The sequence below is a fragment of the Leptodactylus fuscus genome, chromosome 11, assembly GCF_031893055.1.
Source record: "Leptodactylus fuscus isolate aLepFus1 chromosome 11, aLepFus1.hap2, whole genome shotgun sequence".
NCBI lineage: Eukaryota > Metazoa > Chordata > Amphibia > Anura > Leptodactylidae > Leptodactylus > Leptodactylus fuscus.
Genome location: NC_134275.1, coordinates 9,681,188 through 9,813,285, shown reverse-complemented (window position 1 = coordinate 9,813,285; position 132,098 = coordinate 9,681,188). Strand labels below are relative to the sequence as shown.

Below are 132,098 nucleotides of genomic sequence, written 5' to 3'. Positions count from 1 at the left end.
AGTCACAGCAGTGCCCCCACTATCCCCCCAGTCCTCTCCCCTTCTCATATTCTCTCAGTAGTCACAGCAGTGCCCCCACTATCCCCCCAGTCCTCTCCCCTTCCCATATTCTCTCAGTAGTCACAGCAGTGCCCCCACTATCCCCCCAGTCCTCTCCCCTTCCCATATTATCCCAGTAGTCACAGCAGTGCCCCCCACTATCCCCCCAGTCCTCTCCCCTTCCCATATTATCCCAGTAGTCACAGCAGTGCCCCCAGTATCCCCCCCAATCCTCTCCCCTTCCCATATTCTCCCAGTAGTCACAGCAGTGCCCCCAGTATCCCCCCAGTCCTCTCTCCTTCCCATATTCTCCCAGTAATCACAGCACTGCCCCCAGTATCCCCCAGTCCTCTCCCCTTCCCATATTCTCTCAGTAGTCACAGCAGTGCCCCCAGTATCCCCCCAGTCCTCTCCCCTTCCCATATTATCCCAGTAGTCACAGCAGTGCCCCCAGTATCCCCCCAGTCCTCTCCCCTTCCCATATTATCTCAGTAGTCACAGCAGTGCCCCCCACTATCCCCCCAGTCCTCTCCCCTTCCCATATTATCCCAGTAGTCACAGCAGTGCCCCCACTATCCCCCCAGTCCTCTCCCCTTCCCATATTCTCTCAGTAGTCACAGCAGTGCCCCCACTATCCCCCCAGTCCTCTCCCCTTCTCATATTCTCTCAGTAGTCACAGCAGTGCCCCCACTATCCCCCCAGTCCTCTCCCCTTCCCATATTCTCTCAGTAGTCACAGCAGTGCCCCCACTATCCCCCCAGTCCTCTCCCCTTCCCATATTCTCCCAGTAGTCACAGCAGTGCCCCCAGTATCCCCCCAGTCCTCTCCCCTTCCCATATTCTCTCAGTAGTCACAGCAGTGCCCCCACTATCCCCCCAGTACTCTCCCCTTCCCATATTCTCCCAGTAGTCACAGCAGTGCCCCCAGTATCCCCCCAGTCCTCTCTCCTTCCCATATTATCTCAGTAGTCACAGCAGTGCCCCCACTATCCCCCCAGTCCTCTCCCCTTCTCATATTCTCTCAGTAGTCACAGCAGTGCCCCCACTATCCCCCCAGTCCTCTCCCCTTCCCATATTCTCTCAGTAGTCACAGCAGTGCCCCCACTATCCCCCCAGTCCTCTCCCCTTCCCATATTCTCCCAGTAGTCACAGCAGTGCCCCCACTATCCCCCCAGTCCTCTCCCCTTCCCATATTCTCTCAGTAGTCACAGCAGTGCCCCCACTATCCCCCCCAGTCCTCTCCCCTTCCCATATTATCCAAGTAGTCACAGCCATCACCAGTTGCACAATTCCTGGACATGCTGAGAGTTGTAGTCCCCTATGATGATGATGACTTCTACATGACATGTATGTGCTCCCCGTGTGCCCTATATGTGACAGTAATGACAATATCTCTGTAACGTGCAGCGGTATATGCTGGTGATATAAGTCAGAGATAGAAGTATAAGATCACTGATGTGAGGGACATATAACACCGCAGACATGGGGACAAACCCAATTATATACCTGCCACTGAGCGTTATATAGCATTGGGTGCAGTATATGTAGGCTGACTGGGTTGCACTGCCACCATCTGGCCACTGGGGGTACAGCAGCCATTTCACAGCGCAGGGGCAGCTCCACTATCCTGGGGTCATGACCAAGCGAAATATACACAACTTATAAGATATAGCATCATATTATGATCTTCTGAAATCCTCTGTGCTGCTCGGGACCTTGCTCTTTCCACTATGTAACTTTCAGTCTGTGACCCCCTCTATAAGATCAGCAGACATATTGAAAGGATTGGGATCACCAACAGCACAGAGTATTTCAGGAGAGGAGTGTGCTGATCTTATAGGTGAGGTCACAGGGTGAGAGTTACATAGTGGAGGAGCAGGGTCCCCAGCAGCACAGAGTATTTCAGGAGAGGTGTAACTCTCAGTCTGTAACCTCCCCTATAAGATGTAAGATTATTATCACACTCCTCTCCTTAAATATTCTGTGCTGCTTTGTCAATCCAGTGATCTGATTTGCCACATTGTACTATAAATTGTACATACCAACACAACTTGTCATTTTATTCTCTGTTTACGCTGAGATTAGGAGTCCAGTGGGCGGTCCTAATCAGTGATTGAGAGCTACCTGTGTATGCTCATACAGGGAACGCTGTCAATGACTAGTAGGACCGGCCATTGGACTCCTAATCCCAGAATGAGCAGGGTGAAAAGGCTACAACCTGGAGGGGGTATTATACTGCGGGGGCAGCCTAGAGGGGGGCATTATACTGCGGGGGGCAACCTGGAGGGGGGCATTATACTGCGGGGGCAACCTGGAGTGGGGCATTATACTATGGGAGTAACCTGGAGGGGGACATTATACTGCGGGGGCAACCTGGAGGGGGGCATTATACTGTGGGAGTAACCTAGAGGGGGGCATTATACTGCGGGGGCAACCTGGAGGGGGGCATTATACTGTGGGGGCAGGCTGGAGGGGGGCATTATACTGTGGGAGTAACCTGGAGGGAGACATTAAACTGCAGGGGCAACCTGGAGGGGGGCATTATACTGCGGGGGCAACCTGGAGGGGGGCATTATACTGTGGGGGCAACCTGGAGGGAGGCATTATACTATGGGGGCATTATACTGCAGGCGCAACCTGGAGGGGGGCATTATACTGCAGGGGCAACCTGGAGGGGGGCATTATACTGCGGGGGCAAGCTGGAGGGGGGCATTATACTGCGGGGGCAAGCTGGAGGGGGGCATTATACTGCGGGGGCAACCTGGAGGGGGCATTATACTATGGGAATAACCTGGAGGGGGCATTATACTTTGGGGGCAACCTGGATGGGGACATTAAACTGCAGGGGCAACCTGGAAGGGGGCATTATACTGTGGGGGCAACCTGGAGGGAGGTATTATACTATGGGGGCATTATACTGCAGGTGCAACCTGGAGGGGGGCATTATACTGCAGGCGCAACCTGGAGGGGGGCATTATACTGCAGGGGCAACCTGGAGGGGGGCATTATACTGCGGGGGCAAGCTGGAGGGGGGCATTATACTGCGGGGGCAACCTGGAGGGGGCATTATACTATGGGAATAACCTGGAGGGGGCATTATACTTTGGGGGCAACCTGGATGGGGACATTAAACTGCAGGGGCAACCTGGAAGGGGGCATTATACTGCGGGGGCAACCTGGAATGGGGAATTATACCGTGGGGGCAACCTGGAATGGGGAATTATACTGTGGGGGCAACCTGGAGGGGGGCATTATACTGTGGGGGCAAGCTGGAGGGGGGCATTATACTGCGGGGGCAACCTGGAGGGGGGCATTATACTGTGGGGGCAAGCTGGAGGGGGGCATTATACTGCGGGGGCAACCTGGAGGGGGCATTATACTATGGGAGTAACTTGGAGGGGGCATTATACTTTGGGGGCAACCTGGAGGGGGGCATTATACTGTGGGGGCAAGCTGGAGGGGGGCCACTATGGGGGATAATACTGTGTGCAGGGGCCACTATGGGGGATAATACTGTGTGCAGGGGCCACTATGGGACATAATACTGTGTGCAGGGGACACTATGGGGCATAATACTGTGTGTGCAGGGGACACTATGGGGGATAATACTGTGTGCAGGGACCACTATGGGACATAATAGAGTGCGGAGGAGGGGGCCGATGGTCGAGGTCGAGGTCTTCGATGTCGGTGTTGGTTGGGGGGGCCATGTCACAAGTTCGCCACGAGGCCCCGCCATTCCTAGTTACGCCACTGAGTGAACCAGTAATGTTATGTAGTTCTATGGTCCCCCTGGCCCTGCTACTTGTTGGGTATGAAGGTCCCTCTGCCTGGATTATAGGTGGGGGCGCCCTTATTGGATGATTGTGAAGGGGGAGGGGGGCCTTTGCACTGGGCCCCCCAGTTTGTTAGGGTGGTCCTGCAGGGTGGGCGGCTCTTGTTTCTGTTTTGCAGCCTCCTCTGTCTGAGTCTTTCTATAGTTTCTGGAGAACCCTTTTAAGAAAACCCCAATGTAATATCTATAAGGGCGCCCCCACACCTATAATCCAGGCAGAGCGCCCCTCATACCCCACAAGTAGCAGGACAGGGGAGCCATAGAACTACATAACCTTGCTGGTTCAGGAGTCTGGGAAAGCTGGGTGACAGCTCCATTTATGACAGGACAGTTGATTATGAGATGGCTGTTGGTGGGACTATATATATATTTGCCCTCCCCGGGCGGCTGTGGTTATGGGTCTGGACAGGAGCTGACCAGTCCGGGATGGGGGGGGGGTGTTTATTGATCGGGGTGTTTTCCCATTTTTCCAGATGAACAATCCCACAGAAGGAAACCCTAAACTGGGGGCGGCTCCGCCATTGTGAAACTTGAGACAATGTTTTCAGCCGTCTTAAAGGTGTTAAGTCTTGTCCCATTGAAGTGACAGCTTGCAACCGCTCTGCAGTTCTCAGGGGGAGGTTGGGGGGTCTGGCACAGGCTGCTGACCGCTTACAATCTGCTGGGGGGGGGGGGTTACACAAATCTGAAAGGTTTACCCATTCCCAGCCACTATGATGCAAGCTGGATCTGTGAACATTTGGAGGAGGGGTCCTGAAGATCGCCCCAACTGTGAGACCTCTGAGCCCAGTACACCATTGCACCTGAATCACTGTCATAGTTGCCCCGGGCACCAGTTTCTTGCACCTACTACCCCCTCCCCCCCCCCCCCCCCCCCCCCCGAGATGTAACTTGAAGCTCCTGGACCCCAATACAAAATCTGTACCGGACCCCCAGCTATAGTGTATTATCTATAGTACTGCTCGCCTGTTATTTGGGGCCCCTCGGCCTGGGTGCAGCTGTCCCCTCTGCAAACCACTCTGCCTGGGCAAGGGTATCCAGATACAGGACCAGGACAGCGAACAATCCCTACAATTACACAGACCCTCTAGCCCCTCATTAGATACAATGGCATGTGCGGGTCAGGTAAGGCCAGCACCTCAGCCCCATGGGGTACAGGCTGACACCCCTTCCTCATTAGCCGCACACACAGCCTCTGTGTCCCCCTCTGATCATACAGACAGGATTACAAGGCTCTCGCTGCTATAAGTGACAGGTGGGAGCTACAAAAGGAAGAAGAATTTGACTTTTTGGTGTAAATCTAAGAAAATCAAAGTGTTAAAAATGACATAATAAGAAGTTTGGATGAGGAGGTGACGGGCACAGCCAGGCGGGCTCATTACTGGGGAGGGGGGAGACACTTTCTGATCATCACAATCCTCTCTTTAAGGGATTACACAGAACTGGTGTCAGACAAAGCTCCCAGTATTGTGCCCTCTGGTTCCCAGTCATTGTGAAGACGGGGATCAAAGAGGCCAATAATGACACCCAGAAAAGGGTGATGTGCCAGTCTAGGGCCCCGCCATGGTGGTACAGAGGGCAAAGGATGTGGGATTAGGTATCGGATAGATTAGAGACATAGATAGATAGATAGATAGATAGATAGATAGATAGATAGATGATAAATAGATAAGAGATAGATAGATAGATAGATAGATAGATAGATAGATAGATAGATAGGAGATAGATAGATAGATAGATAGATAGATAGATAGGAGATAGATAGATAGATAGATAGATAAGAGATAGATACAAGATAGATAGATAGATAGATAGATAGATAGATAGATAGATAGATAGATAGATAGGAGATAGATAGATAGAAGAGATAGATAGATGATAAATAGATAAGAGATAGATAGATAGATAGATAGATAGATAGGAGATAGATACAAGATAGATAGATAGATAGATAGATAGATAGATAGATAGATAGATAGATAGGAGATAGATAGATAGAAGAGATAGATAGATGATAAATAGATAAGAGATAGATAGATAGATAGATAGATAGATAGATAGGAGATAGATACAAGATAGATAGATAGATAGATAGATAGATAGATAGATAGATAGATAAGAGATAGCTAGATAGATAGATGATAGATAGATAGATAAGATAGATAGATAGATAAGATAGATAGATGATAGATAGGAGATAGATAGATAGATAGATAGATAGATAGATAGAAGAGATAGATAGATGATAAATAGATAAGAGATAGATAGATAGATAGATAGATAGGAGATAGATACAAGATAGATAGATAGATAGATAGATAGATAGATAGATAGATAAGAGATAGCTAGATAGATAGATGATAGATAGATAGATAAGATAGATAGATAGATAAGATAGATAGATGATAGATAGATAGGAGATAGATAGATAGATAGATAGATAGATAGATAGATAGAAGAGATAGATAGATGATAAATAGATAAGAGATAGATAGATAGATAGATAGATAGATAGATAGATAGATAGATAGGAGATAGATACAAGATAGATAGATAGATAGATAGATAAGAGATAGCTAGATAGATAGATGATAGATAGATAGATAGATAGATAGATAGATAGATAGATAGATGATAGATAGATAGGAGATAGATAGATAGAAGAGATAGATAGATGATAAATAGATAAGAGATAGATAGATAGATAGATAGATAGATAGATAGGAGATAGATACAAGATAGATAGATAGATAGATAGATAGATAAGAGATAGCTAGATAGATAGATGATAGATAGATAGATAGATGATAAACAGATAGATAGATGATAGATAGATAGATAGATAGATAGATGATAAACAGATAGATAGATAGATAGATGATAGATAGATAGATAGATAGATGATAGATAGATAGATAGATAGATAGGAGATAGATAGATAGATAGATAGATAGATAGAAGATAGATAGATAGATAGATAGATAGATACAAGATAGATAGATAGATAGATAAGAGATAGATAGATAGATAGATAGATAGATAGATAGATAGATAGATAAGAGATAGAGAGATAAGAGATAGATAGATAGATAGATAGATAGATGATAGATAGATACAAGATAGATAGATAATAGATAGATAGATAGATAGATAGATAGATAGATAGATGATAGAGAGAGAGAGAGAGATAAGAGATAGATAGATGATAGATAGATAGATAGATAGATAGATAGATAGATAAATAAATAAGAGATAGATAGATAGATAGATAGATAGATATATAGATAGATAGGAGATAGATACAAGATAGATAGATAGATAGATAGATAGATAGATAGATAGATAGATAGATAGATAGGAGATAGATAGATAGATAGATAGATAGATAAGAGATAGATAGATAGATAGATAGATAGATAAGAGATAGACAGATAGATAGATAGATAGATAGATAGATAGATAGATACAAGATAGATAGATAATAGATAGATACATAGATAGATAGATAGATAGATAGATAGATAGATAGATAGATAAGAGATAGCTAGATAGATAGATAGATGATAGATAGATAAGATAGATAGATAGATAGATGATAGATAGATAGGAGATAGATAGATAGATAGATAGAAGATAGATACATAGATAGATAGATAGATAGATACATAGATATATAGATAGAAGAGAGAGAGAGATAAGAGATAGATAGATAGATAGATAGATAGATAGATAGATAGATAGATAGATAGATAGATAGATAGATAGATAAGAGATAGCTAGATAGATAGATGATAGATAGATAGATAGATAGATAGATAGATAGATGATAGATAGATAGATAGATAGATAGATGATAAACAGATAGATAGATAGATAGATGATAGATAGATAGATAGATAGATAGATAGATAGATAGATAGATGATAGATAGATAGATAGATAGATAGATAGATAGATAGGAGATAGATAGATAGATAGATACATACATAGATAGATAGATAATAGATAGATAGATAGATAGATAGATAGATAGATAAGATAGATAGATAGATGATAGATAGATAGGAGATAGATAGATAGAAGAGATAGATAGATGATAAATAGATAAGAGATAGATAGATAGATAGATAGATAGGAGATAGATACAAGATAGATAGATAGATAGATAGATAGATAGATAGATAGATAGATAGATAAGAGATAGCTAGATAGATAGATAGATGATAGATAGATAAGATAGATAGATAGATGATAGATAGATAGGAGATAGATAGATAGATAGATAGATAGAAGAGATAGATAGATGATAAATAGATAAGAGATAGATAGATAGATAGATAGATAGATAGGAGATAGATACAAGATAGATAGATAGATAGATAGATAGATAGAAGATAGATACATAGATAGATAGATAGATAGATAGATAGATAGATAGATAGATAGATACATAGATATATAGATAGAAGAGAGAGAGAGATAAGAGATAGATAGATAGATAGATAGATAAGAGATAGCTAGATAGATAGATGATAGATAGATAGATAGATGATAGATAGATAGATAGATAGATAGATAGATAGATAGATAGATGATAAACAGATAGATAGATAGATGATAGATAGATAGATAGATGATAGATAGATAGATAGATAGATAGATAGATAGATAGATAGATAGATAGGAGATAGATAGATAGATAGATAGATAGATACATAGATAGATAGATAATAGATAGATAGATAGATAGATAGATAGATAGAAGATAGATAGATAGATAGATAGATACAAGATAGATAGATAGATAAGAGATAGATAGATAGATAGATAGATAGATAGATAGATAGATAGATAGATAAGAGATAGAGAGATAAGAGATAGATAGAGATGATAGATAGATAGATACAAGATAGATAGATAATAGATAGATAGATAGATAGATAGATAGATAGATGATAGAGAGAGAGAGAGATAAGAGATAGATAGATGATAGATAGATAGATAGATAAGAGATAGATAGATAGATAGATAGATAGATAGATAGATAGATAGATAGATAGATAGATAGGAGATAGATACAAGATAGATAGATAGATAGGAGATAGATAGATAGATAGATAGATAGATAGATAGATAGATAGATAGGAGATAGATAGATAGATAGATAGTAGATAGATAGATAGATACAATATAGATAGATAAATACATAGATAGATAGATAGATAGATAGATAGATAGATACAAGATAGATAGATAGATAGATAGGAAATAGATAGATAGATAGATAGATAGATAGATAGATAGATACAATATAGATAGATAAATAGATAGATAGATAGATAGATAGATAGATAGATAGATACAAGATAGATAGATAGATAGATAGATAGGAGATAGATAGATAGATAGATAGATAGATAGATAGATACAAGATAGATAAATAGATAGATAGATAGATAGATAGGAGATAGATAGATAGATAGATAGATAGATAGATAGGAGATAGATAGATAGATAGATAGATAGATAGATAGATAGATAGGAGATAGATAGATAGATAGATAGATAGATAGGAGATAGATAGATAATAGATAGATAGATAGATAGATAGATAGATAGATAGATAGATAGATAGGAGATAGATAGATAGATAGATAGATAGATAGATAGATAGATAGGAGATAGATAGATAGATAATAGATAGATGATAGATAGATAGATAGATAGATAGAAGATAGATAGAGAGATAAGAGATAGATAGATAGATAGATAGATAGGAGATAGATAGATAGATAGATAGATAGATAGATAGATAGATAGATAGATAGATAGATAGGAGATAGATAGATAGATAATAGATAGATGATAGATAGATAGATAGATAGAAGATAGATAGAGAGATAAGAGATAGATAGATAGATAGATAGATAGATAGATAGATAGATAGATAGATAGATAGATAGATATTAGATGTGTATGAGGCCTGTGCCCATACATGACGCATACAGATGACTGGCACTGGTTCACACTTGGCAGATTTCGCCAGCTCTGATTATCTCCGGAGTTCACAGAAGGATTTGGGAGTAATTACTGTGTCTCCATTTGCAGATTATGCCAAACAAGCAGCGGATATTCATCACCCCTACACATCATTATTAAGCCATAGGGGGCACATGAGGGTCCCTGGAAGGATTGGGGAGGGGGGGGGGAGATCTCTCATTTATTACTTCTTCTCTTACACTTTATCTTAGGAGAATGTTCTCAGAAAACTTCTCTCTGACTGACAGATTCTTCCTACATGTCCCATTATTCCCAGGATCAGTCGCTGACGTCACGTCATTATGTGTGTCCCCTGTTACGTCATTGCCATACAATAATCAGACGCTTTTGTTGTGACGTTCATGTAGAGGCAGTCCCATGTAAATCGCATGTATGTGTCACATAATGACGTCATCATCCACCTCTGATCAGATCGGTCAGTGCAGGAGTGTTGTGGATGTCTCTGCGACTTTCACATGACCTTCAGGATTTACTGTCACTTCTTTGTCCAGCCCGAAACTCCATCAGGATGGGATATTATATAGTGATCAATATAGTAGTAATAAGAATAATTGTAATAATAATAATAATAATAATAATAATAATAATAATAAGAATTAATAATAATAATAGTAATAATAATTAATAGTAATCATCTGACACAATAATTGCAAATAATACAATAAATAAATAAAACTTCATAGGAATAAAATACTATTAGACTAACAGATCTGGTGAAATGTCATAAGATTATATTCTCCATCCTATTACATATTATCTGTATATATTATTATAGCATTATACTATACATGATATCATATTATATATTGATAGCCTATATATTATATATATTATGTAGCCCAATTCTTCCATCGAACAATCTCACCTGGAGAGGACACAGATATAGATATACGTACATACATACAGATATATAGATATACATACACGGATATACATATATACAGATACACAGATATATAGATGTACATATATACATATATACAGATATACATAGGTATACAGATATACATATATACAGATATACATATACACAGGTATACAGAAATACAGATATACATACACGGTTATACATATATACAGATACACAGATATATAGATATACAGATATACATATACACAGGTATACAGAAATACAGATATACATACACGGTTATACATATATACAGATACACAGATATATAGATATACAGATATACATATACACATATACACAGGTATACAGATATACATATACACAGGTATACAGATATACAGATATACATATACACAGGTATACAGATATACAGATATACATATATACATATACACAGGTATACAGATATACAGATATACATATACACATATACACAGATATACAGATACACAGATATACAGATAGACATACATATATACATATATACAGATACACAGATATATAGATATACAGATATACATATACACATATACACAGGTATACAGATATACATATACACAGGTATACAGATATACAGATATACATATACACAGGTATACAGATATACAGATATACATATACACAGGTATACAGATATACAGATATACATATACACAGGTATACAGATATACAGATATACATATACACATATACACAGATATACAGATACACAGATATACAGATAGACATACATATATACATATATACAGATATATAGATATACAGATATACAGATATACATATACAACAGACATCTCTGTCCATCACCTCTTGGTTTTTGCTTTCTCCATGTCAGGACTTGTCAGATTCTATAATAGAACAAAGCAATGAGCAGATATTAATGTTCAGTCCTTATAATATATCAATGACCCCCCCCCCCCCTCCATATAATATCAGGATAACCTGCCCCCTCCTCCTGTACAATCACATCGCAGGTATTTCCTTCTGCTCCTATTGTACAGACTTGCAGAGTCGGATGTAGTCGGGCAGGTGTATGAGAGTCTCAGGACTTACCGACATCCTGAGCTTGTTTCGGCCATTGGGAATAATATTGTTATTATATATGAGATAGATTGTATGTCAGAAAATCCTGCTATCGCCTCTCACAAGACACCGTGCGGTGTGAATACTGCTCAAATAAGGAAGGCGAACATTTCCAAAAAGATTCCCAGAATTCCATTATTAGTTGTATCATTAGATGTATTATTAGATTATTACATGTATTATTATTATTATTATTATTATTATTATTATTATTATTATTATTATTATTAATTTTTATTATTGTTTTATTAGTTGCATTTTTATATTATTAGATATATTATATTATACTTTTTATTGTTGTTTTATTAGTTATATTATTAGTTGTATTTTTATATTAGTTTATTATTATATTAGTTTATTTTTATATTATTAGTCGTATTATTATATTAGTAGTAGTTTATTATTATTATTATTAGTAGTAGTAGTAGTAGTAGTTTATTATTATATTATTATTATATTATTAGTTTATTATTATATTAGTTTATTTTTATATTATTAGTCGTATTATTATTATATTAGTAGTAGTTTATTATTATTATTAGTAGTAGTAGTAGTAGTAGTAGTAGTAGTAGTAGTAGTAGTTTATTATTATATTATATTATTATTATATTATTAGTTTATTATTATATGATTTATTTTTATTATTATATTAATATTAATAACTAATAAAACAAGAGCCGACAGACTACAAAGCCATTTGCCATAGAGCAGTAGTGGTGAGGTTGGTTCCAGTGTCCCCCTGTCTGTCTGTCTGTCTGTGTCCCCCTTGGAGGCTCCTGATGATGGGATGTGATTGCACAAGGTAGAGGCTCCTGATGATGGGATGTGATTGCACAAGGTGGAGGCTCCTGATGATGGGATGTGAGGGCACAAGGTAGAGGCTCCTGATGATGGGATGTGATTGCACAAGGTGGAGGCTCCTGATGATGGGATGTGAATGCACAAGGTAGAGGCTCCTGATGATGGGATGTGATTGCACAAGGTGGAGGCTCCTGATGATGGGATGTGATTGCACAAGGTGGAGGCTCCTGATGATGGGATGTGAATGCACAAGGTGGAGGCTCCTGATGATGGGATGTGAATGCACAAGGTGGAGGCTCCTGTAATTAATTCACTGTCTCTTTTAATCAAACTGAAAGAGGCTTCAGGTTCCTTCTACCTGACAGCAGCCAATGGCAGAGCAGCTCCCGGGTCACGTGGTGTGCAGAGCCTGACACATTATCAGCCCTGCCAAAGTCACACAAGTTGTGGAGAGAAAAAGGCTTGAAGTGACAGAGAGAGGAGATCTGAGCCTGAGAGGACCCCTCCCCACCCCCAGCCCACTGCAGGACACAGCAAGCAACACAGCAGTTCAAAAGGAGAAGATCTGAGGCTGCAGGACCCCCTGAGTGACTGAGGAGGACTACAAGGCTCAGCACACCAGACACTGATAGTACAAGGAGGCTACAAGGTGCTAGAGCTGCAGAGAAGACCCTGGATAGGCACAAGACCCCGACCCTGGACTTGTCATAGGCACAAGACCCCGACCCTGGACTTGTCATAGGCACAAGACCCTTGTTCTGTGGAGAGGAGACCCTGGATCTGGTCAGTGGCTGAAAACCCTAAGCCTGGGCTGGTCATAAGTACAGTGGAAGACCCCTGTCCTGTCCACAGGAGACCCTGGACCTGTCACAGGCAGGAGACCCTGGACCTGTCATAGGCAGAAGACCCCTGTCCTGTCCACAGGAGACCCTGGACCTGGTCATTAGCAGAAGATCCTGATCTTGGACTGGTCACAGGAAGAAGCCCCCTGTCCTGTAGAGAGGAAACCCTGGACCTCATCTCTGGCAGAAACCCCCTGACCCCGGGCTGGTCTCAGCCTCAAGCCCCTTGTACTGAGCAGGTTTCCTGAGCGCTCTCCAAGGTGCTGAAGTCTTGGTCCTTGGAGAATCCTGGGATGACCCCTACCACAGGATGACCCCCCCGCCTGGGCTGTTGGCTGTGATCAGAGCCCCCTCTCCCTCTTCTTCTTCTTCTTCCTCAGCTTTTCCTTCTTCAGATCGATTTTGCCATCATTGCTCCGGTTACTCAGCAGATCCCCTCCATTGATTTTCGGCAGGGGTCTTCTCCTGGGGTCGCGACCACTCAGCTGCAGGACAGGAGTTATAACCTCTGGGTACCCGGACACTCTCTGGATGGCACCAGGTCTGGACCTTCATTTTGGGAATTAAGTGGAGAATATTTTTGGGTGGATTTTTTTGGGTTTTTTGCTGCTTCCAGACTGAATGTTAATGTGACAAGTCCGAGGAGTCTGAATGGAAGGAGCGAACGGATTTGGGATTGACACCATCCTGTCCCATAGAGCCAGTAGCCCTGGGCTAGCTCAGGGGGACACACTGATGGGGGACAGCAGGTCACCCCTGGAGCTCAGCCCCAGGTCAGAGGTCAGCAGTGTCTGTTCTCCTCCCCCCTCCCCAGCTAGAGAGTGTTTGGAGGGGGTCAACACCAGGCAAGGGGTGGCCATGGCCATTGAGTCCCATCTCCAGCCCGGGCTCTCTGCCCCTTCCCAATCCAGGACTGTCACCTCGTCCTTCCTCATCAGAGACATCTTAGCAGACTGTAAGCCCCTGGCTACCTGCGCCCCTTACTCCAGCCAACCCGCCCAAGACCTGAGCCATTGCCTGGCAGGGAAAACCGCAGAAGACTTCAGGGAAAAACTGGAGAAAAGCAGCAGCTCCTGCTCGTCCGAGTCTGAATATAAAGGTAAAGGTGAGTGTAACCCCTTCCTCCCCACCCTGCTACACAGTGCACCCTAAAAAGTGATTCTAGTAACCCCTTCCCCCAATAACTTGCCTCCATCATGACAATATCGATCCATTGATCTGACAGATTCTCAGTTTACTTCTCTCTGAGTTTTGTGCTCAGAAAAGAAACAAAAATCTCAGAATTTATTTCTAATTTTTTATTTCCATTTTTAATTTCTATTTTTATTATTTTTTATTTCTATTTTTATTATTAATTTTTATTTCTATTTTTATTATTAATTTTTTTTTAATAAGCGCAGAATAAAAGTTCCAGAAATCCATAAGAAATTCTGATGTGAAACTAATGAGTGGGATTCCCGGGGTCGCAGAATCCCCTCCGAGGCCTCATTATGGGATAGAAATATTAGGAATTAACATAAAAGCGGAAATCCGAATTATTACTACAAGTCTCAGCAGGCAATGAGATGAAAGAACATGCGGCATGTCCGGGTCTAGGGCTTCGTTCACACACAGGGCACTTATTTGCGGAAAACATTTTTTTTTCCGTTTTTGTTCTACCTTTTTAATTTATTGTGTTAAAAACCAAAGTAAAGGCCGAAACTATTCTGAGATTTCTCCTTCAGTCATTAAATAGCAAATACTTCACATTTATAAAACGAAATATTTGTATAAACCCCGAAATGTAATGTAGAATGTGAGGCAGAGAGTCAGAGGAATGTTTATTAGATAAGTTTACTTATAAAGGACATTTGGGGATTTTTAGATTTTATGACTTTATCATTTACTGATTTGGAATTTTTGGAGACAAATTATCTATTTTTTTTTTTCTGATGATTTTTTTTTAATGTGATATGAAATTTTCCTGCTGATATTCTGCAGCTCTTGTAATAAGCAGATATTGGGGGTATTTCGTGATGCGGTTTATTAGGTGATGCGGTTCTGGATGCGGCTTCTGCTCCCCTGTGACTCAATTAAGCGGATTATTTGTCTCCTACAGAAGGAATCAGGAAATGTCACATCATAAAATACTCAGAAAGCCCCGAACAAGGGAAACCAGAATAGATCAGGCCAGACTAGATGCGGTACCGCACTACATAGAACAGGAGAAAAACTGCACATAATATACCGCACCAGGTCAGAGAGAGAGATGGATGTAGGAAAGATAGATAGATAGATAGATAGATAGATAGATAGATAGATAGATAGATAAAATAGATAGATAGATAGATATGAGATCTATCTATCTATCCATCATATCTATCATATCTATTCATCTATCTCCTATCTATCTATCTATCTATCTATCTATCTATCTATCTATCTATCTATCTATCTATCTATCTATCATATCCATTCATCTATCTCCTATCTATCTATCTAATCTATCTATCTATCCATCCATCATATCTATCCATTCATCCATCATATCTATCTATCTATCTATCTATCTATCTCCTATCTATCTATCTATCTCCTATCTATCTATCTATCTATCTCAGATCTGTCACATTTATCAGTTTGAAAGACGGATCACATATATAAATATATATTAGACTTAAGATAGATAGATAGATAGATAGATAGATAGATAGATAGATAGATAGATATGGAATAGATAGATAGATATGATTGTAGATAATATTACTAATTTCTTACTTTTTATTATAGATGAATATTGGGATTTATTTCAGGAAAGGGATAATATAAATAATTATAGACAATAAATCCATTAGATCCGGATATACATGTAATATAGAGTCAGATGACGTCACCTCATACTGTATATTAATAGCTCATTATATATTATATATATTATACAGAGTTTCTGATTATCTGTGAATATTGTGGATTTTTCACTGATGCTCTTGGGCTCTGTACACACATCTGGGACTCCTGGTATCATCACTAAACATGTTCTGTGTGGCAGAGTTTGTCCCCTAGTACTAAGTATGACATGTCTGTCATGGATCTATAGTGTATATATATATCTGTATCTGACATGAGATTAGACTTTGTGTTGGATTCCACAGAATAATCTACAACTTTCCTATCTCATTATATAATGGCTGAGAAACCAGATCAGCTCTGCTACATGTGTACCGCACACAGTATACACTACTGGATATATATATAATCATGTCTAATGTGGTCTCTGGTAATATATTACATGAATAACTCAGATTATAAGAGCCGAGCAATATAGGTGACGTATATAGGACAGATTACACCAAAAACTAATATACTGTGTGCCATAAGTGTCATATATAATATACAACTAATATACTCTATGCTATACATGTCATATATAACAGGACTAATATACTCTATATCATACATGTCATATATAATATACAACTAATATACTCTGCTATAAGTGTCATATATAATATACTCTGTGCTATACATGTCATATATAACATACTAAAAATGAATATTATATTCTATAACTGCAGACTATTATAATCTGTAGTTTATATATATATATAATGTATAATACAGGACTATAATAATCTGTGCTATAGGTGTAATATATAACATGACTATTATAATCTGTAGTTTATATACAATGTATAATACAGGACTATAATAATCTATAACTCATTATATAGATATAACTATTATACTCTGTGCTGTACATGTCATATATAACACACAACTATTAGAACCCGTACTATAGGTGTAATGTATAAGAGGACTATTATAATCTATAGCTCAGGAGGATTATTATAATATGTGCTATAGGTGTAATATATACCAGGACTATTATAATGTCTTCTATATATGTCAAATATAACAGGATTATTATACTCTGTGCTGTAGGTGTAATATATAACATGCTAAAACGAATATTACAATGTATCACTCCAGACTATTATAATCTGTAGTTTATATATCATGTATAATACCGTATACAATATAATCTGTACAATAGATATAATCCTCCTGTATTAGGTCTGTATATAATGTATAGCACATGGATATAATCATCTACCACATTATACTATTATACTCGTTTCTATGTAAAGTATAACATGAGATTATTATAATCCGCACATGTATTACACGGGATTATAATCTATGTGATGTATGATTTGATCATGTCCAGTATGGATGGAATATATAACATGTATTATCTATGACAGGATTATTCTAATCTGACTTGTCCTTGTTCTGCTGATTGATGGTTACAGTAAAGGAGGAGGGGGAGAGAGAGATCTCCAGCTCCAGGGAGAGCCCCCCGGTCCGGCTGAAGAAGCCCCGCAAGGCCCGCACCGCCTTCACCGACCACCAGTTGGCGCAGCTGGAGCGGAGCTTCGAGAGGCAAAAGTACCTGAGTGTGCAGGACAGGATGGAGCTGGCGGCCTCCCTGAACCTCACCGACACCCAGGTCAAGACCTGGTACCAGAACCGCAGGTCAGTGCAGCGTCTGTATACAGTCCTGGGACACAATAACGCAGGTCAGTGCTAAGCCCGGCCACAGCAGAGTCTGTACAGTCCTGTGACAAAATAACGCAGGTCAGTGCTAACAGGGAGAGAAACGCAAAGCAAGTCTGCAGGCTAAAAACCAAAACCCAATCTCAGTATTCACCCGACTACAAATCCAGAGCAAAAGCAGATGTCGGCTCAAGGATAGCGCCAAATCCTGAACTGAGCGCAAACCCCACACCTATACCCGCTCAGTAACCTAGAGAATGAAAGCAGATACCCAAATATCGGTAATACATCGCGATATACCGCAGCAAAGAGCCGACTACAAATAGCGCCAAGTGCACAAGACGCGGTAACTGGCAGACAGGCTGGAAATGAGGCGTCTTCTACACATGGACATTATATATGTATTCTCTGTATACTGTGTGTTATATGTATTCTCTGTATACTGAGTACTCTCTATATTCTATGTACTCTCTTTATACTATGTCTTATATGTATTCTCTATATTCTGTGTACTCCCTGTATACTGTGTGTTCTGTGTATACTGTGTATTCCCTGTATACTGTGTATTCCCTGTATACCGGGGCCCTGGGCTCAGCCCATTCCTTACAATAATTAGGGCTGAGGTGACAGATTGTGGGATCATTTATGGCTCAGGTTATTGCTTCCTGATTTATCACATTTCTTCACATTCCCACTGACAAATAGAAAATAAATCAAGTGGATGAATTGTGGATAAGAGGGAAAGAAAACAACAACAAAAAATCACAGAAAAAAAACCCAGAAGATAAAAATTAAACTTTAATAATGACATTTATTATTCAGGAACTTCAGGGCGTCTCTTACTATGTGATATTATCTGTCTATAGGGCTGGATGGATTATTACAGGATTAATAGAGGAATTTATTACACTGCTAATTGGACTAAAAATACATTAAAAAAAAAACAGATGATGAAATAATAATAATACTAATAATAATAAATAATAATAATAATAATAATTCTGCAGTGATCTGAGCGCTCAGAGAAGATGGAAATATACAAATTATTCTCAGAATGTAATAAGAATATCCACATTATTCTATATTATTACATTGTATTGGATCTAATGATTAACCCTTTATTATATTTCCCATCACATTGTCTAGAATGATCACTGTGATATTTTCTTTCTAGAATTATTATATTTTGCTTCCTTATTTTCAGTCTAATTGATTCTATAATTATTCATTAGATCTGTTACTTCTCTTCATTATCACTTCTATAATTATTACTATTATATTTTCCTTTTATTATATACAGTTATATTTTCTGTTATGATGTTTATGATATAATTATTACTGTGATATATTTGTATCAATTATGTAATAATTATATTGTATTTATATTTCGTATCATTTGTATCTAATTCTTATTTTTATCTCAGTCTATTCAGTATCACATATTATTATATTATTATTATTATATTATTATATTCCATGGCGTTCTATTCCACATCTGCGTTTCTATAATCCGCGCGTCTTTTGCGTGTGTGACCAGCGCCAGTAAATCCGCCGTCGCGCCCCCTCACTTTTCCGTCTTTTGCCCCCTTACATCCTTCCTGTTCCAAATGTAATTTTCACTTTCAAAAAACCCAAAAAGTTTTACAAATTCCGAAGATAAAAAAAATTAAACTTAGACTCCGGTTTGGGTTTTTCTCTCTATTTCCCTCTTTTTAATGGCGCCCATAAAACGCCGGCGCTGCCCGCCACATAAACAACGATATATAACACATTGACACATTAATAATACAGTAACAATTTCTACTTTGGGCATCAATAATTAAGCGGCTGTTTCAGTAATTACACAATTATTATAATTATGATTGATGAATAATTCAGGGCGATATTTTTGGGATGTGAAGGGCTGAGATGACGTGAGATCGGCGCCGCAGCCCAAGGAATTGAATTATTATAGAATCTGTACAATAGATTGTGACATTCCTCGCGAGGTGTCCTAAGGGGATCACGACGTCTTACAGACAGGGATATTTATACGCGTCCTCCCCTCTTTACATTTTTGTGAGAGAGAATTTTTTACGTTTGTTTGATTTACAGTTAAACTTTTTTTTTTTTTTTTTTTTTTAAATACAAATTCTGCCATGTACACATCTATAGGATCATCCTGCCATGTGTACATGTATGGGATCATCCTGCCGTCTATACATTTATAGGGTCAGTCTGCCGTGTATACATCTATAGGATCAGTCTGCCGTGTATACGTCTATAGGGTCATCCTGCTGTGTATACGTCTATAGGGTCATCCTGCGGTCTATACATGTATGGGGTCATCCTACAAGCCAAAAACACTCATTCATTCATTCATTTCCACCAAGTGAATAAAAAAAGTAAAGTTCTAGAAATTTTGGTGAATTTAGTTTTTTTTTGATCATTTCTAGATTTAAAAAATTAAAAACAATCCAATGTACAAAAAAAACCAAAAACCAAATGTAAAATAGAATTTAAAATCGAAAGGGTTTTTTTTAAACCAAAAACTTTCGATCATTTGGATGTCACTTTTTTTTTTTTTTTAAGATATTTGTTGTTACATTTAAATATAATAATACAATAAAAAATATGTAAAACAATATAAACCCCCCCTCCTTATCTGTTTAGTCTTGATGTCAAGTAATAATACTCAGTAATTGTGAAAACTAAAATCTGTAAGTTCTGGTCAATTTTTTCTCCACATTTTTGTGCCATTTTTGCGGCGTGCAGGTGTTTGCGTTGGACATTCATTAGGACGTATTCACATGTAGCCGTTTAGCTGCAGAACACCAAAGTTCTGTTCATGCGGATGGGGCTGCTTCAGCAGTTTCTGTACACGTAAATAGAACAGTCACAGAAACTTCTGCAGTAAATCCGTCCTGTGTGAATTTGCCCTTTGACAGTTTTTGGCGGTTTTAGAATTAAGGGTCACATAAAGCATAAAAAACATAAATAAACCAATAAATAGGTATTTTCCTTGTGGGCTGTAAAGTGGCACAATCCCTGCAGATTGTGGTGCGGAGAAGGGCCACATTCTAATCTTTGCAGAGCATTGGTCTGGGCATCTTCGCATTTAGCAGATTTTTAATGTTTTTTTTGCCGTCCCCCCCTCCAGTTACATTGTACCGAACTACGTTGCACTGTTTTTCAACCCAACAAGTTGTAAATCAGCCAATAACAGCCTTTATATTAAATATACATTACAATAAAAAGATCCTTAAAGGGCAACTCCATCCAAGATATAAGACCCCCCCATACACATTGCTACCCTCTCTCTGGTTCGTCCGCTCAGCCATTTTAAGTTCCGTCCTATAACCTTGTGAGATTCACACCTTAAAGACAGAGAAATCTTTCACTTTTTGAATACATAAGAGGTAGTCACGGCTCCGCCCATGTCACAAAGTAACAATATAATCTTATTATAGGTTCTGACTCATAAATGTAACAAAGTAACAGAATCTTTCTAAATAGCAGACTCCTTAAGCTCTTGTATTTCTATATTCCAGGACAAAGTGGAAGAGACAGACGGCGGTCGGACTGGAGTTACTGGCAGAAGCGGGAAATTACTCCGCTCTACAAAGGATGTTCCCTTCTCCGTACTTCTACCCACAGAGCCTTGTGTCTAACCTGGACCCGGGTGCTGCACTTTATCTCTACAGAGGCCCCACTGCACCTCCCCCGGCTTTACAAAGACCTTTGGTCCCCAGGATCCTTATTCATGGACTTCAAGGTGGCGCCGAGCCCCCACCTGCCCTGCCCCCCCTCACAGGAGTCCTACCAAGGGCGGCACAGCCACGGTGAAGAGGTCTCAAGAAACTCAACCAGGTGCCAAAGTCATAGACTTCACCGACGCACCAGAGAGCAGGTGACCTCATCAGCGATGGGACTAAACACCGACTGTCTTTGGGACAGACTTACAAAAACTTTACTAAGACGTAAAAGTGACCTTCTGAGACTAAAAGGAGACTTCAAAAACTACGAGAAGACAAAAAAATATTGTAATATGATTGAACTTGATCCCTCATTTCTCAGAAACTGGAAATTTTCCAGGAGTAATTTATATCTCGTCATTGGTGTTCTTAGCTTGATGGAAGAAACGGTAACAAAAAAAAAAAATTACAAAAAATTGCCACAAAAATTCAAAAAATTTCAACAGCAAATTAAACCCTTGAATCACCAATTTTGCTTAGAGCTGGGTGACAACCAACATGGCTGCCTGGGCAAAAAGGTTTCCAAAAATTTGTTAGAATTGGTCCAGGACATTCTTTAGTTTTTCTGAGTTATATGCTCTTTAATTTTGATAAAAAAAATTGTGGGGGGAGGAGTTAAAAGTTCTAACACCATTTTTGCAATGTGGCAAAGAACCTTTGTGCCCTCTCAGGCTCCGAGGGGTGGTCGGCCAACTATAAAAAAAAAAAAAAAAAAAAAAAATTTTTAAATTATCCATTTATTCCTGAGGCCAAAAATTCACTGTGATCTAAGAAAAACTCATTGACATATAAAAAGTGGTAAAAGATAAGGCTCAGCCACAAAACCGGCCATCGCTTGTGTTAATGGTGATAAAGCGAAGGTGTACAATAAGCCAATGATAAATCTCAGCCTGTAAGCCCCGCCCCTGAGGATCCTGATAGCCGTATAATTACATAGATTTACTGTTGATTACGTTGCTGCTATCCCTGTACATACAGACATGTTCATGGTTTGTCACTAGGCCTCGGCACGATGTGGAGCTACAAGATCCAGCCGAAGGGACCACAGGTCTGAATATAATTTGGAAGTTTCTCATTCTGGATAAATGGAGGGTCATTCTGAGAAATAAGGCCTTGTGTACATAGTCCTTTGTATATTGAGCGCCGCCTTCTACCTATTTATAAACTTCACAGATGATATTATTCAATATGATTTTCCCAGCAAAAAATAAAAAACACTCCAAAACTGCGGAGAAATTTCTTGTGTTAACCTCTTACGTGCCATAACAAAGTTCAGGCGTGACAAGAAAAAAAAAAAAAAAAAATCTATCTGGGGAAAATGGCTTCCTGCTCAGACAGGCCGAGATTTGAAGGGGATAAAAAATTTTTACGTGCCCTGAGAAATTGGCTACAGGGTTGGACTAGCATTACGCCATCGTCCATCAGCAGAACTTCCCTGCTTGTGCGTATTTATGTGAGCGTGGCATGATGATGGCGGCCATTTTGTGGCCTCATACAATTCTCTCAGTGAGGTGGCCCCTATGAGTCCCTTTGATTCAATAAGGTAACCCGTCTCACATCGTTTGGTGTAATGTACGTTACTGAATCCTTGACTAGGATTTTAGGAAGGTTACCACCCACAAAATGGCGGCCTGCATTTATTTTAAGATTTTTAGAAATTTCACCATTTTACCGCCATACGATGTTATCGCCACCCCTCCAATGCCGCGGGTGAGCCAGTTCACAATGAGAGGTGGCTACGGAGAAATCGACTCCCGTTCACGTGTAGCCATTGTTCCACTTGCAGACTGGGATGTGAATTGGCGCATTTTGGTATTGGGGGAGGGGTTTAATGCATTTAAAGGGATTGTCCATGAGAAAGAATCCATAGTGATCCCTACAGAGCAGATTTTTCGGTAGCCTGGCACGGCAGAGGTTAACGTCTCCTCCGCAGTCTGACGTGTACGTGTATTTTTTAAGCGCCCGTGGACCTGGATGTCACCATCACTTATTTATTCTCTGTTCAATGACTTTATGGGTAATAAAATGCCAGAAAAATCATTAAAAATGAATCAGAAATATTACAGCACCGTGTCATGTGATCAATGGCAAACAACAGTGGGCGCCATCTTGTCTCTGGTATCAAAAATTCATCATTAGCATCACCAGAGTAAAGATCCCATTAGATACGAATAAGGAGAGGGGTAGGGGGGAGGTTTAGATGATGCTTCCCTTTAAGTACCTCACAATATGGCTGCCACCATCTTATATTGCATTTTATATGGCGGTCCATGGTAGCTGCAGCGTCCTGGGCGCCATTATACAGATATATCTCACCTATCGCACCCCATGAAACAATGGGAAATAAGATAAAGGAGTCACTAATTTATGATAAAATGGCGCAACATGTTGCTAAGTACTGTCAGCGTCCAATAACTGAGAAGGCGACGTAATGACTACAACTCCCAACACACTGACCGACATACCGACATACCGTGTCACTGACGGCGCCAGCTGTGCCGGTACTACAACCATCCCCTCCATAGAAACCAGCGCAGGCCTGAAGCAGTTGCCCATAGCAACCATTCAGCTCACAGCTTTCATTTTCTGACCTGGAATGGATTCTGATTGGATGCTGGGGGCAGGTGCATCCCCATTGCAGTGATCTGATTGGTTGCCACTGACACCTGCCAGTAATGGGGCCGACTGTAGGACAGGGGAATACAATCTATTACTATCTGTTATCAGCCATGTCAGGAGAGGAGAGGCCGACTGTAGGACAGGGGAATACAATCTATTACTATCTGTTATCAGCCATGTCAGGAGAGGAGAGGCCGACTGTACGACAGGGGAATACAATCTATTACTATCTGTTATCAGCCATGTCAGGAGAGGCCGACTGTAGGACAGGGGAATACAATCTATTACTATCTGTTATCAGCCATGTCAGGAGAGGAGAGGCCGACTGTAGGACAGGAGAATACAATCTATTACTATCTGTTATCAGCCATGTCAGGAGAGGAGAGGCCGACTGTACGACAGGGGAATACAATCTATTACTATCTGTTATCAGCCATGTCAGGAGAGGCCGACTGTAGGACAGGGGAATACAATCTATTACTATCTGTTATCAGCCATGTCAGGAGAGGCCGACTGTAGGACAGGGGAATACAATCTATTACTATCTGTTATCAGCCATGTCAGGAGAGGCCGACTGTAGGACCGCAGAATACAATCTATTACTATCTGTTATCAGCCATGTCAGGAGAGGAGAGGCCGACTGTAGGACAGGGGAATACAATCTATTACTATCTGTTATCAGCCATGTCAGGAGAGGAGAGGCCGACTGTAGGACAGGGGAATACAATCTATTACTATCTGTTATCAGCCATGTCAGGAGAGGCGAGGCCGACTGTAGGACAGGGGAATACAATCTATTACTATCTGTTATCAGCCATGTCAGGAGAGGAGGGGCCGACTGTAGGACAGGGGAATACAATCTATTACCAGCCATGTCAGGAGAGGAGAGGCCGACTGTAGGACAGGGGAATACAATCTATTACCATCTGTTATCAGCCATGTCAGGAGAGGCCGACTGTAGGACAGGAGAATACAATCTATTACTATCTGTTATCAGCCATGTCAGGAGAGGAGAGGCCGACTGTAGGACAGGGGAATACAATCTATTACTATCTGTTATCAGCCATGTCAGGAGAGGCGGACTGTAGGACAGGGGAATACAATCTATTACTATCTGTTATCAGCCATGTCAGGAGAGGAGGGGCCGACTGTAGGACAGGGGAATACAATCTATTACCAGCCATGTCAGGAGAGGAGAGGCCGACTGTAGGACAGGGGAATACAATCTATTACTATCTGTTATCAGCCATGTCAGGAGAGGAGGGGCCGACTGTAGGACAGGGGAATACAATCTATTACCAGCCATGTCAGGAGAGGAGAGGCCGACTGTAGGACAGGGGAATACAATCTATTACTATCTGTTATCAGCCATGTCAGGAGAGGAGGGGCCGACTGTAGGACAGGGGAATACAATCTATTACCAGCCATGTCAGGAGAGGAGAGGCCGACTGTAGGACAGGGGAATACAATCTATTACCATCTGTTATCAGCCATGTCAGGAGAGGCCGACTGTAGGACAGGAGAATACAATCTATTACTATCTGTTATCAGCCATGTCAGGAGAGGAGAGGCCGACTGTAGGACAGGGGAATACAATCTATTACTATCTGTTATCAGCCATGTCAGGAGAGGCGAGGCCGACTGTAGGACAGGGGAATACAATCTATTACTATCTGTTATCAGCCATGTCAGGAGAGGCGGACTGTAGGACAGGGGAATACAATCTATTACTATCTGTTATCAGCCATGTCAGGAGAGGAGGGGCCGACTGTAGGACAGGGGAATACAATCTATTACCAGCCATGTCAGGAGAGGAGAGGCCGACTGTAGGACAGGGGAATACAATCTATTACTATCTGTTATCAGCCATGTCAGGAGAGGAGGGGCCGACTGTAGGACAGGGGAATACAATCTATTACCAGCCATGTCAGGAGAGGAGAGGCCGACTGTAGGACAGGGGAATACAATCTATTACCATCTGTTATCAGTCATGTCAGGAGAGGAGAGGCCGACTGTAGGACAGGGGAATACAATCTATTACTATCTGTTATCAGCCATGTCAGGAGAGGAGAGGCCGACTGTAGGACAGGAGAATACAATCTATTACTATCTGTTATCAGCCATGTCAGGAGAGGAGAGGCCGACTGTAGGACAGGGGAATACAATCTATTACTATCTGTTATCAGCCATGTCAGGAGGGGAGAGGCTGACTGTAGGATAGGAGAATACAATCTATTACTATCTGTTATCAGCCATGTCAGGAGAGGCCGACTATAGGACAGGGGAATACAATCTATTACTATCTGTTATCAGCCATGTCAGGAGAGGAGAGGCCGACTGTAGGACAGGAGAATACAATCTATTACTATCTGTTATCAGCCATGTCAGGAGAGGCCGACTGTAGGACAGGAGAATACAATCTATTACTATCTGTTATCAGCCATGTCAGGAGAGGCCGACTGTAGGACAGGAGAATACAATCTATTACTATCTGTTATCAGCCATGTCAGGAGAGGCCGACTGTAGGACAGGGGAATACAATCTATTACTATCGGTTATCAGCCATGTCAGGAGAGGAGAGGCCGACTGTAGGACAGGGGAATACAATCTATTACTATCTGTTATCAGCCATGTCAGGAGAGGCCGACTGTAGGACAGGAGAATACAATCTATTACTATCTGTTATCAGCCATGTCAGGAGAGGAGAGGCCGACTGTAGGACAGGGGAATACAATCTATTACTATCTGTTATCAGCCATGTCAGGAGAGGCGAGGCCGACTGTAGGACAGGGGAATACAATCTATTACTATCTGTTATCAGCCATGTCAGGAGAGGCCGACTGTAGGACAGGAGAATACAATCTATTACTATCTGTTATCAGCCATGTCAGGAGAGGAGAGGCCGACTGTAGGACAGGGGAATACAATCTATTACTATCTGTTATCAGCCATGTCAGGAGAGGCGAGGCCGACTGTAGGACAGGGGAATACAATCTATTACTATCTGTTATCAGCCATGTCAGGAGAGGCGGACTGTAGGACAGGGGAATACAATCTATTACTATCTGTTATCAGCCATGTCAGGAGAGGAGGGGCCGACTGTAGGACAGGGGAATACAATCTATTACCAGCCATGTCAGGAGAGGAGAGGCCGACTGTAGGACAGGGGAATACAATCTATTACTATCTGTTATCAGCCATGTCAGGAGAGGAGGGGCCGACTGTAGGACAGGGGAATACAATCTATTACCAGCCATGTCAGGAGAGGAGAGGCCGACTGTAGGACAGGGGAATACAATCTATTACTATCTGTTATCAGCCATGTCAGGAGAGGAGAGGCCGACTGTAGGACAGGGGAATACAATCTATTACCATCTGTTATCAGTCATGTCAGGAGAGGAGAGGCCGACTGTAGGACAGGGGAATACAATCTATTACTATCTGTTATCAGCCATGTCAGGAGAGGAGGGGCCGACTGTAGGACAGGGGAATACAATCTATTACCAGCCATGTCAGGAGAGGAGAGGCCGACTGTAGGACAGGGGAATACAATCTATTACTATCTGTTATCAGCCATGTCAGGAGAGGAGAGGCCGACTGTAGGACAGGGGAATACAATCTATTACCATCTGTTATCAGTCATGTCAGGAGAGGAGAGGCCGACTGTAGGACAGGGGAATACAATCTATTACTATCTGTTATCAGCCATGTCAGGAGAGGAGAGGCCGCCTGTAGGACAGGGGAATACAATCTATTACTATCTGTTATCAGCCATGTCAGGAGAGGAGAGGCCGACTGTAGGACAGGGGAATACAATCTATTACTATCTGTTATCAGCCATGTCAGGAGGGGAGAGGCTGACTGTAGGATAGGAGAATACAATCTATTACTATCTGTTATCAGCCATGTCAGGAGAGGCCGACTATAGGACAGGGGAATACAATCTATTACTATCTGTTATCAGTCATGTCAGGAGAGGAGAGGCCGACTGTAGGACAGGGGAATACAATCTATTACTATCTGTTATCAGCCATGTCAGGAGAGGAGAGGCCGACTGTAGGACAGGGGAATACAATCTATTACTATCTGTTATCAGCCATGTCAGGAGGGGAGAGGCTGACTGTAGGATAGGAGAATACAATCTATTACTATCTGTTATCAGCCATGTCAGGAGAGGCCGACTATAGGACAGGGGAATACAATCTATTACTATCTGTTATCAGCCATGTCAGGGGAGGAGAGGCCGACTGTAGGACAGGGGAATACAATCTATTACTATCTGTTATCAGCCATGTCAGGAGAGGAGAGGCCGACTGTAGGACAGGAGAATACAATCTATTACTATCTGTTATCAGCCATGTCAGGGGAGGAGAGGCCGACTGTAGGACAGGGGAATACAATCTATTACTATCTGTTATCAGCCATGTCAGGAGAGGCCGACTGTAGGACAGGAGAATACAATCTATTACTATCTGTTATCAGCCATGTCAGGAGGGGAGAGGCCGACTGTAGGACAGGGGAATACAATCTATTACTATCTGTTATCAGCCATGTCAGGAGAGGAGAGGCCGACTGTAGGACAGGGGAATACAATCTATTACTATCTGTTATCAGCCATGTCTGGAGGGGAGAGGCCGACTGTAGGACAGGTGACTACAAACTACTACTCTGTATTCAGTTGGGTGTTGGGTTCAGCGACTGTGACAACTCCAGCAGTGTTCGATCTTTTCACAACTAGAAGTTGCAGTCGCTGTACCTTCAGGGTCATTAGTGATGAAGGCACAGGGCGACATGGCGACCTTTGGTCATGTGACAGGAGTCGTGGCCAAAGTCACAGCATAGTCCCAGCCTAACTCCTGGTATTTAAAGCCAATTGGCGTCCCTGACCCCTGCCTGTCCAGGGCCTATTGTAAGAAGACAGGGGCCCCTCACACCTCTGTATTGTTAGCAGGACCTGGGATGAATTATTAATACTAATCACCCTGACATAATTGCTTAAGTGATTTAAATGGTCACTTTGCAGGATGGGTGGTTTCCGTCCCTTTAAAGTGTGGCTGGCTCGGTGACAGCCAGTGTGCCAGCAGCTGGGGACTGGGACAGACTGGAAGCGGCGACCAGTGCAGGCAGCCAACAGATGGACAGCGAAGCCTATTAACACATGCAGGGCGACCCCTCCCCCCTGTCACTGGCACATAAAGGGCAGAGAGGATCAGCATTGTCTATGAGCCCCGCAGGTCTAAGTGACCTCTCACATGTGCGGGACATTCTCAGACCGGGGAGGAACAAAAGTCTGTGTGAGCAATGGAGAAGCCCCACTGAAGATCTGCTCTCCGCACACGGTCCTGCCATGGACCCCGACGTCATGCACAAATGCAACCACAACTTTTTGGCTTAATTTTTGGCAACTCTCAGTAGTTTGTCGGTGGAACATTGAAGGGAATAACCTATTTATTAAAAGGTCATTAGTTCTCATCAATTTGACCGTTTTTGGGAAAAGTTGGGTGACAACCAATATGGCTGCCATGACTGTTCTTGCAGCAGTGACAAATCTGAATGGTGGCGAGGACACAGGGGGTAAAATGAGGGGAATTGCTTAAGTAGTGACCACCTAATATATTGGGATCACCGAACAGGGAGCAGCAATAACCAAACCTCTGTGGTAGGGTCACGAGATTTGCAAATTTTTGGTTAACGATACGCTATCACCCACTTTAGTGTTTACGGCTGACATGTTATAGGGGACGGGCAATGACACAGTGGGGCAGATTTACCAATAGTGTAACAGCAAAAACAGCCGCGGGGCCTTGGAAGGTTCCCCAAAATCTGGCATGTCTTAGTCGCCTCCATTGTAATAATTTGGATCAATATTTTGCAATTTACAAGTGGACCCAGTTGCGGCCCCTTGACTACTACATAGTAGCGCACAAACCATACAAATGACCCGAATTGAGTCATTCGTAAATTAGTAAATTTATCCCAATGTTCACTTTTGCAGAATTTCCTGTATACTTATGTATAAGTGGCGTCAAAAAGAAATTTTTGTAAATATTTCTCCAAGTTTTTTTTTCTAGTAATATATAAATAAAAAATATTTGTAGGTTCTCACTATGAAAATTAATCTCAAACACTAATTATATACAATATAGAGCCAATAACCTGCACTGAATAAAATCTAAATAAAAATCTTTAAAGGGATTCTACCATTAAAACCTTTTTTTTTTTGTGGGTAAAATGTCGGAATAGTCTTTAGAAAGTCTATTCGTCTCTTACCTTTAGACGTGGTCTCCGCCGCGCCGTTCCTTAGAAATACCGTTTTTTACCGGTATGCAAATGAGTTCTCTCGCAGCGATGGGGGCTCCAAGAAAAGCGTCTCCAGCACCGCCTCCTTCTTCGTCCACAGCGTCATCTTCAATGTCTTCTTCCGGTGCAGGCTCGTAACTTCTAGGCCTTGGGCTTTGAGAAGAGCAGACTGCGCAGGTGCACAGGCCATGGGAAAATGGCCGCTATCAATACTGTGCAAGCGGCCATCGCAGTCTGCTCTGCCCAAGGCCCTTGGCCTAGAAGTTACGAGCCTGCACCGGAAGAAGACATTGAAGATGGCGCTGCGGACGAAGAAGGAGGCGGCGCTGGAGACACTTCTCTGGCAGCAGTGGGGACGTCCCCATTGCCGTTTGAGCGCTGGGGCCCGCCCCCATCGCTGCAAGAGAACTCATTTGCATACCAGTAAAACCGGTATTTCTAAGGAACGGCACAGCGGAGACCATGTCTAAAGGTAAGAGACGAATAACCTTTCTAAAGACTATTCCGACGTCTTATCCACAAAAAAAGAGGTTTTAATGGTAGAATCCCTTTAAAAACAATTGTTACAAATGTTCTTTAAAATTAATCAAAAATGTTTTTTTAAAAATTCCATTTATTCAAAAATTGACCAAAACCACGAAAAAAAAACAAAACAAGATGCAAAAATTCTACAAAAAGATTTGATGTAAAAATGAGAAAAAGGTAAAACTGATTAGAAAAGTTTCCGTTTTGTAGATTTTTTTTATTACAGTTTCTTAGAGATTCTGGATTTTGTCTCCCACAACTTTCTTGGCCACTTTTTGTCTCCCCCGATCCCCGGTCTTGTTTGCCAATTCTATTAACCTTTAGATTTGGTCTTTTTTTCCCCCCCTCGGCCTCTTTCATATTAATGGGCATTAATACAATTTTTTTTGGAGAAAAGCGCAGCAAGTAATTAAGTGGATCAGGCGGATTCCTTTGTGATCGGTGACGGTTTTGCATGTGAAAGGGTCCGGGCTAAATCCTTTGCCATGGATATGGTAGACAGAGAGGATTGTCCCCCGGATCGGGGGGTTAATGAACTGACAGACAAGTTTATATACAGCAGCCGGCGTACAACATATGCAGCCGCACACAAAAACCGCAGCTTCATGAAAAAAAATCCAACATGGATGGACTTAGACCCGAGGGATAAGTGGTTTAGATTAATCTCATTGAATAAGAAAGACGCCAGACAAAACTCCTTAAAATCATATTAAAAATCTATCAAAGACAACTTGTGGGGGGTGGGGGTGGGGAGGGGGCGCGGGTCTGAGGCGCCCGCAGCTTCGTGCTCAATGACAGAGACAAAATGGAAATCACTAAAAACAGATTCTACAAGATTGAATTTCCTCGTACCTTGGAGATGGGATGAAGGAGGCGCAGCACATCGTGGTAAAATGGCCATGAGGGGGCAGCAGTGTCACAGACTCCAGTTATTAATATCGCCATCTTCAGTATTAGGTAGAATTTTCTTTTAAAGGGGAACTCTAGAAACATTGTCTTGCTGATATGTGGATGGTTGTCTAGTAACAGGCGGTGCTGGCGCTGGGTGACTACCTGCTGCTCCTGCAATATACATGAAAACATGGCCGCCATAAACACAACCCAAAGGACAAGACGCCAAATTTACCAATCTTGGACAGTTTAAGCCAGGTTTGAGACAAGCATAAGACCATGATGGCCGCCAGGACCTTGACCCTTCCTCTAGGTCATAGGGAGAACTAAATCTGGGTCACTGGAACCCCAAGGGGTCTAATGCATACAAAATATATGGCTAGAGACCCGGCGCAGGGTGCCTCATGTTCACCATGCACTTGGCAGCAGTGAAGTATCTCAGCTCCTGTTGGATACGTCTTCTGATCCAAGTCACTTTCCCCATTCAGGACTTGGACGTTTCAATCCTGAGGCCGCGGCTCAGTGACAATGGCGAGTAATGTGAGACACAGGAACCCCGCGGCCCGACGACATCTTTATGAGTTCTGCTCCTTTATTCTCCTGGTAAGAGGAGACAATGATGAGAGTCCCGGCCACCGCCGCTGCCACCGCCGCACAAAGGCCTCCAGCAGAGAGGGGGCTGCAGGCAGGGCCAGGATTACACAGGCGGGAGCCCCCCCGGCCATAAATACCACCCAACTGATGACATGTGCAAGACACAGGACCTGATGACATCACACACTAGAAGATCCTTCATAGAATGACATCATAACACACAGGAGCAGCAGGATTAGCAAACATCATGTGAGATGACATCACAAAGTACAAGACCTGTGTAGTCACAGATGATGACATCACACAGCACAGGATAAGTATACATCACAATGATGACATCACACAGCACAGGATCAGTATACATCACAATGATGTCATCACACAGCACAGGATAAGTATACATCACAATGATGACATCACACAGCACAGGATCAGTACACATCACAATGATGACATCACACAGCACAGGATAAGTATGCATCACAATGATGTCATCACACAGCACAGGATAAGTATGCATCACAATGATGTCATCACACAGCACAGGATAAGTATACATCACAATGATGACATCACAGGATCAGTCTACATCACAATGACGACATCACACTGCACAGGATCAGTATACATCACAATGATGACATCACACTGCACAGGATCAGTATACATCACAATGATGACATCACAGGATCAGTCTACATCACAATGATGACATCACACAGTACAGGATCAGTATACATCACAATGATGACATCACACTGCACAGGATCAGTATACATCACAATGATGACATCACAGGATCAGTCTACATCACAATGATGACATCACACAGCACAGGATCAGTCTACATCACAATGATGACATCACACAGCACAGGATCAGTATACATCACAATGATGACATCACACAGCACAGGATCAGTATACATCACAATGATGACATCACACAGCACAGGATAAGTATGCATCACAATGATGACATCACACTGCACAGGATCAGTATGCATCACAATGATGACATCACAGGATCAGTCTACATCACAATGATGACATCACACAGCACAGGATCAGTCTACATCACAATGATGACATCACACAGCACAGGATCAGTCTACATCACAATGATGACATCACACAGCACAGGATCAGTCTACATCACAATGATGACATCACACAGCACAGGATCAGTATACATCACAATGATGACATCACACAGCACAGGATAAGTATACATCACAATGATGACATCACAGGATCAGTCTACATCACAATAATGACATCACACAGTACAGGATCAGTATACATGACAATGATGACATCACACTGCACAGGATCAGTATACATCACAATGATGACATCACACAGCACAGGATCAGTCTACATCACAATGATGACATCACACAGCACAGGATCAGTCTACATCACAATGATGACATCACAGGATCAGTATACATCACAATGATGACATCACACAGCACAGGATCAGTCTACATCACAATGATGACATCACACAGCACAGGATCAGTATACATCACAATGATGACATCACAGGATCAGTATACATCACAATGATGACATCACACAGCACAGGATAAGTATACATCACAATGATGACATCACACTGCACAGGATCAGTATACATCACAATGATGACATCACAGGATCAGTCTACATCACAATAATGACATCACACAGTACAGGATCAGTATACATGACAATGATGACATCACACTGCACAGGATCAGTATACATCACAATGATGACATCACACAGCACAGGATCAGTATACATCACAATGATAACATCATACAGCACAGGATCAGTCTACATCACAATGATGACATCACACAGCACAGGATCAGTATACATCACAATGATGACATCACACAGCACAGGATAAGTATACATCACAATGATGACATCACACAGCACAGGATCAGTATACATCACAATGATGACATCACAGGATCAGTCTACATCACAATAATGACATCACACTGCACAGGATCAGTATACATCACAATGATGACATCACACAGCACAGGATCAGTATACATCACAATGATGACATCATACAGCACAGGATCAGTCTACATCACAATGATGACATCACACTGCACAGGATCAGTATACATCACAATGATGACATCACAGGATCAGTATACATCACAATAATGACATCACACTGCACAGGATCAGTCTACATCACAATGATGACATCACACAGCACAGGATCAGTATACATCACAATGATGACATCACACAGCACAGGATAAGTATACATCACAATGATGACATCACACTGCACAGGATCAGTATACATCACAATGATGACATCACACTGCACAGGATCAGTATACATCACAATGATGACATCACAGGATCAGTCTACATCACAATAATGACATCACACTGCACAGGATCAGTATACATCACAATGATGACATCACACAGCACAGGATCAGTATACATCACAATAATGACATCACACTGCACAGGATCAGTCTACATCACAATGATGACATCACACAGCACAGGATCAGTATACATCACAATGATGACATCACACAGCACAGGATAAGTATACATCACAATGATGACATCACACTGCACAGGATCAGTATACATCACAATGATGACATCACACTGCACAGGATCAGTATACATCACAATGATGACATCACAGGATCAGTCTACATCACAATAATGACATCACACTGCACAGGATCAGTATACATCACAATGATGACATCATACAGCACAGGATCAGTCTACATCCCAGATCATGTCATCACATGGTGCAGAAACACAGTAGACATTATAGATGATGACATCACTTGGCACAGGATCAGTATGATCAGTGATGACATCACACACCACAGGGTTACCATACATGGTAATGACGACATCACACAGTACAGGACCCACACTCGATTCCACCTGTAGAATAGACATGGGGTGAGGCGGCCGTAGTAATGTGACCATCACCATGTGCCCCCTCCCCACCCCCATGGGGTCCACACTCGATTCCACCTCTAATTTGTCTCCATTTCTCAGCAGATTTTCCAATCACATAAAAAAATAATGAAACTTTACAAAATTATCTTTTTTTAATAATAAAACTTTGTCCGTTACAGATAAATTTTCCCTGAAAAAAAGTCCCATGATTGATCCAACTTCTCTCCGACCCTGAGCGGCACAGCTTTGGCTTCAGTCACACCCCAGATCTGGTCCCGTATTGTGTACTGAAGCTCCCTGTCCTGATGAATCAGTAAGATAAACCAGTCTGGGGGGGAGGGGGGTGTTTGAGATAAGAACGGTAAAAAATATGTCTGTGTTAATTACTCAGAGAGGTGTCAGTCTTCACTGCAGTGCTGGCATTCTCTTCATGAACCAGGAGGCTCAGGATGGACAGAGCAGAGAGTTAGTGCATGAAACAGAACAAGGACAATTAAGAACAACACAAAGGATAAGATGAAGATGTTTTTGCTCTCCATCAGCCGCTCACAACTCAAGGCTCCTTATGGTTACTCTGAGGCGTCTTCATTTTTTTGGGTCTGGCAGGAAATCCGCTGGAATACTCCGAGGTTAGGAGATCTGAAAATCGCTGCTTCCTCGTGACCGTCTTGTGTCTGTCCGTCCTGTGTGACAAATAAATATACGTGTATGAGTAAAGAGTGTCAGTCTACACTGCAGCTCTGTCATTCTACCCGTGACCCAGAAATTGCTAAATACACAATATAATAGCATCCAGTCTGTGCATAGCAAGTGATGAGACTCCGAGCATGCTGAGTGTTGTAGTGCACAGCAGATGAGGGCTGCAGAGGACTACTAGTCCCTCCTGACACAGGTAGCCCATCCCTTCTTAATCCCCCTGTAATTATCAGCTCAGGACCCCCGACCGGAGGTGGCGGCCATGCTGGGAGGGGAGCACGGCTGTTTGGTACTCAGATGTCAGGTCAAGACAAAGGTCAACCCGTCTAATCACCTTGTTAGTAGTGAAGAACCTTACAAGTGTGAACAAGGAACGAGCAGGTCACAGAGAGATGACGATTGTCCTGAGGGTGGTCGCTGACCCGGTACGAGGGTCTAACCTAAAACCTTGAGCCAGACTCTACCCAGACAAATTTTAACACATTCTATTCCCATTTTCGGTTATATCAGTTTCTGGGAAAGCTGGGTGCCAATCACTACCCACTGAAGCTTCCACAAGGTTGTCACACAGCTTTCCCAGAACCCCGGTGGGTAGAGTTGCCACATTATACAGCATTATTCTCCCTAGTTCCATGCTGCTGTATTTTCCCTTTAGGAGACTTTGGAAAGCTGGGTGACAACCCCTACTGGAAGGTGTCATGGCAGCGGTGACCACCCAGCTTTCCCAGAAATACATGGCCGGAGAGGCTTATAGTTACTGAGATGTTGGAGGGCTTATGCCCATCTACTAAGCGCTATATTCCGTCCTGTGGTTCCTTAGTAATGTCTGTTTCTGGGAAAGCTGGATGAACTCCATAAGGTCACTACACTTCCCTAGACATGGTCACCCAGCTTTCCCACATCCCTGAATGGCGACACTGCCTATCTATGTGATTATACACAGAGCTGGACAGACCTTACTATGGAGCGTCATAACTGCTGGGAGTTGTAGTTCCAGGTGATACATATACACATACAGAGCTGGACAGACCTTACTATGGAGCGTCCCTCGTACCTGCTGGGAGTTGTAGTCCTACAGGACATGTATACAACGCTGACCTCAGACCTTGTAGCTGCGTGCCTCTCCTAATAGGGTTAAGTGTGGATGATTGACATGGGAGGCGCCGGCGGCGTTTGCGGCACGCTGGTAACATGTTAACGTGCTCGGACACGGCGTCTGGGAAGAACTCTGAGACCTCCACCACATTAGGGGTAGAGGGTCCCACTGGACGGTCATTAATAGGACACTGTCGGATCACCCGGCCCCCCTCCCCGCCATGACACCCAAGTCTCTTTTTAATTGGGGTATTAAACTGCTTCCTTTTCAGCCCTGACAGGGTATGAAATGGGCTTATTGCGGGGGTCTCACCGCGCCCGCCTGATCCTATTGTCGTCCGGCCTTCACGGTCAACCTGCTTTTAGGAGAGCGAGACAATGACGCAGACCGTCTCCAAGATACTCTGGTTTTGCCAAAAAAATGGAAAAAAGAGGGGACACCATCTGTTTAATAACTAGATATGTGCAAAACCAAGATGGCGCCATCCAGAGAACATCCAATGGCCGGAGAAGATCATCAGAGAGTCCAAGAGATTGTCACCCAGCTTTACCAAGAGCCAGAACAGCAAAGGAGGGGAACCAGGACTGAAGTAAGAAAGATTGGCAAGGGGGGCTAGCTGGCAACCCGGCCCTTTTAGTGATCACCCAGCTTTCCCAGAGTCGAAGTGAAGGTAATTGCTATTTTATAGACTGCCTGATGGGATATCGGCTTTCCTGGGGCGGCAGGGGGGCTTACAACTACTGAAATCCCCTTAAATGATCTCTTAATGATCCTTTAGGGTCTGTAAATGGTCTTTTGTGCTCCGGAGCGCGACACGTTTCGGCACACCGGGAGCCGCTCTTGTTCTCAGCAGCCGGGACGTCTCCTGGGCTAAAGAGTAAAATAGAGGTGTGCAGACCCCGACTCCTTGTCAGCATAATCGCGTGACACGCCTGTGGCCGTCAGTCAGGACAGCGGCTGGCGAGGCTCCGGCCGCCCCATGCCAGGGAACCCGCGACTTAGCCGCTAATCACACTATTCTTCCCATCATAAAAGCCCCGGACAAATCCTTCTAGTCATGGGGCAGAAGAAGCCGGAGGAGGGGGGAGGGGGCTCAGGGGGTCCCAACCAATTCTCCATCTGCCTCCAGAGCCACAGGAATGAGACAATGGATCACCCCTGTCTGTGGAGTGGGGGGCGCCTGGCACCATATTGCTGGATGAGCCACTAGTAGTTCCCATATGGCAGGGTATATGGGGGTCTAGGGACAAAAGGGGCGTACAGTGAGCAATGGGGGGGTCCAATTGTATCAGAATAAACAGAGATTTCCATTTTTAAGGAACATTCCTTCCCCGCCTAAATCTAGACTGGTACAATCCCAATAATAAGGGGCAGAAGCCCCTGACCGATTCTCACTCCACCGAGGACCTCTGCTGGGGACCGCAGGTAATGCACCGGGCAGTGATGACCTCTGACTAGAATGTGGTTATATGGACTTATACAAGGGGGGACCCTCTGAAGTGTAAGGATCACAGGGGTCTGCAATAGTGGCCACATGTCCGGGCACAGAGAGCGGACCAGAAATGTTCACATCAAAAAATCTCTAAGGCAAATGGACACAGAAAGCCATCATGGCACAAGATAAAGGGTCATGTACCTAAATCTATTGATTCATGTGACAGGAAGGTGGAGAAGTGAAGCCGGACAACCTCAAGGAAAGGCCTGAAGTTGTCATAAAGAATTACTAGAAAACAGACTGTCACATAAAATTCAGCAGCAAAGAAAGAAGCATTCAAAGATACATCCTGTATTATACTCCAGAGCTGCGCTCACTATTCTGCTGATGCAGTCACTGTGTACATACATTACATTACTTATCCTGTATTATACTCCAGAGCTGCACTCACTATTCTGCTGGTGAAGTCACTGTGTACATACATTACATTACTTATCCTGTATTATACTCCAGAGCTGCACTCACTATTCTGCTGGTACAGTCACTGTGTACATACATTACATTACTTATCCTGTATTATACTCCAGAGCTGCACTCACTATTCTGCTGGTGAAGTCACTGTGTACATACATTACATTACTTATCCTGTATTATACTCCAGAGCTGCACTCACTATTCTGCTGGTACAGTCACTGTGTACATACATTACATTACTTATCCTGTATTATACTCCAGAGCTGCACTCACTATTCTGCTGGTACAGTCACTGTGTACATACATTACATTACTTATCCTGTATTATACTCCAGAGCTGCACTCACTATTCTGCTGGTACAGTCACTGTGTACATACATTACATTACTTATCCTGTATTATACTCCAGAGCTGCGCTCCCTATTCTGCTGGTGCAGTCACTGTGTACATACATTACATTACTTATCCTGTATTATACTCCAGAGCTGCGCTCACTATTCTGCTGGTGAAGTCACTGTGTACATACATTACTTATCCTGTATTATACTCCAGAGCTGTGCTCACTATTCTGCTGGTACAGTCACTGTGTACATACATTACATTACTTATCCTGTATTATACTCCAGAGCTGCACTCACTATTCTGCTGGTACAGTCACTGTGTACATACATTACATTACTTATCCTGTATTATACTCCAGAGCTGCACTCACTATTCTGCTGGTGAAGTCACTGTGTACATACATTACATTACTTATCCTGTATTATACTCCAGAGCTGTGCTCACTATTCTGCTGGTGCAGTCACTGTGTACATACATTACATTACTTATCCTGTATTATACTCCAGAGCTGTGCTCACTATTCTGCTGGTGCAGTCACTGTGTACATACATTACATTACTTATCCTGTATTATAATCCAGAGCTGTGCTCACTATTCTGCTGGTACAGTCACTGTGTACATACATTACATTACTTATCCTGTATTATACTCCAGAGCTGCGCTCACTATTCTGCTGGTACAGTCACTGTGTACATACATTACATTACTTATCCTGTATTATACTCCAGAGCAGCGTTAACTACTCTGCTGCTACAGTCACTGTGTACATACATTACATTACTTATCCTGTATTATACTCTGACTGCACCAGCAGAATAGTGAGCACAGCTCTGGAGTATAATACAGGATAAGTAATGTAATGTATGTACACAGTGACTGTACCAGCAGAATAGTGAGTGCAGCTCTGGAGTATAATACAGGATAAGTAATGTAATGTATGTACACAGTGACTGTACCAGCAGAATAGTGAGTGCAGCTCTGGAGTATAATACAGGGTAAGTAATGTAATGTATGTACACAGTGACTGTACCAGCAGAATAGTGACCGCAGCTCTGGAGTATAATACAGGATAAGTAATGTAATGTATGTACACAGTGACTGTACCAGCAGAATAGTGACCACAGCTCTGGAGTATAATACAGGATAAGTAATGTAATGTATGTACACAGTGACTGTACCAGCAGAATAGTGAGCACCGCTCTGGAGTATAATACAGGATAAGTAATGTAATGTATGTACACAGTGACTGTACCAGCAGAATAGTGACCGCAGCTCTGGAGTATAATACAGGATAAGTAATGTAATGTATGTACGCAGTGACTGTACCAGCAGAATAGTGAGCACAGCTCTGGAGTATAATACAGGATAAGTAATGTAATGTATGTACACAGTGACTGTACCAGCAGAATAGTGAGCGCAGCTCTGGAGTATAATATACACTGTAATAGTCATCATGCCCTTGGGGTCTCACCGCTTGGACTTCATTGCCTTCTGCTTCTTAGAGTTTCCTGCCAGCTGTTGGCTGAGGTTATGTGGGGCATCTCTAAGGCCAAAACTTTTGGATACATGACCCAGGTGTAGGGAGCGGACATGGAAAATGTGCTTCAGATCCTTGGGGTAAGTGGCATAAGAGCGAATGTAGGATTGCAGGGCTAAAAAAAAAAAGAAGGAAAGACGGATAAATCACCCACAATTTATACAATAGGTCCCTTTATTTTTTCCCATCATGCCTCAGGATGGAGGTTTCATGTTTTCTGTTGTGCCCACTGTCGCCCCCTGTTGATTTCTGAGGGTTCTCCACTGCACTTACATGTCAGTCTAATGTCTATGCCCGTTGTATAATCTGGTCCTGGGCTGGATCTATTGATGGAACATTAAAGGCGGTTCATGGTTATTCACCCCAGAAATGTCTACAGACCAGCAGGGGGCGCAGTGGCTGGCATCGGCTATCCTGTGGCATAGGGGTACTCCGCTGAGTCTCACTTAGGCAATGGAGTCTGTCCCGCTCATGTTCTCATAGATGTCTCCAGCTCAGAAAAGTCTTATAATGAAATTGTTTTCTAATAATTTAGTTAAAGCTCCTTCACACATATAGAGCGGAGTCTGCGCCCACCGAGAGAGCGCACACATCTCTGCTCCTCCAGCACACGTCCCTCTGCCGCACCTTTCTCCCCCTTCTATGCTCAGATAGAGAGAGCTTAGCGGCGGCTCAGGAGTAATCTCCCCCCGTCACTGCTGGATATTGGCGTTTATGAACAGTAATGAAAGTAAAAAGTGTCATTTTGGAGAGTGACGGCTGCGAGATCCAGGAGAATTACTGAGGAGGTTATCAAGAGAGGTGAACGAACCCGAGACATCGAGAGACAGCCGGACATGAGAGACACGACTATAGTACAAGGACACCATTATTATCTGTATACTGAGATATACTGCCATAAGTACAACTATATACCAAACTACTATAATACTACTCCTATGTACAAGACTAAGACTACTATAATACTGCTCCTATGTACAAGAATATAACTACTATAATACTACCTCCTATGTACAAGAATATAACTACTATAATACTACCTCCTATGTACAAGAATATAACTACTATAATACTGCACCTATGTACAAGAATATAACTACTATAATACTACCTCCTATGTACAAGAATATAACTACTATAATACTACTCCTATGTACAAGAATATAACTACTATAATACTACCTCCTATGTACAAGAATATAACTACTATAATACTACCTCCTATGTACAAGAATATAACTACTATAATACTACTCCTATGTACAAGAATATAACTACTATAATACTACCTCCTATGTACAAGAATATAACTACTATAATACTACCTCCTATGTACAAGAATATAACTACTATAATACTACTCCTATGTACAAGAATATAACTACTATAATACTACCTCCTATGTACAAGAATATAACTACTATAATACTACTCCTATGTACAAGAATATAACTACTATAATACTACTCCTATGTACAAGAATATAACTACTATAATACTGCTCCTATGTACAAGACTATAACTACTATAATACTACTCCTATGTACAAGAATATAACTACTATAATACTGCTCCTATGTACAAGAATATAACTACTATAATACTACCTCCTATGTACAAGAATATAACTACTATAATACTGCTCCTATGTACAAGAATATAACTACTATAATACTACTCCTATGTACAAGAATATAACTACTATAATACTACTCCTATGTACAAGACTATAACTACTATAATACTACTCCTATGTACAAGAATATAACTACTATAATACTACTCCTATGTACAAGAATATAACTACTATAATACTACCTCCTATGTACAAGAATATAACTACTATAATACTGCTCCTATGTACAAGAATATAACTACTATAATACTGCTCCTATGTACAACAATATAACTAATATAATACTACTCCTGTGTACAAGAATATAACTACTATAATACTGCCCACTATGTACAAGAAAATAACTACTATAATACTACTCCTATGTACAAGAATATAACTACTATAATACTGCCCTATGTACAAGAATATAACTACTATAATACTACCCCTATGTACAAGAATATAACTACTATAATACTACTCCTATGTACAAGAATATAACTACTATAATACTGCTCCTATGTACAAGAATATAACTACTATAATACTACTCCTATGTACAAGACTATAACTACTATAATACTGCCTACTATGTACAAGAATATAACTACTATAATACTACTCCTATGTACAAGAATATAACTACTATAATACTACTCCTATGTACAAGAATATAACTACTATAATACTACTCCTATGTACAAGAATATAACTACTATAATACTACTCCTATGTACAAGAATATAACTACTATAATACTACTCCTATGTACAAGAATATAACTACTATAATACTACCTCCTATGTACAAGAATACAACTACTATAATACTACTCCTATGTACAAGAATATAACTACTATAATACTGCTCCTATGTAAAAGAATATCCTATTAATATTATAAATGTGAAAGTTTGTGGGTTTGTGAGTTTGGATGTTTGTTCCTCAATCACGGAAAAACCGCTCCACCAATTTGGCTGAAATTTTCCACAATCATAGTTAATACATCCGATTGCGCAATAGCCTACTTTTTGTCACAATAGCACACATACGTTTGGGCCAGGACCCCCACAAACCCCAAACTCACACCACCAGCTCTGCAATCTCACACACTTTGGACCATAGCAAGCCACAAAATTCATATTGCCCTCTGCAGCCTCGCCCCTAACCCCACACAATCACATTCACATATACTTTACCACTTTGCCCCTCACCTTAACGATACTCCAGGAGGCTCTCTTTAACGCTCCGGAGCAGCCATGTTTGCCGACCCCCACCACTCTGACAATCTGCGACACCGCCCACCCATGTCAATACCCCTAGGCGTCTAATAAATGCAAAAAAATTTTTTTTTTTAAAAAAAGTAAAAAAAATATAAAAAAATAAATAAAAAGGATTAAAAATTCAAATCACCCCCCTTTCCCTAGAACACATATAAAAGTATCCCCACATCCGAAATCGCCCGCTCTACAAAGCTATAAAAATATTTTTCCTGTTCGGTAAACGCCGTATAGGGAAAAATGGTCAAAAGTGCCAAACCGCCATTTTTTCCCTGTTTTGATTCTGATAAAAATTTGAATAAAAAGTGATCAAAGCAATAACATTTCCCGAAAATGTTAGAACTACAAAGTACACCCGGTCCTGCAAAAAAAAAAAACGCCCTATACATCCCCGTACACGCACGTATAAAAAAGTTACGGCTGTCGGAATATGGCGACTTTTCAAAAAATAATTTTTTTCAACAGTTTTGCATTTTTTAAAGGAGTCAAAATGTAAATAAAACCATATAAATTTGGTATCCCCGGAATCGTAACGAAACACAGAATACAGGGGACAGGTCATTTTGGTTGCACAGTGAACGCCGTAAAACCAAAGCCCGTAAGAAAGTCGCAGAAATTCATTTTTTCTTCAAATCCACCCCATTCTGAATTTTTTCCCTGCTTCCCAGTACATTATATAGAATAAATAATGGTGGCATCATGAAGAAAAATTTGTCCCAGGAAAAATTAAGACCTCATATGACTCTGGGAGCGGAGAAATAAAAAAGTTATGGGGTTTAGAAGGAGGGGAGTCAAAAACGAAAATCAAAAAATGCCATCGGCGGGAAAGGGTTAACTTCAAATACTTCTGTCCCAAAGTCACTATATAAAGTTTCTCACAACACCGTATATATAGCAGCTCTAATACAAAGTAACTTCAACACAAAAGTCTCACGGATTCTCTGAATTACAGCAAAAACAAGATACAAAGTTACATTTCATATCCCATACCTTATACACAGTACGAAAACCTTACCCACGCCTGTATATACCCACTGCTACAATCACCGCAGACGAAGTCGCGGGTATCAGCTAGTAACTGCTATAATACTGCTCCTATGTACAAGAATATAACTACTATAATACTACCTCCTATGTACAAGAATATAACTACTATAATACTACTCCTATGTACAAGAATATAACTACTATAATACTACCTCCTATGTACAAGAATATAACTACTATAATACTACCTCCTATGTACAAGAATATAACTACTATAATACTACCTCCTATGTACAAGAATATAACTACTATAATACTACCTCCTATGTACAAGAATATAACTACTATAATACTACTCCTATGTACAAGAATATAACTACTATAATACTGCTCATATGTACATGAATATAACTACTATAATACTGCTCCTATGTACAAGAATATAACTACTATAATACTACCTCCTATGTACAAGAATATAACTACTAAAATACTACTCCTATGTACAAGAATATAACTACTATAATACTATTCCTATGTACAAGAATATAACTACTATAATACTATTCCTATGTACAAGAATATAACTACTATAATACTGCTCCTATGTACAAGAATATAACTACTATAATACTACCTCCTATGTACAAGAATATAACTACTATAATACTACCTCCTATGTACTAGAATATAACTACTATAATACTACCTCCTATATACAAGAATATCACTACTATAATACTGCTCCTATGTACAAGAATATAACTACTATAATACTACCTCCTATGTACAAGAATATCACTACTATAATACTGCTCCTATGTACAAGAATATAACTACTATAATACTACCTCCTATGTACAAGAATATAACTACTATAATACTACCTCCTATGTACAAGAATATAACTTCTATAATACTACCTCCTATGTACAAGAATATAACTACTATAATACTGCTCCTATGTACAAGAATATAACTACTATAATACTACTCCTATGTACAAGAATATAACTACTATAATACTACTCCTATGTACAAGAATATAACTACTATAATACTACCTCCTATGTACAAGAATATAACTACTATAATACTACTCCTATGTACAAGAATATAACTACTATAATACTACCTCCTATGTACAAGAATATAACTACTAGAATACTGCTCCTATGTACAAGAATATAACTACTATAATACTACTATGTACAAGAATATAACTACTATAATACTACTCCTATGTACAAGAATATAACTACTATAATACTACCTCCTATGTACAAGAATATAACTACTATAATACTGCTCCTATGTACAAGACTATAACTACTATAATACTACTCCTATGTACAAGAATATAACTACTATAATACTGCTCCTATGTACAAGAATATAACTACTATAATACTGCTCCTATGTACAAGAATATAACTACCGTATTTTACGGACTATAAGGCGCACTGGACTATAAGCCGCATTGCCCATGAGCGCCTTATAGTCCGTCTTGGTTCATATATAAGGCGCACCGGACTATAAGCCGCAGTCCGGTGCGCATTATATCTTATTGAAAGCGGCGGCAGGCAGACTTTGCCAGCGGCCGCTTAACCCCCCGCGTGCCAGCCGCCTCTATTGGAAGCGCTCGGCAGGCGAGGAGGGGCTCTATCAGCAAAATCATGCTGATAGAGCCCAACCGTAAACGTTAGATTAAACTACCCCCCCCCACCCCCCCCCGTTTTAAAATAAAAGCCTGAAACAGAATGTGAAACTTACCGAGCGGTGTAGGGTGGGCGGGCATTCAGGCCTCCTCTTCCTCCGATGTTCCGTCCTCCTCCGGCGCTCGCAAGCTGATAATGGCCAGGGCACATGCGCAGTAGAAGCATTATGATATTGCGCATGCGCCCAGGCCACTATCAGCGAGCGCCGGAGGAGAAGGACGGAACATCGGAGGCAGAGGAGGCCTGAATGCCCGCCCGCCCTGCACCGCTGGGTAAGTTTCACGTTCTGTTTCAGCGTGACAGCAGGGCTGCCGGACACTTCCTATTCATTTCTATGGGAGCAGGCATGCGAGCGCTCCCCATAGAAATGAATGGACTGCTTTTTTCCATTCATTTCTATAGGGAGCGCTCGCATGCCGGCTCCCATAGAAATGAATGGGAAGTGTCTGTCCATTCATTTCTATGGGGAGCGCTCGCATGCCTGCTCCCATAGAAATGAATAGGAAGTGTCCGGCAGCCCTGCTGTAACGCCGGCGTGTACGGCTGTGATACACGCCGGCGTTCGGTAGTGTGAATGCACCCTTACGGTGCCTTTTATGTATGTATGGAAGCGGCACGCAGTCTTTGCCGCCGCTTCCATCCATATATAAGCCGCACCGGACTATAAGCCGCACTTACGATTTCTGAGGAAATCGTAGGTTTTTATGTGCGGCTTATAGTCCGGAAAATACGGTACTACAATACTGCTCCTATGTACAAGAATATAACAACTATAATACTGCTCCTATGTACAAGAATATAACTACTATAATACTGCTCCTATGTACAAGAATATAACTACTATAATACTACCTCCTATGTACAAGAATATAACTACTATAATACTACCTCCTATGTATAAGAATATAACTACTATAATACTACCTCCTATGTACAAGAATATAACTACTATAATACTACTCCTATGTACAAGAATATAACTACTATAATACTACTCCTATGTACAAGAATATAACTACTATAATACTACCTCCTATGTACAAGAATATAACTACTATAATACTACCTCCTATGTACAAGAATATAACTACTATAATACTACTCCTATGTACAAGAATATAACTACTATAATACTACTCCTATGTACAAGAATATAACTACTATAATACTACCTCCTATGTACAAGAATATAACTACTAGAATACTACTCCTATGTACAAGAATATAACTACTATAATACTACCTCCTATGTACAAGAATATAACTACTATAATACTACCTCCTATGTACAAGAATATAACTACTATAATACTGCTCCTATGTACAAGAATATAACAACTATAATACTGCTCCTATGTACAAGAATATAACTACTATAATACTACCTCCTATGTACAAGAATATAACTACTATAATACTACCTCCTATGTACAAGAATATAACTACTATAATACTACCTCCTATGTACAAGAATATAACTACTATAATACTGCTTCCTATGTACAAGAATATAACTACTATAATACTGCTCCTATGTACAAGAATATAACTACTATAATACTGCTCCTATGTACAAGAATATAACTACTATAATACTACCTCTTATGTACAAGAATATAACTACTATAATACTACCTCCTATGTACAAGAATATAACTACTATAATACTACCTCCTATGTACAAGAATATAACTACTATAATACTACCTCCTATGTACAAGAATATCACTACTATAATACTGCTCCTATGTACAAGAATATAACTACTATAATACTGCTCCTATGTACAAGAATATAACTACTATAATACTACTCCTATGTACAAGAATATAACTACTATAATACTGCTCCTATGTACAAGAATATAACTACTATAATACTGCTCCTATGTACAAGAATATAACTACTATAATACTGCTCCTATGTACAAGAATATAACTACTATAATACTGCTACTATGTACAAGAATATAACTACTATAATACTACTCCTATGTACAAGAATATAACTACTATAATACTGCTCCTATGTACAAGAATATAACTACTATAATACTACTCCTATGTACAAGAATATAACTACTATAATACTATTCCTATGTACAAGAATATAACTACTATAATACTGCCCCCTATGTTCCAGAATACGGTATATCTAATATAACATAGCAGGACATTTCTTACCCTTCTTTGCAGATAATGCCGCCTCATTGCTGCCATGTACGTAATCTTCAAACTTTGTCTGTAAGACGGTGGCCCTTTCTCGTACAGCCTGGGGGTCTGCTGAGTTGGCTTTCTGTGGTGGGGGGGTAAATTAAAAGCTGGTGAGTGCGGTGGGTGAATAATAAAGGCGTTTAGAATAGATTTAATAACAGTATAATGACACAGCGATCGTCTCCGGGGCCGGGGGGGGGAGGGGTAATCCTTCCAATATTAATGGTAAAAGAAGAGAAATTACACTGTAATAAAATGTGGGCAGGAGGCGGGGGGCGCTCATGAGACAGCACTGTGCATTAACCCTTTCTTCAAAGTTGTTAAAAACTCAGCTCAGGCAATTCAATATTAATTCTGAAGTTATCCAGTTTTCTCAACACAAGTAAATGAGACAAAGCACACTACAACACGAGCAGACAAAACTGGAATTCTGCACTTAGGGAAAGCTGGGTGGTGACTAATATCGCCATTATGACAAGTCTCACTGGTGTTGCCACTCATCTTTTCTGAAGTACCTGAATGGAGTATTTTTCATACTGATATGTAGCCTGACTAAACTGTTGAGCATATTCGTAGACATTCAAGTACTGCTTCTAGAATGAAATGGCTGATAACATATAGTAATAGTAATAGATTGTATTCCCCTGTCCTACAGTCGGCCTCTCCTCTCCTGACATGGCTGATAACAGATAGTAATAGATTGTATTCCCCTGTCCTACAGTCGGCCTCTCCTCTCCTGACATGGCTGATAACAGATAGTAATAGATTGTATTCCCCTGTCCAGTGGCGTAACTAGGAATGGCGGGGCCCCGTGGCGAACTTTTGACATGGGGCCCCCCCTCCCCAAACCGATGCCGAAGACCTCGACTGACCCCCTCCTCCGCACTCTATTATGTCCCTTAGTAAGCCCTGCACACAGTATTATCCCCAATAGTGTCCCCTGCACACACAGTATTAACCCCTATAGTGTCCAATGCACACACAGTATTAACCCCTATAGTGTCCCCTGCACACACAGTATTAACCCCTATAGTGTCCCCTGCACACACAGTATTAACCCCTATAGTGTCCCCTGCACACACAGTATTAACCCCTATAGTGTCCCCTGCACACACAGTATTAACCCCTATAGTGTCCAATGCACACACAGTATTAACCCCTATAGTGTCCAATGCACACACAGTATTAACCCCTATAGTGTCCAATGCACACACAGTATTAACCCCTATAGTGTCCAATGCACACACAGTATTAACCCCTATAGTGTCCAATGCACACAGTATTATCCCCCATAGTGCCCCCTGCACACACAGTATTTACCCCTATAGTGTCCCCTGCACACAGTATTATTAACCCCTATAGTTTCCAATGCACACACAGTATTATCCCCCATAGTGTCCCCTGCACACACAGTATTTACCCCTATAGTGTCCCCTGCACACACAGTATTATTAACCCCTATAGTTTCCAATGCACACACAGTATTAACCCCTATAGTGTCCAATGCACACACAGTATTAACCCCTATAGTGTCCAATGCACACACAGTATTATTAACCCCTATAGTGCCCCTGCACACACAGTATTATCCCCCATAGTGTCCCCATATGTCCCACTGTGGACACCTATAAACATTTATTATACTCTGGGGTCTGAAAAGACCCCAGAGTATAATAATCGGAGACCCGGGGGATTAAAACCATTAAAAGAACAGAGATAGTTGCTTACCTGTTCCTGTCGGCTGTCCTGTCCGCTCTTGTCCAGCTTTAATGACGTCAGACGTCACATGACCCGGGATGCTGGCCTGGGTCATGTGACGTCAGAGACGTCAGACACAAATGACGGAGGCCTGGCAGGATCGCGGAGAGGTAAGTAACACTGTTTTTTATGTTACCTTACCCCTCCCGGTGCGCCGATCATTATACTCGGGGGTCTGCAAAGACCCCCGAGTATAATGATAGCCTCTGTGGGCCCCGCGGTGTCACTTGCCGATCCCGGCCCAGCCAGGATCGGCAAGTGAATGGGGCCCGTAACGGACTTTTTTTAAAAAAAAAAAAAAAAAACGCAGCGGTAGCGGCTGTCACCGGGCCCCCTAATGGCCCGGGCCCTGTGGCAGCTGCTACTGCTGCTACCACGGTAGTTACGCCCCTGCCCCTGTCCTACAGTCGGCCTCTCCTGACATGGCTGATAACAGATAGTAATAGACTGTATTCTCCTGTCCTACAGTCGGCCTCTCCTCTCCTGACATGGCTGATAACAGATAGTAATAGATTGTATTCCCCTGTCCTACAGTCGGCCTCTCCTCTCCTGACATGGCTGATAACAGATAGTAATAGATTGTATTCCCCTGTCCTACAGTCGGCCTCTCCCCTCCTGACATGGCTGATAACAGAGAGTAATAGATTGTATTCCCCTGTCCTACAGTCGGTCTCTCCTCTCCTGACGTGGCTGATAACAGATAGTAATAGATTGTATTCCCCTGTCCTACAGTCGGTCTCTCCTCTCCTGACATGGCTGATAACAGAGAGTAATAGATTGTATTCCCCTGTCCTACAGTCGGCCTCTCCTGACATGGCTGATAACAGAGAGTAATAGATTGTATTCCCTGTCCTACAGTCGGCCTCTCCTCTCCTGACATGGCTGATAACAGATAGTAATAGATTGTATTCTCCTGTTCTACAGTCGGCCTCTCCCCTTCTGACATGGCTGATAACAGATAGTAATAGATTGTATTCCCCTGTCCTACAGTCGGCCTCTCCTCTCCTGACATGACTGATAACAGATAGTAATAGATTGTATTCCCCTGTCCTACAGTCGGCCTCTCCTGACATGGCTGATAACAGATAGTAATAGATTGTATTCCCCTGTCCTACAGTCGGCCTCTCCTCTCCTGACATGGCTGATAACAGATAGTAATAGATTGTATTCTCCTGTTCTACAGTCGGCCTCTCCCCTCCTGACATGGCTGATAACAGATAGTAATAGATTGTATTCCCCTGTCCTACAGTCGGCCATATGTGAATATGAAGGAGATACGAGTCTCAGGCTGCCCCTCAGGATATCTAAAGGAGTTTTGTCTCATATAACCAGATCCTAACAGATGTCACAGCTGGGGGTTTGTTACAGTGTAGACAATGCTCCGCGAGCTGTGACGCCTCTCCTCCCAGTCTTGAAACTTTGTTCCATTGTATCGGTGCAGTAAAGGTCTTGGCCGGACACCTCTGTAACAGACCCTCAGCTGTAAGCAGTAATACACCGGGGCAGTATTCACTGACAGCAAGCAGATCTATAGGAAACGGCAAGGAACTATAAGACGCCATCGATCGGAGTGAAGCGCGAATCCCTCCCCCCATCCCCCTCCTCACGCAAACACAAATATCATATAATAAAATAACATCATAAACCTGAATTTTAGGCTACAAATGATCCCGCCACAAATCCGCGGCGAGGTGAGCGCCTATCCCTTTAAGTCCCGCTGTCAATGGAACTTTTTCAGATTTTTATTATTATTTTTTTAATATTAATGCAAAATTGCGCAAGTTAGGCGTCTGCCCAGGTGGACACAATCCGGCGATATTAAAACTAAAGCACTTTAATAACGCAGGAAATACAAAAATATAATCCCGCGTCGCCGCCATCTCCCCCCTCCCCCTCCTCGCACGCCCCTCCATCCTGTTAACATCTCCAGATTAATGAGAAGAAGAAAGGGGAGCGGCAGCGAGGGGGGGGGGGGGTGAGAGGTAACGGGGGTCTGTGTGAACACAACACTACTTAAAGTAATATTGGAAAGCCGGCTGGCCGGGGGGGAGGGGGGGGAGCGAGCAGGGAAAAAATCCCGCTAAAGCGTTAAATAAACAGAGCCCAAGCCCCGGCTCAATCCCTCTGTTGGTTACTGTAGACTTTCTGTAACAGGGCTCAGAATAGATCTCAGATCGGCAGGAGAAGGCGAGAGAGTCTTCAAGAATTCCAATAAAGACCTCAAATTGAAGCCTGCCCTGCTGAGAGAGCGGCAGAAAATTAAAGAGCGCTCAATCTTAAGTGACAGATGACTTGTCTCAATGTCACAACTGCCAGGGGATTAGTGATAATATGACAATATATTACAAAGGGAGGGGGGAGGGGGGAGAGGCTCGGGGATGCGGCTCCCCCTCTCCGGAGCCAAGATCTCCTTAAGTAACATCTCGTCTTCTTCCACCTGCTACATCCTGGCCACAAGACAGAGGCTCAATGGAGGCCAAGTGACCTGGAGAATGATGGTATATGCGGCCGCTATATAGAGGATGGACGCAATGTATGAAAGTGTATGGCGAGGAAGTGGAGACGATATATTGTACTCCAAAGCTGCGCTCACTATTCTGCTGGTACAGTCACTGTGTACATACATTACATTACTTATCCTGTATTATACTCCAGAGCTGCGCTCACTATTCTGCTGATACAGTCACTGTGTACATACATTACATTACTTATCCTGTATTATACTCCAGAGCTGCGCTCACTATTCTGAATACTCCAGAGCTGCGCTCACTATTCTGCTGGTAGTATTATACTACAGAGCTGCGCTCACTATTCTGCTGGTGCAGTCACTGTGTACATACATTACATTACTTATTCTGTATTATACTCCAGAGCTGCGCTCACTATTCTGCTGGTGCAGTCACTGTGTACTTACATTACTTATCCTGTATTATACTCCAGAGCTGCGCTCACTATTCTGCTGGTACAGTCACTGTGTACTTACATTACTTATCCTGTATTATACTCCAGAGCTGCGCTCACTATTCTGCTGGTACAGTCACTGTGTACAGACATTACAATACTTATCCTGTATTATACTCCAGAGCTGCGCTCACTATTCTGCTGGTGCAGTCACTGTGTACATACATTACATTACTTATCCTGTATTATACTCCAGAGCTGCGCTCACTATTCTGCTGGTGCAGTCACTGTGTACATACATTACATTACTTATCCTGTATTATACTCCAGAGCTGCGCTCACTATTCTGCTGGTACAGTCACTGAGTACATACATTACTTATCCTGTATTATACTCCAGAGCTGCGCTCACTATTCTGCTGGTACAGTCACTGTGTACATACATTACATTACTTATCCTGTATTATACTCCAGAGCTGCGCTCACTATTCTGCTGATACAGTCACTGTGTACATACATTACATTACTTATCCTGTATTATACTCCAGAGCTGCGCTCACTATTCTGAATACTCCAGAGCTGCGCTCACTATTCTGCTGGTAGTATTATACTACAGAGCTGCACTCACTATTCTGCTGGTGCAGTCACTGTGTACATACATTACATTACTTATCCTGTATTATACTCCAGAGCTGCACTCACTATTCTGCTGGTACAGTCACTGTGTACATACATTACATTACTTATCCTGTATTATACTCCAGTGCTGCGCTCACTATTCTGCTGGTAGTATTATACTCCAGAGCTGCGCTCACTATTCTGCTGGTGCAGTCACTGTGTACATACATTACATTACTTATCCTGTATTATACTCCAGAGCTGCGCTCACTATTCTGCTGGTACAGTCACTGTGTACTTACATTACTTATCCTGTATTATACTCCAGAGCTGCGCTCACTATTCTGCTGGTACAGTCACTGTGTACAGACATTACAATACTTATCCTGTATTATACTCCAGAGCTGCGCTCACTATTCTGCTGGTGCAGTCACTGTGTACATACATTACATTACTTATCCTGTATTATACTCCAGAGCTGCGCTCACTATTCTGCTGGTGCAGTCACTGTGTACATACATTACATTACTTATCCTGTATTATACTCCAGAGCTGCGCTCACTATTCTGCTGGTACAGTCACTGAGTACATACATTACTTATCCTGTATTATACTCCAGAGCTGCGCTCACTATTCTGCTGGTGCAGTCACTGTGTACATACATTACATTACTTATCCTGTATTATACTCCAGAGCTGCGCTCATTATTCTGAATACTCCAGAGCTGCGCTCACTATTCTGCTGGTAGTATTATACTACAGAGCTGCACTCACTATTCTGCTGGTGCAGTCACTGTGTACATACATTACATTACTTATCCTGTATTATACTCCAGAGCTGCACTCACTATTCTGCTGGTACAGTCACTGTGTACATACATTACATTACTTATCCTGTATTATACTCCAGTGCTGCGCTCACTATTCTGCTGGTAGTATTATACTCCAGAGCTGCGCTCACTATTCTGCTGGTGCAGTCACTGTGTACATACATTACATTACTTATCCTGTATTATACTTCAGAGCTGCGCTCACTATTCTGCTGATACAGTCACTGTGTACATACATTACATTACTTATCCTGTATTATACTCCAGAGCTGCGCTCACTATTCTGCTGGTACAGTCACTGTGTACATACATTACATTACTTATCCTGTATTATACTCCAGAGCTGCGCTCACTATTCTGCTGGTACAGTCACTGTGTACATACATTACTTATCCTGTATTATACTCCAGAGCTGCGCTCACTATTCTGCTGGTACAGTCACTGTGTACATACATTACATTACTTATCCTGTATTATACCCCAGAGCTGCGCTCACTATTCTGCTGGTGCAGTCACTGTGTACATACATTACATTACTTATCCTGTATTATACCCCACAGCTGCGCTCACTATTCTGCTGGTGCAGTCACTGTGTACATACATTACATTATTTATCCTGTATTATACTCCAGAGCTGCGCTCACTATTCTGCTGGTGCAGTCACTGTGTACATACATTATATTACTTATCCTGTATTATACTCCAGAGCTGCGCTCTCTATTCTGCTGGTGCAGTCACTTTTCTGGCATCTAGTCTATAACTAGCCCTCTATATACCGCCATTTTCTCACCTTCCCACGCTTTATTATGAGGAAATCCTCCATCAGCAGGTTGGTTAGTATTTCCTCCATCTTGATCTCGGAGACACTGAGAAGACGACAATGTTATAACATTACAGATGAATACACAAGACCCATCAGGAGCTACTGGAGGAAGATACCAAGTAATAGGAAGAGCTCATGTTACTTGTATAGTGTGTGTGTGTGTGTGTGTGTGTGGGGGGGGGGGGGGGGGGGGGGGGTGACGACTGTCTATGGCCTCCAATATGGTTGACTGTGCCTGAAACATCTCATGAGACTTCCTTTCCCATCACACTCAGTTATAAAAGGTTTCAATACTCCGCCCCCATAACATGAAAAGGTATTCAGTGGTACTGCAATCCAAAACCTCATTATGAAAGTAAGTTGTGTGTCCTACCTGATCTTGTGATTCTCCAAAGTCTGGACATATTCAACTTCAGATGGGATTAGGAAGAGCAGACTACTGCCACGGGCGCCGAGACGGGCAGTACGTCCAACACGGTGAATATACTCTGCAGCAGATGCCGGAGCGTTGTACTGTGGAGAATATTAAAGGTAAAAAAAAAAAAAAAAAAAAAAAAAAAAATCACACAAGATCATTTCATGCATACATGTATATACCGTATATAGTACATATTACACCAAGCGCTCACTGTCATAATGTCACATGAATAGGAACTTACAGTAGTCAGAAATACACATCTAACAAGGCAAGACCATTCCACTTTAATCTATGGTGCAGTATTATAGTAGTTATATTCTTGTACATAGGAGCAGTATTATAGTAGTTATATTCTTGTACATAGGAGTAGTATTATAGTAGTTATATTCTTGTATATAGGAGTAGTATTATAGTAGTTATATTCTTGTACATAGGAGCAGTATTATAGTAGTTATATTCTTGTACATAGGAGCAGTATTATAGTAGTTATATTCTTGTACATAGGAGTAGTATTATAGTAGTTATATTCTTGTACATAGGGGTAGTATTATAGTAGTTATATTCTTGTACATAGGAGCAGTATTATAGTAGTTATATTCTTGTACATAGGAGTAGTATTATAGTAGTTATATTCTTGTACGTAGGAGGTAGTATTATAGTAGTTATATTCTTGTACATAGGAGTAGTATTATAGTAGTTATATTCTTGTACATAGGAGGTAGTATTATAGTAGTTATATTCTTGTACATAGGAGTAGTATTATAGCAGTTATATTCTTGTACATAGGAGGTAGTATTATAGTAGTTATATTCTTGTACATAGGAGGTAGTATTATAGTAGTTATATTCTTGTACATAGGAGCAGTATTATAGTAGTTATATTCTTGTACATAGGAGTAGTATTATAGTAGTTATATTCTTGTACATAGGAGTAGTATTATAGTAGTTATATTCTTGTACATAGGAGTAGTATTATAGTAGTTATATTCTTGTATATAGGAGTAGTATTATAGTAGTTATATTCTTGTACATAGGAGTAGTATTATAGTAGTTATATTCTTGTACATAGGAGCAGTATTATAGTAGTTATATTCTTGTACATAGGAGGTAGTATTATAGTAGTTATAATTTTGTACATAGGGGGCGGTACTGTAGCAGTGTATTATGTACATTAGTATACCGCCTGTATTCCCCTCTGGCACCACAGTTATTATGGCCGCTGCCATCTCATCAGTGCAATAACTTTCTCAATGTGTGGTGATCATTTCTCAGATTTGCCCCATCTCTCCTGTTGGGCTGAGTAGATATAGAGTTAGACACAGACAGACATTTTTCAGCCCGGGTTCTAGAACTTGAAGCTGTGACACGGATATCTTGACAGGGAGAGATGTGTGTGCGGTGAATGACGTATTGTTGGGATGAATTCTTGCAGCCCTAATTACCCCACATATAACACTGAGCCCGGCCTTTCCCGGCAGCCCATGAGGAATATATCAGATGCCAGTGCAGCTCCTTAACACTAGAAAAGAAGGATGTGTTCAGATGTGGCTGTCAGGGGAACGCTGCGCTCTGACATGTGAAGACAAAATGCATGCTAGATGTGGAGCTAATGGGCCCAATCTCCAGAGAAGCTGTCCTCTGCCGATCTCTCCCTCTCACCCCGCTCCCTGTCTCATCGTTAGCCTGCTTGCATCTATTCTCAGAGACACCGCTGAGGAGACGGATGGGTAGGTGACACCGGGCAAGCTCAGCAATCTTAAGGCTGCAGCCTGGCGCTTGATGAGTGAATCAGGGCGAGAGCAGGGTTCTATACAGCAGGGATGTTTGTATATACATACACGTAGGAACACGGTCACCTGCCAGCCCCAATTTATACAGGGAACGGCTGGAGATATAAGAAGCCTCGGCCCCTTCTCCATCTTTCCTGCAGGGTAAACACACACTTCCCTAGTATCATGGTATTTATGGAGATGGGCGACTGTTCTTGTGAGTATCAGTGGGCATAGAGTAAAAACAATGAGGTTCAATGCTGCTAGTTAAATATTAGGATGGTTCACACCAGACCAGAGTATTTAAGATGAGAAGTGAAATAAAATTACCCAGTAGTAGACCTCTGCAGAAGGTAGGGGTGAGAGGGATGAGAGAGACTTACCTGTACAATCCAGGTGACTTGGGGGAGATCCAGGCCCCGAGCAGCAACATCCTGGGAAAAAGAATAAAGATGTCAGACCAGATTCCATCCATCTACACATGATAGAGCAGGGAGAGGTCCTGGGGTACACAAGACTAAGGTGCAATATAGTTTATGTAGATGTGCTTCTATGCCATGGGTGCAGGACTGAGTGAATGCTCATATCGCATGGGTGCAGGCTGTGTGCATTCTCATGCAGCATGGGTGCAGGGCTGTGTGAATGCTCATGCAGCATGGGTGCAGGGCTGTGTGAATGCTCATGCAGCATGGGTGCAGGGCTGTGTGCATGCTCATGCAGCATGGGTGCAGGGCTGTGTGCATGCTCATGCAGCATGGGTGCAGGGCTGTGTGCATGCTCATGCAGCATGGGTGCAGGGCTGTGTGCATGCTCATGCAGAATGGGTGCAGGGCTGTGTGCATGCTCATGCAGCATGGGTGCAGGGCTGTGTGCATGCTCATGCAGCATGGGTGCAGGGCTGTGTGCATTCCCATATCACACGGGTGCAGGTCTGTGTGCATGCCCATATCACACAGGTGCAGGGCTGTGTGCATTCCCATATCACATGGGTGCAGGTCTGTGTGCACGCCCATACCACAAGGGTGCAGGGCTGTGTGCATGCTCATATCGCATGGGTGCAGGGCTGTGTGCATTCCCATATTGCATGGGTGCAGGGCTGTGTGCATGATTATACCACATGGGTGCATGGCTATGTGCATGCACATACCGTATGGCTGCAGGTCAGTAAGCAAGCTCATACAGCATGGGTGCAGGGCTGAGCGCATGATCATGCAACAAGGGGACAGGGCTGAGAGCATGCTTATATCGCATCGGTGCAGGGCTGTGTGCATGCTCATACCGTATAAGCGCAGGGCTGTGTGCATGCTCATACCGTATAAGCGCAGGGCTGTGTGCATGCTCATGCCGCATGGGTGCAGGTCTGTGTGCATGCTCATACCGTATGGGAGCAGGTCTGTGTGCATGCTTATTCAGCATAGGTGCAGGTCTGTATGCATGCTCATACCGTATAAGCGCAGGGCTGTGTGCATGCTCATACCGTATAAGCGCAGGGCTGTGTGCATGCTCATGCCGCATGGGTGCAGGTCTGTATGCATGCTCATACCGCATGGGGACAGGGCTGAGTGCATGCTCTTATAACATGAAGGCAGGGCTATGTGTATGCTCATAAAACATGGGTAAGCTCATATGACTAATACAGTACAAGTATGATAGTATAATAGCTGAAGGATAATCTGAGCATCAATGAGAGGAACATGTGCAGGAAGGACGAGCTCAGTCCTCAGAGCCATTGCTGCGCGGGATAAGGCTGACTTTCTTCCAATGTAACCCCAGACTGCAGCAGAATTTAGTGCGTCCACCTTGCCCGTTCCTGGCGTGGTGCCTACCTACAGCTCATCTTCACTGTGGCATCAGAGGAGGAGGAGGGAAGAGGAGAAGGGGGGAGCAAAAAGGTCATTTAGAAAATGTTTTGCTGTTTACTCAGCCACGTTAACTCGTGTTGCCATATTCTGGTGCCTCCAGCCAAGAGTCTTGGCCTCCCGTGCACGGCTCAGCCTGACTTTATTACTCAGCCCAATCTGTCGCCGTAACGGCGGGGGACCCTCCCCTGCTGGGGCCTCTCTACGCTCGGCAATAATGACTTTTGGCAGGACGGAAAGGGCGGGACGGCTGCCTCCATGTCTCTGGCGGAGATGTTCGCCCTGCTAGCTGCCATACTGGGTGTGCTTCCACGGTAAATAAATGAGTCATTTTAATCCGGCTGACAGGCGGGCACCTGAGCAAGCTGATTTCCATCTGTGCCTTCCAGGGCTCGCAGAGGAAGCTCAAGCAAGCAGAACTAAGTCTGAGCTACACCAGTCAAATCATCGATTTACCAGGTGCGCCGTTCCAACTTGCTAAGAATATATCTTTGACTTCAGCAAGTCATTACGCCCGAACCATCTACCTGTCCCATTGAGGAAAGTGGCGGCATGGCCCAGCCTCCTCCCCTGGTGCCGAAGCGGTTAATCGGAGCTCCTCCTCCTGGATAAGCCGTTTTCGGCACTAATTACTCTAGATGGGTGTAATTTACAAGTTGGCGGTGGGTAGGACGCTCCAAGCTTCACACGTTCTCCGATCAACAGCTGCCACGATTAGGTAGCTAATTGCGCTGCCTTCTGTAGCGGGCAGCAGGCTGGCGGGCCGTACGATGGCGATCACAAACTGGCTGCTGCTGAACCGTGCCAGAGCCGCAAAGAAGGGATATTAAACTCAGCCGTCTCCTGCCAGTGGAGGGGAGATGAAGGGCATACGAGGGCCGGGCACCAGGAGGAGGCGCCGCTTTCTGACACCTGCCAGGCCAGAGTCTTCCACCTTCTTCAAGGTCTAGGCAAGGTCTGGGAGACAGAAGGCTAGAGGTTTACTGTCAGGAAATTGCAGGAAAGACAATTCCCCAATCTGTACATCACGACAACTGGGCAGACATGGGGCGCCAACCTGCTGCCCGGGGCACATCTGGGGTCTCAGGGCCGACAATAAATCTGCTACCTGTGTTTGCAGCCCTGCTGCCTGAATTTTTACAGTTTTAGCCCAGACAGTCAGAACAGGAGAAGTTAGCTACTTCCTCCCTTGCTAATGTCTCTGTTGGACTACAACTCCCAGCATTCCTTGCAATTGTATTGTGTAACGATGAGGGAAATACTTCTGATCTTTCCTTCTCTGATACCAGAATGTAATCAATGAGAGGAATGGGAGGATGTCCTCACGGTTACTGACTACCAGCAAGAGCTGAAGGAGCTGGAAGGGCTTCAGGGTGATCTTTGACCGATGCAATGCACTAAACATGGATCAATACAATGTACACAATTGCAGATTCACCATCTTCAGACACTTCAATGATCCCGTGCATCCAAGTTGGGGGTCACATATGATAGTAACAAGTCTACTCACCGTACACAGCAGGATCCCGGCCCGGGCGGCAGTGAACTGCTGGAAAACATCCGTCCTTTCCTGTAATCCAGAATACATGGAGTGTAATAACAGTATATTATATAAACTAGTATTTACATCTTCAAGTCAAGAGTATATCTGGATCTGGAAAAGCTGGATTGGGTCCAGAAATATCACTATCATTACTTTTAAGATTTCTTCTTGCAGCCAGTGAGTGCACACAATATGGCAGATTTATACAGCCTTCATCTCTCCTGCCCAGGGTAAGATGTGATAATACATAGAGGAACCTCTCCTGCCCCCTGCAGTCTGGTAGCAGGAGGTGTTCTGGTCTGGGCAGGTGGTCTGTATTTCTGGAGGGGTCTGGGGTATAGATTTATTTAGGGTACTTGGTCTAGAAACCATTCCATCTTGGTCTGGTCTGCATTTATTTAGGGCGTCTGGTTTGGAGAGCATATATACTTATATACCAGCAAGTGTCATATCATATATGATATATAGAGAGATGTAGCCCAGAGTCCATTGCCTGGTCTGCGCTATGGCAGTACTAACTGAGCTACATTTAAAATCCCAAGTCCTGGGCAGGGTGTGCAGGTTTTTAGTGCTGAGCCCGCGGTATCTCCTGCAGCATCTCCTGCTGGGCAGATTAAAGGGATCCGGTTACTGGGATGATTTGTGCCTTTGTATCCGCCAGCATTGTCCCCTGCACTTACTGCGGGGTGTGGCCGCTTAAAATAACAGGGGAGCAAGGAGGATACTATTAATTTGTTTCCAATGTGAGATGGAGTGCCGCCATCTGGGAGACCCTGTTTAGTTCCATTAAGGCTCCTAATGTGAGGACATCAGGAACTAATTGCCCCCCATGCCTTGCCCTCCCTGGGAGGCGGCCAACGAGGCGGTGAGCAGCTGGTCAGGAGAGGATTAGTCCAATAAAGACCCTCAGGTGGCCATGAGGATGAAGACGGCTGCACATTTCCAGCGCTCAAACATCACCAAACCTGCTGCTAATGTGACACTTATTGTGCCCGAGCGAGGAGCAAAGAGAAGGCGGAGGTCAGGAGGCTGCCGCTACAGCTCACTAATAATGTGCGCTGCATCATGGCAGGTTTAGGGTACAGGGTAATGACAGAATGACACTCGGGGTACAGGATAATGACAGGCTGATACTCGGGGTACGGGATAATGACAGGCTGACACTCGGGGTACGGGATAATGACAGGCTGACACTCGGGGTACGGGATAATGACAGGCTGACACTCGGGGTACGGGATAATGACAGGCTGACACTCGGGGTACGGGATAATGACAGGCTGACACTCGGGGTACGGGATAATGACAGGCTGACACTCGGGGTACGGGATAATGACAGGCTGACACTCGGGGTACGGGATAATGACAGGCTGACACTCGGGGTAAGGGATAATGACAGGCTGACACTCGGGGTACGGGATAATGACAGGCTGACACTCGGGGTACGGGATAATGACAGGCTGACACTCGGGGTACGGGATAATGACAGGCTGACACTCGGGGTACGGGATAATGACAGGCTGACACTCGGGGTACGGGATAATGACAGGCTGACACTCGGGGTACGGGATAATGTCAGGCTGACACTCGGGGTACGGGATAATGTCAGGCTGACACTCGAGGTACGGGATAATGTCAGGCTGACACTCGGGGTACGGGATAATGTCAGGCTGACACTCGGGGTACGGGATAATGTCAGGCTGACACTCGGGGTACGGGATAATGTCAGGCTGACACTCGGGGTACGGGATAATGACAGGCTGACACTCGGGGTACGGGATAATGACAGGCTGACACTCGGGGTACGGGATAATGACAGGCTGACACTCGGGGTACGGGATAATGACAGGCTGGCACTCGGGGTACGGGATAATGACAGGCTGACACTCGGGGTACGGGATAATGACAGGCTGACACTCGGGGTACGGGATAATGACAGGCTGACACTCGGGGTACGGGATAATGACAGGCTGACACTCGGGGTACGGGATAATGACAGGCTGACACTCGGGGTACGGGATAATGACAGGCTGACACTCGGGGTACGGGATAATGACAGGCTGATACTCGGGGTACAGGATAATGACAGGCTGATACTCGGGGTACAGGGTAATGACAGGCTGATACTCGGGGTACAGGATAATGACAGGCTGACACTGGGGGTACAGGATAATGACAGGCTGACACGGGGTACAGGATAATGACAGGCTGATACTTGGGGTACAGGGTAATGGCGGGCTAACACTCGGGGTACAGGATAATGACGGGCTGATACTCGGGGTACAGGATAATGACAGGCTGACACTCGGGGTACAGGATAATGACAGGCTGACACTCGGGGTACAGGATAATGACAGGCTGACACTCGGGGTACTGGATAATGACAGGCTGACACTCGGGGTACGGGATAATGACAGGCTGACACTCGGGGTATAGAACAATGGTGACTACACCACCCGTCATCCACTAACCTCTTGCTCCATGTTCCCGTGCAGGCGCAGGTACACGGCCTGGTCTCGGCGGTCGCTGGGCAGGGGGAGGACATTGCTGAGCAGGGTATGATGGAACTCCACCAACTCACAGCTCGGGAAGAAGACAATCATCTTTGGTTTTGGATCACACTGGAATAAATCAATAAAAGAAAAAAGTGAAGGTGCAGCTCCAACCACAGAGACACCCCAAAAATATATATATGTACACAAGGAAGGAATGACAGGACATCAAGGAGGACCAGGCCATAAGTTACATATCACATGAGATGGTGCGGCAGTTGTGGTGGTGGAATCTCATGGCTTCCATTTAGGCCGCACCGCCCTCACCATGGGCTGACTCAGACCTGAATGGCCGTCACATAACACAACATTTCTCCTGCATTCTGTAAGGGATGGTCTCTGGCAGGACTTCCCCTTTAAGGCTAAGGCCTCCTGTAGCGAACCTCAACTAAAAAACGGTGCATGAAAAACAGGGAAGGCAGATTGGGTCTTTGCTGTGTTTTTTTTCTCTTGTTATATCTATGGGGAAAACTCCTGCATTTTAATACTTACCGAGCACAGCGCCTTACACTATATAGTGGCTGGGTTTGGTATTGCAGTTCAGCCCCATTAACTTGAGTCAAGCGAGTGATGAACATGATGGTATATGGCCTGAGAAGCTGAAGCTGCTTCAACCAGCTGATCCACGGGGGTCCCAGGTGTCAGACCCCCCACTTATGTTACCTGGTCAGTTATCTTAAGGATACGTCAGAAATTTAAAATCCCAGAAAGCCCCTTTAACCCCTCGCACTCACCTTCCATTTCCCCAGTATAAAGGCAGACAATGTGACCAGCTTCAGTTTACTGGGGACCACCACCGTGTGCTGCCGCAGATTCTCCGGCATTGCAAAGCCCGAGGTGTCGGCGTCCGTCTGCTCCTTTTTGGATTTTACTTTTGTGCTCAGGTCATCACCGGAATCTTCTGTCACCGTCACACTGATCGGGTTTTGTAAACTGATGTCAGCCAGCCGAGTCACACCTGCATGGTGGAGAGAAGAGAAGAAAACCGAATAAGTACAAGGCGAGAGGAGCCAGAGCGACAGGAGAGGAACTACACAGAGAGTGCATGATGGGAGGTGTAGTGCAGCGCTGCAACAGTATCACACAGGAGAGGATTAGATACACCGCTCAGCAGTCAGTATCACAAAGGATAGGATTAGATACACCGCTCAGTATACAGTATCACAAAGGAGAGGATTAGATACACAGCTCAGCAGACTGTATCACACAGGGTAGGATTAGATACACAGCTCAGACAGTATCACACAGGATAGGATTAGATACACAGCTCAGTATACAGTATCACACAGGATAGGATTAGATACACAGCTCAGCAGACAGTATCACACAGGATAGGATTAGATACACAGCTCAGCAGACAGTATCACACAGGATAGGATTAGATACACAGCTCAGCAGACTGTATCACACAGGATAGGATTAGATACACAGCTCAGTATACAGTATCACACAGGATAGGATTAGATACACAGCTCAGCAGTCAGTATCACACAGGATAGGATTAGATACACAGCTCAGTATACAGTATCACACAGGATAGGATTAGATACACAGCTCAGTATACAGTATCACACAGGATAGGATTAGATACACAGCTCAGTATACAGTATCACACAGGATAGGATTAGATACACAGCTCAGCAGACTGTATCATATACAGCAGGATTAGATCAGCACGATGACAGGAGATGATGGGCAGTGCAGTGCTCCCTGGTTATGATGGCTGCTGTACCTGGGGTCAGTGTTGCAGACAGTAGTACGTTCTGCCGCTGCTCGCTCTGGGAGTTCAGGGCGTTCAGGATACTGGTGACATCTTTCTCAAACCCCAAGTCTAGAATCCTACAAATAACACAGGACGATGAACAAGAGGAATAACCAGGAAGGATCCAGAATCTCAATCATGTGATGTCTAGGAGGGGCGGGGCCTCTGCATATAGCCTGCGCATTATTTCCAGGAATGTTTACCTGTCCGCCTCGTCCACAATGAGCCAGCAAGTGTGATTGAAGTGAATGCTCTTAGTTGACCTGATGTGATCAACCAGTCGCCCCGGGGTGGAGATCAGAATATTAATACCTTTACGTAACCTACACAAGGGGAACAAGGAGGAACGCAATAAAATACAGCGCCATCAAGAGGCCAGGCAAGATAAGTAATCAGAATCCAGGTTACCTCGCCTTCTCTGACTTTCTCTTCTCTCCACCCATCAAAACTCCAGGAACGATCCAAGTGAAAGGCTGAAAAATGGCCAAAAAGCAAAATATGCATAATAAGAGACATAACAATACACAGATAGATAATATAATACTGCAGAATAGTGAGCGCAGCTCTGGAGTATAATACAGGATAAGTAATGTAATGTATGTACACAGTGACTGTACCAGCAGAATAGTGAGCGCAGCTCTGGTGTATAATACAGGATAAGTAATGTAATGTATGTACACAGTGACTGTACCAGCAGAATAGAGAGCGCAGCTCTGGAGTATAATACAGGATAAGTAATGTAATGTATGTACACAGTGACTGCACCAGCAGAATAGTGAGCGCAGCTCTGGGGTATAATACAGGATAAGTAATGTAATGTATGTACACAGTGACTGCACCAGCAGAAAAGTGAGCGCAGCTCTGGAGTATAATACAGGATAAGTAATGTAATGTATGTACACAGTGACTGCACCAGCAGAATAGTGAGCGCAGCTCTGGAGTATAATACAGGATAAGCAATGTAATGTATGTACACAGTGACTGCACCAGCAGAATAGTGAGCGCAGCTCTGGAGTATAATACAGGATAAGTAATGTAATGTGTGTACACAGTGACTGCACCAGCAGAATAGTGAGCGCAGCTCTGGAGTATAATACAGGATAAGTAATGTAATGTATGTACACAGTGACTGTACCAGCAGAATAGTGAGCGCAGCTCTGGAGTATAATACAGGATAAGTAATGTAATGTATGTACACAGTGACTGCACCAGCAGAATAGTGAGCGCAGCTCTGGAGTATAATACAGGATAAGTAATGTAATTAGTGTACACAGTGACTGTACCAGCAGAATAGTGAGCGCAGCTCTGGAGTATAATACAGGATAAGTAATGTAATGTATGTACACAGTGACTGTACCAGCGGAATAGTGAGCGCAGTTCTGGAGTATAATACAGGATAAGTAATGTAATGTATGTACACAGTGACTGCACCAGCGGAATAGTGAGCGCAGCTCTGGAGTATAATACAGGATAAGTAATGTAATGTATGTACACAGTGACTGCACCAGCAGAATAGTGAGCGCAGCTCTGGAGTATAATACAGGAAGTACTGAGCTGATGACATAACATATGGCAGACATTGTACTACATGACTAGTCATGGTCTTCTTTCATACTGACCTTCAACAGCTTCTGGATTATGGTAAAACTCTGCAGCGCCAACTGTGGGGAGGAAGATGAAGATGATGAAAGAAAATCAGCCAATCCTATGATATGAAATGTGCAGTTTTACACTCCACAGACTATTACACAATACCCAGAATGCCTCTCTCTAATCACACATTGGCTTCTCACCTCTCTTGTCGGGACCAGTATAAGGGCGTACGGGCCATCGCTGCGCTGTTGGGAGGAGATTTTACAGATATTATTCCCCAATACACACAGAAGCCTGCTGTACAGTGCAATGGACTCCAGCTGATGTAGAACTACAACTCCCAGCAAGCTCAGATCACCAGCACATGCTAAAAGTTGTAGTTTCTCAAAGGCTGGAGGAAGAGTCACAGCGCACATTGTTCCTTAGGAATTCACACCACAGTTGTTAAGGGGCAAATGATGAATTTAAAATTGTTACCTGGATTTTAGGAGCGACTCCTTGTAGTCTTTGCACCAGGGGAACCCCATACGCCAGTGTTTTACCTGGGTAGAATAAGAGGCTCATAGTCCACGTATAGAGGAAAAAACACACATATATATATATATATATATATATATATATATATATATATTTTTTTTTTTTTTTATTATATATATTATTACAAGAGGATAAGGGACCGCAACCAACACAAGAGGAAGGTGTGAGGGGCGCTCACATCTCATCCTATAATCAGGCTAGCGGGACATGCATGGAGCGGGGCTGCTCTTGAAGGTCGGGGTACCAGATATCAGACTCTGTATAAACCTACCAGATCCGGTCTGTGAGCGGACCATGGCGTCTCTTCCAGACAGGAGGGCCGGGATCGTCATTTTCTGGACGCTGCCACAAAAAAAAACAAAAAAAAAAACATAATCTCATGAGTGCTGGTTGACCACCATAGTGACACAATATATTAGGGTATATTTGTAGCTCCGCCTCTAGGCAGTGTGTCCCTATGAAGCACTGACCTGGTCATTCTGCTGACTTCCAGGACATTGGTGAGGGTGGACACCTGAAAAAAGATTGACAGAGCGAAAGTCAAAGCAAAAATATGTTAGGGACCCTTTAAATAACGTAATAGTCAACGTGGATGTAGCAGAGCTGAAGACGTCACTTACAAGGGTTGTTCTTGCATCTGAACAACAATGAATGAGAACACACCGGCAATGTGATATTATCATCAGAGGAAGGGCCAAGTGGCTGCACAATTCTCCTACACTGCCCACTATAGGAGAAATCCGGTATTACATGGCACCCATTCCAGTGAAAAGGACTGGATCTAGTGTCCTGCACACACAGATAGCCGAGAGTGCTACAGAGCTGACCTGGATTTGTGGCCCCTGCATAGTCTGAAGGCAGACCCCAACAATTATCAAGCGATAAGAGTTAATTCACACATTGCAGTTGTATCAACAATGTCTGTAAAGGTGTGAATACACCCGTACAACAGCCCAGTAGGTTACCTGTAGTCTTTTGGTAATATCATAGCACACAGTGTCAGACCACAGGCTCAGCTCTGCTACATCTTTACACCTCGCTCCTGTTTGCTCACCAGATGTGGGTGCAGCCCGAGCTCAGAGAAGGAATCGGAGGAGAAGACTTGTTCCTGCAGCGGCTTCACTTTTGATCTGAGGAAGGAAAAGTCAAGACTAGTTGTAAATCTCGGGCGAGGATACAGAGACTCAGAGTCAGCGCCACAGATACAGCAGGGCTTACTGATATGTAATATTCCACCTCACTGCAGCGCTACTGAATTAGATCTAAGGCCCTGGTCATAATGGTTCAAGAGCAGAATGCAAAGAACAGCAGTGAAGACTGACACAGAATAAGAAATGTAATATAGATTAATATGACATTTTAAGTCTTTGGAGCATCAGATGACAGCCAGCTCTTCTGGTTCATGAACAGAATGCAAGAACTGCAGTTATAACTGATTGATTAGTCAAACAATGCATAGGTATATGTCCTTCAGCGCCTGTTAAAAAACAAAACAAAAAAAAACCACCTAGTGCCTTATTGTGTATTCAAGTGAATGGGACTACACTGCAATACCAGCCACAGCCTGTGGACAATAGTGGCGCTGTTTCTGTATGAATGCAGCCATGGTTTTTAACCCCGTAATACCCTTTAATTAAGGCTGACAGATGGATACTGACCGCTCGATATCAGGAAGCTCTGGGTTGTTCTTGAAGAGGGATGAGGTCTTGACTGCCGTCCTTCCCTTCGGTTGCTCCTCGCTCTTCCCTGCCGTCCTCCTTTTCGGTTGCTCCTCGCCCTTCACAGCTGCCTTTCCCTTTGGCTGCTCAGTACCCTTTCTTTCCAGTACTTTCTTGGGTGAGGACTTGCCCTTGCCGTGGACATTCGGAGATGCCGGAGGCGCCTGGCGTTTTGGTGGAGGTTCCTCGCTGTCGCCCTCATTGTGGGACTTTCTTTTTAAGCCTTTGATCTGCTGCCGTTGAGGGAAGAGGCCAGGGTTATTAAAGGGCCAGTGCCATAAACTTGTCCTGATAGTGTCCCGGTCACACAGCTGAGGGTTTGTTACAACTGTATCCAGTAAACTCCAGGCGGATACATTATACAAGGCTGAGACCTCACGTAGTGAGTGAACTTTCCACTTTTAATATAAAACGCTGCGGCCAAACGGCAGAGTTTATGCTATGTGGGGGCCCCAGCATGAAGTCCCACGGTCAGTCACTGACTAAAGGCACTTTCTTCTAATAATAAGCTCAGGGACCCCCAGAGATCAAATGGGGAAAATCCCTAAATGGAAACTACAGCCCTGCTTATCCAAATTCTACACAAGAATAATAGTAGGAGAGAGTGAAGCAAAGTAAACACTGCAAATAGAATGCCAGAAGTCCAGTAAAGACTGACACCCCCCAGACAGAACACATCACCCCTTGCAGCAGACTCACCCACTTTCCCTTGGGTTGCTGCTTCTTGTTTTCCTTGTAAAATGTCTTCGCAGCCTCTGAGATATTGAGGATTAACCCCTGGTCGCCCATGACTGTGATCCTTCACTAGTAAGACACCATTCACATGAGCAGCCCCAAGCACTCGGTACACACAGCCACACATGTGAGGAGGAAGGCCCCCGGCCAGGGCTGCCCTGACACTGCCTGACTGTAAACTGCTATAAAGTGATAGCCCCAGCCCGGAAAGAAGCCTTATAGCCCAAAAAGACAAATACTGTGCCTGTCCATCCCGTCAGGAGGGTGTAATACAGATTAAAGACATGTAAAAATACCGCAGTGTCGCTACTGCAAGCGCCATTGTACTGTAGGCATTATATAAACAATAAAGAGAGGGAGGGCTTCAACAAAATGGCGGCCGCTATCACTGCTGTATAGGAGGCCGGGGACAGTTTTAAATGAAGGTTCTGTGGCATTATTAAATGAATAATACTTGCAGTATCTGTCTATTGTAGTATTACTATATTATTACAGTAGTAATATAGTGGTATTATATCACCCTCATATTACACTAGTATTATTCTCCAGTAGGACTCCTAGCAGGCAGACAACTACTCCCCCTATCTGCTGACCTGTTCCATTGCACATATATATAATCAGTATACACAATGGTCACATATCACGTGACCTGGCTGGAGATCCTGGGTAGTCACCTGGCTGAGGCAATGCCTGTTGATAGGCAACCACCTAACCATTGGATTCCTTCCTGGCCTATCAATTCCCATACGTGACTATATGTGGACTCCGGTTTTGGGGAAACGTTGTGAACATTTTTGGATGAGGTCATGACCCTATGGATGTGGCCGCGCCCCCTTTTTCAAATGTGTTGAATGTGTAAAGTGCCCAGGTCACATATAAAATGACTGCTAGGAGCGCTCCCCCAGGCCCAGGAGATTTGTCAGCTCTTCCAGGAGTGCGGGAGGTCGCCCCTTTACTTGGGAACCTCCCACATGTCTGAGAGAGTTGTCTAGTATGGCCGCCGTCCCCATTGTGTATACGGTGGTTTTGGGAGTGTTGGAATCGTTCCCGTTCACACTGCGCCCACATCTGATCCGTTTCCGTCAATGTTACATTATAAACGCACAGTTCCCTGCATTGAGACAAGTCCTCTTATTAGTCATGTGGGCGGGGTCTGTACAGCACATTCTGATTGGTTCCTGTATTACACGGTAACCGTCACTGCGCTCCCCTTAGGTTATGTCTATATGGTGACTGTGGTCGCGACTCCTGTCACGTGACCAAACATTGCATTGTTACCCTAATCCAAATATACTCATAGGGGCGCCACAATTACTGACAGTGAACCCTCTCTGAGGTAAATGCACCAGTGGAGCCAGGACACGTAGACCAGCCCAGGAATCCAACCTTGCATTGCGGATTTCTGTGGCACACATTTTGGTTTTTGCAGACGGGGGTTGCTCATATCAATTAAATAGCTGCTTTCGCTTTCTACCCAGCAACCAATCAAATCCCTGCTTCTACTGCCTACTTGTGCTGCACATATGACATATGGAATCTCATTGGTTATAGCACATAGCCCCGCCCCTTTACTTTTTATGAACGTAACAGTGAAGCTATTTGGCAGTCAGGCGCCTAATGAGCAGCCCCGTCTCCATGGCAGCGGGGTCCTGCCTGCCAGTACGATGCGCGGTGATGACGTCGCCCTGTATAGACGGGAACGGGAGAAGATGTCAGAAACCCCGCAACCGCCGCGTGAGGAGCAGGAGCCGCGTCCAAGCTTCCGCCTCACTGTCACTAAACGGGAGCCGGCGGCGAAACTGCTGCACCCGGTCACCGGGCTGGAACCGCTGTCATGGTCGGAGGACCACCGGCTGTCAGTGTGTACAAGCGCCAACGTGTCTGTCCTGGAGCAGGTGTGCGACATCCACAGCAGCAGCCCCGAACTGTCACTGCACCGCACCAGTGTGCCCGCCCCGCACAAGACCTGCGTCCTCCGGGTATGTATCCTGCTGTATCCTCCATGTCTCCAGTATATACCAGCAGAATAGTGAGCGCAGCTCTGGGATATAATACAGGATAAGTAATGTAATGTATGTACACAGTGACTGCACCAGCAGAATAGTGAGCGCAGCTCTGGAGTATAATACAGGATAAGTAATGTAATGTATGTACACAGTGACTGTACCAGCAGAATAGTGAGCGCAGCTCTGGGGTATAATACAGGATAAGTAATGTAATGTATGTACACAGTGACTGCACCAGCAGAATAGTGAACGCAGCTCTGGAGTATAATACAGGATAAGTAATGTAATGTATGTACACAGTGACTGTACCAGCAGAATAGTGAGTGCAGCTCTGGAGTATAATACAGGATAAGCAATGTAATGTATGTACACAGTGACTGCACCAGCAGAATAGTGAGCGCAGCTCTGGAGTATAATACAGGATAAGTAATGTAATGTATGTACACAGTGACTGTACCAGCAGAATAGTGAGTGCAGCTCTGGAGTATAATACAGGATAAGTAATGTAATGTATGTACACAGTGACTGCACCAGCAGAATAGTGAGTGCAGCTCTGGAGTATAATACAGGATAAGCAATGTAATGTATGTACACAGTGACTGCACCAGCAGAATAGTGAGCGCAGCTCCGGAGTATAATACAGGATAAGTAATGTAATGTATGTACACAGTGACTGCACCAGCAGAATAGTGAGCGCGGCTCTGGAGTATAATACAGGATAAGTAATGTAATGTATGTACACAGTGACTGTACCAGCAGAATAGTGAGCGCAGCTCTGGAGTATAATACAGGATAAGTAATGTAATGTATGTACACAGTGACTGTACCAGCAGAATAGTGAGCACAGCTCTGGAGTATAATACAGGATAAGTAATGTAATGTATGTACACAGTGACTGCACCAGCGGAATAGTGAGCGCAGCTCTGGAGTATAATACAGGATAAGTAATGTATGTACACAGTGACTGTACCAGCAGAATAGTGAGCGCAGCTCTGGAGTATAATACAGGATAAGTAATGTATGTACACAGTGACTGTACTAGCAGAATAGTGAGCGCAGCTCTGGAGTATAATACAGGATAAGTAATGGAATGTATGTACACAGTGACTGTACTGGCAGAATAGTGAGCGCAGCTCTGGAGTATAATACAGGATAAGTAATGTAATATATGTACACAGTGACTGCACCAGCAGAATAGTGAGCGCGGCTCTGGAGTATAATACAGGATAAGTAATGTATGTACACAGTGACTGTACCAGCAGAATAGTGAGCGCAGCTCTGGAGTATAATACAGGATAAGTAATGTATGTACACAGTGACTGTACTAGCAGAATAGTGAGCGCAGCTCTGGAGTATAATACAGGATAAGTAATGGAATGTATGTACACAGTGACTGTACTGGCAGAATAGTGAGCGCAGCTCTGGAGTATAATACAGGATAAGTAATGTAATGTATGTACACAGTGACTGCACCAGCAGAATAGTGAGCGCAGCTCTGGAGTATAATACAGGATAAGTAATGGAATGTATGTACACAGTGACTGTACCCGCAGAATAGTGAGCGCAGCTCTGGAGTATAATACAGGATAAGTAATGTAATGTATGTACACAGTGACTGCACCAGCAGAATAGTGAGCGCAGCTCTGGAGTATAATACAGGATAAGTAATGGAATGTATGTACACAGTGACTGTACTGGCAGAATAGTGAGCGCAGCTCTGGAGTATAATACAGGATAAGTAATGTATGTACACAGTGACTGTACCGGCAGAATAGTGAGCGCAGCTCTGGAGTATAATACAGGATAAGTAATGTAATGTATGTACACAGTGACTGTACCGGCAGAATAGTGAGCGCAGCTCTGGAGTATAATACAGGATAAGTAATGTAATGTATGTACACAGTGACTGTACCGGCAGAATAGTGAGCGCAGCTCTGGAGTATAATACAGGATAAGTAATGTAATGTATGTACACAGTGACTGTACCAGCAGAATAGTGAGCGCAGCTCTGGAGTATAATACAGGATAAGTAATGGAATGTATGTACACAGTGACTGCACCAGCAGAATAGTGAGCGCAGCTCTGGAGTATAATACAGGATAAGTAATGTAATGTATGTACACAGTGACTGTACCAGCAGAATAGTGAGCGCAGCTCTGGAGTATAATACAGGATAAGTAATGGAATGTATGTACACAGTGACTGTACCAGCAGAATAGTGAGCGCAGCTCTGGAGTATAATACAGGATAAGTAATGTAATGTATGTACACAGTGACTGCACCAGCAGAATAGTGAGCGCAGCTCTGGAGTATAATACAGGATAAGTAATGTAATGTATGTACACAGTGACTGTACCAGCAGAATAGTGAGCGCAGCTCTGCAGTATATTTCTAAAGATCTCAGTATTGAATTAACCCCTTTTTCTCTCTTCAGATTGGATCACCAAAAGACGTGGAGCAATGCAGGGCAAAGTTTGCCAGATCAAAAGACCCGTCTGTCAGTCAGAGGTTCATGCTGGACAGAGTATTCAACCCAGAAGGGAAGGCTCTGCCGATGCTGCAGGGATACAAGTACGCCTGCTGGTCACCTGTGGGCTGTGATGCCAATGGCCGATGCCTCTTGGCTGTCTTGACTTTGGATAACAGATTGACCATAAATGCCAATTTTGACCGTCTTCAGTGGAAACAGCTGGCAGATCTAACTGACATGTATGGCGAACGACTGGCACAAAGCAACTATGTGATGACGGAAACGGACAAGGCAGCAGATCTGGAGGACTTTGCCGAGTTTGAGCGTCGCCACAGTATGCAGACACCGATGAGGATGGAGTGGTCGGGTATATGTACCACCCAAGAGATCATGGAAAACAACACCTGCCGTGATGTGGGCACTGTGCTTTTGGCCGTACTTTTTGAAAATGGGGACGTTGCAGTGTGGCAATTTCAACTACCTATCAAGGACCGCTCCTCCATCGTCTCCTGCAACACCATTGTTTCGGGGGTAGAATCCCCCAGCGTCCTGGCCTGGTGGGAATATGAACACAGCAACCGCAAAGTGAGCGGGTTGATCGTCGGTAGCACCCTGGGCCCTGTAAAAATCATCCCAGTCAACCTAAAGGCTGTGAAGGGGTATTTCACTTTACGGCAGCCGGTGATCCTGTGGCAAGAGGTGGACCGCCTGCCGGTGCACAGCATCAAGTGCATCGCTCTGTATCACCCCTACCAAAAGTGTAGCTGCAGCCTGGTGGTGGCCGCACGGGGGTCCTACGTCTTCTGGTGCTTGTTGTTAATATCCAAAGCCGGGCTCAATGTCCATAATTCTCACGTGACCGGACTCCACTCCTTGCCTATTGTCTCCATGGCTGTGGATCGGCAGAACGGCACTATTTATACCTGCTCCCTAGATGGCAAGGTACAGCAGCTTATTCCCATCTTCACCAATGTCGCTCTGAGGTTCGAGCACCAGCTTATTAAGCTGTCGGATATGTTTGGTGTTGTGAAGTGTCATGGCATTGCCATAAGCCCGTATGGTGCCTACCTTGCCTCTGTCACATCAGAAGGCATAAAAAATGGCGTCCATCCGGTCAACAAGAACTTCCAGGTGAATTTTGTGGCCCTCAAGACGTTTGAGGAAGCAGCAGCTCAGCTTCTGGAGACCTCCAGCCAGAACCTGTTCCGGCAGATGGACCTGACTGATCTGATACGATGGAAGGTCCTGAAGGATAAGATCATCCCCCAGTTTCTGATGGACGCTTTGGACAAAAAGATCGAGGGCGGACCCTTGTACTTCTGGAGGTTCCGTCTGTTCCTCCTGAGAATTTGGTACCAGTCCTTTAAGAAGGTTTCTTCAGACGTGATGTGGAAACCGTATCCCAAGGAGTCCAAAGTGTCTAAGGCTGAGGAGAGTTTGGTAGAGAGTAGCATGGCTGAGGAGACTGAAGGGCAGGGCCCTCCGATTAGCCCCGACAAGACACTAAGAGACTCGGCAGAGCCTGATGGGGATTGTAGTCCAGCAGAGGAAGGTCTCCAGGAGATCCAGAAGAAGATCGATGCTGTGGAGGCTCATCTAACCCTGGAGCACATGAAGCATGTCCTGGGGGAGGTCTATCTACACACGGGGATCACGGAGTACACAACCATCCCCACACGGGGCGTCTGCGCCTACCTCATGGCCAACAGGGACAGTGAGGACCGGACTGCACAGGTGCGCCACCTAGCTTCTGTATGATACTTTACTGCTGATCGGGCCATCCAACTTGTTTTGGTTTATCAAAGTTCTGCCACTTTCTTATAGATTTTTTTTTCCCAATTCCTCACGATTTTCTCTGCTTACACTGTAAGGCTATAAATCAGTACAGACCTGATATTCACAGCAGAGGGTTTGTTACAATTGTTTAGTTTTTAGATTCTGAGTAACACATTTTACCTGCACTGATACATTGTAACAAACAGGACAGGACTGGGATTGTCCTGCTATGTATCTAGCTGCTGCGGCCTCCCTGTACTGATACGTTATGATAGTAAGGAGGGGCCTTAGCTCTGAAGTATAAGCTATGATGAGATTTCCCATTGCTAACCAATATCGATGCAAACAGAAATAGATGCAGTCTTTCTACGGTCTATTGCTCCCTGTTATCAGCCACTTCAGACAGACAGCACTGTAGTGTCCCTTCCATGGTATGAGTGACAGGAAGTGCAAAAAAAATCTGTAGAGCGAGCCCTGGATTTCTGTGTTGCTATTCCTGTGCATCGGTGCTGTCGTATTTTTGCAGCAGTTTTAGTTTTTCCCCCTCCATTAACCCTTGCAGGTCCTCATTGGACACGTGGAGAAGAAGATGAATAAGCAGATATTCCCCGAGTACTGCAGCTTGTGCAAAGAGGTTTTACCCTTCAATGACAGCAAGAAGGCGCTCTGCCCAAACGGACATCTGTGGCCGAGGTAAGAGGTGGCATCTTGCTGAATACCAAGATCAACACCACACATATTGTATTGGCCGTGCTTGGTATTGCAGCCTAACCCCATTCGCTTAAATGGGACTGAGCTGCTACTGTACCATGTGACCAATGACTGATAGCTGATTTGCAGGGGAAGGGGCTTCGGTCCCCAACTCAGCACATATCGATGAGCTATACTAAGGATAGTTCATCACTATAGAAGCCCCAGAAGTCCTCAGTATACAGGATAACACGCTGCATGTTGGGGGTCTTTACTTATATTAAGTTCCGCCCTTTACTTGTATATTAGTTTGTGTGTTTTGGGTCGTCCCTCACCTCTGGGCTCGTGTCGTTCCAGGTGTTTCTTGACTTACCAGGCATGTCAGACCCTGGAGTACCGGCGGTGCTTGCTACACGACAGTATCGCCAGGCATCCCGTCCCTGAAGGTAAGAGCCGGCTGTTTGTGATGTTAAGTGGCGCCGTCTCCATTACTGTTCAGGGTCCGTTTCCCACAATGCACTGCAGCTGGGTACGGACACCGGACCAGCAGGGGTTGCAGTAATATTACAGAACTTTCCTCCCACCCTCGATCCTTCTCACGTCTTTGTGTCTTCTTTTGCAGACTTGGATTGGATTAAGAGGCTGCTTAAAGGACCGTGCGCACTTTGCGACTCGCCAGTTTTTTAGCACTTTCTGACCCGCGCAGAGATTTGGACAGTACTGCGGCATTTTTGTGACGCAGCTCTTACCTGGTGATGTCACATGACCAACGGAATGTGAAAACCTTCAATGGCGGAGATCTGAGACCGACGTCTCCACCCATCGTTCACAGTCTTCTCCAAGATGCTGGTGTCTGATTGGTCAGTTGCTGTGGATAAGATGGCCGCTGTCACGCAGACCTTTGGAACGTTCTTGATGTTGGAGAGACCTGAGCATTTTTAAGGCAGCTAGTGGGATTGGTTACAGCAGCACAGAGTACTTCAGCAGGGGCTGATGCTATAATGGGCAGTGACCTGGTCTCGTGTTGGATGATGCCAGCGAGGACACTACTGCAGGTGCCAGGAGTGGATGAAGGACGACAGTGATAATACATGGACCGAGCTGCCGATTAAATGGAAACATGGCGGGCGGTCCCTAAATAGACTCCTCCCCCTCTACCTCCCATTATGTCTTTGTGCTAAAACGATGTTTTTATTTATTGAATAATTGTATAATTGTCCGGATGAAGTAGTCGATGTTACATGTAAAGTCGTCTGTGTCGCCGCAGACCTGGAGGGCGGTTTTTGGGGGTTTTTTTTGTTTGCCTTTACAATTTCCATGACGATATGTTTTGCCATGGGATGCACTTTAAATCTTGGGGAATGCTGTATTGTGGACGTCTGTACCCTAAAAGGGTACGAAGTACAGGGGTGTGTGCCAAGGTGCTGCAGTTGGGGGTAAGTAGCTCTAAATTTGGCATCTTAAAGGAGGTATTCTTATAACGTGATGGTATTGATCCTGTGACTGAAGAGGCAGTAGCGTGGATTCATCACTGCAGCCAGTCACGTCATGTCTCTTGATCACATGGCCATGCTGGTGAATGGGATAGGGCTGCAATACCAAGCAGAGACACTATGTGATGTATGGCGCTATGCCTGATATGCAGAGGCCGCCAACCTTGTCAAAACAGCAGATCGGCAGGGGTGCCAGGCTTTAGACCCCCCACTAATCTGATATTGATGAACTAGTCCAAGGACGGACCCTCAGTATCTCACTCCTGGAAATTTGTGTGTGTGGGCTTAGAAGGGAAGAGGCCGGACAGCATTAGAGTTTTGTAAAAAATCTGTTTAGATGGAGATCCCCTTTATATGGTATCACCACTCACCCCTAATCACAGGCCGCCCCCTCGGTCTAGCTATATAGGATAAGTGTGCTGGCGGAGGAGGCCGAGTGTGGCGTTGTCCATGCCAACCACTCCTTAGAGCCTAGGAAGAAATCTCTGGGATTCTCCGCCCCCGAGGAGCTCGTTCCCGCTCTCAAGCTCTTATGTCCATTGTGTTGTTCTTATGTGACTGGTTTTGTGAATATTTATAGAATTATTTTTTACTTTTCCTTGTCGTTGTCATAAAGGTCAATAAAGAGGTTTCTAGGAGGAGCCGCGCCTCGTACCTCGCGCCTCACTGTTATTATTAGCATTGCCTTATAATAGACGCTGCCCAAATACAAGATAATACCCCCCCCCCCCTATAAGATGTTACCATGGAGATCCACAGGGCGAGTCTATTTACACAGATATGATATCTAGATCATTTATAGAACAACATGTTCTTCCTATTCCAGAGGCTGAGGTGCGTTTTATGCCCCACGGGGGAAAATCGCAGCCTAAAAACACTGCAGAAAAGACCACAGGGAAAAACACATTGTTTATTGTCCCCTCAGTGTTTTTCTCTGCAGACTTTCCGCTCCTATTGTACCTATACAGAACACGTCTGCGTTTCCGCAGATATAATTGGGATCTGCTGGGACTTTCAAAAACGCGGCTTTTCTGCAGCAGCTGAGCTATATATGATCAGGAGAGGTGTCTATAATCATGTGCCGCAGCAGCAGAGGTGTCTATAATGATGTGCCGCAGCAGGAGAGGTGTCTCTAATGATGTGCCGCAGCAGCAGAGGTGTCTATAATGATGTGCTGCAGCAGCTGAGCTATATATGATGTGCCGCCACAGCTGAGTTGTCTATAATGATGTGCCGCAGCAGCAGAGGTGTCTATAATGATGTGCCGCAGCAGCAGAGGTGTCTATAATGATGTGCCGCAGCAGCTGAGGTGTCTATAATGATGTGCCGCAGCAGCAGAGGTGTCTATAATGATGTGCCGCAGCAGCAGAGGTGTCTATAATGATGTGCCGCAGCAGGAGAGGTGTCTCTAATGATGTGCCGCAGCAGCAGAGGTGTCTATAATGATGTGCCGCAGCAGCTGAGGTGTCTATAATGATGTGCTGCAGCAGCTGAGCTATATATGATGTGCCGCCACAGCTGAGTTGTCTATAATGATGTGCTGCAGCAGCTGAGGTATATATGATGATGTGCTGCAGCAGCTGAGGTGTCTATAATGATGTGCTGCAGCAGCTGAGCTATATATGATGTGCCGCAGCAGCTGAGGTGTCTATAATGATGTGCTGCAGCAGGAGAGGTGTCTATAATGATGTGCCGCAGCAGCTGAGCTATATATGACATGCCGCAGCAGGAGAGGTGTTTATAATGATGTGCTGCAGCAGATGAGGTGTTTATAATGATGTGCCGCAGCAGCTGGTATCCATAATGATGTGCTGCAGCAGCTGAGGTGTCTATAATGACGTGCCGCAGCAAGAGAGGTGTTTAAGATGATGTGCCGCAGCAGATGAGGTGTTTATAATGATGTGCCACAGCAGCTGGTATCCATAATGATGTGCCGCAGCAGCTGAGGTGTCTATAATGATGTGCCGCAGCAGGTGAGGTGTCTATAATGATATGCCGCAGCAGCTGAGGTGTCTATAATGATGTGCCGCAGCAGCTGAGGTGTCTATAATGATGTGCCGCAGCAGCTGATGTGTCTATAATGATGTGCCGCAGCAGCTGATGTGTCTATAATGATGTGCCGCAGCAGGTGAGGTGTCTATAATGATGTGCCGCAGCAGGTGAGGTGTCTATAATGATGTGCCGCAGCAGCTGAGGTGTCTATAATGATGTGCCGCAGCAGCTGATGTGTCTATAATGATGTGCCGCAGCAGCTGATGTGTCTATAATGATGTGCCGCAGCAGCTGATGTGTCTATAATGATGTGCCGCAGCAAGAGCGGTGTTTATAATGATGTGCCGCAGCAGATGAGGTGTTTATAATGATGTGCCGCAGCAGATGAGGTGTTTATAATGATGTGCCGCAGCAGCTGAGGTGTCTATAATGATGTGCTGCAGCAGGAGAGGTGTCTATAATGATGTGCCGCAGCAGCTGAGCTATATATGACATGCCGCAGCAGGAGAGGTGTTTATAATGATGTGCCGCAGCAGCTGGTATCCATAATGATGTGCCGCAGCAGCTGAGGTGTCTATAATGATGTGCTGCAGCAGCTGAGGTGTCTATAATGATGTGCTGCAGCAGCTGAGGTGTCTATAATGATGTGCCGCAGCAGCTGAGGTGTCTATAATGATGTGCCGCAGCAGCTGATGTGTCTATAATGATGTGCCGCAGCAGCTGATGTGTCTATAATGATGTGCCGCAGCAAGAGCGGTGTTTATAATGATGTGCCGCAGCAGATGAGGTGTTTATAATGATGTGCCGCAGCAGCTGGTATCCATAATGATGTGCCGCAGCAGCTGAGGTGTCTATAATGATGTGCTGCAGCAAGAGAGGTGTTTATAATGATGTGCCGCAGCAAGAGAGGTGTTTATAATGATGTGCCGCAGCAGATGAGGTGTTTATAATGATGTGCCGCAGCAGCTGGTATCCATAATGATGTGCTGCAGCAGCTGGTATCCATAATGATGTGCTGCAGCAGCTGAGGTGTCTATAATGATGTGCTGCAGCAGATGAGGTGTTTATAATGATGTGCTGCAGCAGATGAGGTGTTTATAATGATGTGCTGCAGCAGATGAGGTGTTTATAATGATGTGCCGCAGCAGCTGGTATCCATAATGATGTGCTGCAGCAGCTGTGGTGTCTATAATGATGTGCTGCAGCAGCTGTGGTGTCTATAATGATGTGCTGCAGCAGCTGAGGTGTCTATAATGATGTGCTGCAGCAGCTGAGGTGTCTATAATGATGTGCCGCAGCAGCTGGTATCCATAATGCTGTGCCGCAGCAGCTGAGGTGTCTATAATGACGTGCTGCAGCAGCTGAGCTGTATATGATGATGTGTCGCAGCAGCTGAGGTGTCTCTAATGATGTGCTGCAGCAGCTGTAGAATCGTGCATTATGAGGTTCCGCAACCTGATCCAACTTTCACCAGGTGATTGTTCACAGACTGAGATTCTACCACAATATTGCAAAATACTGATGAAATCTAGTAATGTGAACAAGTCCTATGTCTCATTGTGTGCACTTGGAGGATGTTAAGCTCTATCTAGATGGGTGGCGGCCGCTTATCTCACTCTGTAATAAACATGGGGGGGGGGGGGGGGGCGCGTTGCTGTGGAACATGCGACAAATGATCGAACCCACTGAAGACTATATATGCACACCTTACCGTCATCCTTAATAATCTGGGGCGTTGCCCTTTAAGCCTTCCCTGCTTCAGCCCATCAGTTTCCTAGCCTGGATGTGACTAGTCATTGACCGCTCGTGTCCTCATCGCTCTCACATCACATTACGGAGGTATTTCCTTGTGCACATGACTGCAGTAGCTTCTACGCTATGGCGGTCACCGGCTAGTACTGACACCAGTTGTCCTATGGGGCCGAGCACACAGGACGGAGCATTATGGGCACTAGTGGCTAAAGCCTCGCCTGCCGAGTCCTCCTACATGTGACTTACCCCAACGTCTGCAGTTTAACGTTGGCTCCTATCGCCCGCCATGTGTTGTTTGCCTCATTAAAAAGTAGCCACTCCATAATGGCAGAAACTGCGCCAACAACAATGCATCGTGCCCGCGACTGCCCACCACAAGCCCTGAAAACCGTGGTCCGCTCTGAACATGTGTTCTGAGGGCCGTGCGGCAACAACATGGATCATTGTATTAATAGGGGAGAGGCTGGTGCCAGACGACCAGATGGTGACGTTCCATCATGGCCTCGTGTGAGGGCCGCTCGCCTCAGTCGGGGGCTGTTCCCGCCATCTCCTCCACTTTGGAGTCTGTCCTAATTGATATGGCTTGTGTAACGTCAGCCGACACTCACAGCAATGGCCGCCTTCATCTCCGTTCACACACAGCAGAGCTGAATGGAGCGTCCATGCGCTCGTCACCCAAACCTTTAGGAACATGGAACTTGTTTTACTTGTAAAGCAATCTGCTGCATGTGAATTGCTATAAAATTTGGGGCTTTTCGTTGCAGATTTTGCAGCAGATTTTTAGGCCACATCCACAAAGTCTACAAGAAAAACGATCCTCTTTTCAGCAGCATGTGGCCTATTCCTGTCCGATGTTGCGGCCGAGCTTCAGTGAACAAATGGGGCTGCAGAAGCACGGGCGACACACGTATGACGTTAATACAGGCCCGGCAGTAAGCGTGTGGTCGTGTGCAAGCAGGCGCTGAAGTCTAAGCTGCTACATTATCCTGTCCAGGGAGTTCAGATTAGCTTACCTGATCCGCCAGACAATTGATGATGGACTTGGAGGTTCTGGCCTGATTCTGACCCCTGGTCATGTGATCAGAACCAGCGCTCCACCCCCTCCCTGATTTCTTTAGTACAGTCATCCAGACCACAGGTAATGAGGGGGCCGAGCAACCCCGGGGTCAGAGGGCGAGCTCTGATCACTTGTCCCCTAGCTCCATCATCAAGAGTCCACCAAATCAGGTAAGGCAACCCTGGAGAACCCTTCTAAGGAAAAAAATAGGGATACCGTCTGTTTTATTAGAACAACTCCCCTATCTCAACACCCTCAATGATCTCAAACAGCTCCCCAGGCATTAGCTTTCTGGACACCATCAAACACCCCCACCTATCATAGCATCCTGAACCCTGTCAACCAGCTCCTTGGATCTTAGCTTCCTGGACCCCATCAAACAATTCGACTTTTCTCAACGTGCGGAACAAACATCACCCCATATCTGAGCTTCCATGATCCAAGACTGTTTATCATAGCTCAGCTTCCTACACTCGGCAGAATCAGAAAAACGTTGCGAAAACAGTGCCACACTTGTTCACAGGTTGTAAGTAGTATTACAGCTCAATGGACACAACCTGCGGACCAGGGGTGGTGCTTTCTAATTTGGGATAGTTTGCTTTAAAAGTATTGTCTATGTTTAGAAAAACAGCTCTACATCTGTCCACAGGTTGTGTCTGGTACTGCAGCTCAGTCACAATGAAATGAATGGGACTGAGCTGCAGTGCCACATATAACCTTTAGAGAGGTGTGGCACTGTTGTTGCCATGTTTATTAGGCTCTGGTAAAGAAATGGATGGTGTGCCCTAGAAGCAGAGGGTAAGATCATGTAGCAGCGTAGATCTCAGCTTCTGTTCCATATAAGCCACATGTTGCAGAAAACCGGGATACGGAAACAGAGAGAATAGTTTGGTGGGGACCAGGAAGCTAAGGTACAAGGAGTTGGGGCTCAGAACGCTGTGATAGGTGATGATGTTTGATGGTGGGATCAGATATGGGATGTTGTTTGATAATGGCCAGGTTGTCTAGGAAGCTCAAATACAAGGAGCTGGTTGATTCTGATCAGGGAAGTTCGGATCTGGGGTGTTGTTTGATGAAGTCCAGGATGCTAAGGTACAAGGAGATGGGGTTCAGAATACCGTGAGAGCGATCAGGGAAGTTCAGATCTGGGGTGTTGTTTGTTGAGGTCCATAATGCTGAAACCTAGATAAATGTTAGATGGGGCGCAGGGAGCGAAGATTCGAGGAGCTGGAGGATGAGGTTAAGAATGTTGTGATGAGGATGAAGGAAGTTCAGATCTGGGGTGTTGTTTGATGAGGTCCAGCATGTAAGGTACAAGGAGATGGGGTGCAGAATACCATGAGGGTGATCAAGGAAGTTCAGATCTGGGGTGTTTGATGGCGTCCATAATGCTGAAACCAAGATAAATGTTAAGTGGAAGGTACAAGGAGATGGGGATCAGAAAGCTGTGATAGGTGGTGATGTTTTAAAACGGGCAAGATCAAGGAAGCTCAGGTATGGGGTCTTGTTTGATGCGGAAATAGAAATGTTTTCGGGGTTGAGAAAGCTAAGATTCGAGGAGCTGGATGATGGGGTTCAGAATGTAGTGATGAGGACGAAGGAAGTTCAGATATGGGGTGTTGTTTGGCGAGGTCCATTTGGCGGACGACATTCTACTTAATACTCGTAACGTCCCTAGACAGCGCTGACTCCCCATGTATATACGGTGCAGGGCTGATGAGCGGCGCCACACACAGAGGTACGTACACGCCGGTAACATCCACCTCTGCGCCAGAAGAAAGACGCTTAGAAGTTGCCACATAAAAAGGAATCCATTCTCTCCCGAACTGAATCAACTTCTACAGCGCCGCTTCAAGGCGACATTTCCACATAAAAGGCGGCGGATGCAGATAAGTGACAGAAGATCAGCGGCTCCTCCGTGTAGGAGACGGCAGCGCCAGCCGAGAACTTGTGTGTTCCATCACGCCGCCCTTTCATGTCGTCTGCAGACAAAGGCTCGCTCCGTACAACCGTCCCTCCCCTCGGAGCGCAGCCAGAAGTCTGCGGCGCCCTCAACCAGCCGTACAGCGGGGGAGCCTGGGACGCCCTCAGATCTCGCACTTTCATTGCTAAACCGTCCTGCAACTTTGACACCTCCGTAATCCTCCAATTTAAAGGTTGACTATAGATTGTATATAAACGGGTCTCCAACCTGTACAGCTGCTCAGGATGGTGGGGGTTGTAGTTACAGGTTACAGATTACTCATATGTAGGATGAACAGAGGTCCTAGAAGCCGGACCCCCACCCATTGACCTTTGCTCATCATGGCGGCTTTTTTTTTTTTTTTTTTTGGCTCTGCCTCATCAGCACAGATCTATGATCGGTAACTCCACCATAGCAGAACCTTAGGTAGTCTGAAATTCATCTCTCCTGTCTCTTTCCATGATTTACACTGCAGCACTGCTCTACTCTGACATAACTATAGTTATTGACTCCATCTGACATGCATTGTCTATTGGAGTCTAAGGTAGGCTGAAATCCATGTCCTGTCTCATCAGTCTCAGACTGCAGCGCTGTCCTTTCCCATGCGGAGGGGAGGGGACTCAATAAGAGGGAGGAGCCTGGACTTTTTTTTTTAGCCATGATGGCTGCACACACACCAAGCAGCTCCACTCCTTTTTCCCAAGCAGTGAAGTCACCTCCATCGGTCACATGACCATGCTGTAGCTCAGTCCCATTCAAATGAATATGGGTGACTTGCTATATCAAGTACGGCCACTATACGATGTGCGGCGCTGTGCTTGGTAAGTAGTGAAGAGGCTGCAGCAGTCAATAGAAATCCCCCGATATTTGATGTACGGCCTCATAATGGAGTTTTTAAAGGAGTGGTCAGTATGGCAGCATGAGCCGGGGTTGTGCACCTTTAACAGAGCATCCAGGCGAGGCGGCGAGCGGCCTTGTTTGTGATAATTAAATGAATTGCAATTGATCGCGGCGCTGCACAGGGAGAGCAGAACAAGTGTATTTGCATGTTCCGCTGCTTAGGCCGGGCCTGCGACAACCCCTGCGAGAGCTGACCTCTGACCCCAGACTACAAGCGGAGCACTTCCCAATGCATGTGAATGAGATGGAGTCGGCCAAGCTACCCCTCCCCCCAGCCGTCACGTTATCCACCGAGCCACTGGAGGGGAACTAATATAATGGTGGAGATCGGCGGCGGTGAGCACAAAGGACCAGGCTGAGAATATTAAGCAGGAAAATACACGAAGCCACCGCCATTTCTGCATGTAACGGCCACATCCTTCCTGCTGCTAGGTCACTGCCTGAGGGGATACAGGACCCCCTGTATGTGTATACATCCCCGGCGGATCAGGTCATATATACCCAAAGATCAGGCAATGGTCGAAGAACTGGCATAAAATCATCTGTGAATGGATGGCGGATTATCAGATATTCTGGATTACAAGACAGTCACAGAAAATATATCAAATAATAATACTATTCTGTGTGACCCTGTGGTGTCAGCTAATGTATCTAAGCCTATCGCATGTGTGATTCTGTCTGCTGAGCTGTGTATCTAATCCTATCCTGTGTGATACTGTATACTGAGCTGTGTATCTAAGCCTGTCACATGTGCAATACTGTCTGCTGAGCTGTGTATCTAATCCTATCCTGTGTGATATTGTTTGCTGAGCTGTATCTAATCCGATCCTGTGTGATACTGTCTGCTGAGCTGTGTATCTAATCCTATCCTGTGTGATACTGTCTGCTGAGCTGTGTATCTAATCCTATCCTGTGTGATACAGTCTGCTGAGCTGTGTATCTAATCCTATCCTGTGTGATACTGTATACTGAGCTGTGTATCTAATCCGATCCTGTGTGATACTGACTGCTGATGTGTATGAAACTGTCTGGTGGAATGCTGTATCTAATCCTATGATATTCTATTATGTGATTTTTTATTTTTTTTTGCAGAACCAATGTATCTAAGCCTTGATTCTCATCTACTAGGACACAATCTCAGCCCATTATGTATAATACCAGCTGCTGTATCTAAGCTGGTGCATGTTCTGATCCTGCGTACCCCTCCATATATTTCCGCCCGGCTTCCTCTATGACACCACATAAGTGAGATTCAATCATTTCCTTTAATTGTCTTTATAATCTCAGAGCGTTGCGGCAGGCGGGGGAGGAGGAGGTGCGAGCTCCTGTGTCTCAGGTGAGAGCAGAGGCTGTGCACCCTCAGGTGGTATAACGCAGCGCCAGCTAATGTGAGTGAACAGGTAGCGCTGTATGTGCTGGGAGTGATTATGGAGATGGCGGCTCCCCCGGGATGCGCTTCGGAAGGGGTTTGACAACGCAGCTCTCAATGAACTCACAGACGGTGTGCGGGTCTTGATCAGCATTAACATGAATGACATCTTGATAAAACTCCTCCAGCTCCTCCGCACTGGCGTGATACATGTCTAACCTTGCCTGCACCTTCTGCTCCGAGTCCGCCGGGTTCTGCTGCAGCCGCCTGTGCACGTCCACCCTGGGGGCCGGTCTGTATAGGCTGTGATACCTGGGAAGAAACACAGCGGGTTATAGATGGGACAATAGAGCGGAGCTTGATAGTACAGTGACAATCCTGTAATCTGCCATCTGATGGTTCAGAAATACTACAGAGCCCATCAGCTGCCAACCTAACCAACGAGAACAGCCCCAATATACAAATCACCACCAAAACCTTCCCACCAAGCATGGTGAGCCATGAGATCCAAAAACCTACCATGACCAGCAGATCCAGAAGCCTACCATCACTAGGAGAACCAGAAGCCTGCCATCAACCAGTAGAACCAGAAGCCTGTCATCACCAGGAGAACCAGAAACCTACCATCAAAAGGAGAACCACAAGCCTGCCCATCACTAGGAGAACCAGAAACCTGCCATCACCAGGAGAACCAGAAACCTGCCATCACCAGGAGAACCAAAAACCTGCCATCACAAGAAGAACTAGAAGCCTGCCATCACCAGGAGAACCAGAAGCCTGCCATAACCAGGAGAACCAGAAGCCTGCCATCACCAGGAGAACCAGAAGCCTACCATCACCAGGAGAACCAGAAGCCTGCCATCACCAGGAGAACCATAAACCTGCCATCACCAGGAGAACCAAAAACCTGCCATCACAAGAAGAACTAGAAGCCTACCATCACCAGGAGAACCAGAAGCCTGCCATCACCAGGAGAACCAGAAGCCTGCCATCACCAGGAGAACCATAAACCTGCCATCACCAGGAGAACCAAAAACCTGCCATCACAAGAAGAACTAGAAGCCTACCATCACCAGGAGAACCAGAAGCCTGCCATAACCAGGAGAACCAGAAGCCTGCCATAACCAGGAGAACCAGAAGCCTGCCATCACCAGAAGAACCAAAAGCCTGCCATCACCAGGAGAACCAGAAGCCTACCATCACTAGGAGAACCAAAAACCTGCCATCACAAGAAGAACTAGAAGCCGGCCATCGCCAGGAGAACCAAAAGCCTGCCATCACCAGGAGAACCAGAAGCCGGCCATCACCAGGAGAACCAAAAGCCTGCCATCACCAGGAGAACCAGAAGCCTACCATCACCAGGAGAACCAGAAGCCTACCATCACCAGGAGAACCAAAAACCCGCCATCATCAGAAGAACTAGAAGACTACCATCACCAGATACCCACCTCTCTCCGGAGACCGGATCGGTCATACGTAGAGACAGACGCTCTATGGCCACATCATCTGGGATGTCCAAGAAGAAGACCCTGCAGGAGAAGCAGAACACAAGGTTAGAGACCTGGCTGCTGGAAGTAAAGTGCACAAATAACAAAAAGGAAAAGTCTTAGAATTATGGAAATCCCAGGATGATAACGATACAATAATAGAAAGAAAAAAAAATGGAAAAAAACCACTCAGGATTTATTCAGTATAAAGTATGAGCGCCACCCACAGGTAACTTTTGTTACCTGCTCAGTTACTTGTCTCAGGCCAGGCCTTGTGTCGCTCAGCGTGTGACAAGTGGTGATAACCAGCACGATGGTGAACAGGAGACATCGCACAATCATCACACACCACATGAGACAATTTTTGAGATTTGGTGTGGCTAATAAAACTTTCCATATTTCTTGTATGCCCCTCCCACCTGTGGCAGTGAAGGACACACCTCCTACTGGCAGTGCATTCCGAAATTTCCAGGAGGAGTAACAGGAGAACGCCACAATGCAACATTCCAAGATATGAAGCTCCAGAATTGTTACAGGTCATGTGACATCATGTTCATCGGTCACATGGCCTAATGAAAGCACGGTCCCTTTTAAGTGAATGGGGCTGAGCTGCAATACCAAGAACGGCCACTATACAATGTACGGCGCTGTCCTTGGTAAGTAAAGGAGGCTGCAGAACTTACCCAAATGAAGCAGCCTCTGCAAACAGGTGATAGGCCCGGGGTTCCCAGTGATGGACCCCCGAACTGATCAAATATTGATCTCTTAAAGATAGGTCATCCATTGATAAGCCTGGAAAACCCCTTTATAGGCAGGTGGGTGGAGTCACCTAAAACTAGTGATACTGTGGGGCCGTACTACAATCCTCATCAGGCTATGGAGAACATGAGTCGCAGCAGAAAGTAGTCAATCATTTCATCACATCCATTAACCCTCTCCATTATACCAAAATCCGAAACGCCTCCGCCGCTGTCAGGGAAGGGGGGGGGGCATAAATTATCTCACCCCCCCACCCCGACATCCGTATCCCATCAAATCTGACGTCTCATTTGCAAAATCGTTTTCTAAAGTATCGTTTACCAGCGTCGGACGCCTCTGTGATGAGTGAAATTAGGATTTCCCTGCCCCCCCTCTTCAGAAAAAAATAAATACAAAAAAAAAGTTAAAAATTCCGGAAGCGCTTGCGACAATCGCGGGTGTAAATGTAATTTAAAAATAAATAAAAACCTGGCTGAATATTTAATGCGGAATTGTCACAAAACAGAAATAATAACGACCGTAGCGAGCGATTAGAATTAATATTTATACCGCCTGTAATGAAATATTCATGGGGACAGAGTGGGGAGGAATCGGAGGAGGGGGCGGGGGTGGGGTAATAGAACAGGGTTTAATATACATTGGGCTCTGTTTACTGCCTGGCTTGATGTTTAAAGATAGTTTGACAGGACGCGGCAGGAAGCTGTCACTCATCCTTTGAGTTGGGACGGAGGGGGAGGGGGGGGCGGCTGCCGGTGACAGCGCGCAGATTGAGTTTCCGACACAGATGTTAAAAAAAATTTAAAAAATAAATAAAATAATTCGCCCCCCCCCCCCTTCTAAATTTTCTTTTCCCTCATTTCATAGCCCGAGGCTGACAGTGCGAGCGCGCTCCTTCCATCTCCCCTTCCATCAGCTGAAATTAAGGAATTAATGAGCGCGATATCGACTTTACCGCGGCCCTAGGAATGTTTACGAGTTATTAAATTATAATGCGGCCGGCTGTATAATTTATCAGCCAATTAAAGGAAGTGTTAGTTGATTTGATGGAATGAGGACCTACAAAATGCATTTAACTAATAGAGAACTGTAGGCTTCCTTGCCATGGGCTCCGAGCGTCTTGGATTACGCGGCTAATTGCTTGACTTTATGGCGCTGTCACCGATAGCCATGCATATTTTATCGTCTTCAAATACTTCAATTGTGCGTCTTCGTGTTGCTGCTGTAATATGTAGAAGCTCGGCCAAACTTCGGTGTAGTTAAAGTGCTCTCCCCACAAAAGGCCGTCTGCTGCGGGGCAGAGGAGTGCAAGGCGGAGGGGGGAGGCGAAGCCACGTAGCGAATCCTCCTACCTTCATTATACTGGAGGGGTAACACAAAGCCACAGTGTTAAATGTCACCAGGCAATTACATGATTAAAAGGCAGCGGCATACGACAGTCTTTTGTCTTACATCTCGCTGACACTCACTGCGCCAGATGACTTCACAGAGATGGGGAAGGAGGGGGGGGGGGGGCAGGTACGTGAGTTTTTAGAGGAGATAAATTATTAACCCCTTGGGAGGAGGTCGGGCTCATAGATGATTATTACAGCAAATTAGCTACAACATTGCGTTAATAAGTAAAGTATACAAAAGAGGAAACATCCAAAAGTAGAGACATCCGTATAATATGGGAACCTGTTGGAATGTGCAATGTATGCAATATAGGAATCTATTGGAATGGGGAGAATAATAGCGCCCTCTGTATACAAGAATATAACTACTATAATACTGTCTCCTATGTACAAGAATATAACTACTATAATACTGCCTCCTATGTACAAGAATGTAACTACTATAATACTGCTCCTATATACAAGAATATAACTACTATAATACTACTCCTATGTACAAGAATATAACTACTATAATACTACCTCCTACGTACAAGAATATAACTACTATAATACTACTCCTATGTACAAGAATATAACTACTATAATACTGCTCCTATCTACAAGAATATAACTACTATAATACTGCTCCTATCTACAAGAATATAACTACTATAATACTGCTCCTATGTACAAGAATATAACTACTATAATACTACTCCTATGTACAAGAATATAACTACTATAATACTACCTCCTATGTACAAGAATATAACTACTATAATACTGCCTCCTATGTACAAGAATATAATTACTATAATACTACTCCTATGTACAAGAATATAATTACTATAATACTACTCCTATGTACAAGAATATAACTACTATAATACTACCTCCTATGTACAAGAATATAACTACTATAATACTGCTCCTATGTACAAGAATATAACTACTATAATACTGCTCCTATGTACAAGAATATAACTACTATAATACTACTCCTATGTACAAGAATATAACTACTATAATACTACCTCCTATGTACAAGAATATAACTACTATAATACTGCTCCTATGTACAAGAATATAACTACTATAATACTGCTCCTATGTACAAGAATATAACTACTATAATACTACTCCTATGTACAAGAATATAACTACTATAATACTACTCCTATGTACAAGAATATAACTACTATAATACTACTCCTATGTACAAGAATATAACTACTATAATACTGCCTCCTATGTACAAGAATATAACTACTATAATACTGCTCCTATGTACAAGAATATAACTACTATAATACTACTCCTATGTACAAGAATATAACTACTATAATACTACCTCCTATGTACAAGAATATAACTACTATAACACTGCCCCCTATGGCCCGGTCTGCAGCGTCTCCTGTTTTCCATGACCGCTCTTTAGAAATAACACGATCCTCCTGGCAGGATAGATTTTTCTTATACATTTCAGGCCGTGCTGGGATCTGATCTCGCTATAAATACTCATTGGAAGACGAGCCCTGTTTGCATTAGATTGACAATGCGCCTCTTCCGTCCTTTGGCCTATTCACACACAGCTGCTCACCCCTGGCTGCAGTCAGACTAGATGAGGAGCGGTCCGTCCCTTTATAATTAATTACCGGCTACAATTAGCAGAGTTATCTCAGCTTTCATTGGGAGCAGATAAAATAGGGGCAGTAAGTGCGGTATAGAGAGCGCAGTGACACGGCGGGTAACGAGATAGCCGTTAATTAATAAGGACTGTCAGGTGAACGCTCTCGTCTACAGTCATCGTTATCCTTTCCGTAATGAAATCTCGCTATCTGTCCCAGCGTCCGCCCTGGAGCTACTAAGTCAATTAACTTAATGTTATGCAAATGAGCCGGTCCCCTCGTTATTAGCGTAAAGCCGCCATGGTTAATGGTATAATTGGCCCGTCAGCGGGGTAATTACATGTGACTTTTTCCATTAGACTTACAAGCCTAATTATTGTTGATGGGAGTGAGGGGACGTCTCCTGGTGCGCCGTGCCGATAGGGGCAGCAGGCTACGGCAAATATAGACAAAACTCCGAGGTCAGGTGACGGGGGAGTTACAAGGCGCTCGCTGGAAATCCTGATATACGTGGCGGAGGCGGAACGGCGACGAAGCGCGGAATTCAAAGACCCAATGGTTCAGGATACAGAAAGCTGGAACAGGAAAACAACAGGTGTGATCCCCCAGTAACACAGAGGATTTCAGGAGAGGAGGGTGCTCAGGGGCAGACAATATGGAAGTCATAGACTGAACCTTCCATGGTGGGCTACGCATTGTTCCTGTCGTATGTGGAGACGTCAGTAGTAGATCATGTCAGTTGCTCGGTGTGGCCTCCATGTTCTCCAGCAGATGCCACTGATGATTGATCAGACTGATCTGGAGTAGTTGTCGCCTTCATCTCTGTCATGTTCATCATCCTGCAGGGTACTTCCATTAGGGGGCGCCCCATCATGAAGAGGGCGCTCACCTGTACAATACTTTTCAGATCTACATGATCTCAGGAAAACAGATTTCTAGAAGAACATTGTCCCAATGATCACACTGCCATCTTATAGCACCCCCTAGAGCCATCTCTTCCCCAGGTAAGTGACACACACGTACTCATCCAGCCACATGATGTAAGACGTGATCCATAAGACCAGACGACCTCTGACATCACTCCGGGGTCCTGCGCTGATGCTCACATGTCCACTATAGGCATATCTGGTGGTGGACAGGGGTCAGCCTGGGTGCTCTGACTGCTCTGCGACGTCCTCTGTGTACTGATCCAATATGGCGTCCTCCATTGTACGGAGTTTCTTCAGTCGTTCTGATCCGTCTCTTGAAACAATCTTCAGAGTAATATGATGCACGTCTCCTCTATAACCATCCAGCCGCCTCTGGGCATCAGATCTCTGGAGAGCGGCTCGGTGGAAATTCGCGGCGTTCCAGGCGTCCTGCTCTATAATATATGACGCTATAATCATACGGTGCGCGGTCAGGGCCACGGCTTCCCGGGGGCACACAATCTGGAGGTTTATCTTTAATAGCACAATTTTTTGTGACTCGGGGCAGATAAAGTTTAGTGGCCCAGATTTCAGGAGGAAAATGAATGCGGAGGCTCGGAGGATGCCCGGGGGACTACAGATCTCAGCAGGTGGGTGATGGAAGGAGTTGTGTGATGGTGCGGGCACCTACCCAGAGAAGAGATACCAAGATGGATTACCAGACTGTTACTCCATTTCCATCTACACTTATACAGTAAAAGAGGTGAAGGACCCTGTGTGATAGCTATGAAGGAACCACAAGCCCCAGCAGGTCCGCCACAGTCTAACATGCTGGGGTTTGTAGTGCAGCTATGTACGTGGCCATCTTTCCTGCCCCGGCTGTATGACATGATATATGACAGCTGTGATGGGTTTTCGACCCGTGTTGGTGTTGACTTAACCTCTGCGTTGCGGCCCTATATTCGGGTTCCCACTGGCTCTCCAGTCTCCGCTCCTCTAGTAATTCCTCTCCAGCTCCCCGGCCGGCCTCTAGGGGCCGTAACACTCACCGGCTGTAAAACATTTATTCTACTTTGTCAATAGCAATTTCCAGGGTAAATACGACTTGTCGTTCTGCCTGAGCAGAGAAATGGGGTTATTAGCCGGGATCTGACGGTGGCGGCAGGAGGCGGCTGTACACATTACACCTGACAGCTCATATCAGACATACTGAGACACAGACCCTGAGCCGATCACCTCAATCATCACATATGGGGACACGGCCCCTTTAAGAAGTCGGAAGTAGCCTTTCCCAGTAGTAGTTATCATTGCGCCTGCACGGTCCACTGCTGGGGTCAGGGGCTCTACTACACAACCAGTCAGATGCCGGCATAACATGCTGGGACTTGTAGTGCATCCACATTGTCTCTCTGACCCATAACATTAGGTATGGCTGCAAAGCTAGACAGGATTTGATAAGTGTCTGGGGGTGGAAGGGGGCTTGTGGGAAAAACAGGTGAGGGCCCCATCTAATGGAGAGTACTATTACTAGAATAGGCCCCATATAATACAATGATGTTAATACTAGACTAATATCATGTAATACCGCTATATGGTGAACAGATACTAGTACTATATAGTGTCTATACTATACCACAGGGTGCACAAAGCGTTATAATATATAATATAACACACTAACACTACTATACTGTACCAATATAATGTAATACCGCCATATAGTGAACATATACCAGTGCTGTAAACTACCTACATAATACTGCAGGATATGACATGATTAATATTATATCATACATAATATATTATATTATACTAACACTTCTATACTGTACCAATATAATGTAATACCACCCTATAGTGAACATATACCAGTGCTGAATACTGCAGGATATGACATTATTAATATTATTTCATACATAGTATATTATACTGTCTAATACTGTACCATACTGTACCAATATAATGTAATACCACCATATAGTGAACATATAGTAGTGCTGTAAACTACTACATAACACTGCAGGATATGACATTATTAATATTATATTATACATAATATACTGCCATACTGTGCCAATATAATGCAATACCGTCATAACCAGAACCTCAGGAGTGTTCCTATACCCCATTGAGCCGGGTTCCGCCTCTCCTGTGCTTTCTGCCGCTACCAGCAGATTTGGCCTGAGGAAGATCCCACCAAAGCGTCGCCTGTGCCGTCTGCTTATACTGTATAAACTGTGAATATTCTTTACAAGGAGATTGTATACTGGTGGATGAACACACACACAGATATATATATATATATATATATATAAAATAAACTTTCCTACGTGGTGTAAGGTCATGTATGACTGGACTGGAGAATCCTAGCACATAGTACCCCATCATTGACCACTGACCCCTTCATTTGTCTTGAATGCAATGGTAGCCATCTATCAGTCTGGAGCCCACGTGGTCAATGCTCTGAAGGGGCCTTCACAAGGTAACGTCACACCCGTCCTACTCCCGCGGTTATGGTGCGGGGTGGTATAGTGTACAGTAGTCGGACCCCTCTAGTCTACATTTCAGGTGCACCAAGACCTCAGCGTTGCATTGATTTGTTTGTGGACCCAGTGGTGCCGTCTGATAGACCCGATCAATAACACAGGTGAGGCTGGTAGCGCCACCTACTGGATCACCGACACACCTGCATCACCTACTTTAACTACTCAATCTGAGAACCTACCTGGGTCCACCGCCACGTCCACCTCGCAGTTTGGTCGCTTTCTTCGGGATCTTGGCCCCCAAGACGCTTTCAGCCTCCTCTAATACGTTATTGATTTTCTCCATTAACCCATTCCCTGCCTAGAACCAGCTAACTCTAAAATCAATAGAGGCAGGGGTGGGAGTGGGGTGTCCCTGTATGGAAGCAAACAGGTCCTAAGCCTGTTCTCGGAGGCAAACACAGGCGGTGGAGTCATCGGCGCCCCCTGTGCCGCCAGGGCGGGGTCAAAGGTAGTGTACATTTTCGATGGACTTGCTTCAAAAGTAATTGCTTCTGGTCTCCAGTGAGAATGACTGCAAACTGAGTAACAGACTCTCATAAACTAAGTTTTAACCCTCGCGGAGGCAGCGCTGACCCTCTGTTGTCTCTGCCAGATGTAATTCACCAGACCCTCTCAGGCGTGAGGGCTTCAAAGCGGCAGCGGCATCTCCGCCACTGATGGAAATGCTACCAGGTCAGAGGAGAACGCGCCGCGTGAATGGAAAAAGTCTGAGAGCCGCTTCATTTTCTGCCAAGTTTTAGCTCTTTAGTTCTGAAAGATTCGGGGGCCGGAGATGATGCGGAGGGCGCTTCCCCTATCAGCGCGGTTTAATGGCCTGACCTTTACGGAGACCGCACTGCAATCCCATTTCCAGCTACGCGACATTGGCGGTGCGGGCGCGGCGTCTATTCCTGCAGAGCTCGGAGGGGACAGGAAATATCACTGACTCAATTGGAGTTTTGCATCGGCTGCCCCTATGGGGGGAGATGCCACCAGGTAGTCCCATATTCTTCCCCTATGGACCACCAGGGTAATAAATATATATATAGTCATTTAGCCCATCAGGGAATAGGGGGCCCAGGGGCCCACCAGGGCAGTACATATAGTCCCATTTCTCCCCCCCCCCCCCCCCCATGGACCACCAGTCAGTGAGGGGCTCAGGGGTACCACAAGGGCAATACATATAGTTACAAGTATGCCACCTGTGGCCCACCAGGGCATAGGGGTCCATGGGGAAAAATGGGCAGTAAATATAATCCCATATTTGCCCCCTGTGGACCTTCAGAGATATAGGTACCACAGGCTAATGCCAGAACAGTACATGTATTCCAATATTTGCCACCTGTGGCCCACCAGGGAATAGGGGGCCCAGGGTTTGGGGGCCCTACAGCTTTGCTCAGATATGAGGCAGTATAAAATCCACCTACCATCTAGTCAGAGACTCGGGAATACTGAACCTTCCCTCCTCCATGCTTTACATTGCAACTCAGATTGGCCGAGTAGGTGGAGCTTAGTGTACTTTTAACCTCTTCATTGCTGCAGCGTTTGTACCTGGTGCAGCAAGCACATTGAGCTGCAGCATGATTTAAGGAGGGGGGTGGGAGTGACTTATTTTGGGTCACCCCCTTATCTTGGTTCAACCTCCAGACCGTGTGTTGCAATTGAATAAAAAGCAGCCTCTGTACCGGCTGCAGCAAGCACAGTGTGAATGGAGAGCAATAGCAAGATTTACAAAAGAGGTCACCGATTCTTGGCTCACCCCTATGCAGATCAATTAAAATATGCATATAAAATAGAAATCTGCAAGATTTGTAATTATCTGCCGTCTGTGAATCCAATTAACGTCCATTAATGGTGTCGGCGGCGTGAGATTTACCGCAGCTATAGAGATCTTGCATAATGATGAATGCGCGGCCCGCGGGTGGAATCCATATCTGAAGATAAATATTCCAGTCCAGTCTTGGTAAACTGGCAGATAATGGCGGCACGGACGGGTCAGGGAGGTTTTATTAGCTCAATTAACGGGGAGTAAGAGAAGGCTTACGGCGCGCTCTCCACACACCGGCGGGATTGAGCTGCTAGTAATGGTGTTATTAACCTTTACCAGGCGCAGGATTTGGCTGCAGATTTCAGCTCCATTCCGCGGTTCAAGTCTTTATTAATAAGCTGTTTATTGTGTTTAATCCGCCCGGGAGGCGGCGGGGGAACAATTCCTGCGTCTTGTAGTAGAGGCAGCAGAGTCAACACTGCGCTCTTGCAGCTTTAGAGGTGTCGTGAGCAGATGCTGCATCCCCAAATATGGCTGCCAACATCTGCACCCCGAAAAACTGCGCACCGAGGATGCCGGGATAATCCCCTTAAAATGGACTCATGTGACATCAAGCCGCAGAAGATGACAGACAGACATGGCCGCCCGCAGGAAAGCCTCATCAGATTGAATTCATTATTAAATAGAAGATCTCTGCTTGCTGTCAGTAAACAGGGACAGCCTAAGGGTCAGAATCGGTACAGACTTAATACACAGACTGAAGTGTCATGTGTAGGAGGGAATACCCCCTGTGCATGCCCAGCCATCGCTAGAACTGAAGGAAGTGGTGTCTGAGCATGCTCTGTACACATCAGACTGACCATATACGTATCCCTTTAAGGCAGCCATACATAGCTGTCAGCTGCATCTGCTATTCCTCTCATTGCACCCACACATGCACACTTGTTTGGTCAGGCATGCATGTGTTCTTGGGGGGGATGGGAATAACTGACTGAAACCTAACAACCTGTAATACTGAGTTCTAATCATATACTAATAATCACTGGCCCCGCCTCTTTTGGGAATATGTAAATGAAGGCCCCGCAGAGGGGATGCTGGGAGGAATCAGTACGCAGTGAATTCCTAGGCAGATATTATGAGCAGCGCTCAACGCCGGCGAGATGATTTCTTCATTACCCGTCAGTCTTCTCTTCGGACAGGAGCGGGATGATGTGAATATTTACGGCCGGGGATGGGAATTTATACATAAAACATCTGAACGCTCGCAAAATTGAGTTAAGACCACGAAGTAGATTGTTTCTGAAATGACACGAGGCTGAGATCTGCCATGTGCGGCTGGAGCGGCGTTTATCTAGAATTATACTGATGCTTTACAAGACTGGAAGAGACAGGCGGCGGCGGAAAGTTCGGGCAACGGCTCCCATTACCCAGAGCCGCACTGTAACAAACCCTCAGCTGTGAGATCAGGATTCAATGACAGCAAGCAGAGAACAGAGACACAGCGCCGACTAGAAGGGGGCATTCACACGGAGTAAAGAGGCGCTGATTCTGCCACGATAACTCAGCGCTGATAAAAAGACTCCCATTGATTTCGATGTGTTCCGCGCGTTAAATGGAACCCATTGAAGTCAATGGGAGTCTTTTTTTTATCAGCGCTGATTCTGCCGCGAGTTATTGTGGCAGAATTAGCGCCACTTTACTCCATGTGAATGACCCCGAAAGTAGCAGATCACTAAAGGGTAGCAATAGCTGTCCCATGTCTGACCTGATTGGCCGACACAGATCACGTGGTACTGCTGAATTCATAGCACTGACATAGGCAGGGGTGAGGTGTTACCTGTTGGGTATATAGCCAGCATCGTTCAGCAGTGCGGCCTGTTCGGCGTCTCTGGGGAATCCGTGTAGCACCCAGCCTCGGGTCGTGCAGTCCAGTCTGCTCAGGCGGTCACCTAAGACCCTCAGTACAAGGTTGTCCGGCACTAGAAAGAGAGAACAACAGTAACACATGAGTAGTCAGGACAATCCTCTGCTCTGGACAATGACAATGTCTATGATGATTTATCTGCTGGGTGTAACTCACCATGTATAGCGCCCCCCATACATACATGTGCACACACATACAATGAATGTGTCCTGTACCTGGCCAGCAGTGTTTGTTTATTGTTTACTACCACCTGCTGGTCGTTCTCATGAATTACACCCACAATAATGGCTCAAACGGCATCTGGAAGGGTCAACAATGCAATAGACTACTGAAGGAGCAATTGTAAGCACAGTGAGCGAAACAGATGGCAGCAAAATTACTGTAATGCCGGAGATTAGGCTCCAATTTATATTCCGGTGCACCCGGCTCCTCTAGTGCAGACTCTCACACACACACCTACAGGATTTCATACAATGGCAGAACAGCAGCGCCAATTCTAAGGATTATAATGAGCTATATAATGTACTGACTTTATACTAGGACCGTCAGCTCGTGTCCCTGCACTGAATTGCAGCATGCAGTAAAGCGTTGAACGTTTTCAGGGTCTATGTGCAAAAAGATGCAGAATAAAGCGCAACATTTGTTCCAATCCCTTAAGTCACCCATGATGATGCAGCCCACAAAAATGACATACTGCGTCTATACAAGCTGGTATGTAGCTACAGGGTTGCAGCTAAGGCACCCCAAAGACCCCGCCGTGACACAATAGGACAGTCATACAGTAAATGGAGTGAGGGGCAGGAATTGAAGATTGAGAATCTGTCCTTAGGATACATAATGAATACGTAGTTGTTGGGGGTCCAAAGCCCAGGACCCCTACCAGTCTGCAGTATGAAGGAGCCGCAGCACTCACAAGCCTCTTCCCTATGCTCATGGCATTGTATACAGTGGTCACATGGTACAGCAGCTGCTCAGTCCCATTCTAGTGAATAGGGCTGAGCTGCAATACCAAGCATAGCCACTATACAATATATGGCACTGTGCTTGGTATTCGCTGAAGAGCAGCAGCGCTCACCCAAACACCGCAGCAGCTGCTTCATGGGTGTCAGACCCCTATCGATCACACATTAAGGATAGGTCCTCAATAAGTAAGGTCTAGAAAATCCCATTAAATCCAGAAGCTTCTGTGTACTCCTCTGCTGAGTAATATAGCTACAAAGTGTGCACAGGTAGAAACAGCACCTTAGCTCTGGTGTCCCCGGGCGCCATAATAGGACCGCAGGGCATTCATTGGCTTGTGGGCTCCCAGGAACTTGCCCAAGAATTGCAGAAATCGTCCGACCTCTGGAATTGTAACAAAGGTTCCTGGACCAAATATTAAGTTCTGTTTTTCTATTATATGAAATACTTATGACATGCAATAAAAAGCAGATGGATTATATATAAATCATACCATGGGATTTTCTGGATATTTTTTAGATTCTGTTTCTCACCGTTGTAGTGTCCCTACGATAAAAATGACAGATCTTTCCATTCGGTGCCATATTAGAGGACAGCAGTGTTATATAGTGATAATTGTAGGGCACATACCTGTCCTTAGTGGGATAACTATAGAAGATTTTGTGTCTTAGGGGGGGGGGGGGGGGTGTCTAGGTCCTCGCTGCCGTATTAAAGGACAGCAGTGTATATAGTGATAGATGTAGGGCATATACCTGTACTTAGTGGGACAGCTATAGAGGGTGTAGAGGTTGTGTCTTAGGGGGAACCCTAGGTCCCCTCTGCCATAATAGAGGACAGCAGTGTTATATACAGCTTGTGATAGTTTTAGGGTACACACCTGTACCTAGCAGATGTATAGGTGGTGTCTGTGGGGGTAACCCTGCCTATCCTGGTGCAGCAGGTTTTGCAGAACTGTGGACCCTAAAGGATCAGAAACGATTGCCCCCTCCCTGCGCAGCCGCTGACCTGTACATCGGCACCAGGTTCACACGGAGGTGGGGGATGTTTTCGTGCTCTCTTCCTTCCCCGCTAATGTATAGAGATGGATATATATAAAGGGAGCAGCACTGCAGGGCTCTGAAAGCTTGTGAAAAATTAAACTCAACAGACTCAAACTGTCCTATTTCCACTTCAAAAGCCGCGAAGCAACCGAGCTCTTCCCAACTCATCTTCAAAAGCCGGCGCCCTAGAAAGTTTCCAAATAAAAAAAAAAATACCAAGAAAAAAAAAAAAAAGGAAAATAAGATTTTTTTTTTTTTTTTTTTTAAAGTCTCTTGTTCCCCCAAGCGCTGTAGCCGCTCGTGTAGCCGCGGTCTCTCCTTCTGCTAATTATACCCATGTGAGTCTATTAATCAACTGGTAAATTATTTACACAGCCAAGTGCTGTTTGCAGCTCCTGCCTGTACCGCAGCAGTAAAGGGTTGCAGGATGGAGCGTGAGAAGGTCCCCACTGAGCAACCCCCCCCCCCCCCATTCCTGGCTCTGGAAGCTTTCTTCTTTCTCATCCTCCTGCTCCCCCCACAACAACAACTATCAAAAGCTTCCATGGGGAAAACTTCACAGTGCAAACCTGCAAGGTCAAAAGGGCTGCAGAAATAAGGGGAGAGGGCTTGCTGTGGGCTCAGGACCTCGGACAGGGCACTTAGCAGGTTGGAAAGGAAAACAACTCCAAATCTAGATTGTGGAGAGTGCGCATACTCCGCTCTGCTAGGTGCCCTATAACCAAATATGTCAGCAGAAACATTTCAATGTACTACGGCTCAGGTTTTGCTGTTGCAGCTTTTAAGGCCAAAACTAGGTATGGGTCATAATCGCAGGGAACGTACGAGGCTCCGGCTACATGGCGACTTTGGAGGGAACTCCTTAACTAATGTAAGTGAGTGGAGTTGTCCTGAGACTTTGGGGATGTCAAGCAAAGGTTAATATTTTTGCAATATTCACTAGGCCACAAAGTGACTCCATTCATTTACATTAGTGAAGGAGTTACAGGGTAATATGGTGACCCTTTCCAAGGTTAGCGTGTAGCCTCAACCTTAAGGACAGGTGATACTACTCCATTTATTTCAATCCAGCCCTGGTTTTCGCTTCAAAGACTGCATATAAAAACCTGAATGTATAAACGCGCCCTAAGGGAGCCTTCACACGGAGTAAACGCGCGTGTGTTTTTGCAAAATACGCGTGTAAAAATAAGACTCCCATTGACTTCAATGACATTTTACAGGCATATTTTTACACGTGTAAAAAATGTCATTGAAGTCAATGGGAGTCTTATTTTTACAGGTGTATTTTGCAAAAATACACGCGCGTTTACTCCGTGTGAAGGCTCCCTAAGGGTACAAACACTTGCTGCAGTGACCGAATGTGACTGTTGTTAATACCCTTGGTAAAATAAAAGGCCTGTCAACAACAAGCGATGACCCAATCCCTGGATTTTCCAATTTTCTGACATGTTAAATGTTTCATATTTCATTGATCTAAGCAGATTTGCAATTCTTTTACCATTTTGTATTTGTGTTGTTACCTTTTAAAGGCAATGAGAAAAGAAGTCAGGTTTAAAGGGGATATTCAGGACTTACATATTGATGTTCTATCATTCGGAGAGGTTAACAATATGTGATCGGGGGGGGGGGGGGGGGGTTTGGTCCATAGCCTGGACCACAGTGCTTGGGTTAACACTGCAGCCTCTTCACATATCATAGGATCTGGGATCCCTTGAATAGGACTGAGCTGCTAAACATGATATCATAGGCACTGGGAAGAGGCCAATATGCTTTTAAGAGCCACTGCTTCTTTATACAGCTGATCGGAGGGGGTCCTGAGTGTTGAACCCCCCACCATCATCTATCCTAAAGGTCATCAATATGTAAGTCCTGCAAAAGCTCCTTTACACCTTTATCACACTTTGCACGAGAAATCGCTGTATGTTGCGGCCATACATCTACACCTACTCACAGCAGCCATACATCGGATTTTCTGGTACACAGACAACCAAAAGATGCACCAAGTGTTCGTCTTAGATGCTGGACATGAGTAAAGGTGACCATGCACATAAGATGTAATTCAGACAAACCTTGGCAGGATCAGCGTATGTAACATGTATGGGGGTGTCCTAAGGGTAAGGGTACCCTAACACTCCACCGACAGTGTAGAGAAGGATCAAACATATCAGATCTCAGCATATCTGAACCTTTGTTACCATTGTCACTCTTCTTATGGTTCGGGTCGTGATCTTATCCCAGCAGTGGGTTCATTGCAGACGTACCTTGCTGTTCGTTCTCGATGTACGGCTCAATCAGTTGGCCGATTTTCTTCTGGTCAGCCACAGCTTCCTTAAGGATTTGACCGCAGGACACTGGTGATTTAGAAAGATGACAGATAGTAAATGTATGACACTGCGATATGTGGCTGTACCTGGAATATTCCATTAAAACAAAACCCTGGCTAGTCAGTAATGGGTCAGGGGATGCCAGGGAGATGTATTAGTGCTCGTGAGTAAAGATGGCGCCGACCGGAACAAGGATTGGTAACTATATTAGTACGATAGTGAAAGATATCAGAGCGCTGGTTAGAGCCTGATAGGATGTGTATGAGCTGCAATACCAGACACTGCCCATGACAAGGGGGGGGCGCTGTGTCGGGAAAAAAAAAATATATTCTTATAAGACAACCTACTGTAAAAGGACAGCTCCCAGCATGCTCCATTTACTGTACAGGAGTTCCAAGATCAGCAAAGGAACTATGCATGCTGGGAGTTGTAGTTTCCCGACAGTTGTAATACCAAAGGTTGCTGACCCTGTTATAATACAAGACTTACCATTGATGATGTCATATTTCTGTGCCAGGAGGGCAGCTTGGAGGCTCCTTCCACTGCCTGGTGGTCCATACAGGAGTATGCGTGGTGTGAATGGTGCCAAAGACCGTGGTTTGCTTAAGACATATGTAAGAGCTGGGGAAGGAAATGCAAAAGTTTTTGCTAAAAGCAAATCTGAAATGTGATGGTTAAAGAGGGTTTCCCACTAACAAAACATATCCCCTCCCCACAGGATAAGTATCTGACCATTAGGGTGTCTGACCAATGGGATTGGAAGTGATCATAAGAATGCCCAAGTCGTCTGTGTGAATGGGTACTCGCATGACCAACACTCAAACACAATAGAAATGAATTAATGGTCATGTGCCTGCACTTTAGGACCCCTAGTCTCCTGATCGCTGAGGGTCCCATATGAATGACCCCCACAGTTCAGACACTTGTCCCCTATCCTGTGCTGTTGGCGGAAGAAAACCCTTCAATCTCATGAATCTAATCATATTACAAGGGACTGAGCCTAGAAACAGGAGTCAGTTTTTGTTTTACATGGGCTGGAATGGGGTTAAACTGCAATACCAGACACGGCCATGGACAAGGGTGGCGCTGTTTCTAGGAAAACAAAATATTGACCGTTATTTCTAAAGTATTCTAAAGAAATCATCCCAGATCTTGCTTACCAACAGGTGTATGAAAGCAGCAGCCATACTGGATCTGACCCAAATAGTCATCCTTACTCCTTTACCACTGTCCACATGGCCGACTAATCACCAGAATGTCCTTGCGATGCGCCCACAGGGCTCTTCTAACTTGAAGCGCACGCACCCATCATGTACAGGCGCCTGTTTTTCCCTAACATCCTCCGATCGGATACAGACAGAAAGCGCGGCTTACAAATGGGGCTAATTTTCAGTAAATAAGTGTAAGTTAATTAGGAGTAATAATCCCCCAGATGAGCGGCTCCACTAATTATCTAGAATAAAGAAGGAATCTGCAGCCTGAGATGCCCGAGATAGATCTACTGAGGATTTCCTAGAAGACGCGCTCGCTTTATTTTTTTGCTTTCCCCATCCCTAATTTATTTGCCTCCATTATTAATTAATAGTAATTAATATTCAGGCGCCCGCATCTTTATTTACTGATTTTTCATGAATTCTTTATGAACGTTGATATCAACTTTTAGATGTAATTAAGCAATTTGGAAATGAATTAATTGGTGACGGGAAGAAAAGGATCGCGCCATTCATATTCATCCTTGGGACTGGGGGGCGCCGACTTGTGTTTGACAAAAGTTTAGGGCAAGAGGTTGAGATGGAAGTGACTATGTAATTAGAAGAGCCGGTGAGAGGTGTAATGGGGTGCCTGGGACGTGTGACCCCACATCTGTTCTTGCAGGGTCCTCTGCTGCTACTGTCTACAAAAATAATGTCACATAGATGGTTGCAGCCAGCAGGGGGCGCTCACTATATTAAGGCAGCAGGTGTAACAGGGCTGCTGCACTAATAGCATGTGAGTCACATAACTGACCCTGCAGACAGCCTATGATAGCATAGCCTACCCTGTGACAAGACGTCCATGCATGGCTGGTCTGCATTGATCTTCTTGTATTTTTTGGGAAAAGCTCGCAGAATTCCCAGGATGTTCCTGTGATATTCCAGCAGGCGCTTTCCAGTCTCCTCCTCGGAGATCCCCGCTGGCTCCACTAAATTCTTTTGCACTTCAGGGTCTTCAGGCCAGTCAAATGTGGTGTGGTAGATCTCTGCAGGACACAGACGTAGACACGGTCACATCACAGTAGCACCTGCTATACAGAGGTCAGATCGTGTCTCCTCCATGTATACCCTGCAGATCAGGTGCCCCCCTCTTTGTAATGACTCCCCCTCTGGAAAATACAGGGATTATGATCAATGAAAGGTGGTAACTATATAAGGGGACAAGCAACACACTGACAGACAACCCCTTTAACCATACACTAGTTGTTGAGACCTTTGAGTAATAGATACTGATTATCTCCAAAATAGGTCATCAGATCGTTCCAAACACCCGGACCCCACACGGATCAGCTGATTTGGCTGCCAAACGCCGCTGCTTTGCTCCCATTCACGACAACATGAGCAGAGATGCGTCTGGTTATATACCTTGTATATGGCATCAGGCAGTCAAATCAGTTGATCAGTGTGGGGTCCAGGGGTCAGATCCCCACTGATCTGATACAAATGATCTACTCGGCAATACAGGGTTTAGGGTTGGTTCACATTAGTGTATGTATTCCGTCCGGTTAGAGTCCGCATGGAGACTCCCCTGAAGGAATACAAATGCAATTGCAAGCGCTGTGCTGTAAAAGCACACGGACCCCATAGACTATAATGGGGTCCATGTGCTTGCCGCGATCAGCTGATCCTGGGGGTGTTGGGTGTCAGAATTCACCAATCCCATATTTATGACCTGTCCTGTCGGACTCCCCTCCCCACTCTTCTATTGATGAACTGTCCTAAGGATAGGCCCTCAGTATCTATGTCTACCATTAACTACACATATAAATAAGTACAGAAGCCATGCTCGCCGATACCTCCAGTCGTTGGGTCAATCCTCTTCCCCATATTCCTCTCAATCAGGACAATATCCGGAGCGTCCAGGACCACTGCAGGGAGGACAGAAGAGCAGATTAGACCCACGGGATACAGGACCACCACCCATGTAACCGTATATATACATGATCTGACTGAGAATCATGTGTATGCTCCTGCAACATTCACACTGGAAAAACATGGCCGCTTTCTTGTAGAAAGAGCGCCACCCCTGTCCATGGGTTGTGTCTGGCACGCACTTGCAGTCCCAGACACATTCCATGAACAACCCATTTAAAGGGGGTGTCTGATTTGGTCACTGAACTCACCAATATGGTCCGGGGAGATGCCATTCATCTGCAGGAGCAATCCCTGTTCCCTGGTCTGGGGAAATCCTTCAATGACCCAGCCCTGAAAGGAACCGCAGAGATGTCAGATGAGACAAGGTGAAACTAGTGACATCATCAAGAGATCTAATTCTAGAAATAACGCATCATACTGACCAATGAAAGAGACCAGAGAGAAGAACCAGGAGCCTCAGAGCAGTACCCTGCTGGAGACCCCGCACCAAGTTACTGCCTGTCCATGACTCCTCTAATACATCCAAATATCAATACCGTGACATAACTAACATTATCACAGGAGTGGACGGGTCACTGCTATCCCAAAAGATCTGTACACGCCTCTCCTGAAATACTCTGTGCTTCAGAGGACCCTGCTCTTTCCACTTTGTAAGTATCTGCATGTATGTAGTGTATGACCTCCACTGTCCTGTCCTGATCCTGAGTTACATCCTGTATTATACTCCAGAGCTGCGCTCACTATTCTGCTGGTACAGTCAGTGTGTACATACATTACATTACTTATCCTGTATTATACTCCAGAGCTGCGCTCACTATTCTGCTGGTGCCGTCACTGTGTACATACATTACATTACTTATCCTGTATTATACTCCAGAGCTGCGCTCACTATTCTGCTGGTACAGTCAGTGTGTACATACATTACATTACTTATCCTGTATTATACTCCAGAGCTGCGCTCACTATTCTGCTGGTGCAGTCACTGTGTACATACATTACATTACTTATCCTGTATTATACTCCAGAGCTGCGCTCACTATTCTGCTGGTGCAGTCACTATGTATACAGTGTTGGCCAAAAGTATTGGCCCCCCTGCAGTTCTGTCAGATAATCCTCGTTGTCTTCCAGAAAATGATTACAAGCACAAACTCTTTGGTAATATCTTCATTTATTTTGCTTGCAATGAAAAAACACAAAAGAGAATGAAAAAAAAAGTCAAATCATTGATCATTTTACACAAAACTCCAAAAATGGGCCGGACAGAAGTATTGGCGCCCTCAGCCTAATACTTGGTAGCACAATCTTTAGACACAATAACTGCACACAACCGCTTCCGCTAACCAGCAATGAGTTTCTTACAAGGCTCTGCTGGAATCTTAGACCATTCTTCTTTGGCAAACTGCTCGCGTTCCCCCTGAGATGTGAAGGGGACCTTCTCCAAACTGCCACCAAGAGATCTCTCCCCCTCCCCCACAGGTGTTCTATGGGATTCAGGTCTGGACTCATTGCTGCCACTTTACAAGTCTCCAGGGCTTTCTCTCACCACCATTTTCTAGTGCTGACCTGAAGTGTGTTTTGGGTCCTTGTCCTGCTGGAAGAGCCCTGACCTCTGAGGGAGACCCAGCTTTCTCACACTGGGCCCTACATGATGCTGCACAATGTGTTGGTCGTCTTCAGACTTCATAATGCCATGCACACGGTCAAGCAGTCCAGTGCCAGAGGCAGCAAAGCAACCCCAAAACATCAGGGACCTCCGCCATGTCTGACTGTAGGGGGCGTCTTCTTCTCTTTGAAGGCCTCTCTTTTTCCCTGTAAACTCTATGTTGAGGCCTTTTCCTACTTTTGTCTCCTCTGACCAGAGAACATTCTTCCAGAACGGTTTTGGCTTTCTCAGGTAAGTTTTGGCAAACTCCAGCCTGGCTTATGTCTGTAGATAAGAAGTGGGGTCTTCCTGGGTCTCCTACCATACAGTCCCTTCTCATTCAGACGCTGACGCTGGATAGTACGGGGTGACACTGTTGTACCCTCGGACTGCAGGGCAGCTTGGACTTGTTTGGATGTTAGTCGAGGTTCTTTATCCGCCATCCGCACAATCTTGCGTTGAAATCTCTGGTCAATGTTTCTTTTCCGTCCACATCTAGGGAGGTTAGCCACAGGGCCATGGGCTTTACACTTCTTACTGACACTGCGCACGGTAGACACAGGAACATTCAGGTCTTTGGAGATGGACTGGTAGCCTTGAGATTGCTCATGCTTCCTCACAATTTTGCTTCTCAAGTCCTCAGACAGTTCTTTGGTCTTCTTTCTTTTCTCCATGCTCAATGTGGTCACACAAGGACACAGGACAGAGGTGGAGTCAACTATAATCCATTTCAACTGGCTGCAAGTGTGATTTAGTTATTGCCACCACCTGTTAGGTGCCTCAGGTAAGGAACAGGTGCTGTTAATTACACAAATTAGAGAAGCATCACATGATTTTTCAAACAGTGCCAATACTTTTGTCCACCCCCTTTTATATGTTTGCTGTGGAATTCTATCCAATTTTGCTTTTTGACAATTCTTTTTGTGGTTTTCCATTGAAGACAAATTAAATGAAGATAATACCAAAGAATTTGTGATTGCAATCATTTTCTGGAAGAAACCAAGTATTATCTGACAGAATTGCAGGGGTGCCAATACTTTTTGCCAACACTGTATACATTACATTACTTATCCTGCGCTCACTATTCTGAAACTTCAGAGTTGAAATCTTCCATTGTTTGCTCGGAGTCTGTGCAGAGCCTTCGTTAGTGATTTTCAATCTCGAAAATTGTCACTTTTTTTCTCTACCAGGCTCTGTATGAGGATGACTGTTATTCGGGGTGTCTGTGCACAAGCTTGCTGACAGTTTCCAATGACAGTTCTAATTGCAGACTATTAATTACTCTGTTCCTTACGATGTAATTGCTATAAATAACAGGGGCTTGGGCTTTCGGGACATGTTGGGGATTGTAGTTTTGCTACAGCTTTTGCATCAGCTAGAGCATCGCAGGTAGGGAATAAGGACCGATAAGAGAGATGAGCGCCGGAGACATTTGCGCAGGAAGTTGGAGTTAAACTTTTCCAGTTAGCAAAAAAAATAAAGTAAGAAAAAAAATTGTCCTCCTTTTCCCGGATAATCCGAGCCACGAGGTGTTTGCTCTACAACAATTATAGCGAAACCTCTCTGCAATTTGCTTTAAGGAAACACAACCTGAGGCTTCATGCATATTAAACGGCGGTGGCTGCTGCCGGTGATTATTTTTTGTATATTTTAGATATTTCCCGGGGTCTGGAGGTACACAAGCTCGCAAATAAAGAGAAAAATCAATCAATCCTTTAATTAGAATATATTATGTGGCGTCTTGACACATCACAGCGCAGCGTCTTCTCCACCGCGGAGCTGCGCGCTTTGTTCAGAACAGGTTAATTGATATTCTGATGTGCTTCGCTCCTCTTGCTGGCGCTGGCTCCATACCCCCAGTGGTTTGGTTCTGTTTCATCCCACATCAAAAAACCGTATGCTGGGGGCAGCCTCAGCACAGCTCCAAGCTGGAGGTCTCAACAGCTGCACCGAGCCGGCGATCACAGGAGGGACGCGCTGCGAGCAGATGTCACACATAAAGTGAAATCCAACCTTATAAATATATATGTATGGACAGTCGTAGGGTTAGCCGAGGCAGGGGAACTGCGCCGCAACACAGCAACGCCAGGCCTGACTCACAAACAGACTGCCTTATGTGCGGCGGTAATGAGGATCGCATAATGCTATGCTGGCACCTCGCGGGGCAGGCAGGCGAGTGTCAGGGGCAATTAATGCGGAAGGGACATGTGGGGAGGGAGGGTCTAGGTCTGATACTTTGTAGGTTACATCTCTGCTTGTTGTCAGTGAATGGGATCATAAGGAATTACACCCAGAGGCTGAAAACTTTGAGCACGGCCTGTTAAGGTAAGACCTCCCCTTAGGTTAAGACCCCTTTGTGCACGGCCTGTTAGGGTAAAGCCCCCTGGTGTAAGGACTATTAGGGTAAGACTTCCCCAGTGTGACGCCTACTAAGGTAAGACCTCCTTGTGCAAGGCCTGTTAGGGTAAGACCTTCCTGGTGCATGGCCTATTCCCTTGGTGCACAGCCTGTTAGGGTAAGACCCTCCGATTTGTGGCCCCCCCCTTCCCCCCCCCCCCCCCCCCCCCCCGATGCACAGTCTGTTAGGGTAAGGCCCATTATAGCATGGCTTGTTAGGGTAAGACCCCCTGACGCACAGGCCATTAGGGTAATACCCCTTGGTGCTCAACCTGGTATGGTAAGGTCACCTTGATCACAGCCTTTTTGGATAACACCGCATGGGGCAGTCGAAATCTGTTGTCGTGTCTTCTCTCCAATATGTCACAGTTAATTATTACTTATGAAAGATATTACATCACGTTTACTTCCTGTGCTAAGGTTCGGTGATCCATTGTAAGTGTTTGATGGGTGGGGGGGTCTGACCACAGGGGTCCTTGTATCCCTACATCTCTATAGGACAGGTGGAGATAGTGTAGCGCTGTACTCAGCCCCTCTCAGTCCCAGTAGATTAGTAAATCCTATCGCCATTTACATCGCCCGGAGACTGCGGAGATTTGAGTCTTCGGCCTCATCTCAGCGACCCGGCGGTTACTCCGTTTAGCCTAACCCTACAGCGGGCTGTAACAGTGTGATGATCTGGGAAGGCTTTGGATATACCCATTCATTGACAGCAAGTAGAAATCTCAAGTCTAAAGACACTTGCAGAACTCTACTTCCTAAACTGATCAAGTTCTCTGTACCCAAGGCCGGAGGACCCCTTTAATGAGCACCGTGTCACATTTACAGACGTGTGTGGGATTCCGGATGGGTGAACTCTGTGGGATATTTTTTGCATCCAATTATAATGCGGGAAATTACCTGGGGGGTGTCACCAACTTGGATGCCCCCCATAAGTCACCTCCAGCCCTGAGTAATAGAAAATGGGGGGCTGGTGTGTATGCCAATCCAGCTCAAGGCCAGGCAGGGTGGGGGCCATATTTTGTTATATGTTCTACCCTCATCATAGTATAGATATATGGAAAACAGCACAAAAGCGGAGTTTCCCTTTAAGATGATACTTGCTCCAAAAACTTTTAAGCCAGATGATGAGCGCTCGCCAGGGGTCACTTAATGGTTAACGCACCCTATAATTCATGTCTGGCAGCAATGGCGATCCGTCAGGCGGTGACAAGGTAACGGCCGCGCAGACGTCATTAACTCCCATCATCCTCCTATAGTCCTACACCCCAGTGCTCCTTCTCCGGCGGGGGTGGGGTGCGCAGGATTCGATGGGACATTTCCCCGGCTCTGTACGAGCCCCTGTAGAGAGACAAGTCATCGGATCTGCCTGCTTCGGCTGTGCTTGGAGAACAATGGCTGCAATAAGTTTTTTTTTCGTGCGGTGCCATAATACCTGGCAGTCGGTAGTTGTGCGCGCCTCGGCACATTTCGCAGAGATTTAACGCTCGGCAGGCAGTCTCCGCAGGCCTGTTGATCAATACAATGCATTCTCCTCTGAGGCTGCACTTGACATCTTTAAACCTGGGAGTGTCAGAGAAATGGAAAAGTAATTCTGCCCTCGCACTGTCAGCGCCAGCAATTAATGCCAGGCAACGGCACAGTGCGGGGAAATAAAACACACCGCCGCCGCCAGCCCCCGGCCAGCATCCCCCCCAAACATCGGACAAACTGGAAGCAAAGCGCCCTATCCCCTCTTCATACGTTTGTCACTTCCCTCAAAGTAGAAAGTCGTCCTCGCTCGCCTGGAAACTTGAGTGACATTTTCCCAGACGGAATCCGACTAAGAATCGTCAGACGCATAAATGGTTCAGGAAAATAAATAATCTGTCAGAAAAAATGCGAATTTACGTTAAGTGCGCGAAGACGGTGGCTGAAAATAAGACCTGAGGCTAAAAAGCGATGAGAGCGACAGATGCAAAACCGTATTACGCCACTCACCGCCGCCGCAAACTGAACATCACATTATTACCGGGAGATGACTTTAGAACAAGCCCGGGGGTGAGCTTAAAGGGGAACTCTATTCATCATGGCAGCCTACAGGTCATCAATATGTAGCTAAAGGACAACCCTTTAATTAAAGGGGTGGGGAAAAATAAAAAAGATGAGACACTCAGCCACCTCCAATCCTCCATTCCATTAGATGCCAGCAATGGCTGCAATTGAAGCGAAGCAGGTCAGGTGACCACAGCAGCCAATCACTGGCCTCAGGGGTCACATGTCCAGCACCAGTGACATCACTACTAATAGATCACCAGTCCTAAATCTGTGACCAGCGATCGGCTGCAGCAGTCACCTGAGCGTCTTCACTTCTGGCCATGCCATTGCAGACACAGAATGGAGCAAGGGACCTGATGTTGGAATGGAGGATGAGGGGTAGGTGGGCATCAGTTCTTATTTTTGGTTTCCCCGCCCCCCTTTATTAAAGGGGTATTCCAATAGTTACATACTGAAGACCTATCTAAAGGATGAGTCAACAATATCTAATCCCGGGGATCTGATGGTCAGGACCCCACAGATCAACTGCATAAAGCAACCGCGGTGTTCGCAGCTCAGTCCCATTCAAATGAATGGGTTAAGCTGAAAGCTCGAACAGCTGATTGTTGCGGGTCCTAGGTGTTAGACCCCCAACCATCAGATACTGAATGGTTAGGCCATGGAAAACCCCTTGAACGTCTAAAACAGAACTCCAAATCCTGTACATAGACATATTGGTAAATGATAACAATTTGGGTTCAGCCATCACCACTAGGGGGAGCTCCGTGCATACAAGTTTATTGCTAAGCAAAATGTATACACAGCGTGCAGTGATCGCCCCCTAGTGGTGGCTGCAGTAAGCCAGAATTTTATCACTATCACCTAAAAAACGGATTAGAGAATGTAGGGTTTAAAAACAACATGGCATCACAAGTCCAGTCACTTTACATGTGCCTACCTTTAAGCGGAGGACCCCTTTAACAGTATCCTCTGCTACTTACTAGGTTTTAGACACTTTACGGTAGCTCTTACAGTGTGGTGCTGGTCTGATAATATTATTATTATCATGGTCGTAGCAGTAGGAGACTGAACCGTGTCAGGCTGGCGGAGCGGTGGGGGCAGAGGGGCGGGCGGGGGGCTCGGCACACACAAATAATTGAAGTGCAGCAGTTTGCATTGCAAAACCCTTAATTCTGCCGTGAAGGTTCACAGGGAGGAGCTGCATTATTGATTACAGCCTACAAGTTTCGGCAACGGAGCGCAACTAATCCCTTCCCTCATTTATTTCTTCCTGTCCAGGCTTTTTAGTTCTGGATCACAACATGCTGATTACAAGAGATTACGACTGGAGGGGAAACGAAAAAAAAAAAGCGGGGTTAACTCTCTCAGTGCTGAGCGGGAGGTGGCGGACAGCATTGCCATGAGGGGCGAGGACACAACTTTCCTCTGTCCCTGCATACATGCAGGATTTCTCTGCACAAAGATATCAGTTTTGGCTACATCTAGTTTAGGGAAAGCTGGGTGACCACCAATAAGGTTCCTATTACAGATCACACAAGGAATACTACCCAGCTTTCCCAGAATACTGAACGCAGAACTGTAGGGAATGAATGATCACAAAGGGTCTGACCCCAGAAATGTCCATGCAACAGTGGTGGTGCCCATTGTCTCCGCTGTATAGGGCATATGTGTCATTAAAACTTATAACTTATATATTGATAACCTATCTTTAAGAGGGGTTTATCAATATGTGATAAGGGTATCAAACTCAGGACCTATGCTGATCAGCCGGTTGAAGAGACTGGACAGTCTTTACCAAGCACAGTACCGCACGTATCTCAGGAGCGGTGTCTGGTATTGCAGCTTGAATGGGACTGAGCTACTGCTGTACCATGTGATTGATGAACGTGATGTCATCAGCAGTGAGAAGAGACCGCAGCGCTCATGAAAAACAATTAATTGATGGGAGTCCTAGGTGTCGGCCCCCAACCATCACATATTGATAGCCTATTCTAAGGACAGAGCCACTTACCAAAGAGCCACCTGTTTTTGGTGTGATTGGATTGACAACATGCTGGTGCCTCTAATCTTCTATTACAGTTGTCAAATCATGTTGGTTTATCCTGTAATACTGTACTAGAAAGAGCTCAAAAATCTGGATGCACGTGCTGAAGGACGCAAAGGATGTTGGCATCTCACTACTCTCTATCTGTGCCACCTGCCCGAGGCGATCAGCGAAGCTCTCCTTGTTCTGGCTTTGATCTTGCCTGTTCTCTACAATCAGCATATGCCACCCCTCACCATCAGCTTCTATCCCCATAATACCGCGTATGCTGCCGCTCCATTCCCATACACACATACTACAGTGCATCTTCTGACAACACCTCAGCTGTGTCCCCTAAAATCAACAAATCTCCAGTCTATTCAAAGAGCGATAGATTGTATTCCCCTGTCCTACAGTCGGCCTCTCCTCTCCTGACATGGCTGATAACAGATAGTAATAGATTGTATTCTCCTGTCCTACAGTCGGCCTCACCTGACATGGCTGATAACAGATAGTAATAGATTGTATTCCCCTGTCCTACAGTCGGCCTCTCCTCTCCTGACATGGCTGATAACAGATAGTAATAGATTGTATTCCCCTGTCCTACAGTCGGCCTCTCCTGACATGGCTGATAACAGATAGTAATAGATTGTATTCCCCTGTCCTACAGTCGGCCTCTCCTGACATGGCTGATAACAGATAGTAATAGATTGTATTCCCCTGTCCTACAGTCGGCCTCTCCTGACATGGCTGATAACAGATAGTAATAGATTGTATTCCCCTGTCCTACAGTCGGCCTCTCCTCTCCTGACATGGCTGATAACAGATAGTAATAGATTGTATTCCCCTGTCCTACAGTCGGCCTCACCTCTCCTGACATGGCTGATAACAGATGGGAATACAATCTATTACTCTGTCCTACAGTCGGCCTCTCCTCTCCTGACATGGCTGATAACAGATAGTAATAGATTGTATTCCCCTGTCCTACAGTCGGCCTCTCCTGACATGGCTGATAACAGATAGTAATAGATTGTATTCCCCTGTCCTACAGTCGGCCTCTCCTCTCCTGACATGGCTGATAACAGATAGTAATAGATTGTATTCCCCTGTCCTACAGTCGGCCTCTCCTGACATGGCTGATAACAGATAGTAATAGATTGTATTCCCCTGTCCTACAGTCGGCCTCTCCTCTCCTGACATGGCTGATAACAGATAGTAATAGATTGTATTCCCCTGTCCTACAGTCGGCCTCTCCTCTCCTGACATGGCTGATAACAGATAGTAATAGATTGTATTCCCCTGTCCTACAGTCGGCCTCTCCTGACATGGCTGATAACAGAGAGCTGTAGCGTCTCCCAGCATGCTTTGTGTCTCGGACCACTCACCCGTTTTGCGCAGTCCACTTCTGACAGCCGCTCTTGGATGATTCTCGCCCACAACACATCAGGGATTTCCTAGAAGAGGACAAGTACATAAATATATGAATAAAGCAGCAGCCGCCCCGACCATCTGCTCCGGTACCTTTCCTGATAGAGGGGGTGGGGGGCAGGAGCAGGATGGAGAGATCTGGGGGTCTCTGCCTTCAGTCTCACGTCCCGGTGGGTGGCATGTGTCAGAGCCTCTCGCTGCTGGATAGCAAATCTGCGTCTTTGAGTCGCTTTCCTTCCAGAGGTGTTTCCTGCCGCTCGCAGGCCGGGTTGGTGTCTAGTGCGCCCCTTTGATGTGTCATGTCAAACCAGAGGAGCGTCTACCGGGGGGTCCGCACGAAACAGCGCCACCAAACCAATCTGACAGAGATAAAGCTGACGGCACGGGTCTGAAGAAGCCTCACAAGTCATCTTCACGTGTCACTACTGCTGGTACCTGACATCAGAGCTCTCCGCCATGTTTATTTAAGTCATGTGACTGGAGCGCCGTCTCCGCTGGACGAGCCCGGCACAAGTAAAAGGGGCTTATTAAATACAGCAACGTCTAATGAAAAACTAGTCCTGCTGAGGGTTTGTTACAATGTATAAGATGTCAGAAATCAACCTGAGCCCCAGTCTGCTGTTGTGTCCCTCCACAATACTTTACACTGCAGGTCTGCTCCATCCAAACATAGCAAGGAGGAAGGATGGTGGCCTAGATGTATTCACATACTGTCTCATAGGGACCCCTGAAATGTCAGTCACCAGACCATACCCCTAAATGATCAGACTGGGGTCTAATAATGGCGTATGGGATCTGATCTGAAGTATGGTCTGGGGTCCGACAGGGGTTTGATTATTTAGGGGTCTGTTCCAGGGATGGCGTCTGATAATTTAGAGATCTGATCAGCAGATTTGTCTGTGGTCCGGGGTCCAATAACTTAGGGGGCTTGGAGTCTAATAATTCAGGGGCCTCGTATACAATGACTTTGGGTTCTAGGTCTAATAATTTAGTGGTCTGGGATCTGGTAAGTAAGGGGTCTCTACCGAGAACTGACAGGGGGATGATGAATTTAGGGGTTGGACTGCTGACAAGTCTGGTAGCTGAGGAGAAGGGCCATTCAGGAGTTTGCTGTAGGGTCGCAGTCACTTCTAGCTGTGCCCCTGCTGAGGAGGAAGACCCTGGCCGGGCAGTACTTACATATATACAACAAAGTGTCCCGAGCACTAAACCCCTTACTCCTCCGCTTTTCGGACGTGTCACTGGTGCGGTTCCCTTTGCCATAGCTCTGAGCCCATCGCCATCTCACAAGCCAAATACTCTTTATCCATTCATAAAATAAGCCAAAGTACAAAGCCAAAGAATTTACCCCATTATTGCGCACCAACTCGCTACGGGTTGATTAGCAATCCTCCTGTGAGCAGCGGAGGCTGGCGGCGTGACAGCGCAGCGCGGGAGAAGGCGCGCTAGTGACAGCGGGAGGGCCAAATCCCCCACCTAATACCTTTATACAGTAGATAAAGCGGCTTCCTCTCTATAAGTGCATGTAATTTCCTCCTAATACTGAAGGGTAAAATCGTAACGTGCGCCGGCTCTGCTATCATTAACGACGGCTCCGAAGAAAATGTTCTCTCATTAAGCGCAATTGAAAAGCGAGCGGCTGATCATTGGAGGATTAACTGGCTCTGCGTATATACAAATCACCGCCACCCTCTACCGCCGCTAATCCGTTCTGAAGATCTCCAGCAACCCCCGCAGCTTAACAAAGAGGCTTTCAATGATTTCTGCTAATTACGCCGCTCCTAGATGTACCCAGCGATGCAATGAAGGGCTGATGAGGAGCGCCACTGACAGCAAGCGGAGGAGGCAGCGGCGGCTCAAGTGTCTACACTCAATACAAGTGAGGGGGAGAGGATTCGCTGCACTTATAGGGGAACGCAGCGGGACACGGAGCATCCAAATAGAAAGCACATCTCCATGTTCCCTGCCCCATATTAAGGCTAATGTTTAGCAGTCAGGGGTGTAGAGGTAACAACTGCACCGGGCCTGAGACTATATATTGGGGACCTTTCCTTAGAACAGTGGTCTGACACTCGGGACCCTGACAGATCAGCTGCTAAAGGGGCTGCAGCATTCAGGTGATTGCTAAGAGCTCTCCACGGAATATCAAGCACAGCGCCGTACACAGTATAATGGCCGTGCTTGGTATTGCAGCTCAGTCCCATTCATTGACAATAATGGGATTGTGCTGCTGCGCTACCATGTGACCGATTGGACAGGTCATCAATTAAAAATGTGCAGGGGTCCGACACCCAGGACCTAGACAGATCAGAAGCTTCAGCTCCTTCAGTATTTACCAAGCATACTGCCATACACTGTATAGTGGTTGTGCTTGGTATTGCAGCTCAGCCCCATTATTCTGAATGGAAATGAGCTGCAAACAGGCCATGTGACCAATGTACATGAGATCATTTGGTCGATGAAGCAGAAGCGGAACTCTACAATTAGCTGATCAGCAGAGGTTCCGGGTTTATACACATACTGATCATATATTGATGACGTGGCCTTAGGAATGGTCATGAATAAACAAGTCTTGGAAAAACTACTTTAAGGAGGCCCCACATGCTCCTCTGCCACATAAAAAGATCCCATTGTTATAATTGGGTGGGGGGCTGTTACAGATTCTGCATTGGGGTCTGACGTCAGCCCTCCGCCATAAGTCTCTAAGCAGCCATTACCTGATCAGATCAGAGCTGCAGTGTAAAGCAAAGGGGAGACAAACTGAGCCAGAGCCGGACTTCAGACCCCGACAGACAATGCACCAAAGCTGAATCCATGGAACAAGACTTTGTACTAAGGGCTTGTTCACACCGTACTGTCAAACTGTGGTGCATTATCAAAGATGCTGAAAAAGAAGGCAAAAGTGTGAAATTTTGCAGCAGTAAAGTGTCATGTGACTGCACCATGTGAACAGGTCCTAATGGGGTAGGTTGGCCACAAATATACATCATGTTTAATGCCAATTTAACGGGGACAATTCTGCGCCCACTTAAGAGCCCCCAAGTGCACCAGGATCACATCCTACTGAAGGAAGTTTGTGTGACCCTTTTTACTTGCCCTCCATAGACTATATCATATTGGGTCTGCAGGTCTACTTGGGAGCCTCCTGGTTCATGAATAGAATGTTACAATGACAGTGTAGACTGTCACAGAGGCAGAGCAGTAATAGAGAAGCATCAGGAGAGATGTAGATCTGTGGACAGCCTCTATGGGCATGCTGGCACTAGTGGTGCCACCAGGATAACCATAAGAGGATCTTACAAATCTTGATAATTTTTTTTTTTTTTAAGGGGGAATAATTTAAGGTGGAAATTCTCTTTCACACTTTGGTAAGTCATCTCGGCGGCTCTCTGCCATCAAGGGGCGGCCGCGGTGATTGTACATATAAATGATCGTCTATCCGCTTGCGCTCGGACGTGTCTGGAAATAATGTGCGTTTTTCGGCGGCTCTACCTGGTCTTTGCCTTTGTACGAGAGCGCTTCCTCCACCAGCGCAGAGACATCATTTGACAGGATATTCTCTGGAGTGAGGTGAGTGGCGTTCAGACGCTTACACAGGAGCTTCGCCTGCGGGGAGAAGAGGAGGAGACCAGGCCAAGTTTTGCAAAAGAAAATACGTTTCAAAGGCTGTGTATATCTTCATGCCAAGCAAACCCGCACCTCCTGGCAGCAGCGCCCGTAAATAAATCATCTATGGAGCAATGTATGTTTAAACACAGCGCACCTCCTCTGAGGAGCAGGAGGGGGCACCAGAGTTCACAACCCTGGGGGGGCAGCTCTAATGTCATCTACAGAAAGGCCAACACAGCTCCCAAACCTAGGGGGCATGTGTAATGTCACCTATATAAGGGGCAGCAGAGTCCCCAAACCTCACAGCCCTGGGACACAAGTCATGTCTAATGTATAAATCACCTATACAGAGGTCAATAGGAAAACATCTCGTCTTTGTTTTGGTCACTATAATATTACCTGCAGTATCTACTGATCAATAGAATTGTATTCTCTTACATAGCATTACATACTGCTCACTAGATGGATCTCTGCATTGTATACTCACTAGACACCTCCTTGCATTGTATACTGCTCACTAGACAGCTCATTGCATTATATACTGCTCACTAGAATGCTCTCTGCACTATATACTGCTCACTAGACAGCACCCTGCATTATATACTGCTCACTAGATGGATCTCTGCATTATATACTGCTCACTACAGTGCTCCCTGCATTATATACTGCTCACTAGATGGATCTCTGCATTATATACTGCTCACTAGAGTGCTCCCTGCATTATATACTGCTCACTAGATAGATCCCTGGTTTAAATACTGCTCACTACAGTTCTCTCTGCATTGTATACTGCTCACTAGAGCACTGCTTGCATTGTATACTGCTCACTAGACAGCTCTCTGCATTGTATACTGCTCACTAGAGTGGTTCCTGCATTGTATACTGCTCACTAGAGCGCTGCATGCATTGTATACTGCTCACTAGAGTGCTCCCTGCATGGTATAATGCTCACTAGACAGCTCTCTGCATTGTATACTGCTCACTAGAGTGGTTCCTGCATTATATACTGTACACTAGAGTGCTCCCTGCATGGTATAATGCTCACTAGACAGCTCTCTGCATTGTATACTGCTCACTAGAGTGGTCCCTGCATTATATACTGTACACTAGAGTACTGCCTGCATTATATACTGTACACTAGAGTGCTCTCTGCATTGTATACTGCTCACTAGAGTGGTTCCTGCATTATATACTGTACACTAGAGTGCTGCCTGCATTGTATACTGCTCACTAGAGTGCTCCCTGCATGGTATACTGCTCACTAGACAGCTCTCTACATTGTATACTGCTCACTAGATTGCTGTATGCATTGTATACTGCTCACTAGAGTGCTCCCTGCATGGTATAATGCTCACTAGACAGCTCTCTGCATTGTATACTGCTCACTAGAGTGGTCCCTGCATTATATACTGTACACTAGAGCGCTGCCTGCATGGTATACTGCTCATTACATGGATCTCTGCATTATATACTGCTCACTAGACAGCTCTCTGCATTGTATACTGCTCACTAGAGTGCTCCCTGCATTATATACTGCTCACTAGAGTGCTCCCTGCATTGTATACTGCTCACTAGAGTGCTCCCTGCATTATATACTGTACACTAGAGTACTGCCTGCATTGTATACTGTACACTAGAGTGCTCCCTGCATTATATACTGTACACTAGAGTACTGCCTGCATGGTATACTGTACACTAGAGCGCTGCCTGAATTGTATACTGCTCACTAGATTGCTGTATGTACATCTTTTTCCAGTGCATACATACCATAGTGTGTTTTCCTGAGGCAGGGGGGCCCAGAACAACAATTCTTGGCACTGTGGGGAATAAAACAAGCATTTTAATGTCACAATCCACACATGTTCAATGTCAGCCATCTTGTTCACTATGTAACACCTCCTGTCACTCAGATTCTGCTAGCTGACATCCGCTCACGTCTTATAATCTTTAAGGCTAGGGCTTCACGCCGACTTTGGCCACTGCTCCTGTCACACGGCCAAAGATCAACGTGCAACGTCTTCTGTAATGCAGTGAATGGAGTTATATGGCAAAGGAGACTCCGACTTCTGCTCATAAAAAGATCAAAGTACTGCAGGTGGGAATTCAATGCCTGGAACCCCCCCAGTCATCTCGGAACTGGTAGGGGGGGTCCCAAACATCAACTTCCCATCAATCGAGCGCCCACGAGATAACAGACTGATACTATGTAGATACTATGTCACAAGTATCCACAGACACCTCCTCATTTTCTGTTTTTCTCCCACTTTTTGGGTTGTTTTTCTGATACTTCTCTTCGTTTTCCATTCGCTTTCATGACCAGGCCTACAAATAACTCTCGGGATCCTACAAAAACCTCCAAAACCGTTTCCTGTTCCTCCGACAACATGAAAAGCGGAATATTCTAGAGGAAAATAAAAGTTCTCAAACTCCCCAAATACTTCCCCCAGATCACGACATGAATGGGAATTTTGGGCTTATAAAATCTTGATCGCGCCGCTTACGCTCGATTGGTCGGCCAATCTATTTTTGTTTATTTTCGTAAGGAGCAGTCTTCGCTATTGAACTCTGGGTTTCTTAACCCCCGACTTGGCGCACCTTGAAATTTCCGACTGTGCGCGCTGGAATAATTCATTACCGTAGCCATGAAAGAGTGCTCTGTTGCCAAGATTAATCAACTTGTGCAGCGCACATCAAAGCGCCCGGCGAAACCTTTCCATCCGCCGATCCTTTTGAGGTTTTAACGAGGAAAGTGATTTAATATTCAGAAGAAACTCCTGGAGGTATTGGAGCTTTTATGCGCAGCGTTTTTTGGACAAACGTTTGATAAGAAAAGGGAACACTCCATTATCTGCTCGGAATCATGCTCTAATATTGCCCCGGGCTACTGTAAATGTTCGGTTTGTACTAAATCTGTGATATCGGGATTTTTTTTTTTTATCTCGTCTTATTGGTTGGAGTTGAATGAGGCCGCGGACACATCGGAGGAATCCGAGTCATTGAGCGATCCTTAAGATGATTAATAGGGCTGAGATTGGCGCTGTATGTCTAACCCGACGCCTTGCCGTGTAGCCCGCAGCTAAGTCACTCCTAAGAAGGAAGACGCTAAGCCGCCATGTTGGATTTTAAGGAGTCTAGAGATAAAAAACCAAACCCCCCCCCCCTTCCCCACACACACAAAACAGCTGTATGTCTAGTGACTCTATATCAGGATGATTGTTACCCGGCCTCACTGCTTACATATTCATGGCCATCTACTCACTGGTATCCCCTCTATTGGTGTATCTCATCCTACCCTGTGTGATACTGACTGCTGAGCGGTGTATCTAATCCTATCATGTGTGATACAGTCTGCTGAGCGGTGTATCTAATCCTCTCCTGTGTGATACTGTATAATGAGCTGTGTATCTAATCCTATCCTGTGTGATCCTGACTGCCGAGCTGTGTATCTAATCCTATCCTGTATGATACTGTCTGCTGAGCGGTGTATCTAATCCTATCCTGTGGGATATTGTATACTGAGCTGTGTATCTAATCCTATCCTGTGTGATACTGTCTGCTGAGCTGTGTATCTAATCCTATCCTGTGTGATACAGTCTGCTGAGCGGTGTATCTAATCCTATCCTGTGTGATACTGTCCGCTGAGCTGTGTATCTAATCCTATCCTGTGTGATACTGCTTACTGAGCCGGGTATCTAATCCTATCACGTCTGATACGGACTGCTGAGCGGTTGTATCTAAGATTCTGCTGACACCATGTCTGGGCCCTCGGGGTATACATTGGGAGTACTTGTAGGTACAGGTGTATTTTTTGTACTGGACGGCGCGGTGTTGCACAGCTTGACTATTCCATGCAGTAAAAACAATCACGCACCGGCCTATAAGATGTGAAGAGCACGTGTCTGGCACACATGGGGTTATGGTTAGGTTCCATTTCCGTGCAGGGAGTCTTCCCATTGAACATTACATGAAGAGAACAAGACCAGCACCGCACAGCACTACGGCCCCCCATCATGTCCCCTTCTTACCGGGGTTATTCCTACTAGTTACACTATCAGAGGTGAATCCTTCATCCTCGCTGTATCCCGCGACTTCCTCTATTATTTACAATGCTCTTTACTTTATTTGTTTTTTACTTTTTTTTTTTTAGCTTTTTGTCCTAATTTCTCAGAAATCTCCACAGATCCTTCCCGGGGGATTCCCAGTAATAAATATGCAGATGCTCCAAGTGGCACATGAAGCCGGGCGCTGGCGGAGGAGCGCCGCATTGTTTCCAGCTAATTAGACCTAATATTTCTTGCATGTTCCCTTTTATTTATTTATTAATTTGCGGTGCGATCACTGGAGAGGCGCCGGCACCGATTCCAGGGGCCAGGGAGCGCTCGCGGGGAATTGTGCTGCTTGTGTATGCGCAGGCAAAATGTGGAGTGAACTTCATAGAGAAGAACAAGGAGATTGTTTAAAAAGTTTCCTCAGTGGCCCCCAGCTGCTAAAAACTACAACCCCCAGCATTATAAAACTACAACCCCCAGCATTATAAAACTACAACCCCCAGCATTATAAAACTACAACCCCCAGCATTATAAAACTACAACCCCCAGCATTATAAAACTACAACCCCCAGCATCCTAAAAACCACAACTCCCAGCACGCTATAAACTACAACCCCCAGCTGCTAAAATCTACAACCCCCAGCACGCTATAAACTACAACCCCCCCAGCATGCTATAAACTACAACCCCCCCCCAGCACGCTATAAACTACAACCCCCAGCTGCTAAAAACTACAACCCCCAGCACGCTATAAACTACAACCCCCGGCATGCAATAAACTACAACCCCCGGCACGCTATAAACTACAACCCCCGGCACGCTATAAACTACAACCCCCCCAGCATGCTATAAACTACAACCCCCCCCCCAGCACGCTATAAACTACAACCCCCAGCTGCTAAAATCTACAACCCCCAGCACGCTATAAACTACAACCCCCCCAGCATGCTATAAACTACAACCCCCCCCCCAGCTGCTAAAAACTACAACCCCCAGCTGCTAAAAACTACAACCCCCAGCACGCAATAAACTACAACCCCCGGCACGCTATAAACTACAACCCCCGGCACGCTATAAACTACAACCCCCGGCACGCTATAAACTACAACCCCCAGCATTATAAAAACTACAACCCCCAGCACGCTATAAACTACAACCCCCAGCACGCTATAAACTACAAACCCCAGCATGTAATAAACTACAACCCCCAGCGTGCTCTTATACAACAATTCTTAATATGTGGTCTTTGTGGTCCCCCTATCCTGTGACCCTTAAACGGTTGCTAAACTACAACTCCCAGCAGGTTCTTACAGCCAAAAGTAGGTTTGGGGCAGTTACTGCGATGTGGTCTCCAGTGGTCCATAACCGGGCCCTCTCTGTTGTAAGACTACAATTACCAGCAAGTCTTTAGTGTCAAAAGTAGTTTTGCAGTGGTTACAGACATGTGGTCCCTAACCAGTGATTCTCCAGCTGTTGCATAACTACAACCCCCAGCATGCCCTGTTAATCTAAAGCAGTTTTGGAAAAGTTGCTGAAATGTAGTCCCCCAACCTGCGCCTTTGTAAAACTTCCTCCATGCCTCCACATCTGAAGGTAGCGGAGCAGCAGTTTCTGACATGTTATCATACAGACATGCTGGGAGTTATAGTTCTACATCATCTGGAGAGCCACAGGGCATAATAGCAGTACAGGACTGCAGGTAGGTCATAGGTCACAGTTAGTGCATATACATAGGGGGGACATTCAGAAACTTAGTGAGCCCTCACGTAGGGGTTTATTCCCAGATTCTCCACTTACTATGAAGGGGGAATGTAAATAAGCCCTTGTATTAGAATGGCGGGGGGGTTATCAGTCTATTACGGACGTGTAACTTCTGCAGTTTCCTAATATACTAATGGTAGAAGTCAGAACATTCTTGAGCTCTGTCCTGCTCTGCCTGCACCCGCCGCTCAGACCGGAGCTGTACAGATAGCGCTCACACCTGCTAAGCCTTCATCCGAGCGGCTGTGGAGTTTACAAGTCATTATCTATAATCCTGCAAGTAACTAACCCAAGGACTCCAGCAGCCGAGGAGCAGAGGGCCCGGGCAGGGAGAGGGGCCCGGATCACTTCTGACAAAAAGCCATCATTACTCGGCTTATAACAAGACGAGCAGCGTACGGGGAGCGCACGCCATTAAACATTGATATCTCCAAACATCTGCTCCCCCCGCTCACTAGATCAGCCGCTGCAGCAGGAGGACCCCGATAGACAGGCAGAACGCTTTATATTATAGTTCAGCCTTATGACTTCATCCATCAGCGGTGAGTCCTGTTCACACAAAGCTTCTGTATGATAATATAACGGGACACCTACAATACAGCCCTCTACTCTTCTCCTCCATCTTCCCACTTTTTGTCCTTTATATTTATCTTCCCTGTTTTCTTCTTCCTTTTTCATCTATTTCTCCTCTGTCCTTTCTTTCCCCTCATCTTCTCTGTCTGTCCTGCGCTATATGTTCCTCTGTCCCTTCCATCTTACCCTTTACTTTCCACTTAACCTGTCCCTTCACCTTCTCATGATCTTTAACCTTTCCCTTTCTCACACTTTTCTGAGCTGAATTTGCCCCTACCTTACCCATCTCCTCTTCCTCCTTCCCATTCCGTCCATCGTTGTTCTGCCATTCCTCCTTCCTGTCCTCCTTTATTTTGCCTTCCTCATTCTTTCACCCTTTCTGTCCTGGCCTTCCTACTTCCCACCTCTGTTCTTTCTCCTTCTCGTCCGTCTTCCTTCCCCTTCTTGACCATATTTTTCTGCCCTGTCTCCTTCCTGTCCATCTTCTATCTATCGTATCCAACTTCTCCCTTCATTGTTCTCACCCATCTTCGATCGGTCATTTCTCCTTCCCGTTTGTCATCTATCCGGCCTTCCTCTCCATTTTCTATTGATCCTTCCTTCTCCCTGTCCGTCTTCCTTCTGGCCTTCCGGTCCGTCTTCCATTCCCTTCTGTCTTCTACACGCTCTTCCTGTCCATTTTCATTCTGTTCTTCTTCCTTCCTCCTTGATGCCCATTTTCTTTCCGGCCTTCCTCCTTCCCATCCATCTTCCAACTGCCCTTCCACCTTTCCGGTCCATCTTCCATCTGTCCTTCCTCCTTCCCGTCAGTCTTGCATATGCCCTTTCTCTTTCTAGTCCATCTTCCATCTGTCCTTCCTCCTTTCCGTCCATCTTGAATCTGCGTTCTTTCTAGTCCATCTTCCATCTGTCCTTCCTCCTATCCATCTTATCTGCTCTTCCTTCTTCCCATCCATCTTCTTTCTCCCTTCATTCTTCTTGTCCGTCTTCTTTCTGTCATGTCTGTCCTTCATATGACGCTCTGCTGCTTTATTTACCATTGCTAACTATGGGTAACCTGTAGGGATAGCCCTGCGCCTGCTCCTGCTACCTGTGCACCCCCATACCGTGTCTGCGTTGCTGCTTCCTGGTACAGGCGGCTTTTCCACTGCTGGAGTATATTTATATTTATATATTACGTTAGTGACCCTTTAGCACAACTTGTTATACATCAGATTCATCGAGAAGAATAGAAACAACACTTCTTTTGGGCTTGAGGTTTTCTCCCGGCTCGGCCAATTTAGGAAGTCTTTATTCTGGAGAACTGGCCTGCGTCTCTGCGGTGATTATTTACCAGGTGGGGGCGATCTCGCTCTATATATCATTCATCTCGTCTTATTGACAAAGGCTCCGCTGGATGATGAGAAGCACATTCGCTTTGATATCCATCTACCTCGCCAACACCTCTACAATCCGAGCACGTCTCCGCTCCGGCAGGAGTTTTTGTACCAGGAAAACAAAAAATCAATAACTGTGAAAGCGATGATCGGTCTCTGGGAGGGGATAATGTCTGCGGGGCCTGGTGGTCTCCCTTATGTTACATCTCCAGCGCCTTAGAGATCCTGACAATCCTTATCGAAATAAGTTTGGAAAAGTGAGTGACAACTAATGTGGCTAAGAAAAAAAAAAAAGTAGGCACCCAGCTTTCCCACATCCCATACCTCCTAACTTTTGAAGAACTGAAAGAGGGATAAAATGTGTGGCGTGCGTAGCGCGCTGTGGCAAATTTAGCCCCGCCCACTTTTGTGTTGACTCCGCCCACTCGTTAATTTTTCATGTGCCCACACACAGTATAATCCTCCTACAGTCACCCGTAATTTATATATGTCCCCCCTCTATCTCTCCCAGTTTCATATACACCGTTCATCTGCCCCCAGTTTCATGTCCCACTTCCATCTCTGCCCCCAGATTCATGTCCCCTCCATCTCTGCCCTCAGTGTCATGTCGTCCTCTCCATCTCTGCCCCCAGTGTCATGCCGTCCTCTCCTTCATCTGCCCCCAGATTCACGTTCCACCTCCACATTAAACTTACCTTCTCCTCCGCTCCCTGCGCGCCTCTCTCGCTGACACATATGCGGCTGAAGCGAGGAGCTGACCTGTGTCAGCTCCTCGCTTCGCCGCTGCCGCCGGCTCCTGGCTTGTAGACGCGATGTGACATCGATGTGACATCGTGTCTACAAGCCAGGAGCCGGCGGCAGCGGCGAAGCGAGGAGCTGACACAGGTCAGCTCCTCGCTTCAGCCGCATATGTGTCAGCGAGAGAGACACGAAGAGGGGAGCTGACCTGTGTCAGTGCGAGAGGCGTGCAGCGGCGAAGCGAGGAGCTGACACAGGTCAGCTCCTTGCTTCAGCCGCATATGTGTTCAACTCAGATCTGCGTCCTCTGGACGCAGATCTGAGTTGAAATCGGGACATACCTTCCTCCAACCGGGACATGTCACCCAAATCGTGAATGTCCCACAGAAATCGGGACGGTTGGGAGGTATGCACATCCTTATAGGAAGATATGCCTGATAAGACGGAAGTACATGCACTGCACACTCCATATGGATGTCATTTGTCACTGGGAAAGCTGAGTTACACGCTATGTTTTGTTTGGATTAGTGGGGGTCCCAATGTTGGGGTCTCAAACGCTGCGACTATAGGGGCCACCGCTTCAGCTGATTTTTTCAAAATCTCAGCGCACACAACCCTTGAATGATGTACAGAAGCTCTAGACAGGCCTATATCTATCATCACTGCAGCCACAGCGCCATCCGCAGGCCTTACCGCCATCGTTGTCCTTCCGTAAGTGATGGATCAGGTACTGGACGGGGTCGTCTGGTCTGTCCATCAGGAGATTCTGCACCATGTTCTAATAAAAACAAAACAGGACCAATAATGAGACCCCAGCGGCCATGAGAGCGGACACTGCCTCAACATAGAACTACAACTCCCAGCAACATGAGCTGGACAGGCCTGAGGGACAAGAAGTGCTGGGATCTGTAGTTCCCCATCAGCAGGGTACGGTCTGTAGCAGCACGCCCTCATCACTTACCTGCAGTATATCGAAGACCTGGTGCTCCTCGGCATACACGGCCATCTGCGGGGGGATCAGCAGGGGCTTCGCCGTCGCCTCCATCTCCGGTCTTTTTCCTCACAAATCCACCGATCTTTAGGCCACGATCCCCGGCCAGGTGGCAGCAGAGATCTCCTTAGCAACCCAGCGAGCGCCGCGGTGTCCTAGCAACTAGCGTCGCCAATATATTACGTCATCAGTCTGCGGCTACATCGGGCCTGCGTTCCACGTCACGCATGCGCAATACGCTACGTAGGAAAGTGAATGAAGAGAAGTGGCCTCTGCACAATGCACATTAAGGGGTCCTCCAACACTAACTATAGAAATGTCCCCTATACACATCCAGCTATAGGATAATAACCCTCTACAATACTGCAAGGAAATCCACAATATATAATAGAAGGAGCCAATAACATGGATTATCTGCTGACAATGGAGGAAAATAGCAAATGAGCAGACACTTCTTGAAGATGATGTGTTGGAAGCAGAAATATAAGCAAGTGGAAGGATCGGACAACTGAGACCGAAGCCAATCTGTGCTGGCGACAACGGGGGCAGAGCATGGCCATAGAGATAGGCAAGAGGGATCAACAAGGTGTGGAGCTGATGTAAAGCAAATTGCTGAAAAAGACCCTGCGGACTATGATATAAGGGGCAGTACACACAGGACAGCACAGCTTGTGTATACAGAGACCTACGCTATGCTGAGCATGGCCCAATAGGCCGAAACAGCGCTGTCCATAGCTGGGAATCTGTTCCTTTTGGAATAGAAATACTAATTTGGCAATTAAAGCCACATCATGATTAATTCATACCTCCCAACCGTCCCGATTTCCGCGGGACAGTCACAATTTGGGTGACATGTCCCGCAGTCCCGGTTAAAGGGAGGTATGTCCCGATTTCAACTCAGATCTGCGTCCAGAGGAAGCAGATCTGAATTGAACACATACGCGGCTGAAGCAAGGAGCTGACACAGGTCAGCTCCTTGCTTCACCGCTGCACGCCGCCTACTGGCTGTGTAGACACGATGTGATGACGTCACATCGCGTCTACAACTGTGAGAGAGAGAGAAAGCGGCGAGGGAACGTGGAGAAGATAAGTGTAATGTGTACACTGAGGTGGAATGTGAAACCGGGGGCAGATGAAGGAGAGGACGGCATGACACTGGGGGCAGAGATGTGGGGACATGAATCTGGGGGGAAGAGACAAGGGGACATGAATCTGGGGGCAGAGATGGGGGACATGAAACGGGGCAGAGATGGAGGGGACATGAATCTGGGGGCAGAGATGGGGGGACATGAAACTGGGGGCAGAGATGGGGGGACATGAATCTGGGGGGAAGAGACAAGGGGACATGAATCTGGGGGCAGAGATGGGGGACATGAAACGGGGCAGAGATGGAGGGGACATGAATCTGGGGGCAGAGATGGGGGGACATGAAACTGGGGGCAGAGATGGGGGGACATGAATCTGGGGGCAGAGATGGAGGGACATGAATCTGGGGGCAGAGATGGGGGGACATGAAACTGGGGGCAGAGATGTGGGGATATGAATCTGGGGGGAAGAGACAAGGGGACATGAATCTGGGGGCAGAGATGGGGGACATGAAACGGGGCAGAGATGGAGGGGACATGAATCTGGGGGCAGAGATGGGGGGACATTAAA

General features: G+C 44.9%; 4 protein-coding genes across 4 annotated transcripts; 2 read left to right on the top strand and 2 right to left on the bottom strand.

The window, feature by feature from the left end:
* The first annotated feature begins 14,220 nt into the window (after positions 1 to 14,220).
* Positions 14,221 to 22,211, top strand: BARHL1 (BarH like homeobox 1). Its single transcript, XM_075261066.1, has 3 exons — positions 14,221 to 14,668; positions 17,862 to 18,084; positions 21,636 to 22,211. The coding sequence occupies exons 1-3, from the start codon at positions 14,221 to 14,223 to the stop codon at positions 21,928 to 21,930; spliced, it is 966 nt and encodes a 321-aa protein (XP_075117167.1). The 3' UTR covers positions 21,931 to 22,211.
* A 13,733-nt stretch (positions 22,212 to 35,944) lies between these two features.
* Positions 35,945 to 70,586, bottom strand: DDX31 (DEAD-box helicase 31). Its single transcript, XM_075260282.1, has 20 exons — positions 70,494 to 70,586; positions 69,735 to 70,027; positions 69,131 to 69,206; positions 68,547 to 68,590; positions 68,348 to 68,418; positions 68,017 to 68,081; positions 67,740 to 67,784; positions 67,566 to 67,607; positions 66,355 to 66,419; positions 66,150 to 66,269; positions 65,917 to 66,023; positions 64,919 to 65,142; positions 64,104 to 64,253; positions 61,603 to 61,662; positions 58,617 to 58,667; positions 56,421 to 56,560; positions 56,015 to 56,090; positions 49,090 to 49,201; positions 41,240 to 41,420; positions 35,945 to 36,408 (listed from the first exon to the last, which is right to left on the bottom strand). Exons 1-20 carry the CDS (start codon positions 70,581 to 70,583, stop codon positions 36,279 to 36,281), a joined length of 2,142 nt encoding a protein of 713 aa, XP_075116383.1. The 5' UTR covers positions 70,584 to 70,586; the 3' UTR covers positions 35,945 to 36,278.
* Positions 70,587 to 72,210: 1,624 nt separating this feature from the next.
* On the top strand, positions 72,211 to 79,394 carry GTF3C4 (general transcription factor IIIC subunit 4). The gene is made up of 5 exons (XM_075258815.1): positions 72,211 to 72,508; positions 74,970 to 76,739; positions 77,344 to 77,474; positions 77,829 to 77,917; positions 78,094 to 79,394. The coding sequence occupies exons 1-5, from the start codon at positions 72,239 to 72,241 to the stop codon at positions 78,156 to 78,158; spliced, it is 2,325 nt and encodes a 774-aa protein (XP_075114916.1). The 5' UTR covers positions 72,211 to 72,238; the 3' UTR covers positions 78,159 to 79,394.
* An 8,490-nt stretch (positions 79,395 to 87,884) lies between these two features.
* AK8 (adenylate kinase 8) lies at positions 87,885 to 130,555 on the bottom strand. Its single transcript, XM_075260608.1, has 13 exons — positions 130,413 to 130,555; positions 130,145 to 130,229; positions 122,722 to 122,771; positions 120,838 to 120,951; positions 117,303 to 117,371; positions 108,067 to 108,148; positions 107,740 to 107,811; positions 106,729 to 106,929; positions 105,180 to 105,311; positions 104,628 to 104,717; positions 100,280 to 100,421; positions 89,446 to 89,526; positions 87,885 to 88,309 (listed from the first exon to the last, which is right to left on the bottom strand). The coding sequence occupies exons 1-13, from the start codon at positions 130,494 to 130,496 to the stop codon at positions 88,054 to 88,056; spliced, it is 1,458 nt and encodes a 485-aa protein (XP_075116709.1). The 5' UTR covers positions 130,497 to 130,555; the 3' UTR covers positions 87,885 to 88,053.
* Positions 130,556 to 132,098: the final 1,543 nt, after the last annotated feature.

Excerpts from the sequence above, each read along its gene's own strand:
- GTF3C4 (XM_075258815.1), top strand. The coding sequence starts at position 72,239 with ATGTCAGAAACCCCGCAACCGCCGCGTGAGGAGCAGGAGCCGCGTCCA. Across the intron at positions 72,509-74,969 it reads ACAAGACCTGCGTCCTCCGG|ATTGGATCACCAAAAGACGT; the intron begins GTATGTATCCTG and ends TTCTCTCTTCAG. Across the intron at positions 77,918-78,093 it reads CAGGCATCCCGTCCCTGAAG|ACTTGGATTGGATTAAGAGG; the intron begins GTAAGAGCCGGC and ends CTTCTTTTGCAG.
- DDX31 (XM_075260282.1), bottom strand. The coding sequence starts at position 70,583 with ATGGGCGACCAGGGGTTAATCCTCAATATCTCAGAGGCTGCGAAGACA. Across the intron at positions 66,420-67,565 it reads TAATCCAGAAGCTGTTGAAG|CCTTTCACTTGGATCGTTCC; the intron begins GTCAGTATGAAA and ends GCCATTTTTCAG. Across the intron at positions 65,143-65,916 it reads GTCTGCAACACTGACCCCAG|GTGTGACTCGGCTGGCTGAC; the intron begins GTACAGCAGCCA and ends TCCACCATGCAG.
- BARHL1 (XM_075261066.1), top strand. The coding sequence starts at position 14,221 with ATGGAAGGAGCGAACGGATTTGGGATTGACACCATCCTGTCCCATAGA. Across the intron at positions 14,669-17,861 it reads GTCCGAGTCTGAATATAAAG|TAAAGGAGGAGGGGGAGAGA; the intron begins GTAAAGGTGAGT and ends TGATGGTTACAG. Across the intron at positions 18,085-21,635 it reads ACCTGGTACCAGAACCGCAG|GACAAAGTGGAAGAGACAGA; the intron begins GTCAGTGCAGCG and ends TCTATATTCCAG.
- AK8 (XM_075260608.1), bottom strand. The coding sequence starts at position 130,496 with ATGGAGGCGACGGCGAAGCCCCTGCTGATCCCCCCGCAGATGGCCGTG. Across the intron at positions 107,812-108,066 it reads CATCTCCCCGGACCATATTG|TGGTCCTGGACGCTCCGGAT; the intron begins GTGAGTTCAGTG and ends TCCTCCCTGCAG. Across the intron at positions 106,930-107,739 it reads GATTGACCCAACGACTGGAG|AGATCTACCACACCACATTT; the intron begins GTATCGGCGAGC and ends TGTGTCCTGCAG.